General features: G+C 34.0%; 1 protein-coding gene across 1 annotated transcript; it reads right to left on the minus strand.

Moving 5' to 3' along the window:
• Nucleotides 1–18,929: 18,929 nt before the first annotated feature.
• LOC123669329 (serine/threonine-protein kinase 26) lies at nt 18,930–111,723 on the minus strand. Its single transcript, XM_045602936.1, has 12 exons — nt 111,439–111,723; nt 102,216–102,440; nt 38,475–38,691; nt 30,653–30,945; nt 30,143–30,288; nt 27,803–27,927; nt 24,342–24,481; nt 23,776–23,880; nt 21,797–21,892; nt 20,916–21,026; nt 19,790–19,864; nt 18,930–19,601 (listed from the first exon to the last, which is right to left on the minus strand). Exons 1-11 carry the CDS (start codon nt 111,721–111,723, stop codon nt 19,790–19,792), a joined length of 1,818 nt encoding a protein of 605 aa, XP_045458892.1. The 3' UTR covers nt 18,930–19,601.
• Nucleotides 111,724–137,041: the final 25,318 nt, after the last annotated feature.

Raw genomic sequence — 137,041 nt, forward strand, 5'->3', positions numbered from 1 at the left:
TGAAATAGCGTCACTGAATGCACCGATAAGGGCTACAAGACATTATATTAATATATTTACTTCTTATATACTTTTAACTTTTAAATCGATACGATCCAAGACAACAATATATAGTGTTTTTGTTTTCTGTAGTGTAGTGGTTTTCTGTATTCTTTATATAAACATATTTAAAAAATATATTTTACAATGCTCAAAAATCTCCTTTACATCGCTTCAGCAGTTACATTGTAAGAACAACAGAAATATTCTGACGGAGTACCTTTTTGATATATTTCTAATAAATTTGTATATATCACTTCAAAATAAAAATGATATTTCATTTACTATACAGTATGAAATGTTTTATAAATTAGTAACTTTTGTTTTGTATTTTGAAGTGTTATTGATTGACTCATATGTAGGTACTAAATATAACGAGGAAAATTTACAAATAACGAAACCTTTGAAATCCCGTAGCTGTTTTAGACGCCAATTTTATTTCAAATATATCCTAAGAAACTAGCAACACGTCACTGTTATTATAATGTACAATACAAGTTAAAAAACATTAATGCATATTATTACAATTAAAGTAAAACTAAGCATGAAATAAAGTACACCTACAACAAATTCCAAGTGTTCTTTTCGAAATCCATCTAAAAACAAACTAAATATCTATTTTGGTACTTAAAACGTCACTCATAAGAATAAGCACCAATACACGTTATATTTATGTGGACAAAGATTTACTATATCATTGTACACTTATAAAGATAAATTATAGCAACAGAAACAAACACGGTACCATAATATTTTAAAACTTAGAACATATAAATCAAGCTCTCTAAAATCCTATCCCAATGAAATGACATTTTTTTAAACGTAAATCTTGCAATATATTATTGTGCCACTTCAGATAAGCGTCCTAATGATATTTTTATAGTCGTCACCTAGCACAGTCAATCACTCAATGTGACAACAAGCCGCAGTTTATTGTAGTAAATAAAAAAACAACACTATTTTTTTTCTGAAACAAATTTTTAAATACGAAACTGTGACCCAAAAGAGTAGCAATTATTGTTACAAACTGTATAATTTATATGCCTATACATATATTTTACAGCTATTAGCGAAATCATCTTTCTACTATTCTTTTCATGAATTAAAGGATAACAAGACCCCGCTCGCATATCGTGAAAATTTATACACAAAAATACAGTCCATTCGGAATCACATTTTCTTGAAACCAGTTAAAAAGTCATGCTTTGAGTTTATTGCGCCACCATTGAAACGGGACGTGTGAGATGTGCGCATACATTTTATTTGTTGTGTGTAACTTGACCGATCGGCGTAGGTATATCCTCAGAAATGTTGAGACTGCGGCGCCTTCCGGGCACGGTTCACACAGACATAATCTTTTATTTTTTATTTCCTTGTTGAAACTTGCATATGTGCAAGGTTGCAATGCGGCATGTGTTATTTCTTATTACTACTTCGCGAACATATACACATTAACTGTACTATACACATATACTTTGTTGCATTACTTTTAAAAAATATTAAATTTAATTCAGTATTCTCAGGCAATACCAGTTATAAACACATATATTTTTAACTAATCTATAACATTGTATAAGTATTCTAATATTATTAAAATCTAAAATATATAAAGCATTGCCGACCTGATTCTAAAATACGTTATAGTCAAAAACTTTATAATTTCTCACGAGAAGCAAAGCAACAAGAAAGTACAGACTTACCAATATCAAAATTAAATAGCTGTAATTTTTTTCTCCAGTTTAATTTTATAAACCTTCATAATATTTACATTAACGATAATTTGGTAAACCAATAACGTAAAAGAACATTTAAATACAATTACTGTTAACTTATCACTTACTTTAGTTCTTATATAGTCTGATGAATGTTTCATTTTAAGTTACCACAGCTTTGTAAAAGACAGATACAAATTACTTCTATATAACCATGAATATAACAAGGTATTAATTTCTTCGATAACGTAAAAACTATTATTAGTCACGATTATTTATTACTTAAGACATGTAGTTTGTTATGACTAAAGTGTAATTAAAATGAGGTCTCTACCTCTTCTTTTACAACGTTAGTGGGTAAGTTGTCATTTAAAAGTTTTGTATTTTATTCACTTCGTAAATGTTACAAGTATGATCGACAGAACATAGATACTATATCTGTATGTACATACATACAAAAAAAACTGTAAATCTGTATTATTTGTTAAAAAACTAATAGATAGTGATATTATCTCTCTTTCAATACCTACTTGTCTAAAATAACTTAAAGAGAAAGTCTAATCTTAAATGTTAATACGAGATGCTCTTGATTTGAGTAGCGAAAGAAAAAAAGAACCTATTCTAGACCAGTAAAATATTGACCACCGTGAAAGTATTTCGACCTCAACTCTCCAGCGAGAGACAAATTGAAACATCAAGGTTACAATCATCTGCGCACGCGCACAACGACATAGATCCGTCTGTTAGGTCACTAATATTTTTACGACACCCACATCTTAAATGATGATAAAGAAATTTCCTGCTTGGAACTTTAATGATATTTTTCCGCCTCACTATTTTAGGCACTCTAGAGTGTATCTTTATTCCCTTTCTGATCTATCAAATTAAAATTAAAAAAATGTATATAAATCTGTACTACATTTTTTTTCTATATTTTAACTCTGTCGGAAAATAAAACAAATTACTTTCAATAAACATAATTCTTTACAACCAATTAATAAAAATGCAATCAGGTCTCGTTTTTTATAGTCACCGATGTTTTATATATATTTCAACCTAAATGATAATTAGTGTAACGTCGTGATTGCACTTGTAACTTTTAACCATTTGACATTTTTAATTTAAAAAAAAAGTGACAAAACTAAATGTGAAATTAGTTTACAAGACAAAAACTCCTACCGTAAAAATATGTCTATAACATGAATTAATGAAAATTGTATATCTATAACGAGCAAATAAGCGAAGTATGATTATTATCGCAAAATTAACGACAAGGCCCTATGAAAATAACTACTGCCATTACTCTCAATACTAAATTGATAGCCAACAATGACTATAATTTAAATACTGAGTTGCACCTGAAATACTTATAATTATAATAATAATATTTCATAATCTGTTTTGTGTAATAGTTTTACGAAATATTTAATCATTTACTTTTAATGTTTTGCTAGCTTTCCGTCTGTACGATTTTGGCATATAACGCAGCATTCTACTAGTGTTCTTTTTTAATCAAGTCAGAACTACTGACTGGTTGAGAGTATTCATTAAAAACCAACAAGAAATCACATCTTTCTACTTCATAATAGTTCTAATATTCATAATATTATAGACAATTATTTTATTCTTTCGAATTTGTTTATTCTTTTTAACCGACTTCCAAAAAAGGAGGAGGTTCTCAATTCGACTGTATTTTTTTTTTTTTTTTTTTTTTTTTTTATGTATGTTACATCAGAACTTTTGCCCGTGAGGACCGATTTCGACAAATTTTGTTTTAATCGAAAGGTGGTGTGTGCCAATTGGTCCCATTTAAATTTATTTGAGATCTAACAACTACTTTTCGAGTTATATCTAATAATGTGTTTTTACTTGACGCTTTTTTCGTCGACCTACGTTGTATTATACCGCATAACTTTCTACTGGATATACCGATTTTGATAATTCTTTTTTTGTTGGAAAGAGGATATCCTTAGTTTGGTACCGTGATAAGGAAACTAGGATATGATGATGGGATCCCAGAGGAATCGAGGGAAACTCTCGAAAATCCGTAATAACTTTTTACTGGGTGTACCGATTTTGATAATTTTTAATTTAATCGAAAGCTGATGTTTGTCATGTGGTCACATATAAATTTTATCGAGATCTGATAACTACTTTTTGAGTAATCTTTAATAACGCGTAGTTGCTTGACTATTTTTTCGTCGATCTACGTTGTATTACTTGTCGATGTAATTGAAGTCGGTTTTTTTTTTTCGTTTGCGAGCAAACACAATTATTTATTTATCTTTCGAATTATTATGACATGCATCGTTAGCGTAACAGAGTAGTACAAAAACTTAATATATATAATAAAGAAATGATAAAATGCAAACAAAGCAGTGTTAAACAGCTAGTGTTGTTTGTGAAGCAAGTCATAATAACAAGCGCCATTAACTACCGTAACTATTACGCTATTACACCATATAATTTGTAGCCATTAAAATTACGCGATTATTTAAATTGTAGTCAACAAATGTACTTACAATTCCCATATATAGGATTCCATTATAACTTATGCATTTCCTACCTCTGCTTCATACTAAAATTGGTATTGAATTATATTTTTAATGACTCTACTTATGCATTATATGTATATACAGATTCGTATAAATTATGTAATTATTGAAAACCAATGTAGATGTTTTAACATGTAAACCTTCAAGGTAGTTAACAATCTTCGTATTGCCAGGATTCAAATTCTTATAAATAAATTAGCTAACCTGGCGAACTTCGTACCGCCGTATTTTTTTTTTTACCTAAGTACAATAATTATATGTATCAAAATAACATATAGCCTACCTTTCAAGTTGGATCAAACTGCAGACAGTGTGCAAATTAGATTAAAAACGGTTGAGTAATTTAGGACGCGTAATTTATATATACTCGTTTACTATGTCTAATGAATTGGGTTATGCCTGTAATATTAGATGTAAGAAATAAAATAAAATAAATAAATAAATAAATAAATAAATATATATTACTAGCTGTACCCTGCACACGTTGCTATGCTTTTTTTGGTCGTACCAACTCAAAAACCTTTGCGGGTTCGTGCAGAACACTTTGATGAATATTATGATATGATCAAGTGCATAGTTTACTATTCTATAAAGGACATACAGACACACATTCATTTTTATATATAGAAGATGTGATAACCTGAAAATCTATGTGTCATTATCACTGCCGCTATGATCAGGGTGCAGTCTTCAAAAAATGGATAATGTAAGTGTAAAAAATATATATTAAAATAAAACTATAGTTTATATTTAATTTGCACTTTTGACATCTTAGACAAATAATTTATCATCATTACAGCCTATACAGTCCACTGTTGGACATAGGCCTCCACAAGTTTACGCCAAAAATAACGTGAACTCATGTGTTTTGCCCATAGTCACCACGCTGGGCAGGCGGGTTGGTGACCGCAGTACTGGCTTTGTCGCACCGAAGACGCTGCTGCCCGTCTTTGGCCTGTGTATTTCAAAGCCAGCAGTTGGATGGTTATCCCGCCATCGGTCGGCTTATTAAGTTCCAAGATGGTTGTGGAACCTTGTTATCCCTTAGTCGCCTCTTACGACACCCACGGGAAGAGAGGGGGTGGCTAAATTCTTTAGTGCCGTAGCCACACAGCACAAATATAATAATAATATACCAACATGTCATATAATAATTTATACCAACATTTAATTTTAATTCCACTCTATGTATTTAAGGTGTAGTAGTAAGTAACAACTAGCTACGGTGATAAACATTACACTTTAAACATTTTTATTTTACTAATAATATCTGAAAAACCAAATGGCTTACAATGAAAATGAAACAATGCGACAAATGCGCTAGATTTCTTTGTATTGTCTTTATATGTTGACCTTGTTTATAAAAACATTCAATATATAAACCGCAATGTGTGTATTGATAGTTTTATTTTTTCAATACGTTTATTAATTTACAATAACAATACATCATTATATATAAATAAATAATGTTTTAGCATTCTCAAACGGCCGTCTATTGCTAAAGTACGTAACTAAAGACTTCAGTCAGTCAGTTCAGCCTATTGCAGTTCACTGCTGGACATAGGCCTCCCCAAGTTCGCGCCAGAGGTCCCGGTGCTCCGCAATCCTCATCCAGCCTACACCGGCAATCTTACGTAGATCGTCGGTCCAACGGGCCGGAGGACGTCCCACACTGCGTTTGCCAAGACGCGGTTTCCCCTTCAGGACCCGTCTGCTCCAACGGCCATCGGTCCTGCGACACAGATGACCAGCCCACTGCCACTTCAACTTGCTAATTCTGTGGGCTATGTCGGTTACTTTCGTTCTCTCGCGGATAGTCTCATTTCTAATCCTATCTTTGAGAGATACCCCAAGCATATTTGTTACAAATGGACATTCAAATTGTACATATATAATTAAAGTAGCTGGGTCCTGCGGTTTCAACCGCGTTGATTTGAGGAAAAAAATAGCCTGAAATCGAACAAAAAATTTACTGACGGTCTACCGTGTTGACGTTGTTTCAAAATTATAGCCGTCATATATATCATCATTCATCATTACACCCTATACAGTCCACTGCTGGACATAGGCCTCCACAAGTTTACGCCAAAAATAACGTGAACTTATGTGTTTCATATATATAATTTTAGTAATTAATTAATTTACAAAAACAAAAGCAATAATAATTTTTTGTTGTTGTGGATGCTGGTAGAGCAAGCAATTATCTATAAAATGACATATAATTTATGTGGAGTGATTGTGAGGTTTTTTTTAAAAAAGGGAGGCACCTTGGCGTATTTATTATATATGATATATATTCAGACTCGGGACCTATAACCCCCGGAAGAACAGAAGACGGTAGAAAGAAGAGTCTCTGCAAACTGCGTCAACGAGCAAGTCAAACGAATTACTTTGAACAAAGAAAATAATATAAAAAGTTTCCTTCCTTCTGCGTCAACACGCTTATATCACTAAAAATGGTAAAACAGGTGGCTACTGCTATTTATTGTCGTACTGTAAATATAAAAAATAATATATTAGCTGATATTTCTTGGCTACTTGTTATAAATGCAAACGGAATGCGTCAGATAACAACCACAGGATGAAGTCACTGTCCAAAGTTACGAAACCGCAACCTATTTCCCATTGGTGCTAACATCTCATATGTTTTTAGAATTTGTGGTCACAATAACTAGAAATTATATACTTCTTTATACCTCATGAAAGATATTTGTAAAACACGTCTTCCTTAATATTAAACAATTTATACCTACAGTTTTTGAAGTTATACTTCTTTTAAGTTTAAGTAAATTTTTACGACGCGCGCGCACACCGTCTCGAAAAAAAACCGACATCCTGAAGTTAACTAGTCAACGAAGAAGAAGTTAGGAACGTGACATTAGCTAACCAATGGAGTATCGCACATTAGTATACACACTTTTTTTGAAAAAAACAAAATAAACGCGCTCTACTAATTAGTTATGTGAGAAAATTTTCTTAGAGCTCCTTGGAATGACCAGTTTTGATAACGGGGGTGATTTTTTTTGACATTTGTTATGCTCTTGGTGTTACAGGGATTTATATTCTACGGTAATCGCTTACATAGACCGTACGCTTGTTTGTTATCCTCATTATAGTAGAAGTATTATAAAAAAGTAGCGTAGCGTAGCTGAAGATTATTTAGAGAACTTCGAATTATTTCAATATATAAAAATATTTATGCTTATTTTTGTGTAAATGGTAATATCATATGATATGAGTTAGTTTGTTATTAAACATGCTTAATATTTAGCGATATCCTCTGACCGAAAGATCTTAGATTAATAAACCAAGGCCAGTCTGTTCGACCTCTGTAAACCCTAGTCTTAAACGTCACGTTGATAGCCATTTCTACGTAAAAGACCTATAGACATCAACACAATATCTCAATAATTTAAATAAAAACCGGCCAAATGCGAGTCGAACTCGCGCACCAAGGGTTCCGTACAAACAAAATTATTAAAAATATTTTTAATATATGATGTAACTAAAAATTTATGCTTTTCGCAATTTTTCCTTTATTATGCTATAAGTCATTGTTACGTACCAATTTTCAAGATTCTGAGTTCACGGGAAGAGTACCCTGTAGGTATTGATTCTCTTGTGAGTGTCAAAAATTTGGAACATAAACGGCTGTATATTTTAATTGCGTTGGTTTAGAAGCTTGATTTTTTCACAGCTCCAAATGACAGTTGGTTTAAGTATTTGGTATGAGTTTCAGCTTGATACCTCCACACGTTCCTGAGAAAAAGGTTCTTGACAGACAGACAGACAACAAAGTGATCTTATAACACAAAAAAAAACTTTATTAATAGCATTCGTAAAGGTACACATTTTTAAATTACAAATTATTTTTGATAGAATGTTATTATTTGGGTACAAATAAATGATTTGTATTTTATCGTTCTGAGGGATGTGGTTTTGCTGTAGGTAATGTGGGTAATACTGATAAAAACACGCCACTTAATATTTACACAGAAACTTGTAACATCTGTTGTTTATTTTAAAGCAGTTGTGACTGATCTTATCATTGAAATTAAATTTGAATTTCCGTTAAATCCAATAGCGTTTAAGCGTTTAAGCTGGAATTAACAAGTTTTAATAAAAAGAATAGATAATCGACTCTCAAAGATATTAGAAGCAATTGTATACAGAATTATCTCTAAAAGCTTTTGAATTCAATATTCAAATATTGAAATTTATATACACGTTAGTAACTGTTTTTAGCATTAATCAATAGTTTAAATTAATTATATCCTATTAACTTGTAAAGCACATTTCTTACATAATCTTTTGGAAAGTAAACTATTTCAGTACTGTGTTGCAATTGCTTCCCGTTAGATAGTGTGTAGGAGGACCAAGTACCGACCGGCTTTACTCCTAGAATTACGTATTTCGTTTGATTTGCTTTGATTTAGGTATATATACATTTGAATGTTTTTTTTTTATATATATAACTAGGTCGGCAAATAAGTGTACGCCTCACCTGATGATAAGCGATTACCGTAGAGTCGTAGACTATAGACGCCTGCTACAACACTAGAAGCATCGCAAACGCAACATTGCTTGAAAGCAGTATTATGTAGCTGTGATCTTCTGTAAGGTACTTTTCCAGTCGGTGTGCTCCAGATTTGAATAGGATATTTTTTAAATAAAATAACAGACCATTTTTAAAACAATAACGCCAGTCTATTTAAAAATAGTATGAATCTTAATAGCAATATAAGCAATTGCAATAATGTAATTGTACTATATCCCAATCGTCCATTTAAAGATTTTTTTATGCGTAATTCTAACCCCGATTTGGTCCTAAAAGAAATATAATTTAAACTTAAATACACATGAACTAGGTCAGAAACCGGACATAAGAGACGAAAGAATTTCAAACCCATGCCCGAACTTAAAATCTTTCTTTTCATACATTATGACACATGCACACTGAACTTACAATATAATTTTTAACACTCGTATAAAAATATCGAAATCTAAAATAATTAGTTTGGCAAATAAAGAAAGAAAACAGAAAAATGCATATAGCTTTTAAAGAATTACTCATACGTGGATATTTAAAATCGATAGCACAAAGGCGTTATTTTAGCACGTAATTAAATACAACGACGTGTAGACACAGAGATAGCCGTAAACAGACAATGAATTAAAAACATTCTTAATATTAATAACAGCAGGGTCGATTTTCTAACGTTATTCCAGCAGCCGAAGATAATATTCGATATAAACGCACGAACTACAGACACAAACATTTACATATTTGATCAACCGACTTGAGTCATCCGTCAATGCGTTTGTTCGTGTCGAGCTAAAGCAATTTATTGAAGCGACTTACAAAATCGAACGTTATTACACTTGAATACAGCTATCCACGGAAAGACGTGCCCCTTAGTTGGAATAATACCATATCTCTTTATGAGTTATCTTAAAAGTAACAGCTACGTGTCGTTTGACCATTGTTTAATTAAAATTACATAATTTGAATTTGTTATATGTGATAGAAGTAAAACATAATTATATAATTACGGTGGTATTGTACAAAATTGGACGTAGGTATATGACTATTATCTGAGTTACTCTGTAATTTTAACACTAAGCAACATATAACAACCCTGCATTGGAATGAACGTGGGTCATTTATGCATGCAATAGCGAACTGCGATAAAAGGTCAAGACTCTTAGTTTATAATAAAGGGCATGACTGTCCTGTCCACAAACTATTCCCTTCCGAACAAAATATTGAGGATGTCAGAACTATCATACACATCAATATTGGTTTTTATTACACCTAAGTATCAAGTCGTATTTTAACATCATGCTCTATGCTTTCCTTTAAAGGCTTGAATGAAGCCATTCTTATAAATAATATATTGAAGATTACACGTTACGGTCACGATACGGTTGAAACGCTGATAGCGGGCAAGGAGCCAGCATCGCATAAAAGGACGTTGTTTTGTTTTATTGAACTTTAAACTTTATTACATTTTTATCGTGTGTATAAATTTTTATATAACATTACAAGTTATACCTTAATTATATTTACACATGTGACATTCAGATGACGAAATAAAAATGTCTTGATATTAATGTGTAAAATTTTTTCAATGTCAAGTAGTCGCAAAATAATTACATTTAGTTTCAATAAAAATATTTGGTTTGATAACTATGGCTATACCTTAGGCATACATACACATTGATAAATTTAGGTCTGTACTCATACACATACAAACAAATACTTACAGCTGATTATACATAAAACAGCTCGATGATAATTAATTGGTCATTTATTACCTACAAAACTCTATATTATTGACCTCCATTCAAGTGTATTAGTGGAGAAGTTGTCATAAAATCTAGTCTTAGACGTTACGTAATCTTCAACTACAAAATTGCAACTTCCGTTATTGATTCAATTACTATTAATTTAGCTCCTTAAACACTTCTTGGCGAGACCTTCAATATAACTTATATGTATAATTGTAAAGTTAAAATAGAAAATTTATCAAACTGTGATTTCTAAATTATATTAGCAACAAGCATAACGGGAGTTTTGACTACTGTTTTCTTATATTATCTTCGTAATATTCCGCTAATTCCCCATACGCAGAATTCAGAAAACTTCCTCATCCTATACTTACGTGTACACTATCAAACAAACAGAAGTCGTCAATCGGTATTCGGGCTGTGATCGCTGTGCGACTGACTCACATTCTGCGTCACGAAAATCCTACGTGACTCACTATGACACGCATTTGACTTACATGTTATTTTTTTCCCCATAGATGTTACCTGAATCATCGTGAACCCTGAGACCATGGGGTCAACGGGACGAAGGGGTCACAAATAGGCCCCGATGTCCCGTTTCGCTACCCATTCCAACACTTTGATCAACACGGTATGATGAAGAAATTGGATTCGTCCGGTATCAGCGTCGCAAACTGTAACTATGTGTATTGTTAGTAATAGTGCGTTTTATGTAATGCCTCTGTGATATTTAAGACGATTAAGTAATAAGTGTTATACGGTCGGATGACTCACTCGCTATCGTATGTTTTGATTAACAATCTCGTAAAGTAATCTCGCGGTTGACGCACGGAACAGGGAGTGTGACCTTAAGTTTCACACCTGCCGTGTTTAGAGAAATATATGTATGAATAAGCTTTTGTAGATAAGTAGTATGTATGTAATTCATTTATCGACTTCTGGTGGTGTGGACATTAACAAATGGGTTCGTACGACCGTTACTCATGGTTATTTTAACTGTTAATGTTATTCAAACGTACACGTATTATATTTATTGTTTATCATCATATACTTGAAATACGAATGAAAATTAATAGTGATCTCTTGAAATAAAATTTTGTTTAAAATACGAATCAATAAAAGCATTCGAATTTTTTATACTGTTTTGTATTGAAAATCGATAAATAAAGACATGAGTCTGTTCGAAAAATACAATAAGTAGGTGTATAGTATTTTTTTATCGTCTTCCTATAAATTATAACGATATTAAAAAATACCGAAAGTGTTATCATAAGAAAAATAAGATGAATAGTTCTATTGTAGTCATAGTACTTGAGTCATCACTGCCAATACAGATCTTACGTCCGTAGTGAAAGTACAAGGAAAGTAGGATATCGTACTGATTTTTTATAAGAGCCGACCGTGGGTGTGATAAACATCTCGTGGGCAGAATCTCAGCTCGAACGGAACCGCGTCGGGCTCACTAACGGGTTTCGTACGAACTCTGACACACACAAACTCGTTTACAATCATACTGCATCAAATCCACGACTCATGTTGTCTTGTTTCGTGAATAAATACGATATGGAACAACAAAAAATGTATTTCGAAATTGTTTCGTTCCATTTTCCTTACTAGTTTAAAATCTGGAATATCCGATAAATTTATTTTAAAATCAGAAATATGTCGTCGTATTTCAATAAGTATTTAAAACAAAAACTAATCTTAGACAGTTGATCTTGACCAGCCATTGGTGTCCTTAATTCGTTGCAACGATTCTGTTATTGAAAACAAATTAGTTTCTAAAGCGTTTAAATTGCTTTTAAATTATTATGACTGTTTATTTTGATAGCAATTTTAAAGTTCCTATAAAGGATATGTATATGGTTAAAGTATTTTAGAATTTGATCTTATTTCTAATTTAATTTGTATGTGTTAGTGTTAAGAAAATAAATTGTATACATTCTGTTTCGTCATTCCATTACGATTGTATGATAATTGTTAAAATAAATAAAAGTACACCTACGCAAAACTATTTACTTGGATATTACTCCAACTCTCAATATAAATCATAAAACTCATTGAATATCATTTTTTTAATGAAAAACAATTTACAGGAACATACGTAAAATTGTGTTATTTGTTTAAAGTAGTAGATATAGTAGTCTTTACATTGTTAAGAATTTTTGATAGTAAATGATTCAGCTTAAAAATATACGTTTTAAATTTTGTAAAATTTAATACGAATGCAACGAGAGTGTGTTAATTCTATTATTTATTAACATTTAAGGGTCAATCCACATAATAATGCTACTGACAGTTCTATCGTGGTTCTTTCTCAGAGTATAATAAAAAATAAGAACATTCTAAGACTACTCATAGAACGAATCAAGATCGAACCGTAATTTATAAATGCTATTTTGGAAAAGTAGCCTTAAAGATAAGCTTGTATTACGATATAATTACGATAAACTCGAATGTAATTAGTTATCTAATATTTACTGCTAGTGTAAACTGTGTTTGTATAAAGTAGGTTAAGACTGCATTGTACTTGATAATGTTATTTGTAAATATATCAGTAACCCAATTCGTTAATATAGTAAATATATTATAGCTGTATTAGTTTTGTTTTTGTGCCTACTGTGACTAATGTAATTATGATCATGTTCGTAAATCATCGCGTAATGTAAACATTTAGAAGCTTTATTTGTTGTACATGAAAATTCAAATATATATGTGTGTCTACCCACTCAATTTTGTTCATGACAATAACATACAATAAAATTTTTACTGACATAAAATGTGATACCATGGGATTATAATATAATTAATAAAATGGCAGATAACACTATGAAGCCTTGTTCACTATCTTTATGAGTATAATAAGTTATTATTTGGGAAAACATTACATCTACTACAAACATACATGACTAATATTTCATACGTAGTTGAGGAAAAACAGTGTAATATTATATAATAACAGTAATTACGTTTATTATGTACGTGAACGTCGAAGTAATCTATAATAAGCACTATACAAAATCGCACAGGGCGCCCACGAAGTCATCTCTCACGTGAGGTCAATAAGATCCCGACCACCCTCTTCCAGTCAATCTTCGGTCGATCATCGATAGCAATCCGCATTTTGTTTATTACATATTTGCCATTGAAACAGATTATCTTTTTTGTACGTCTTAATAAGTAAAAACTTGTTATATTTAAACATTACGTAAAAGCGTAGATTTTTTTTAAGTCGTCTTTTGAGTAATGTCATATTCAATGCTTTGGTATCGTAGGGGAACCCATTTACAGGTAATATCCAGGATGCCCGGGTAGGTATCCTAGATCGTATGTCGGCTTCAGTACTTGGGGGTGCAATACCGACCAAAACCCCTGCGAGAGCCTTCAGCCGCTTAAATTGGAGGGTCCCGGATCTCATGTTCAATGCCTAAGACGATGTAACAGTGACGTAGCGAACTTAGCGCACCCGGGGCATAATAGCTTTTTAGCCCCTTTGTAAGTAAGTTCCCGGGGCATGATGCCCCCTTGCCCCCCATCCTCGCCACGCCACTGCGATGTAATGTTACTTCTATCTTTTTGCCATCAAGTATCAAGTAATCTGCCCAAAATTATAATCCCAACATAAATACAGTTATTGTTATTGTTACAATTTGTAGAATAGATATATATCGTTAAGGATTAAAATCAACTCAATTTTCTACCAACTCTACCAAGCTGTAGTTTTTGTTATAGACATTATTACACTGGTTAGTATAGATTTTTTTCATTAACTTTAACAGAAGTGATTGGATATCGTGCTTGTGAATAAATAAGGTGTTTAATCTCATTTTTATACATTTGTAAATTTATACTGTCTAGGTGATTTGAAAAATATGAATGAATGTAACCTAGTCAATAAATAAAAACTAATAACCACTTTTCTTTGTTTTATTTTTAAAATTCTCTTTGTGAAAAAAAATTCTACCATTTCACTGATAATTAATTTGAATAACATAACCAAATATTAATAGAGCATACCTAAAAAGTGCAAAACATCAGTAGTCAAATACTTTTAAGCCTATAAATAATATATTTACCTACAATTACCAGCTGTTCCTAAGAAACTGTCATGGTTGTGCATGGGTTGTGCGGATATTCACAAATCTTACGTAGGAAATTGGAACCGAATCAGTGACGATAGCCAATTAGTTGCTTTGTCTAGAAAAAGAGACCGACCCGAAACGCAAAAATCGTATTGTTGATGGGATACGAAATGACTGATTTTTAACCGACTTCAAAAAACGAGGAGATTGTCAATTCGACTGTATTTTTTATGTGCGTTACCTCAGAACTTTTTACTGCGTGGGGTGCAGGGAACTTTTTACCGATTTCAATTATTCTTTTTTTTTAAAGAGAAGGTGCTGTTTGTCATGTGGTCCCATTTAAATTTAACAGAGACCTGAAAAGTATTTTTGATTTATCTCTAGCAATAAATATTTACTTGACTATTTTTTCGTCACCCTTCGTTGTTGTACCTCATAATTTTTTACTGGATAGACCGATTTCGATGATTTTTTATCGAAAGGTAGTGAATGTCATGGGGTCCCATTTAAATTTAATAAAGATCTGACTAGTACTTTGTGAGTTATTTGTAATAATGCGTATTTACTTGAGTATGTTTTCGTCTACCTACTTTGTATCACTTCTCTATGTTATTGTAGCCGGTTTTTTCTTTTCGTTTATGGGCAAACACAATTATTCGTTTAATTTTTTTTGGTTGCATATTTATGCAACTTCACTGACGTGATCAAATAGTACCTATAATCAGTACAATTTTATTAAGATTTCATCTGAGATTTAAGATCATCAGCCCTTTTTCTTCTTAACAAAAGAGCTTAACATTATCGGTATGTCCTATCTATTAAAAATATTAAAAATTTGGTGTGATGCTATTTAGGTATTGCCAAATCATGCTAACTTTGAGCTAAAAAAGTATAGGCTTCAAATAGTCCGTGGGATACTCAGTTCCTCAAAAAGTTGCAGTAGTGTTTACCTGTAACTTAAAAGAATGAAATTAAAAAAAAAAATTACATCGAAGTACCGTAACTGATATGAACTTATCATATGTACAATTTGAAACTAGTACGTAATTTTTATGTGTTACTATTATTTTATTTTAATTTTATTATGTACAAGCGGTTGCTTCGACAGCGAGGGTTGGCGCTTAGTAAAACGCATCAGACAATTTTTGTATTTTTACCCACATAATATGTTGATAGTTTCTCATGTAAGTGACTGTGTGTTTTCAATGAGAAAATAAATATTCTTTAAACCTAAGTTCCGATATAGGTAAGTCCTAAATATTCATTTATTTGGTATAAAGGGTAGTGTACTGTTAAACTATTGTTTTGCTGCACTGTTTATCACATACATTGTATTTTTTTGTGTAAATAAATAAATAGATAATATTCATGAAATGATTAATTTAACCAACATTTTTAAATTGTTAGTAGGTAATTAAACCTGAGTCCCTCTAAACAGCTTCCCAATTATCGGATTGGTCGTGACCAATTTTTGAAGTTATATTATAAGTATTAAAACTTTGATAGATATCCTTTTGAGATAGGGATGGAATTGCAAACTTTTCAGAATATTATATATATTTTATATAGGTATATAGAGGAATTTCAATTAAAGCTTCCAAGTGGCTACCGTTTCCCTGGTTTGTGTCAAATATTATCGTCATGTTTCGAGCAATTTACACAAAACCTTATTGACAATTTTAACTAATTAATTTTTTAAATTACCACTACAGTTACGCCACTTTTTTTATTTATTTAGTGATACACATAATGGTGACTTCATAACCAAAAAAAAAAAAAAATAATAAAAAAATTGCAGGTCCGTTAAATATTCCGATAGATAACAAATCAGTTTACTTTTTGTCTGCACTTTAGATTTATATATAATGTGCTTGAATTTTTATCTTTTAATAAATATAAACCAACAGTTAACAATAAGTGTAGTTTTAGATGTTCAGAATTTAAAAAAATATTAATTGTTAAATATAGGAAATAGGAGAGTATGGATAAATAAAACCAACAGATCCAAAATTAAATAACTTCTTTTATTTCAGAGTCAAATTTGTTTCCTACATAAACGTGTTAGAATGACGCCGTAACATTAATTGACCATTGCACTAATGGTACGCGTCGTGAGCTGTTACTTCGACTTGGTGCATGAGTGGGACATATCTGACACACCGCCGGCCCGTCTGAGGCTGCGCCGTAGGTACATGTCTGCATGTACATGTATGCATGTGCGCATGTCCGCACATGTGCGCGCCACGCAGCCGCACGCTTTATACGCTAACATTCAAGACGATTCACCGTATATTTATATCACAGTTACTCAGTAAAGCGTTGTTTCATAACCGACATTCCATTTGCTCGCACTGGTGACGGACCGGCTCGCGGCTTTTTATGCAGTACTACGTTCAGTTTTCTTTAAATATTATTTAATATATATATTATATTAACTATGCAATTATGATCACATTGCCCATGAACCAAACGACGCGATCGTGAACAATTTGCGAATCCCCGTAGGTAACGACTACAAACCACTACCGCGGGGTCGCGGGGCGGTGCTCGGGGTGTACCGTTAGGGCTCCTGCCCCGCCCCGCGACTCCGACCGACGCGTCTCGACTACGATCCAATGCCACAAACACCTAATTTTAATCAATAATCAACAATTCTTGCCCAACTCTAACACTACACGCATTACAATATAATACCATCGAGTGGAAAAATAATTTTTGTTTCTTCGTCGATATCAACTTAACATCGGCCATGCGCTTCCACACGGCAAAACAAAAGTAAAAGGCAGAACACGATGCGGCCCGGGAGCGGCGCGCGCCGACTTAGCGACTACTGCGGAGACTCGCGACCAAACAGACGGACGACTTCATTTGACGATTAGCTTCATGTACGCGGACAAACACTCCACACATCGCCAAGTTTCTTAGATTTGGCCACATCAACAAAACAAACTCGTCGGTCGTTAAAATGTTTCGTCGACCTTCCCCAGAGGCAATGTTTAGTGCTTCCTAACTTAGCATAAGAATGGAAAAGGTTTATACTATGAACTAGAGGTTACGAGGCGCGCCCGGCTCCCGGCGGCGAATCCTCCGTACGCTTATAAGAACACTTCATAAACTGTTTTCTTTATATTATACTACACAATTTACAGATTTATAATAGGTTTACATTTTTACACAGCAATAATAATTGTTTTGTAGTCTTCATTATAATATAATCTATATAGTTCCGATTGCTAAATATTGTCCCATATTAAGCATTTTATGACGAAACCGTGAGGTCATCGGCGTCAGAATACTTTCGATTCATAAATCGCCTGCAACGGTTGTATTTAAACGAAATTAAATTAAGATAAAAATTTGTAACAAATATTAGATAAATGTTTTAAAACATCTCATTAGTCACAGATTTATTACAAAATCAGAGTTAAACCGAATTAAATTAAAAACTAAGTTTTTTATTTTTTATTTCAAACTAAACTAAATAACTTTTTAACACACCTAAACGGTCGCAGTACACACGACGATATACTCCGCAGTGATTTAAATTAAAACAAGAATGAAATCAAGTTTCCAATAATAAAACTATAAATGCTGACAATGTCGTCTTTTGTCTGGAATGACACTAAAGAAACACTACCAAAATTTCAACATATCTTACTACGTTAGAATTTCGACGCCTAACGTTATTAGGCTTACTATACAAGACTTGTTAGTAAACAAGACAATTAAGAAAAAAATATGGCAAAATATTGGACAAGTGTACCTAATGAGCCCTCAACGAAAAACAATAAATTAATTGAGAAAGACGGATCGAACAAACGAACACGCATACAAACAGCCGTCGACAAAACCTACTACAGGCTTGTTAAACTAAATCCCATGAAAAATTACATAACAAAGTAAAAATAAGTTTTTTTTTGTTCAACTTTGATTGTTCTATTACCACATGAGAAGTTATATTTACATTAAAAAATAAACGCATATCTTATATGACGTCTAGTTACATTTTTTATCTATGGCATAGCAACTTGGTGAATGTGTTGCGGCTACACGTCTACAGATAATAATATAAATGGTACTTTAGCAAACAATTGGTACAGTAAGGTCACTAGAAGACGGATTGTGGATAAAATTTGTTCATAATTTATATCTTATATGTTTTAGAATTATTCTGCGACGGTTACAGTTTGCTGTGGTCAAGGTATATGACTTTAATGACATAAAAAAACTAGATGGAAACAAACTTCAAATAAACATTACATACTTTATGAACATAATACATTCGAATTAAACAAGGTTTACATCGAATCAATCTTAATATTTCTTTTCAAAAATATGGCGTTAGTTATACTCGTAAACCAAAATAACAAAAGTAAATTAAAACATCATATTAATTTAAAGTATGACAGTTATAATAATATTTTAACATTACGAGATAACATTCTCTATAGTTCCGTCGTATCACCAACACCATAATTCAGTCAGCGTTAATAAGCAGTCACATTTCATTTATCCTCTTAACATAATTTGGAACACTATAGTAAAACACGACTGTTATTGACGCCGACTGCCGATCCCCGGTCAGTGGTCCACTGGTCGGCGAGTCAGAAACTACAATCACTAATAAATTCAGACGATAAGCCCTTCGACCACTTAAAACGATTTATATCATATGCGACAACTCTTATTTAGTTCAATATTAGCCACTATGTTAGGGTAACAAAATATATTATATCGTGCGCCGGGAGGATGTGACGTCACGCAACTCGGCCGATTGCAGCGCTCCAACGCTGCAGCGGCGTGGCGCTGTAACACTGCGACTGTGGAGCAGTGCAGCGGTGGAGCGGCGAAGCGCTGTAGCGCTGCAGCAGTGCTGGCCGGGATTGCCACCGGCGGACGAGCGCCACTGACATTATGGGTCCCTGCGAATGAAAATAAGAATTACTACTAAAACAAAAATATGTTATAAATAAATATATACAGAGTAAGTTTTGTGAACTCACTCCACGAACAAGAACAAAGATCAGATAATTAATCGCTATATATACCGCTAAGTTACACGCTAACCGAAGTAAATAAATAATTTTATAATCGGATCGACTTCACTTACCTACCTCATCCACTGCTGCGAGTTGTGCGAGGGCGGGGACGGCTGGTGCGACTGCGTGGCCACCCTCTGCACCACCTGTCATTGCGAAACGGTTATAAATATTGCAAATATATAGACTGACAATACAAAATTCACGCCGACATTTTCTGACTTATTATTAATATTTCAATTACATAATGGTTTTTATACTATACAATTTAACTAACAATAATATTAATAATAATACTAAGCCCGTTTCAGAAAACAATGTTAATTTTTAGGTAGAAACAACAACTTTGTACGTAACAACGCAAAACTGCAATGAAAAAGGACAGGTAAGGAAAGAGTTAAATGAATTCTGTGTGTACACGCATTCAGCCTCTAACATCCCACTGCTGGTCATATATTGCTGGTCATATACTGCTGGCCTATTTCGTTGGCAGATATGTTCCCTACTACGAGTAACGATCGTTGACAGTTATTTATGATAACAACCAGGACCGACAGTTTAATGTTCTCTCTGAGGCACGGTAGGGAGACCCACAAGGCGGGCAAGACTGTAGTATATTGTGTGTGTATTACACAGTCTACGGAGTCTACGCGTGTTTGCGTGTGTATATATTGTGTGTGTGCATGTAAACTGTTTGCATTTGCGGATATTCAATGTGCGCATGCGTGTATACAGTGTGCCCGTGTGCACGTGTGTACATATTGTGCGTGTGCGTGTAAACTGTTTGCATTTGCGTATATTCAATGTGCGCCTGCGTGTATAGTGTGCCCGTGTGTGCGTGTATACATATAGTGCGTGTGCGTGTAAACTGTTTGCATTTGCGTATATTTAATGTGCGCATGCGTGTATACAGTGTGCCCGTGTGTGCGTGTGTACATATAGTGCATGTGCGTATAAACTGTTTACATTTGCGTATATTCAATGTGCGCATTCGTGTATACAGTGTGCCCGTGTGCGTGTGTACATATAGTGCGTATGCGTGTAAACTGTTTGCATTAGCGTATATTTAATGTGCGCATGCGTGAATACAGTGTACCCGTGTGTGCGTGTGTACATATAGTTCGTGTGCGTGTAAACTGTTTGCACTAGCGTATATTCAATGTGCGCATGCGTGCGTGTGGGCGCTGTAGCAGGCACCTGCTGCACGAAGGCGCGCGTGAGGTGCGGCGCGGCGCGCTCGGCCGCGTCGAAGGCGCGCCGCAGCTCCTCGATGGCGGCCGCACTGCCCGCGCCGTGCTTGCGGGACAGCTGGGGACGACGGCGCGCATTACATTGTTGAATACACATATTATCAGAATTAGCTTTTTAATATATTGTTTTCTCATATAATTAAACTATAATGTAACAACTTTTTTAGACTTCAAAGGGGTTTATTAAGTTTTTTAAATGTTAGTTTCGGATATTTTACAGCAATCATGGTGTCACGGGAGGACTATGTCCGTTGGAGCTTTAAAAAACTTAATAAAGCGCGGCAAAATCCGAAAAAGTTGTTTCATTATAGATTTTTAATACTAGGATAACAGACAAGCTAATGGCCCACATGATGGTAAGCGGTTACCGTAACCTATGGACACCTGCAACACCAGAAACATCGCCAGTGCATTGACAACCCTACCACCGATCCTTCTCAAGGGTTTTGGCCACCTTAATCACCAGGAACACAACAATACTTAAGAGCAATGTTATTAAGCTGTGATTTTATTTACTTAGTGCTTTTCTAGTAAAACTACTCCAAATTTTGAACAAGATAGTTCCTTCTGTGCCCTACCTCATATAGGACTGTTACACAAAACTATATCTATAAGGGCGGCGTTACACATGTAGACATTAATGTATATTTCCCCACCTATACGAGTCTCAGTGTGATATTTATGGCCCGATTTATATGGTAAGGGTGTCACACAGTTTTTTTTTTTTTTTTTTAATATAATTATACCAGTTTATTTTTTCTTTGTACATAAATATACGACGCTTATCTTTAAAAAAAATTATAATTAATTATAAAGGATAATTCTTACCTCACTTAATAACGGGTAAATAAGCTGTTGTAGATACGCATGTCGTCTCACTTTGTTCTCCTCGTTGCTGACTCCTCTGTGATCCAAGGGCGATGACTGCAACACAAAAACACTTTATTTTTAAGCATATCTTAATAATAAAATAATAAATTTTATCTTCGATAGACAGTAAATTTTGAACATTTGTTCGTCTCTTTATAAGTATTTAGTTGCAAAAGTTACTAGAACAATTCAAAGCTAAAAACAATACTACAATTTTTATGATGTATAATCTATGCAAATATTTAGTTAAGAGTATTTAATTGTTCGAGCTAATTTAACTGACCCATTCATTATACAAGAAGGATGCGTAACAGTAATCGTTCTATCTTTCTCGTCATTACAGCGATTGTATCTCCGATAATATCCTTTGAAATGACGGTAGTAGTACAATTATAATGACAACCGCTCTGGTATAACCCAACAAACATTTACGACGTTGAGTAGACGTTTTGGTGACAACTTAATGTTATTTAGTATAATCGTATAAACGACATTAGAACGTTTACTCGACGGCATTAGGGCCCATTTTATTCAACTTAAGGCGCTAAGAGTTTCGTGTAACAGTCATATAAATACCTATTTAGTCGCATAGGAGTCATATACACGTTGGCGATTTGACTACATGTCATGTAATGATAGCTGTCGCGGCGTGTATTCGACTTCGTGTCGAGTAATAGCACACAATATGACGTTTATCTAACGTATTCGTTGTATTATTGTCATTTAAAGATGATACTTTTATATTGAACGAATGAAAAATTGTAACAGATTATAAACATAATACACACTAATTGAATTTGGCAGTTTTTTTGACAGCTGAGTTAAAATATTGTATTTTTTACTTTGTTGAGGTGATAAAACCATTTCATCAGTTACAAACCATTGTGCAATCAAATTTACTGATTAATGTGAGGTAACTTTGTAACAAATTTTTCATGCGCTTTTAAAATTTTAATGTTTTCGTATATTTTTATTAATAATTTATTAAGTGACTGCGTTATATGACAACTATATAACTTGCCGACGTATATAATGCGTACATATTGTAAATGTGTACGCCATGACAGTTGATTTAGGGATAAATAATAAAACGCCTAGCTAACTTATTTCAAATAATTTATATTTTCAGAACAGAAGAATTTACGAGACATATAACTTAGTTAAGTCTGAATAATACTTTTTTTTTAGGTAAACCCCACAATTATGATCCATATTTATGTGGATGTTGATAAGTTTTTATCGAAGATGGACTTCATCGAAATGATATGCGCACATTTGAAATGGCCGTGGTCATTATCATTTTTGTAATACTTTAGGATGTATACAAGTTACACTAGTACACTTATTCGACTTATATTACTATTCGTTTAGCAGATGTTTAAAAGGTAATTATATGACAAAATTAATAGTATTATGACGTTTACACTACGAAAACGTTTACACGACGAAAAGTTGTATATGCAAGTTTTATAGATGTCTTCATAGACGCTATTATATGACGATTGTAAAGAAACGTCGAAATAACGTCTATACGACAATGTTATACGACAAAAAATCTATACGTCTATTTGGACACATAATGCACCATAACATGACGTAGAGTTAAAAAAAATACTGTAATATAACTTTAATAAGACTCAAAGTCATATAATTGTTTGATTATATGACAAAAATGTTTGTTGGGAATGGTGTGTGTGCCGTGACGGTCGCGGGTTCGATCTCCGCTCGAAATGGATATTTGTTTATACAAATATTTATTTTCGATCTGATTGTCCTTGTGGGTCTCCCACCATGCCTCAGAGAGCACGTTAAGCCGTCGGTCCCGATTGTTATATCCGCTAACCCACAGTGGAGCATCCTACATGGTGAGAAGCCTATGCCCAGCAGTGGGATATTACAGGTTGAAGCGTAGTACAACTATAATAAATAGTCACCGCTTTATTATTGTAGACGACGCTGTCTCTGTTGGAGCCGTCGCGCTCCTTGCGCTCATCGCGCTCGCGCTCCTTGCGCTGCTCCGACACCAGCGGGGACTGGCGCGACTGGAATTAACACAAATATCATTTTATTTATAATTCATAACTTATACATCAATTGCACTAATGTACTTAGTTGTAGGGAGTAAAATTCATTATAAACATTTTTCAAACAATGTCATTAATATATACTACAAAAATTTGTTATGTACTTATTATGTTAATTGATTCTTATTTAAGTTTTTTCTTAAATGTTTTTATTCATCGCTGTCTTATGTTCATGTGGTGAGTAAGGTGACCAGAGCTCTTTGGGGTTAGTATAGCAGGCATCAGGTGAGCCGTACGCTTGTTTCGGCCTAGTTGTATAAAAAAGACTCTTGTGCACAAAAGTTAATTTAAACATTTCATAAAGTAAACGAAAAGAAACAAGTCGCATTAGTAGCAATGAGTGATAATATCCAATCTAATTTTCTCATAAAAATAATGAAATTTTTACAAATAAATAAAAATAAAAACAAATTACTCACGGGTTGCTTGTCGGCGGTGTTGTTGTTGATCACCGGCTTGTGGTTGTTGTGACTGTTGTGGTTGTCGGCCGGCGGCTCCTCGCGCGCGCTCAGCGAGCCATTCTGTTTGGGAACTACAGGCGACGTGGGGGAGGGAATCACTGGAAATATACAAAAATGTTCCTACTAACTACTCGTACTTTAAATCATGTTTATTTTAAAATTAATGAAAGTTTTTTCTTTTATTTATCCTATTAAAATAATTAAACTACTTTTAGCCCTACAAGATAGCTTTTAACTATATATTTTAGTAATTTTAAAGACCAGGAATATAATATATTAAAAAAAAAACATAATATTTACGTAATTTTTATGAATGGATGGTATGAATGGTATTTAAATGATTAAATGAAATAAAAAATTTAAATGTGTAACTAAATCTGCCAATAAAAATGATATTGTGACTAGGATTTCTTGTCACAGTAAGCGATAAGTCGATTGGAAGCAACATTACCTATTCCCTTTAATGCAGTGCATTCCGAATTAAATTCATAAAAATAGTTTTACAAAATAATTGTGTTTGCTCGCAAACGAAAAAAAAACCGACTTCAATTACATCGACAAGTAATACAACGTAGATCGACGATAAAATAGTCAAGCAACTACGCGTTATCAAAGATTACTCAAAAAGTACTTATCAGATCTCGATAAAATTTATATGTGACCACATGATAAACACCAGCTTTCGATTAAATTAAAAATTATCAAAATCGGTACACCCAGTAAAAAGTTATTACGGATTTTCGAGAGTTTCCGTCGATTTCTCTAGGATCCCATCATCAGATCCTGGTTTCCTTATCACGGTACCAAACTAGGGATATTCTCTTTCCAACAAAAAAAGAATTATCAAAATCGGTACATGCAGTAGAAAGTTATGCGGTATAATACAACGTAGGTCGACGAAAAAAGCGTCAAGTAAAAACGCATTATTAGATATAACTCGAAAAGTAGTTGTTAGATCTCAAATAAATTTAAATGGGACCAATTGGCACACACCACCTTTCGATTAAAACAAAATTTGTCGAAATCGGTCCACACGGTCAAAAGTTCTGATGTAACACACATAAAAAAAAAAAAAAAAAAAAAAAAAAAAAAAAAAAAAAAAAAAAAACATTCGAATTGAGAACCTCCTCCTTTTTTGGAAGTCGGTTAAAAAATAAAGAACACGAGAAGATATTCAAAATAACATATTTCGTCTTTGTTTTCGGTATTAAAAGGCATGGTGATATTCTACAACATAAACTATTCAGTAGGTACACGGCAATTAATTAGTACTACATTACATTACATGTGCTATTAGTCTTGAGTGACACATAGGTACATAATTCATCAGCATTACCTAGATATCACCTTGACGATAGTGTCGACTATATCATCAGTCTTCATTATTCTATCAATAAAGGTAAGGACCATATAAGGTTATGCAAGACAAAAATTACTTACAAAGTGGTATATTACTAACATTTGAGACGACGCATAATCTTTATGATATAAAAATATTGCCTATTTTTATAAACATACGCGAATTACTGTTAATATATGTATTATTATATAAGAATTACTGTTATATATATTGTGCATTAAAAGAATAATTTTTTTTTATTTTTTTTATTTATTGAAACATTAAAATAAGCATGTTCTATACTACATTTACTTGCAAAAGCCCTTAGGCTTGTCCACAAGTAATATAAAATAGTAATAGATTATTTCTTATACCAAAGACTGTATAGCATTTACTTGCAAAAGCCCTTAGGCTTGTCCACAAGTAATATAAAATAGTAATAGATTATTTCTTATACCAAAAACTGTATAGCAATCGACGAAGTCAGGGCATTGCGTCTGACTAACTGTACACTGTAAAAAACATGTACACCGTATGTTTGCAATAGATGAGTTTTTATCCATAATTAGTCAAACGAGACACCATGTAGAATATTCAGCTAGAACATAATGAAAAATAGACGAAGAAAAAAGTAAAGAGAGCAGCGGGATCTATAGAGATATTACTTCATGGCACACAGCATGAAATATAGTACTCAAAATCTGGAGCAACCCGATTAGGCGTATTAAATATTATACAAGTATTGGTGTGTTCCTGTGGTAAGAAAGCCAGAGCAGAACTCCTGTGAAAGGTCGGTCGTAGGGTCGACAAGGCGACGGTAATGTTCCTATTGGTTCAGACGTACGCTTGTATGCTAGTAAAACAAATAACTATTAGATAATTTCGACGCAATAATTAAATTTTACGCGCAAGATGCCTTTCGTTATTTTGGAAGAGTCGATATTATTTAAACATTTGGATCGATTTTACTAAACATAAAAAAAATATATGATAAATACAAAAACTTGTGCGTCTCGGGACGCTCGACGGAAGTGATAACTTAAACTAATCTAAGAGAGAAATAAGCATATGTCCGTAATACGGCTAGCGCTGTGGGTTAGAGTGAGAGAGAGGGAAGCCAGAAAAACTGGCGCCGTAACGCGTTAGGTAACGAAGCGGTTTACCCTCAAATAAGTAGCATCACTTCATAAATATCTAATACAGGTTTGGGGATCCGCTACTACTTCAAATTTAAATAATTTACAAATAATACAAAATAGGATAATTAAAATTCTATATAACTATCACTATTTTACTCCAACGACACAACTTTATAATAACACAAAAATAATGAATATATCACAACTTTACACATACAATACATGCATTCCGGTTCCGTGCAGTCGGAAATGAGTATTTATGAACAAACAAATATAAACTTCATATTGATAATGTAAGAACTAATTATGGTAAAAAAAAAAACAATTCTGTTTGAAGGAGTACAGCTGTTTAATAAACTACCAGATGTAATAAAACTATGTGATAGTATGAACATATTTAAAACCAAACTAAAAAAATCATAATTATTATATCCTCACTATAGTAAATAAGAAAGCCTTCCAACGGCCCAGACGTTAAAACTGTATTTTTGCAAATGTATAAAAATGTCATTGTATCTCATTTTAAGTGAATATTAAATTCGTATGAGAAATAAAGTTCTTTAAAGCTAAACCTGTGTGTGTGTGTGTACTGTGTGGCTACGGTACTAAAGAATATAGCCACCCCCTCTCTTCCCATTGGGTGTCGTAAGAGGCGACTAAGGGATAACACAGTTCCGCTACCACCTTGGAACTTAAAAAGCCGACCGGTGGCGGTATAACCATCCAACTGCTGGCTTTGAAATACACAGGCCGAAGACGGGCAGCAGCGTCTTCGGTGCGACAAAGCCAATACTACGGTCACCAACCCGCCTGCCTAGCGTGGTGACTATGAGCAAAACACATGAGTTCACGTTATTTTTGGCGTAAACTTGTGGAGGCGTATGTCCAGCAGTGGACTGTATAGGCTGTAATGAAAGCTAAAGCTAGAATGAGACACGTACCGGCGTCCTCGTGCGCGGTGCGGTGGTGCTTGTCGTCGGCGCGGTGCGCGCGCGCCCCCGCGCCGCCGCGCACCGTCATGATCCACGGCTCGTCCGCCTCGCTGTCGCCGCGGCTGCACTCCTCCCTGCAAACAACGCCACGTCACTTTTATTGACAAACTCCAAAAATCCAATTCGATTGTATTTTCGAAGGAAATCTTCTTTATGCACGCTTGACTTAGTAAGCTGGTGAATGCGTGACGAGAGCGTTGGTAAAAGTGTGATCGGGCGAAGCGAACGGAAGTTGTGAAGGAGGTATAAGTTAGATGGAACTAAGCGAGTTTTACTTCATGTCATGTGATCTGAAGCACACTTGATGTGTTATCTCGTAACTTTTTATTGGGTGTACCGACTAAATCTTATGCTTGTCCTATTTAAATTTAAGTGAGATGAGATCATTTAGTACTTGTCGATGTAAATTGAAGTCGGTCAGTTAAACTTTATGATAAAATCCGATTTTTTAATATTTCATTTCTATTCTTTATATGAACGGTTTGAGTTAAAGTTAGGGATAAGATTACAAATTGTTTCGACAAAACTTAGCACTGACTTGGCTAGGACAAATTATCGATACATATTATGAGTATATGAATTTGTACCTAATAGTACCCTATTTACCTACTAGTACCTAATAGTAGTAGTGATTTAATTGTTTTTCTTTTTCTGTAAAACAACCTAACATTTCAATACGATTTATGAATCAACGTCTTATGAAAATTATTACTAGAGCCAAAAATATATTTAATAAAAAACAAAAAGCACAGTCCACGAATAAATCGCACGTACTAAATACTAATACAATATTTACAAATAGCTAATACTATAGAACTCGACTAAACGAGTTACAAAACCGGATGACATAATCCACTATTATGAACTAAGACAAAGGTAATCGCAATAATGACTCACGCTACATTTAATAGTTACGAGTATTAGACCTGTTTATAATACACGAGACTACCCTCCAGATTTTCATCATCATCATCATCATCATCACAGCAACCTTTCGCAGTCACCTACTGGACATAGGCCTCCACAAGTTCACGCCAAAAATGGTGTGAACTCATGTGCTTTGCCCGTAGTCACCACGCTGGGCAGGCGGGTTGGTGACCCCTCCAGATTTTACCCACATTAAATTCAATGCTTATCAAACATTCTTTCCTTATGCTGGTAATTTTTATGTCGTAATTGAAATTATTTAAATACTATAAATTTTCTCAATATCTTCTAACGCAAAAGGCCTGTTTAACTAGTTGGTGTAATGTTTATCTCACACATAAATTGCTGATAGGCTTTATTACTAGAAGGTGAAACAAAGTCTAACGGCCTTATAATAATGGAGATAATATTATACGCCGAATAGCTTTATTAGAAATAAGTAAAACAAGTCCTAGTGGTTTTTTTTAATTCGATCCGATAGTTCTCTAAAATAAACGGACAAACTCCAAAACATTATTGTTTTTGTTTAGATCGAACTCCGGTTTTCAGAGAAGGAACATTTTATCCTTTTATAATTCGGACACGCACGCGATACGGCGATCACGGTCAAATGAATTGTGCTATTTGAGCAATATTTATCCTTGATACAAATACGAAGTGAGTCATAACGCTTAATATAATTACGATTACATTAATCTTTGTCGAAACATAGTCCTTGACAATATTTATATGTCTTACCTCCAATGATACCGTAAGTTACAAAATTAAGGTAATTCAATTATGATTTAAATTTACTTACCAAGTGAGAGTGAATCGTTACTTAACGCCACTCCACTATTTCTAGCCTCTAATGATAGGCTCGTTTATTACTTAATTAACTGTTGCGGTTTTTGGTAATTTGGAACCTTGATGAAACATTTTCATAATGGCCCAAATGTTCATTTTTGTGACACGCCAACATTTTTAGGCGATGATTTCAAATGCGAACGCGGAGTGTGCCTTTCATATATCTAGTTTCATTGTCCTTTGTTAGTTACATACATAACTTTATATATTCTATAGATGTTACCATAAAGGCCAGTTTTACCAGTTGCCGTTAAGATAATCTGACGTGTGATGGTTTTCAACAGATAAAAGTTTTTCATCATCGAATTTCAATTTATCTATAGGATATATCGATTCGCAATTGTCAATTTAAAAGTTGTAGTTTATTATTTAATGTGAAACTGGCCCTAATGGCTATTTTAGTTCCTACGGTTAAAGCTTTTTAGAAAGTTATGAACAGGATAATCTTTGTCTAAAACCGGTGATTCAGAGCCTAGTATAAGAGATAAGCCGATAAGTTATTAACAATTTACTTACGAATCCGAATTCTCCGATTCAGTTTCGCTCTCCTCGCTCCTCTGCGCTTTCCACTTCTTATACCTATCTATAAGATCCATTAAATAAGAATTCTTCTTAGCCTTTCTGATAAACTGAAACTTCAACAACTCCTTTGCTGTCGGTCTCTGAAATACGAAAAATTAATATTTATTTTTACAAGCAGATTAACTTAAAAGATTAATACAAACTTCTTCAATCTCAAATACATTATTCATACTTCTACAAGTCGCACAACTTTTTAAAGGTAAGTCGAGAAGAAAAATACGATTAATATTTAAAGTCCAAAATTCCATTACCATAATATCTCTTTGAATGTTTACTTCACATAGCAAACAGAGATCCGAGACTTAAATTAATTCGTATGAATAAATCAGTTCTGTACGGTGGTAAGGAATTTCGCTAAAATATTTGTAGTAATCCAAATCCGCAGAACCATTGTCATTCCAACGTACAATCAATCACTATCGATCACAGATAGAGCAGGCTTACATTTTCGGGATCCTTATTCAAGCACGCCTCGACGAACTCTTTGAACGGTTTCGAGTAACTGCCGGTGAGTTGGGGCGGGTTGTTTTTGGGAATGAGAAATAGCACTCTCATCGGATGAAGTTCGGAGTTGGGAGGTTCGCCTTTCGCCAATTCTATAGCCGTAATTCCTAGCGACCAGATGTCGGCCTTGCTGTCGTAACAGGACTGTTTGATCACTTCAGGCGCCATCCAAAAGGGCGTACCGACGAATGTGTTACGCTTGCTCGTTGTGTTCGTTAATTGGCCCGCGACACCTGGAAAATATTTTAATTTTATAATAAATACTGATTATTATTAATGACATAATTCTTTCAACATATGACTTTCACAATACGTCTCCAATTTACAATATAATATATATTCACATCAAACGATGCTCTATGAACAAATAACTGGTTCTAGTAGATATTTTAATATGATAATACATTTATTTCATAATAGAAAGATATAACACAATCTTGTATATATTTATATGTGTAACTTGTCCAATTTACATCAAATTAACATCAAAATAACATTATAATATTTCAGTATTTCGAAACTTATGCTTAACTACCTATTAAAAGAATAATTCTTTCATTCAGATTACGATTTTCAGGGTCATATAACGACAAAACTAAATATGCCTGGAGCTCACTGTTTAACATATTTCTAAAAGGTACAAGAGCCAGTAAGGTACTCGTCCTGTACAAGCGACAGCACTCTAAACGTCTCACCCACCTCTTGACATAATATAATATAAGATGGAAATATACATGTTTGACGTCACCGGCGAAACTTGAGTACATTTATAGTTGACTCCAGAGCACATACAGCAAGGCGACTGGTTCAAATATTGAATGTTGGCTTTAAGCCAGCCTGCGCTGGGATGGTTTACTTAAAACGTCTTAGGTTTAAGCTATTATATAAGGAACAAATAATCACGATAATTAAGTGCACATCAATTCTTGCAATAATTCTCAGCGTAAAAGAAAAAATACAATGAAGGGAAGTAAAAAAATGTTCCAAAATAACAGCGACCCATTCTAATTAATTGTTGATTAAAGAGACAACTAGACTAAATTACAGACATATATTATAATCCATTAGTAATTTGTAGAAGTATATTTGCGTTGGTATGGTATATTGACTTCACTAACTCTCCCACAACTATAAACTACAAAAATACATGTGGCTATATATTTATAGGCAACTTAATAAAAGAACACAGTCTCGTTTTTAGTCCAGACAAAAATGGACAACAGATTCTTAACTGTAGGGATATACATCAGCGTTATCTTTCCAAAATATCTAATCCGTGATGGTTTGAATAAAAAAAAGAGATATTTAAATGTCTGAATGCAGTTTTTAGCTCTAGCCGTTTTAATCGCTACGATCGATCCGCAAAAAATGTCTATCAAAAAATCATAAAATCGATGAAAAATCTTCTAGGGATTCGGTTTCGACTAACAATAATGACGAAACGATTTAATGGCACTGAGGTGCGCCCGTCCATCAAGTTGTAAGGTTGTGGCTGTGTCACTGTAATATCTATACAAATATTGACAGATTCTCGTTCGAGGTGCAAGTTAATGACCGACTTCTTATTAACGAGACATTAATTAATCTTCCCTTTTTTTTTTAGATGTCCCATGTTATTATTTTTTTTATTTTATAACTCTCCCCCCTCAGGCTCGCCTGATGAAAAGTAATTACCATAGTTTATAGACGCCTGCAACACCAAATCATCGCTAACGTATTGCCGACTATACCCTCAATCCCCCCAGGAACTCTGGTCCCCTTACTTAATACAGAAACACAACACTGCTTGAAAGCAGTATTATTTAGCTGTGATTTTCTGCAAGGTCGAGGTACTTCCTCAGTCGAGCTGCTCCAGAAGCTTTGAGCAGGTTATTTCCTGCTGTGTCCTCAGATAAAAGTCTAACGTGTGGATTTAAAATAACAGTCAAATTTTTTAGAACTTTCCACACGAACTAACTTAAATGGTATTGGTAAAGTTGTTCTCAGGTTATGGCCTTATTAAGATAAATAGAGATTAATTTTTATATTTACCGGGTGTTCAGAAAATAAGAATTATATCATTCACTACTTAGCATAGCACAATCATGGCACTGCATAGTTACTTTCTGAATACAGTTTATCTATAATATAAAAATGAGTCGCTGAATGTGTTGCTAAGCGCAAAACTCGAGAACGGTTGGACCGATTTCGCTAATTCTTTTTTTAAAATATTCCTTGAAGTACAAGGATGGTTCTTACGGAGAGAAAAATTCTAAAAAAAAAATTAATAAAATTAAAGAATCGACTGTTAGGCGATACGAAGTTCGCCGGGTCAGCTAGTATATAATAAAAACATAAATTATTCGTACACACGTGCTAACTATATTTGTATAATTTCTCAATATATTTTAGGTATCAGCATTTTCTTATCGCTCCTTAATCATGTGTCTGTCTCTGTACATTCTATTAATCACGTTCGCTTAAGACCGAAAATGGTTATTATCAAATCGCGGTGGCAGGCGATTAGTACCATTTAATAGAGACACTAAAGCCGAGATATCCGAGATCAAATCAAATTAATCACACAATACTCGTTTCGTTAATTATACTCTTATTTATGTCAACTAGTGGTCACCCAGTGGTCGAAATTTGACCATATAAATAATTTAAATAATAAGTTTGAACATTATTAACGTTCTGTTCTCAAAGACTATGATTCTATAACAATAAACAAAAGAGTATATATGCACGTGAGTGTCAAATAGATGGTGTATATGTAATGTTTTTTTTTTTAATGATTTAATATATTTTTTATGCACAATTAAAAAAAAATTAGCATTCTGTACTCCTTTATATAAACTGTAAGTGTGCGAAATTTAATACTCCTCCGTCCGCGCAATTTTCGTAAAATGGGGTAAAAAGTTTTAGCTTTACGTATTAATATATAGAAGATATTAATTGATATGTGCTTTGTCAACGAATCACGTCAAAACTTTAAAAAAATACTCGAATGATACTTTTTTACTTCATTGCATGTCATGTAATAAAACTAAGACAATAAGATCACATTAAATGAAAACAATGTCATACTGTCAAATTAAATCATTCAGCCGTACGAACGTATCAAAAAGAAAAAAGTGCTAAGAAATAAACAACAGTAGCCACAATGGTTAGCTAGAAAACATAAATTGACGCATTTCAAGTGATTGCACTCTAAAAACAATTACGATCAATAAAGTCTATTAGTTATCAAGTCACGCGGCTTGAGAGCTCTTAGGCCAGTAAAATTGGAATCTAACCTCGCACTAAATTTCCGATCTAATTTATTTTTTTATAAGGTTTAAGATCACTTACTGAGTATAAAATCACAAATTGCTGACAGATTCCGGTGGAGCTTCAAGCGCCATCTTGAAAAAACGTTTTCGACCGATATCTAGGATTTATTGCAGATGATAAAATTTTGCATCTTTTGTTTCCTGCACCTAAGTTTTTTGTAAAACCACCGTTTACGATTTATGGCCATTTAATGAACTTTACTTAGTTATTTACTAGAACGATGACAGAGAATTACTAATAAATCGGTGTAGGTATTGCTTAAAAACTAAAACGTTACGGTCGGACAACTGTTACTCTTGTTGCCTGTGTGAAAGTGTGTGTATATCACGTGACGATAGTTTATGATGGTATAACCATACAAACAACAACGCCATGTCCCTAAACGGACACGTACTAGCAACGTTTGAAAAACCTTCTCCAAATAGTTGTTCAAGCGTGCCGTCGGAGTTTACGCAATAATATAATAACACCGATCACGTCCGATATCGAATCGCGCTACAATCACGATATTGCCACCGCTGAGAAACTTTTAAACAGTGGTAAATAACAGGCGAAACGAACCAAAAGTTTTTGTTCGATTGCTAGAAAAAGACGTAATATTACGAACATTACGTAACAGTTTTCATTTAGTGATACACACTATTAGAGAACAAGTAATCTGAGAAACATACACAAACATGACACAAAATCATGTAAATTAAGACAGTAACTATACGACCTTACTATGACAGATTGAATTAATTATTAGACTGAACATCTTCGTCTACTTTAATTAACCTCCGAACAACATCATATTGGGTTATAATAACGGTAAATAGACACTACTTAAAATAAACAAATGTAGTAATTATTATTTATAGTGGTACATTTCTTTAAGCTACTGACAAAAAAATGTTTGTTTGAATGCCTATGGGAACTGCTATGAATAGAGAAATTAATATCTCGTTCCTAACGCTGGTTACAAAAGTAGACAGACTTATATAATACATTCCACTGCTCAAATGAGAAAAACAATTACAATAAACGTCAATCATTCTAACAAATATTACAAAACACAAGAGCATCGGTGAAATACTTTAAGTTTTTTAAGGTTTATTTCACAATAGGCTTTATTAAGCTCTCAATGTTACAGTAATTCAAATCACAATATTATTACATGCGATTATAAATAAATATCAAAGTCACTATAATTGATTTAAAACGATTAATTGTGTAATAGTCTGTGTAGTAATAAATGAGTTCTTACGTAACTCTTAATCGAATTTGTCACCTTGAAATTAAGTTATAAACTAGCTTATTGTTATTATAGATTGAAACTATCTGCACTTGCAGCATTCTTGTAATTGTTACATTTGTTGTTTTATTAAAACCTATTAAATAGAATATTTGAATTATCGAATAATAAGAAATTATTATAATGAAACAATTGTTTCCATTGTGCTGTAAAGTATCCGAAACGTCGGGCATTTAAAAAACGTAATAAGCCGCGATAAACCCCGAAAAAGTTGTTTTATTATAATGAGTGAAATTCGCAAAGACAACAATAGAAAACCATAAGAAATTATGTTTATTTATTCGTTTAAATGACTTATCAACAGTATAACAAACATTACATTATAACAAGTATGTACATTAATCTTGATTAATAGACATGTTGATTTTTACGCAACAAAAAAAAACATACACAAAGGTAATTTAGGTTTTATAGGTTTTTGCCATAAAAAAAAGAAAAATTCATTACCTATATAACCAGTGTTTTCATTAGTTTCCTTGCAAATATTGCCTTAACATACAAAAATATTACAATTCAATAATAAGTTTTAGAGGGCTATAACTCTAAAAATGACGTCTCAGACTTGACAATCATTGTTTTCATGTTGATTAAATCACTTCGAAGATTCGATATATTATAATTATTCACAAGCCTTTCAACTTTCGATTATGAGACAATTAATAGATTTTTGTGGATGTTACACTGATGTTTGACGTGTTTTAAGCGTGTGTTTGTATTGTGTGTTTTTGTACACCGGAAATTCGTCCTACTAAAGACCGTTAAGTAAGAGATGTTTATTAATACTTAACCTAATAGAACGGTTATTTGACCGCGTTTGAAGCTTTAATCAAAATTAATAAAATGATACCTTTCATTTTTTTTGTTAACTTAGTTATCGTACTTTAAAAAAAAATAATGATATTAATAGATACATATTTTGAAATAACAAATGCTCGATATTTTTTACAAAAAACGACAAACTCTTATATTATAGACTCAGCCAAATAAAACTTTTTTTTAATAATACTGTGAAAAAAATATCATTCATGATAAAAAAAGATTATCGTGAAAGTTTGAACCCTTAATAATAATATTAAGGGGTGTATCAATACGATTTTAGGTTTTTTTAAAGTAATCGCATTTTTTGTTATTTTGTGCGATAATATTGCTGACTAGATTTAATTATAAAAATGATGTAAGTCTATCCATATCTTGTGGCTACGCTTGCGTAAATACAGGAAGTATCTTATCACCAAGGACTACCGTAAAAATAGCTTCAACTAGACTTCGTCATTAGGTACTGAGATTAGCGGTAACAAATACCTAATTTTATAAATTACATACAGTTACAAAAGAAAGTAAGTATATTGAAATATATATATGTATTTTATATCTCCCTTGTGTCTTAACTCGGGAAAAAATATTTGGGAAAAACCTTAACCTCTTTTGATAACTCGATGAAATACAAACGCTTACGCTTCAGCTTGTAATATTCCACTGCTGGGCATAAGCCTCTTTCCCCATCTAGGAGAAGGATCAGAGCTTACTCAACCACGATGCTCTAATGCGGGTTGGCGAATATATACTACCTACTATGAGTAACGATCAACATATACAAACCGGGACCGATAGCTTAACGTGCTCGAGGCACGGTGGGGAGACCTAAAAGGGCTAACAACTAGACCGTAAATAAATATTTGTATTAACACAAATATCCACTCCGAGTGGGAATCGAACCCACGACCGTCGGTTTTTAGGCGCCGCCGACACGGCACACGCACCATTACACCAGAGCGCTCGATGAAATACAAAGGTTAAAAAAAATATTTCCTTTATTTCCTCATGCACGCATGTAACAAAATATTCCCGGCACTTATCTAAATAGAATAAACAACGGAAAATTTTACATATCACGATTCAATATAAAATTTAAGCCGCTCTGTAAAAAAATTTATAATAAAAATAAAGACTAAAATGAAACATGACTTGAGAACTAAAAATTCTTTTTACTGGTTATAAACGCATTATATACAGAAGCATAAAATATAAGCTAAATTCGTTTCAGATAATTCATTCTTTTTCTACTGACAATAATAGTAATTAAGACTAACAGTATAAAAATTACTATTCTCTAACAATTAGTTTTTAATAACATACCGTCGCAAACAATTTCAATTACTTTTATCTATGACAATGTTTCGCGTATCTATCTAATCTAGGGTTACTATTTTAATTTCCACCGACTGTAAATACAATATATGTAGGCGAAACCGACGTTTGTCGCGGTTCGGTCACATTATCTACATTCCCGTTACTGTTATACATGAAACGGGAGAAAGTGGCGTGTTGTTTGTTAACTGGTTTCCATACAATTGACGGTGTTGATTCTAAATTTGCATTATAGAGATAATTCATACATCATGTTTATATTAACATTGCATGTTGCATTGTAATTGGTGCTCAATTTTAATTTCGAACATACATGATTTGAATAAATTTAATCTCTCTTATTATGATTCGTTAAGCGACGATAGACGATTTCAAATTACTACCGTCTGTTTTTGTTGCATGCTTAATTATACAATATGACTATCAGTGACTGAAACTTATTAATCATTAATCATGAAATATTTTTAATTGTTTTAAATAGTTTTATAGATAAATTTTATTTTTATTGCGGTTTTTTAATAGTTCAAATAGCTGTTTGAAGATATAAAAATAAACCTAAATTGCCACCACAAATCCATCTAGGTACAAATTCAATTAATTTTGAAAATACATCATATTGTAAATAAAATATTATCATCATCATCATCATCATCATCATTACAGTCTATACAGTCCACTGCTGGACATATGCCTCCACAAGTTTACGCAAAAAATAACGTGAACTCATGTGTTTTGCCCATAGTCACCATGCTGGGAAGGCGGGTTGGTGACCGCAGTACGTATAATGCAGTAAAATATAGTGAAGTCTATTTAATCTAAAGTATCGTACCATTTTCAACTTGCACATTGATAGGTTTATAGTGCCAACTTTCTAAAACCAATCGCTGTATATGCAAATTCTATTAATTAACCGTAATATTCGTTGCTAAAATACTTCTAAGCAAAGGCACTAACCATTTAAGGCAGAACTGTTACATTCAACGTTAATTCATGTGTTTAGCTTACCGAAATCGGCTAGTTTGACGTCCCCCATTTCACTCAGTAGAACGTTAGCCGCTTTGATATCCCTGTGCAGCTTCCTCTCCGAGTGCAGGTAGTCGAGACCCCGCAGGACCTCTCTTAGGATAACTGCGATATGCATCTCTTCGAAACTGCCCGCTTTCATGAGGTCCAACGCCGACCCCCCGCCGAGGTATTCCATAATAATCCATAATTTTGTTCCCTAGAAAAGAAACACAAACGTTTAAATAAAATAATTGTGTTTGCTCGCAAACGAAAAAAACCGACTTCAATTACATCGACAAGTAATACAACGTAGGTAGACGAAAAAATAGTCAAGTAAATACGCATTATCAAAGATTAAGTACTCCAAAAGTTGTAATCAGATCTCGATGAAATAAATTTAAATGTGACGTAAATGTGAAACGATAAACATCGGCTTTCGATTAAATTAAAAATCATCAAAATCGGTACACTCAGTAATAAATTATGTGAATTTTCGAGGGTGTTCCTCGATTTCTCTGAGACCCCATCATCAGATCCTGATTTCCTTATCATGGTACCACACTTACGATATCTCCTTTCCAACAAAAAAAGAATTATCAAAATCGGTTCATAAACGACGAAGTTAACCCCGAACATACATAAAAAAAAAATATACGGTCGAATTGAGTAACCTCCTCCTTTTTTGAAGTTGGTTAAATAAAAAGTAATAAAAATAAGCAAAAAGATGTTTTCCAATCGCTTATTAAACAGGGCGATTGTTTTGTTACTACTCCCGATATAAAATGTATTTGTATTGTAATACGTCATTTACATCGTATGATCTTAATTAATTATATAAAATAATATACATGTGATTATAATAACATAATCTTTACGACATATAAACACAAATTATCAACTTATCGTTCGCCTTACGCATTAACCCTGACATTTTTGCAAGTTTCTGACGTAAATGCTACCGACACCCTTCGGACGGAAATTTAACATCAATCATTGACGGTTCACAAATAAGGTATAAAATATATAAAAATTATTTTATTACATAACAATTTATTTTTCTATAAGAGGCAACGCCTCTAAATTCAATTTTCATGTCACTGTTAATAGCTTTTTGCATCTATACGATAATTATGAGACATTATTAAAACCCTTTCTTCCACCTCTTCTTGTTTATTACAACTATTTTAAGATTTAAGCCATTTGTTACAGGAAAAACTCAATATATAAAGGTTTTTCGGTGTAGTTATTTATCGTATCGACTGCTGCTCCTACTGGATATGGGTCGTAAATCTTTCCGGATCGGAGCCAAAAGCCACGGGAGACAATAAAAGAAGCGGGAGCGCCACGGGGCGTGGACTGGTTACAACTTATGAATATGATTCCGTCTGGTGACTGTTCCATGCATGTAGTGTAATGTAACGCGGAAGACGACAATGGGAGCAACGGAGCGAGGATCCGGCGCGGTTCAATCACGCTCCATCAGCTGATTTTCGATAGGGTTATGGCATGCAATAAACAACGCATAAAATTATAATGTAAAATATACAGATTGTACACTGCGTGATTCCTCTGTGTGGCTATAAAAGTGGGCGTGAAAGCTTGGTGTTGTTACAGATTTTTCAAAACGCTGTCTTTTACGACTACCGTTTATTAAATTAAATATTAAAAATAAAAGAATTGTTCTAAGATACGACAGACGCATGCATGCGTCTGTACATACAAACAGGCGTCACACCAAAACAAATAAAAATGCAGAGATAGCCAAATTGCTGATTTTCGTGAGTAAATAGAAAGAACAAATTTTCAATTACCTTTTTTATAAAGATATATAAAACAATGTAAATAACACATTACACATGTTAAGATAAAAATTATAAAACAAGTACGAGATGTGTTAATTCGTGGTTTGTTTGTTTAGTGATAATTGATAACAACGACGTAGAATCCGTAAGACACAAGTCAACAAGATACGGCTTAATTTACAGCGAGTAAACTATTTTTAAAGAACTTTATCAAATATTTTAGTCATGTAAAAAGACAAAATTTTAATAAAATAATAATAAGTTTCTTTATATTTTTTTACCGTTTGTATAATTTTGCATTAATCACGTGTCAATCAAAAGGTCAAGTGTAAAGACGTTTCAATGAAAATCGGTCTTTGGATTTATTTATTCAGAATCAATTAAAGAAATTAACATAATTAATTTATACAGAAAATAAAAAAAAATTAATGTAACATTATTTTCTAAGAAAGAAAAATAATGACAATTTTTTAAATTACTTATATATAAATAACTACTTATTAAATTATAATATGTTTCATAAAGATATCACAAGCGTTTGATATTCACATCCCACACTTAACGACACGTGTAGAAGTAACATCAGAATATAAAAGTTTTATGCCCGTCAAAAGCTAGAATATTTGAATAGGATAAAGGCAATAAACATGTTGTGAAAAAAGATTTCACACAAAGTTGGGCTTAAAACTTTCTCTCGACAGCCCTAACAAAATTCACTACATCGGAAGCTGTGGCCACACGTGAAGTATAATATACACAGTACGTATGTATAATACACGAAGCACCATTATTTCAAATGAGTACCGGATACAATGGAATTGTGTATGTGATTAATAATTCCTTACAGTGTTATTTTTGTAAAGGGGTACAAACATAAATACTCCGGAATTATGTTATGTAAACAAAACGATTATAACAAAACCGAGTTCTCGGTGTAACAATCTTAAGCTCACGATTAAGATGCGATAATTGAAATGTAAAATAAACATAGACTTTTTCTGTTTTTCTCGGTTCTGTAGAGCTCGATTTACGACGTCTTTAAGTGGTTTAGAAAAATGTAGCAAGACAAATATCGATATGTATTTAATTTTAATTACAAAACCACGCTACGATCACGGTACTAAATAAGCGATTACATATTTTCGTCGATAAAGTAAGATAACATGATTATGCTTTTTATATGCCTAGTGAAATATCTTAAGTAATATTCAATGTTCTGTACGTTATTCCAATCATAAAGCTACATCAATTTTTAATATTAATCAATGTAGGTACCTAAGAGATACCGTGAAGGGTTTTTGACTTTTTTCGTCAGTCGTAATATGCGTGCCTTATGTAAACGCCGAAATATAAAAGATGAGAAAAACCGCAGTAATAAGAAAAACACTAGAAAGCTTGTGTAGATAAATACACATTCACATTAAAGCTTATCTCTAAGAAAAAAGAAATATAATTTATTAGGACATAAATTATTTCCTTTTTTCAGTTTATTAGCTTGCATCGTGTAAGCTCGTTGCCATGACAACGTAAGGAGACAGGTCAAGGACCTCACTGTAGCGACATCGCATGTAAAACAAGAATTTTCAACTATTAACCTAAGAGAACTTTAAATAAGGGTATCTCTAAGACTTGCTCAAATTCGCAAGCGTCAACAGCAAACTGAACACAGATCCTTCAAGTTATATTAATTATAAGTTGATTCATTAAGCGTACTCCATTATACAAAGTTGAACTAACGTGTTCACGCTTTAATTATAACTTGACGAAGCTATCGTTGACCAATTACAACTGTCAACAATGCTGACGTTGTAACAATTCTTAACATTTAACCCAGATTAATAATTAAAAAGGAACGTACATATTTTATATACCCACTCATTATAATAATGCTTTTAAAAACATATTATTTTTATTTTAATGGTCTTAAGAGTAGATGTTTAAAAGTAACAAAGGCTTTCTATAAAAGCACAGTAACAAGGGGTATGTTCAATGGTTTAACTAATTCAAGTCTAAGGTTTCCATGACAACGCGTGGAGTGTTCCCGCCCCTTTTCTCTCTCTACTCAAATAGTTATCCGGTCCATTGGTTCACGTTACTTTTCTTAAATAAAAGTTACCATTAAAGTCATTGAAAAATAAGTATTTTAACTTAAAATTAATATTTTGTTTACTTTAGAAGTACTAACGTGTTAATAATTACTAAACCTCTTCCTGTTCGTATATTATCTTCCATGTGTCATTCATAACGATACTGTTTCAATTATAATAAGAACAATAGTAACATTAAACCTGTGTATGTCAAGATAAGCACAATATACTTTAATTTGAAATGTACTCACGAGTATATTCAACGGAAATTTCAATATTCGTCGGCACTTCAGCAAACCAACATTTCAATCAGGGACAAAATTAATTCGATTCACTCGAGTCGTGTACTGAAATCAATATTATTCGAAGAGCTGAAAACTGGGATCAGTGCGAGATGATAAAACTCTTGTAACGTATACATATATTCCCCTCGGTCCCTTACTTCGGACTTATCTACGGATTTGTTTTCACAGAGGGAATTCGGATAAAGCTTCAGGGAGGGCTCGAACCACGTAAGGATGGAATTAGTCGTGCTTAAGATCTGGGACCGCTTATCCTTAATGCGATAAAGCAAATGGCGCACAAAATGTGTATAGATATCGATAGAGTACATATATACACATCTACAATATTTTCACAAATGTTGTTACATTTATTTAATTTGATCTCGATCTATTAAAAATAAATACAAATATTTTTTTTAGAAAAGTTAGTATAACTAACAAACAAACAAGTGTAATATATAAGTTGTAATTTGCTAAATTTTTGTTATTTACATTAGTTAAATTACTATAACTACCGAAAAAACACCCCTCAAACATAATTAACTTGAAATATTGTTAATATTAGTAAACAGTTAACTTAAAGAGACATAACAAACTTAATAACGACAACCGCACGGCAGTGACGCTGACGTGGCGATCCATTTATCTTAGCGATAAAGAATAATTTTCCGTGACGTGTCCACCGAGTTTGTTCGCCTTACGACATAAGTTGGTGTCGACTTCTCATTTGTCATCGGGGAGTGCACGGGACCGACAGCCGCACTAATCTTGACATTACAGCAAAATTATCCCTCCGAGAGAAGTATTTCGGACGAAACTCTCTTTAGACAAGTAAACACACTTAAAAACTTAAACTCTCCGGAGACATTATTAAGGTTTTCGTAAATTTAGACAGTACAAAATAAACTTTGCGCGAAAAGTCATTGCTCACGTCATTATATATTTCATAAGTTCTCTTATTATATGCTTAAAATGTTTAACTTTTACATAATAAAATAAAGACCAACTGGCAAGGAAAATTAAAATTTTCTATTAAAATTTTGATAATAAAGAACAAAAGATAAGACATCAAATATATTCATGGTGTTCACGCGAATGTAATGTTAACTCAAATATAGTGGCTATTAGGTTTAAAGTTATAAACTGTTTAGTTTAACTAATGAAAGATAATAAAACTTTACTGAAAAGACGAATTCGTTACATAAAGCATTTAAGTATCTCTATAAAATTGAATATGTAAGTATACATACTACTATGCAGGCTACGGATTTCGTTCGAACATTTCGAAAACAGTCGCGTACCGCCGTAAAACCGTCCGTACCATCATCCCATAAAATCCCCGCGAGGGCTCTCGAAGCTATTTCGCAACAAGACGACATTTTAAATGTATATGTGTTTTAAATCACTAATTATTATCTATTACCTCTTAAAATTATAATAAATAGTCTTTTCAATCATAAACACGTTGCATTTATTTTATTTACTTTTATATGATATATTTATTGTTTGTCTTCGATTTACGTATTAAACGTATTATGTATTAAGCACATGAAGCCATCTATTCTGCTACGTGTAGATAGGGCGAGCGACGCGACTCTATTGTTACACAAAATTAATGTGTCTGGCTACTTCTACGCTACCTAAAAAAAGTGTTTACGATAAAGTGGTTTCATGACAAGCTGTTTCGTGATTCATTCTTTAAGTTTTTATTTTTTAACAAAAAGCAGTCTGAATTTAATTTAAGAAAACTTAAATCCGAGATAGAAAAGCCAACAATGTTATTTGCTACATTAACCGCAAGTTTTTGAATAGACGCTGTGGTTGCATTTCTTTGTGAAAAATGAAACATAAATAATAGTGCATACATACTTGACTTTATATAAGATGAAATTCTCGAGCATTCGTAACGGAACTTGATTCGGAATAAAGCTTTTAAGAGCGTCACTGGGAAGTTTATTGACAATTTTCAAATAAAATATAAAGAGTTCGATTCTATTCGGTTTTTTAAATGTCAAATATATGTTTGTTTATTTTAAACTGCATTTTATTTTCTTGGTTTCAAAGCTCAATAAAGACAAAGGGATAGCAATACTAATGCTCCATTGTCTATCCGCATGGTTGTTCGGCTGATATACCTTTAAAGATACGTACTTTAAATTTTATAGAATACAGTATATTGTCGCAATAACAACAAACAATAAAAAAATATATATTTTAATAACATGTAATATCATAACTCTGTTAAGAAAATTAAAACTCGACAAACAGTGAAAGGAGTTATTATTTCTTATGTGCTTGAGAATAAAACATCTCATTTTCGCATTAGCCGTAATTATCGTAACGCTTAACGTTACGTTTGTTTCATTCATTTAATTAGCCTACTTCAATCGGTCTTCTTTTGTTTTTCGTATACTTTCTGCGTCTCATAGATTAAATAGAATCACATAAAGTTTACGGTCACGGGAAAACAAACCATTAAGTTGCAGCGTAGACGATGATGGCAATGGATTTTTTACAGTTTTTCTATCCTTAAAAGTAAGTACCCGTTTTACCACTAAATAACCACGGCGTTGCAAACGTGCCAAAGTGGACATCAGATGGATTGAAAGCGATTGTCGTAGGTTCGAATCTGTGCTAATGTAGTTTTAAGTACGTTTCGAAAGAAAGCATCGTGGAGAAACATGCAAGTATCGGAAAAAATTGTAAAGTTGTGCATCCGTAGCGAAATAGCAAAAAGAATGTCTTATATTTCTATCCTTAAGCTTTAGCAGAAGTCTTTTTCAAGCATTAGATTTTTAAAAGATATTACAATTCAAACAGTTAATACGGAAATTTTTATTTATGATGGAAACGGCGAAAAAAGGATAGCGTAGAATAACACACATTGTTTCGAAACTTCGTTAGATATACGCAACTATCGTTTCATAGAAACCTTGAGAATCTAAACACGGCAGTTTGTAGAGATAACCCAGATACCTGTTTATGAGAGTACGGTCGTGATGGATATGGTTTATTATGATATCGGTTGTAAAGCCATCGTAAAGCATGCGATATGAATGTTTTAATGTACGTATGAAACCTCGGTTAAACGATACATAAACAAATATTACTAGTCGATTTGTCAATGATTTAGTGTCCTATTTTTACATAAATGGTGGCGAAAGTAATGTTTCGTAATACTTATTTTTAACTAGCTGTCCGGACAGACTTCGTTCTGTCAAAATATAATGGTAAGAATTTTTTTTTGAATGAACGTACAAATAAATAAATTAGTCTAAATGGTCGAGCCATTCTCGAGTTATGCGCTTAAAAACATTAATTTTTATTTATATAGATCAGCGACTCCGACATTTCTTTTCCCATCAATTTCTTGCAAATTTATTATTCTTCTTCTTTAAATTAACTGAACGTAATTTTTCAATGATTTGCAATGTAGACTGACACTGACTGACTCATTGACATCATCAATCCAATTTTATTTGAAATAAACTTCGAACCAGATATTTTCTCTGAGAATGGAATCATTCTAATCACATTGTATCGGGTGAGTGTACTTTCTTATAAGAATACTATTCTTGAATTATATTGGTTTAGGACCTTGAAATGTAAATACAGAGGTTATTTAGTTTGGCACTCGTTTAGAAGGGATTTTGCTAACTTGTATTTGTTACAGACTTCTATTGGAGTCACGACTACAATAATATGACGAAAATTGTTTATAATTATGTTAGCTTTAAAGGAGCATAACTGTAATGATGGAATATTTTAGATACCTATTATTTCACCCATAAAAACAATATTTATTGCTGTTCTTTCTTTAAGTCATTGGTCTAATCATAACCTTGTCTGCAAGCATGAGATTAACGTTAATATTACCTTAATTTTTTTTTTCAATTAGGTACCCAACTATCAATAGGTAAATCTCTTATGGTTTGTATCAGAAACATGAATGATTTGCATGAGTAAATTGGCTATTAACCATATAAGGATTACCTGACTGCTTAAGTTGTTAAGTTCCAGGGCTGGCTTTATGTAAAGATATGATAGAAAGCATAACGGTCTGATCGCTGCGTTTTTTGACTATGTCCGTATACGTATAATTTATTAAAACTAATTCTTTAAATATTTTCTCTTGATTCTCTTTTCATTGATTTGATCATTCCTTACTGATCCTAAGGTATTACTTCCTTATTTGATTACAGCTATTGTTTCAGTGAGTCACAGCGTGAAGTTTTAAGGCCTACACACTTCTTGAATATTTTTCTAAAAACAGATTATTTAAAGCAGTAATTTTTTCAAAACCGACCGTTTAATGATAACATTAGTGTACCTAACGAAAAAAGCGTAAACAATCTCTGCAGATCAGATTTAAAATATAAGAATATAGAAAAGACGATCTCAACTGTAGTTAAACTAAATAGCATTTAACTTCTTTTCATTTCATTTAAATATCGTCGTTTATCACGCGACTTAAGTGATGCTGGAATCATTAATCACAAGTTGAATCGTCCAAAGCAATGAATATTCTGATTTTATTGCTTTTATTTTGTTTCGCTTTTGTCTTGCAACGCTTCGAGGGGGTAAAAACATCTCCTGCTGGAAAAATCATTACTGAGTAAAAACATTAATGTTTTCTATGGCCATTAACATGACAATTAGTATAACAACATTAGTTTAGCTCGTAACTGTAATATCGAACTTATTGAATGGAATATGTGACCTGTTCTGTACGTGATTAAATAAATAAATAAATAAAAACCTTCATGTCTGATGAAATAGGATCTAATCTATTACCATTGTGATTACACTCGCAATTTACAATAACAACATAATTATTTTTCACTGATAAGATATTGACAACTGTAATATATTTTGAATACTTCGATAAATATTTACAAAAATTATAATAATTTTTACTGATTATAATTACGTATTCAACTTTTATTTTTCAACTACTTAAAGCATCAAATTTCAGCCATATTTGGTATATAACAACAATAGATTTAAAATTAGAGATCCGAAAACAAAATTATCATTCATTAACAACAGAAATCCAGCAAAATAAATTATCTATTATAACGGTTTAACCCACTCAAATCGAAGCAATAGACAAATTAACAAACATGAACTCAGCAATAGTTGAATAATCTAAGCGTTATAAATAATGAAATGATTATCAAAATTATAACAGTAATAACGTCAGCAACACGCTGTTCATTCGCGTCGTAACTCGTGCCATTAGCTCAGTGGCAAATGCCGATATGAATTAAGATCACGTTGTACACAATGAGACTGGTCCTTGACCCATCGCAGCCGGTTCGTGCACTTTTACTATTCGAAACTGCGCTGTTAGATCATGAATCCTAAATGCGCTTTAACCATTTTAAACACCATGTATTTGAACGTTTACACGTTTAATTATATATTATAGAGTGTTAAGAGTTTGTTTTTAATATTAAAATATAATAAGAAAAGTATAACTAAATGTATACTTTTTTTTTCTCTTCTTTGATATTTGAATATAGTGATGTCCCAAAGATAAACGATGGAAAATATTACTGGTTATTAATTCATAATTAGTTTACGTTTGTTGCCGATAGTTATTACTTCCATAAATACAATATCGAATAAAAAAATAATAATAAAAATACGTGTATGTCATGTATTAACAATAAAAGATATTATTTTACACATAGTACACTCTTTTACAAGTTCTTATAAAGCTTTTATACAATGTATATAGAGATTACTTGTACCCTTCAAAGAAAAATCATATATCACTAACAAAACCTTAAGCGTAAGATGGTAAACGTAAGCTTCAAAGGTCTTAAAGATTTCTGAGAGTCTTTATTTTATACCCTTAATATATTAGCCAACCCGGTTAACTTCGAACCGCTTTTTTTTTGGTATCGCAGGGGAACCCATTTACGGGTGATATCCAGGATGCCCAGGTAGGCATTCCTAGACCGTATGTCGGCTTCAGCACTTGGGGGTGCACTACCGACGAAACCCGAAGCGAAGGCACAAGCTAGTAACACATTTAATAAGATTAGTAGTCGCCTAATGGTTGAAATTCGACCATAATTAATTTAAATATAAGTTTGAACATTATTTAGGTCCCGTTGCTATACTTCCATAATAATAAACAAAAGAGTATATATGCGTGTACTTGTCAAATACATGGTAGTGTGTGTAATGTTTTTTTTTTTTACTGTTTTTATTTATTTTTATGCATAATTTAAAAAAAATTGCACTCCTTCTCTATATAAACTATAAGTGTGCGAAATTTCATACTTTTCCGTTCGTTTAACTGTCGTAAAAAGTGATACAAAGTTTTTGCTTTACGTAATTAATACATAAAAGATATGTCGATTCTACGCAATATTATTTCCCTCAGTTAACATATTAAATGAAGTACACAGACAAACCACAGCCTAATATGATAATCATGAAGCAACGAAACATACCGCAAAGTAAATTTATCACGATCCGATATTCACGATTTCATAAGGTTATATCTTTCGGGACTGGGGCTTTTACGGTTGCGTTACATGATTCAAAATTACAGTGGAATCGTAATGCCTATTTTATGAGATTGTATCATAATGTTATTTGCTTCCCTTAGATAAATAACAAAACTTGTGAGATGTATTAATATAAGATTAGTTTTTTTACTCAAGTAACAAAACATGATATTTTAAATAGCTCACCGCATTTTAATGCAGTGTAATAAATTCAAACAAACTAAATAGGCTGGTAGGAACTAAAAGTACTGCTAACGAGAAACAACTCTATCAATTCTTCATATATCTTAAATTACAACATACAATTAACACACCAAAATCAACTCAGTCAATTCAAATACATGTTTAATTAGTCGTTATGAATATGCGTTATTTTCATATGACATAATCGTGCTTATGGCACACAATCACTGTTACGTGTAGCTGAGCATAGCTGTAGCAAAACGGAACGACTCCCACGCACATGAGACGCATAAAGCTAAGCGTATGCGAAAACGTCGGGGACGCTGTTATTCGAAGCAATGAGCAGCGGAACGTGCGTTCCGCTGCTCATTCGCGTCCGCCGACAAATTTTTGCTGTGCTCAACGATCTCCTTACATTACTACACAGCAAATGTAAAAACTATGCACATCTAAATTATGTGCCTTCTCATCAGGTGTCAAGTTATATCTATTCTGTACTACACAGCAGTATACGTTCAGTCCTACGAATAGATACACCCGTCTGTTATTGCCTCGTAAGTAATCGTTTTACTGCCCATTATTACACTGAATAGAGATTCGTGCCGAAATTGTACTTTCTAATGTTAATACAATGCATTATTACTTACGGATCTCGTTCTAAACTTTTATCACTTGTCTTTTACACGGTCTATACGATTAGTAGTTATGTATCTGGACCGGATCAGGATAGAATGAGGCATGCCAGATCTGGCAAGCTCTATCAGGACCAGGTCTGGCCCAGACAAGGATAGACTGATGTAAAATATAATCAAGTATGGTAAGGCATACTGGATAAGGACCCGGTCTGGCCCAGATCACGATAGCCTGATGTAAAATATAATCAAGTATGGTAAGGCATACTGGATCAGGACCCGGTCCGGTCCAGATCAGGATAGCCAGAAAGAAATTACGGGAACTGAGCCTGAATTGCGCTATCAATGTTTTAAAGCGCACTTAGTATATATACAGTTATCAGGACAGTCTACAGGGAGTCCATTCCTACACAGTGGAGCAGTCGTAAGTAGTAGGAAGTAGTTAATTAGTAGTTAATAATTAGAAGATAATAAATGAAATTTAATTAATAATAATAATTAATTAATAATATAAAAAAAATAAAAATAATTAATATTTAAAGTAAAAACATACATTAATAATACATTGGAAAAAATAAACGGAAATAAATATCATAATAATTATGTTATGTAACATATTTATAATATAAATTCACTTTTTTTATCATACAATTTTTTCAAGAATATAGGTACATTCGTGTTTTTTAAAAGGACCGGACCGAACTGACTGATCAGAATGAGTTGAGATTTCCTGACCTGGACCCGATCAGGAAATCTCATCTCATCCTGATCAGGTCCAGACAAATCTTCTACGTTATATACCTTATCCGGTCCAGATCAGGCATGCCCGGTCCGGACTTCTAAGGAACACGAAAAAATTTCTACTCGGGCATAATCATACTCATATTTAAACTAAAACATAAATTTTAACATATACATATTTTAATATTAATATTTTTTTAATACAATATTATTATTTTATTAATGATTTAAGTCCTAGTTACATGAGATTTACTATCTACATTTCCAGAAGTAAATGAAGAAACATAATAAATAACAAGCTACAAATCAAGCATTTTCCCGGACTGCTATAAACTTGATTCTGGGGAAACAGATCGACGGCGGCTCGATGGAATGAGATCGTGCATACTTTATCAACATACACGTATGTGTGCTAAGACGCGTGTATCATTACAGTGCTTAAAGTAGATTGAGATTACAATCTGAAAATGAATCTATTGCATTTATAATTTGATATTTATTATATTACCATTGCTCTACAAAAAAATGTTATGAACTGACTAACTCCGGGAGTCTTACTCGAAACAGTAGATATGTTTACACCACGCTGTACCACTAAAGGTTAACAAATAAAGTCCGTGCTAAAAGTGATTATCAGGTGTTTATGACAACAAAAGAGACCAACGGCTTTATTTGATCTCAGAGACTCAGTGAAATTCTGCAAGAATCCTGTCAAGTAATTTATTTCCAAGAATAACAATAGTATTAACAAAATTTTTTGGCTAACCTTATTACGCTTATAAGCTAACAGATTTTTTTTTTTATTTGAAATAAATCAAACCAGCTGTTCTTTATGAATGTAATTACAACCGTCGGACGGCAGTAGAATTTTATTATTACGAAATTAGACCCATATGTACCTATATCCATATAAAGTTTAAGGCAAAAAACAAGAAAAATTCCAATAGGTAACTAATCTGGAAATGAAAGCAAAGATGTAATATTGGTCGAACTATTAATGCGACGCCGCGTTGGCGCAGCGGTTACAGCCATGGATTGTACCTGTTGGCGGCTGGGGCGTTGGCGGATGCGGGTTCGATCCCCGCACATGACAAACATTTTTATTGGCCATACAGGTGTTTGCCGTGGTCTGGGTGTTTGTGCAGTCCTTGTGGGTCTCCCCACCGTGCCTCGGAGAGCACGTTAAGCCGTCGGTCCCGGTTGTTATCATGTACACCTGATAGCGATCGTTACTCATAGTAGGGAATATATCCACCAACCCGCATTGGAGTAGCGTGGTGGATTAAGCTCTGATCCTTCTCCTACATGGGGAAAGAGGCCTAAGCCCAGTAGTGGGATATTACAAGCTGAAGCGTTGTATTAATATTCAAATAAAATATCGCCACCCGTAACAAAGCGTAGCTTTAAAACAAAATATTCTAAATTCATGTTATCGTTTCATTAAGTCGAGAAAAAATTTATACTAAAAATACATTTGAAAGCTCGGGGCAAAATCACGAATTTAATTTGCTTAAAGTATCGCGGAAATTGAAAGGTTCCTTTATTTAAAAAATCATTTTTATAGTTTTCACACTTTTTCTCTCGTCGAGACAACCTTTGCTCTTATAAAATTTAAAAATAAATGCTTAACAAAAACAATAAAATACATTTCGAATAAAAAATAATTAGTGCATAAAACGAAATATCATCTATTCCATCAAATTGTAGTTGTATTTTTATTTTTTATTTAATATATATATTTACATACATTTCAGCATCAATAGCTATGATAACAGTATGCAAAACCGAAAAATTAAAACATTTGTTGAATTAAATATGTACATACATGTACAAAGTCGTTTTAACTAGTAAAACGTTACCTTTAATTCTATCACATAGTCTTTACCAAAAGCCATACCATTTTAAAACCGACAAAGCATGTATAAAATATTTATCTTACATTTTATATGGCCAAGAAAAAGAATAATAAAATTGCATTTCCACAAACAACTTTTATCACGAACAGAAGGCAACAAATGGAATCCTATTGCAGCAATATGAAACTTTTGAACTGATCTAAACTTCTTTCTGTTCCCTAATGGCTCCATTCTGAGACCCGCAAGGGAAATGGCGTGAAAGAAAATCTAACAGCAATAGTGTAATGTTTCCTTGTTCGCGCGAGTATCGCGTGTGACCGCAACATAACGGAATCGGTATCGCTCTCTGCGTTTAGTACTGCTTGAAGCGAACATACATAGAAGGTAATTTAATAATTAATAATAATTTATATAGTAAAACGTTTTATTTTTTTAAGCAACGAATATAAAAATAACACATTTTTGCTTCATAATATTTGTTTTTTTTTTATGTTTTGAAAAAATTGGCAATATCTTAATATTCTAATATTTTCAATTGTCAACACCAGTAGGACCTGTTTCTCCTCAATTAATAAACTTCAACTTTAAGATTAATATATGCTAATAGAAATATCTCATAAATATAGTAGAACTCAAGAAATAAGACTACCAGACGGTTTTCAACTTGGTTACACGACACAAGAACGGAACGCCAAAGGCTGGGAAACATACTGTACAGTCAACATTTGCAGGGAGCCTACAAAATCCACGACAACGAAACTGTAAAAGTTTTAACATTTTCACCCATTATTTTTCACAAAGAAATATCGAGGGATAAATTTTTTATGAAAAATACGATTGGGTCGCAATCAGTCGGAATAGCAGGCGATGTCTGTTCCTTGCATTTTTATTTGAAATAATATTTTAATGTTTTCTTTGAAAGTATCTCAGACAGAAAATTTTAACTTCGAGTGATCTCTACTATTTTATAAAGCAGTACGTGTTTTGTTAACCAGTGGTGGAAATGACGTGTGTTTAATGTTGAGATTCAATTATTCTTGTTCAAAATTTATGTTAGTACATATATTACAAAAGTAACATTAACTTACAAAGTTTAATGTATGTTGGATTTATTAAAATAGTAATACTACGTTAATTAAACGTAAGTTAAAGTAAATTAAAAATATTACAATATATACCTTGTTTAAGTAAATCTATTCGAATAATTTGAAATCGAATCGACTGCTAGTACTTTAGGTATGATTATTATTAGTCACGACCGTGAGATTGAATCGAGAACTACAAAAGTTGCCTGTGAGGATACAGATTGGTACATTAAACTGAGCCCGGGCTTACAAACCATTATATTTCAATTTTTCGACGTTAAACTTGCACAAACAAGCTCTATAGCCACTACAGTCGCATCGTGATCTGCGAAATGGAGTAAAATGGCCGAAGGCGACTGAGAGTCTCGCTTTAAAGAATATGACAAAATAAATTGTAGAATTTAGTAAGTGCTCTTTGAGATTTTTTGTCTCTACACTACATTTTTATTATCTTTGTTTGAAAATACATCATAAAATCATATCATCTCTTTAGCATTTTAAGACTATATAATAAATTTTCATAACAAATTATGTAATGCTTAAATTTAAGTCAAACATTTGAACAATTTTTAAAGCGAATACGAAATAGCATTCCTTAAAACATAGCAGTTGAAGTATCGCAATACTTAACGACGTCCTCTCCTAAGAGGTTCTGAGCATGGAGACGTAAACAATTTGAGAGCTGCTGTACTGAAAGCAGCAACAGCAGCGGACGCAAGCTGAAGCAGTGTACCGGACGGACCCGCCCGTTAACAGAGCACTAATTGAGTTAATGAAACGAAATTTTATAGAATAAATTAGAACACAATATACAAATTTCGAAAGAGACAACATACAATATCACTAACTTATAATTGATAGCTTTGCGTTGTTATTAAAACCAACCTACACAGAATAAAATACAAAGTAAATATAATATAATTGTGTTTGCTCGCAAACGAAAAAAAAACCGACTTCAATTACATCGACAAGTAATACAACGTAGATCGACGAAAAAATAGTCAAGCAACTACGCGTTATTAAAGATTACTCAAAAAGTAGTTATCAGATCTCGATGAAATTTATATGTGACCACATGATAAACATCAGCTTTCGATTAAATTAAAAATTATCAAAATCGGTACACCCAGTAAAAAGTTATTAGGGATTTTCGAGAGTTTCCCTCGATTCCTCTGGGATCCCATCATCAGATCCTAGTTTCCTTATCACGGTACTAAACTAAGGATATCCCCTTTCCAACAAAAAAAGAATTATCAAAATCGGTACATCCAGTAGAAAGTTATGCGGTATAATACAACGTAGGTCGACGAAAAAAGCGTCAAGTAAAAACACATTATTAGATATAACTCGAAAAGTAGTTGTTAGATCTCAAATAAATTTAAATGGGACCAATTGGCACACACCACCTTTCGATTAAAACAAAATTTGTCGAAATCGGTCCACGCGGGCAAAAGTTCTGATGTAACAAAAAAAAAAAAAAAAAAAAAAAAAAAAATACAGTCGAATTGAGAACCTCCTCCTTTTTTGGAAGTCGGTTAATAAAAAGGTAATTGTTCGTTTGAACTGTTAAGAAGAGTAAAATAAGTATACCGTTTATTTGAATTACAAATTATAGTGTTATGCGTAACAAACCTTGATATAACAGCTCTCTTCGTGTTTCATATATAAAAAGATGTCTCTTTAGTTACCTGAAACAAGATACCATATTTACAACTTTTTATTCTATGAATATTGCTGAAAATCTTATTTTGGATTCGTAGACGCCGATCAGATAAGATATCGTTAAGTATATTTTCATATTTATATCATTCATCGACAATTATAAAATAATATCTGCTCAACAACCGCTATAGTGTAGTGGTGCGAGTAGTAATAAAAGTAAAAATTGTGATTTCCAAAGACTATATTTCCACTATAATTACATAGGTAATTCTAATCATTATCATTTTTTTATATTATTTGTAAAAGGTCTCAAAATATGACATTTTCTAATTAATAAAAAAAACTTAAAGGTATAACGGTTCGGAACTGTATTTTAGAAAAACGCGAGTCCGATCCGCAAATCCGATAAGGAGACTTTAGAAATATTCGTACAATTGAGACCAAACACTGAATATATCCCTGATGAAGCCAGCCCTGCGGTCACCAACCCGCCTACCCAGCGTGGTGAGGCCTATGTCTAGTAGTGGACTACGAAGGCTGCTGTGATGACTGAATATATCTAAGATGACTCAGATATAATCTAAGAACGTGTCAAATTCTGAGATAGGCACAGAAAGATGTGATTAAAAGAGTTTTGAGTATAATTACTGAAGTTTAAGAGTACCTCGTATTCATGGGAGTAATAAGTTTTAATTAAATGTCATAATATGTTCAGCGGAACACGAGTATTAAATTACATCAAGAAAAGCTGTTAATTAAACAAGTTAACTCGACAAAAGTATGAAATCAGCAGCAACTTGATTTAGAAGTGTAAATATAACTTACAGTTAAATCTTAAGTATTAGTAGTTGTACTGTGTGTGTAACGATAAGATTTATCTGCAGGACTGCGGAGAACTGGAAAGTATAGAACGAGCTTGTGGAAGCCTACGTCCAGCGGTGGAGACTGTGATAGGCTGCAGCGATATCACAAAATAAGTATATATGCTGCGTACTGCTTTTTAAAAGAAAAAAGTTATTGCGATTTTTTAATAGATTTTTTTTCACTGGTTAGATTTCATCTCAATGACAAGGACGCAAAACTTTTCCCATTATAACGGCTTTACGACGAGCTAAAACAGAGAGCATCAACTAGAGCCAGTAAATAGTTAAGTGACAAAGAAATTACAACTACACTTAAGGTAATGGTTCCGGTCACTAAGTTCTGTAATTAATCAAAGCCATGACTTGGGTTAATGGTTAACGATGCCATTTGTAAAGTAATACAAAGTAATAGAGATCGATTGATCGTTTGTTGAAAATTTTAAACTTAGATGAGCTTCTTTCATTCAAAATTATTCGACACTAATCAAGTAATTATCATAATATTTATACTTCTACTACATGAAGAATATCCAACCAATACCAGGAAAATATCTAGCTATAGGATTAGTGCAACAAAAAGAAATTATTTTTTGCAACAGATATGCTCCCAAAAAACTAATCCAATTAATTATATGATCATTTTAAAATTTATTAGAATCATTAGTGACCGATGAGTAATTGAATTAAAAAAGTAACGTGGGTGAAACCGTAAGTCTTCTAGTAACGCTCGACTTTGCAAAGTTTTATCAAAATGCTGATGTTGCATCGACTAAGACTCAGGTGATGGGCTGAAAGCCTGATGCAAGCATTCGAAGAACGCACTAATCATTATTTTGCTAATCATTTCGAAGGACAACAGTTCCAGTTTAACTTTTCGCCTTATAATCCTATTCGATCATTTGTGATTTAGTTCGAACTGCGACTATGTATCTCTGTATTAATTTTATAACTTTAAAACTACCTGCAGAAAGTCTTGTGATCATCGTATAATCAGATTTCAATAACACTATTTTCTGCTCATTTTTGTAATGATAAGAAGACGTATTTAGTAAGAATTATTTATCTATTTATCATTGCTCTAAAACAAAAATCTGGACTTTCTGTAAGAAATGGCTAATCAGCCATAAGTCCGCCCATTGTACTTCACTGTCTGTAACTATCTTTATGCTTTGTTTGTAATATATTTGTGGTGTACAATAAAGTATAAAATAAAAATAAATAAAATCTGACTTTTACTTTTTCATTTATGCAGGCGGGAAGCTATTTCATATATTGGTTGGTATCAATTTTTTTATTATTTAAACTAGATGTTTTTTCCTGAACTAAAAACAAGTATATGTATAACAAAAAAAAGTTTTACTTTTCTAGACAAAGTGTGTTCTAGTTAAAGTAAATGTTGCAGAACAAATATTCGATAACACCAGTTAACAAAAGAAAATATCATGATAAACAGCATACCTATTTTCGTTCGATAAGATATGATCTTTTATCATCCACATTACAATGATTAGATTTTACCGAGATTCGAAATGTGAAAACAGAGGGACAACTTTGTCATTATAAAACTTGGGGATAAAGTTATTGTCGTCTGCAGATAAAATGTTGTTCAAATTTCCGCAACTTATTTCTTATGATTTATGAGTTATATCGCTCTAGAGTACGACTGAAATATGGAAGTATACTGACATTACAATTTACATTTAGAATTATTCTAAATTCTATTTTAGATAAAGTAAATAAAATGATGTAAAATTAAATATATCTATAATATAAAAATGAGTCGCTGAATGTGTTGCTAAGCGCAAAACTCGAGAACGGTTGGACCGATTTCGCTAATTCTTTTTTTAAAATATTCCTTGAAGTACGAGGATGGTTCTTACGGAGAGAAAAATTCTAAAAAAAAAAAATTAAATTTCCTGAAAAGGTCTAAAAACAACACTTTTCTATACTCCCATACAAAAGATTTGTGATAATACTTAAAAGTCAATTTGAACTTTAATACTATACGATAAAGTTTGTGTTAGGCGATACGAAGTTCGCCGGGTCACCTAGTTTATAATAAACATGAAGCTGCAGATGATTTGTAATCTTTATCTATACAAATAAATAAAATGGGAGTGTCTGTTTGTAATATTAAAATAACCGCTTTTTACTCAATGCATATGGATGTATACACGGTACATATACCAAAATGACTTTTTTAACGGCTGGACCAATTTTGACGGGACTTTTACTGGCAGATAGATGATATAATAAGGAGTAGCTTAGGCCAATTTTTTTTTAATTAAATATTTTTATTTTGTAACTGCGAGCTGAACAATTTGTTTTTAATTCCGCGCGGACGAAGTCGCGGGCACAACTAGTAAGAAATAAATTACGTATTAAAAGTTTCTAACGTATAGGAATGTACTTGTAAACTCTAATCTATAATATAAAAATGAGTCGCTGAATGTGTTGCTAAGCGCAAAACTCGAGAACGGTTGGACCGATTTCGCTAATTCTTTTTTTAAAATATTCCTTGAAGTACGAGGATGGTTCTTACGGAGAGAAAAGTTCTAAAAAAAAATTAAATTTCCTGAAAAAGTCTAAAAACAACACTTTTCTATACTCCCATACAAAAGATTTGTGATAATACTTAAAAGTCAATTTGAACTTCAATACCATATGATAAAGTTTGTGTTAGGCGATACGAAGTTCGCCGGGTCAGCTAGTTGGTAATAATAATAAACTACATACAACTTTTCGTAGCGCTGAAATCGGCTTCTCTAATATTTACAATAAGGACAATATTAAATATTTACATATTAAACGATTCTAAAAACGCCATTTATTTTTAAAAGTTTTTGTAACAAAAAACGCTGACCTAGTAATAGCAGAGGCGAAGGCCACTATTACATTACCCGGTCGTTACGACTCCTACCTCAACACGGAAATTATTATCACAGCCATAAATCACGGCTTCTTTACAGAGTTAGCGCAAATTGCAATATTGCATGACATAACTTCGTGTCAGCACATTGCATTACTATGAAAATGCCAAGAAAACTTTTGGTTTGAGAAGTCTCGACATTTTTAAAGTTTCGGAATTCGGTACAACCTCACAATTCCGAAAATTCGCGGAACTTTGAGATTTTTTTTTTGTGAGTATGAAGGAATAAAATAAACCTATATAAAAAAAAGCCTATTTAAAAAGAATTTAATAAGATGACGCTTTACTTTTAAGTTAAAACAGACAAAAAAACAAATGACTTAAGTACCGCTACCTCAAGACACGCAGTCCAGGACATTGTCCAATTTTAACAGATTCGAAACTCATAAACCTTACCAGAAGCAAATATTATAGATTTATTCTAAATGGTAACAATTTTCTGATTAGACGATGGCGTAATAAAGAAGTGGCTCGAATTGCCACGGGACAATGGTAAACTGCCCTTGAATTAGCACCGGAACTATTGTCATCGAAGCACAATGGATAGGACTCGCCTGCATTGCAGCTGAGGCACGCGCTAGCGACAAAAACGCACCAACTAAAGCGGAAAATTGCTTCTGCTGACAAATTACTAATGTCGAAATAGACGACGACTTACGAATATAAATTTATGTAACCAACACATAACTACTAATAACCTGCTACCGCGCCATTGGATTTGATATATTTGTATATGTAAATGATTCGTCAAAGACTGAAGGTTCGGGTCGCCAATGATGATGTAACGTGGATGGATTCCGATCGCACCGCTTAATCATATTACTCAAGATTGATTAATTATTATAAATAGTAATATTGTGTTAGCAACTTCAAACGATCCAAAAATAATTTATTGACAAAAACTAATTGCGTTTATAAATAGTCGTACCAATAAATATGAACATCTGATAATCGTTTAAAGATGAAATTTGTTAATTATATTCTTTACTATCGATAAAAATATTTCTACTTTGATTAAACATATTTAATGACCTTGATTTGTAATTCAAAATCAAAATCAAAAAAGCTTTATTCAAATAGGCCCCATGAGCACTTACGAATCGTCATTTTACAAATTAAAACTTTAAAAATAAACTATTATTTTTGTAAAAGTAAAGCTACCACCAATTCAGAATGTAGATTCTGCAGAGAAGAATCATCAAGAAACTCCGCAGTTACTCTTTTGAAAAATGATACACCTATAAACTGATGTGTTTTAGTACAAATTTAGTAACACTTTGCATAAAATACAGCGTCACTAAGTTCACACAAATTTGTCAACTAATGTAATCCTGCACCGACTAATACGCTTTATCTGTTATTATTTTTTAAATAAAAACTTTAAACTTAAGTTGAGACAATTCTAAATTCTTTGTTTGAATTTATTATACATGCGAATACCATAACCCAGAAAGGAGACGTTTACTTTGCGCAGTCGGAAACTTGGTGTTACAATTTTGTTATTCCTTCTTGTGTTTACAATGCGCATATTACTATTGTTACGGACGGCTTACGTCACAATTGATTGTTTTTGTTAGTTATAAGTAGGCTAATAAAATAAAGTATTAAGTAGTACGTAAGATACATAGATATAAGTAAATTGTATCTTAGACATTAAGCTATGTAATCATATTGTAAAAATAATGTAAGAGTAAGACGAATGTATGCGAGAAAACAGGAGATGGCAACAGGCACGAGAGAGAGAGAGAGGGCAACAGTATGAAATAGACATACGGGCCAGAAAGTGAGGCAAAACACCCCTTCTACCAAACGCAGGCTGAAGTTGGTACTTGTCTCAAACGGATCCGATCAGTTGGTGCTCCGCAAAGGGCGGGGCCAAGATATACCGTTATCAAACGGGTCCGTTAGATTGGTACTCCGCAAAGGGCGGGGCCAAGATCTACCGTTATTAACCGTCCTATTAGGTTGGTACTTGTCGCCAACATGTACCGTTATGTTGCCCACTCTCCTAGAAGCAGGTCTGTGATTGGTCAACGCAAATGGCGTGACCTAGACCTACCGCCATTGGCCCGATGCAAAGGCGCGGGAAATGTACTAGCCATCTCCCGTTATGCGGCTGTTACCGGGGTGTGGGAAACGCTATATAACGCGTTTCCCAGCAACAGCCAGTCACTCTCTAACGAACATTCGCCGCACTCAAACAAGAACAAGGAAGAAATAAGAAATAAAGAAATAAGAACCGAGGAAACAATTGAAGTTTAATTAAGAAGCTTTGCAACCTCAACAGTGTTTGGTCCTTCGAAAATCGGATAAGAAGTGTGGTGCTTCGCCATACTCAATAGTGTTTGGTCCTTCGAACGTCGGATACAGAAAAAAGAAAAAATCAGCGTCATGGCAAGTTACACAAGAAGCCGCAAGAACAGATCAGAATCGGGAATCGGTGAATCGGAACGCGCCTTACAAGCAAATTCTGCCACCTTTCAACAGATCCACGAAGAATCTCCGAGATCACCATCAACAGCCGTAGGAACAATATCACAAGGAAGAGCGATAGAAAAATCGCTAGTGCGAATTTCTATGGCACCCCCGGCGCCCCTCGCCCCGCTAGAAGGAGATAGCGCACAACCGTCGACATCACAGCGGACAGAGACGACACAGTCTTGTAGGCCTCTATCGCCTACAGGTACTGTGCGCTCTCGGCGGTCGACAAACAGCGCTATAGCCCGCATTAGATTAGCCGAGTACGAGGCTGAAAAGCAACTAGCGGAGCTCGAAGAAAAGCGCCTGAACATACACAAAAATCTAATCAAAAGGCGATTAGAGGCGAACATCTCGGCGATAGAAGCGGATGAAGCGGCGACCATAGACGAAAATGAAAGAGTCTGCGAATGGATCGATAGGAGTCAAGCTACCAACCAACCACAGGAGCCAGACGTACAACCTCCCCTCGCAACGGAAGTGCGGGGGGAGGAGCGGATGCAACAAAGAGGGGAAGGGATCGAACAGCTCGCAAACGTGTTAGAGAAAATGATCCATTCCAGACCGCCGCCGCGACAGACGTCAGACCTCCCGCCATTCAACGGTAGCATCATGGAGTGGCTTTCCTTCAAGGCGGCTATGGAGGATTCGACGCGACTGTATAAGTTCAGCGCAACAGAGAATCTTCTCCGACTAAGAAATAGCCTCCGAGGGGAAGCAAGAGAGATAGTGCTCTCTCAGCTATACACGGCAACTCACCCGGATCTTATTATGAAGACGCTGGAAATGAAGTATGGCCGGCCCGAATACATCGTAGATAAGGCGATGGAAGATCTAAAGAGACTTCCGAGGGTCGGCAGCTCCAGCGGGGAATTGAACGAGTTAGCCGTCAAGCTCCAGAACATCGTCTACACAATGAAGAGTGTAGACAGAAGAGGTTATCTCCAGAATCCGCTATTAATAAGGGACGTCATGGAGAAGCTTAGCCCGCATTTAATAAGCAAATGGGCGGAACACGCGGCGGTGAATGAAGAGAGAATCGCCCGTGACAACGAGATAACGGTGCTCGCCGAGTTCTTGATGGCGGAAGCAGACAAGCTGCTACGTTTCACGCACACCGGTAGACACGGCGCTTCAGGGTTTCTCAGAAGGGAGCGACCAACAACGAAGAGGACCGTGGTTAAAGAAAAGGTATTTACTACTAGTGAAGCAACGCGTGAAGAGCAATCGGTCATGTGCTTCCGATGCAAGTCGACGAGTCACTATACCCCGTTGTGTCCGCAGCTAAAGAAACTCACTACGAATGAAGTGTGGAAGTGGGCTAAGGAACAGCGGCTATGCTTCAGATGTATGAAGCGGAAACATAGCAGAGCCACATGCCAGGCAAAACTCTGCGGAGTCGATGGATGCAAGATGCCACACCACGCCATTTTGCACAAAAAAGCGGAAGTTGTTCCTAAAGAGGAAGAACCGTGTGCAGAACAGAGCACACTGGCGACAGTAATGAACGTCGCAACAAAGTCAATGCCAGGAACCGTGTTACTGAAGACCTGCAAGGTAAAATTAAGTGGTCTACGGGGGGAGGTCATCACGGACGCGCTCCTCGACGAAGGGTCTACAGTAACGTTGATCGACGAAGACCTGGCATACGAGATCGTCAAAGGGGGTCCGAAGAAGCCGCTCAAGCTTAAAGGTATCAATGAAGATCGACGAGTGAGCAGCGCAACAGTAAAGTTCCACATCCAAGGCGTACACGAGGATGTGAAACATGAGATTACAGCAAGAACGGTCAAAGGGTTGCAGCTGTGTCGGCAGCGAGTACCGGATAATTTGACTCGATATAAACATCTACGAGGCATCGTGAGACACACCGTTAACGAAGACGTCAAGCCTCGGATGTTGATCGGTGCTGACAACTGGCACCTGATTGTGTCGAGACAACTGCGTACCGGTAAACACAACGAACCAGCCGCATCGAGAACCATGCTGGGATGGGTGATCCACGGTTCAGTGCCCGAAAGGATTATAATGCAGAAAGAAGAATCTGTGCTCCACGTATTCACTCCAGCCAGCGATGTGCAGCTGCAAAGGCTCGTCGAGAAACACTTCGACGTCGACTCACTAGGAATAACGAACAAAACTCGAGTCAGTGAGAACGACAAGAGAGCGGAACGGATCCTAAAGGAGACGATCAAACGAAAAGGCAATCAGTTCGAGGTCGGGTTACCATGGAAAACCGACAACCTGGTACTACCCGACAGCTACGAATACGCACTCAAGAGACTTCGCACGCTCGAAAAGAAAATGAGCAAAGAGCCCGCATTCAAAAGGGAATACGGGAAGCAAGTCGCGAATCTCATCGGTAAGGGCTACGCAGAGGAATGCGACGGTAGCGAACAAGCAAGCAGCGTCAAGTGGTACCTACCGCACTTCGCCGTCGTCAACATAAACAAGCCAGAACGGGTACGGATGGTGTTCGACGCAGCGGCCAGAGTGGACGGCGTGAGCTTGAACGACTGCCTTCTGGAAGGACCGGATTTGCTAGCGTCGTTGACCGGTATATTATTCGGGTTCCGCGAGAAGAAGATCGCGGTCACGGCGGACATCGAGGAAATGTTCCTACGAGTGAAGATCCGCCCCGAAGATCAACCGGCACAGATGTTCCTGTGGCGAGACGGTCCCAATGAAAAACCGCGCACATTTAAAATGACGTCGATGATATTCGGAGCGTCGTGTTCACCGTTTCTCGCTCACAGCGTGAGAAACTACAACGCTTCCGAATTTGAAGACGAGTACCCCGAGCCAGCGCGAGCCATAAAGGAAAAGCACTACATGGATGACTACTTAGACAGCTTCGACGACGAAAACAAAGCGATCGAAACGATACGGGACGTCATGCGAATACATGAAAGGGCTAACTTTAACCTCCGGGGATGGAACTCGAACAGCACAAAGGTGCTCGAGAGTATACCGGAGGTTAAGCGGTCAAAGAACTCAGACGTCCGACTAACGGCGCACCAAATGGAGAAGACTCTCGGGCTCAGATGGAACCCGAGAGAGGACACTGTCGGCTTCAATACGGACATCAAAAGAGTCCCGGAAGCCGTCAAAACTCAACGTAGAGTGCCGACAAAGCGGGAGGCACTAAGCGCCGTCATGTCTATCTACGATCCACTAGGACTCATTAGCCAGTACACCGTGGTAGGGAAGATAATCCTACAAAGGCTGTGGCTGAAGAAGGTGCAATGGGACGAAGAGCTCCCAAGCGACGAAGCTGAAGAGTTTCAGCAGTGGGTAACCGGTCTAGAAGACATCTCCGCCCTGGCTCTGCCGCGATGCTACAGTATGGAGATAGCACCGGGGTCAGAAGTACAGCTGCACGTGTTCAACGACGCTAGTGAACAAGCCTTTGCGACGACAGCCTACTGGAGGATCCGTCACGAGGACGGCGCCATAGAAGTAGCGCATGTCATGGGAAAAGCAAAGGTGGCGCCGTTAAAGCTGTTAACGATACCGCGGCTAGAACTGCAGGCGGCGGTTATTGGAGCTCGGATGGCCAGTGTGATAGTTAAAGAACACACATGGAAACCGAGCAAGGTGGTTTACTGGACCGACTCCAAAACGGTGCTTCATTGGATCCGAAACGAAGACAAGAAGTACACACCGTTCGTGGCACACAGGCTTGCTGAAATCGCCGAGTTATCACATAAAGACGACTGGCGATGGATATCAACAGACGACAACGTAGCAGACGACGCTACGCGCATTGGAACCAGACGGATAAGCAGAACGGACCGCTGGTTCAATGGACCTTCGTTTTTGAGAACGCCTGAGGAAGAGTGGCCTACAATGATACCGGACGGCGAGCGACACGACGAAGTAGTGTACAGTACGTCAGAAGGGAGTACTAGCGATGACGTCACGCTACCCGACATCAGCCGGTTCTCATCGTATAAGAGGCTAATAAGAGCCACGGCCATGGTACGATTATTCATCGAAAGGCTCAAAGAAAAACAGAGAGACATCCCATTGCAAGTAGCGCACATGAAAGACGCCGAAGCGAGGTGGATACGACAATCTCAAAAGGAGTCATTCGGCGATGAGTTAAACAGGTTAAAAACAAAACAGCCGCTTCGTAAAAACAGCAAGCTTACGAAGTTGGACCCGGATATAGAAGACGGCATATTAAAAGCGAGAGGACGCATTGGAGCGTCAACGGTAACAACACACTCCAACCGACCAGTGATATTAGACGGCGGGCACTCCTTCACAAGGTTACTGATAGACAACGGACATCGGAACGCCGGGCACGCGAATAACGAGCGCGTAGTAAATGACCTACGCCAACGATTCGTTATATTTCGCCTGCGACCGACAGTAAGAAAGATAGCAAAGGGCTGTCAGTTCTGTCGGGTATACAAGGCGACGCCTAGGCGTCCACCGAAGGGAGACCTACCTGCGGAACGAATTGATCCGGGGCACCGCGCATTTACATACTGTGGTGTGGACTACTTCGGTCCCTTGACGGTAACCATCGGAAGGAGGCACGAGAAGAGATGGTGTGCATTGTTCACATGCCTAACAACGCGAGCAGTGCACCTAGAGATCGTACCGTCTCTATCAACGGACTCGGCAATTATGGCGTTGCGACGAATGGCCGCCAGAAGGGGCTGGCCGCGAGTTATTTACTCCGACAACGCCACGAATTTCCGAGGCGCCGACGTCGAGCTGCGAGATTGTTATCGAAAATGGATCCCCGAGCTCCGGAACTACTGTCTACAATATGAGACAGAATGGCGATTCATACCACCGGGGGCGCCACACATGGGAGGCGCATGGGAACGATTGGTGCGCTCTGTTAAAGCGGCGCTCAGTACAACGCTGAAGGAGAAATCTCCGAAGGAGGAAGTGCTTCAGACACTACTCATGGAAGCAGAGTACAGCATAAATGCGAGGCCGCTGACGCACGTTCCAGTAGACTACGAAGAAGAAGAAGCCTTAACTCCAAATCACTTCTTAATGGGGTCGTCGACAGGCCTGCCTAGGACGGGGCCGTGTACCGAAGCGGATCGCAGCACATGGCGGCGATCACAGGCGATGGCGGACCAGTTCTGGAGACGATGGCTCAGGGAGTACCTGCCGACACTCATACCAAGAGGGCAATCGAGGATGGAGGGACCGCAGCTGCAGCCGAACGACCTCGTCATGATCGTCGACGGCACGCTGCCACGCAACACATGGCCCAGGGGGATCATCGTACGAGTGTATCCGGGACCAGACGGCGTCGTCCGAGCGGCCGACGTGCGAACCAAGGGAGGTGTGTTCCGGAGACCTGCAACGAAGATCGCCGTCCTGCTGAGGGGAGAGGCTGCGAAGAGTCTACGCCGGGGGGAGAATGTTACGGACGGCTTACGTCACAATTGATTGTTTTTGTTAGTTATAAGTAGGCTAATAAAATAAAGTATTAAGTAGTACGTAAGATACATAGATATAAGTAAATTGTATCTTAGACATTAAGCTATGTAATCATATTGTAAAAATAATGTAAGAGTAAGACGAATGTATGCGAGAAAACAGGAGATGGCAACAGGCACGAGAGAGAGAGAGAGGGCAACAGTATGAAATAGACATACGGGCCAGAAAGTGAGGCAAAACACCCCTTCTACCAAACGCAGGCTGAAGTTGGTACTTGTCTCAAACGGATCCGATCAGTTGGTGCTCCGCAAAGGGCGGGGCCAAGATATACCGTTATCAAACGGGTCCGTTAGATTGGTACTCCGCAAAGGGCGGGGCCAAGATCTACCGTTATTAACCGTCCTATTAGGTTGGTACTTGTCGCCAACATGTACCGTTATGTTGCCCACTCTCCTAGAAGCAGGTCTGTGATTGGTCAACGCAAATGGCGTGACCTAGACCTACCGCCATTGGCCCGATGCAAAGGCGCGGGAAATGTACTAGCCATCTCCCGTTATGCGGCTGTTACCGGGGTGTGGGAAACGCTATATAACGCGTTTCCCAGCAACAGCCAGTCACTCTCTAACGAACATTCGCCGCACTCAAACAAGAACAAGGAAGAAATAAGAAATAAAGAAATAAGAACCGAGGAAACAATTGAAGTTTAATTAAGAAGCTTTGCAACCTCAACAGTGTTTGGTCCTTCGAAAATCGGATAAGAAGTGTGGTGCTTCGCCATACTCAATAACTATTATTTCAAAACAATATAATTGTTTTAAGTACCGGATAGTTATTTCTATTTTATTTTTATTTTTTATTTTTTTTTTACTTTTTGAAGTATTATTACAATATCAGAATTATTGACGGTGATAAAATTTTATTGTTTTCTCATTTTAGCTATTATATTCAATATATTATACATAGAGGCTCTTCAAAGTTTTAATCGAATATCGTAAATGTCTGTAAAGACGCCATCTTAAAAATTATACTTGAAAAATAATAAATTATATTTTTAGTATGGTTAATGCAACAGTCACAGCTATATAATTTAGCTTCGTAGATAAACGACGCAGTGAGTTAAAAGACAAAATGTGATTTCTTGAAAGAGGTCGTCAAAACGTACATTATATCAAAGGAAATATGTTACAACGGCGTATTACGTGTACACGGGATATTTTTCTCGGCCGTCGCATATAAATAATGTAGGTCGCGGGGCCGTGCCAGGAGCCGACATCACATCCCTTCGTAAATAAATTCATCCGCACGAGTCTCTAATTATAGAAGCAAGCATTGGTGCTTGCAAGGGTTTGTGGAAAATGTTACAAGACAAATTTAGCAAAACCCATTTTCCATTTAATAGAATGCCCATAACATTAAAACTGGCTGTATTACCGAGAAATGACTTTATGCACTGAAAATAAGACTCAAACAATAGTGTTGCAACCATACAATCAAGTACCATCTCAAGTAGTTAGTAGCTAATACTTGAAGTAGTTGTTTATAATATTAACGTCAATGTCATCAAATACTGATCTATCTATTCACATAAAATGGAAATGGGTACCTAATTATTTACCTGCGAACGTATAGTCTCTTACAAGATGTGTATGAAATTATCACATTGGGTACATTTAAGTATTTATAAAAAAAATTAAGTTCTCACAGAATAGGGAGGAATAGAGTAAAGACGCATATCAAGAAATTATTCTTGTATTCCAAAAATCGTGACAAATGTTGATAATTCCCGTGACGAATGTTTTAAAACCAAAGGCTTGTTTAGTTCATTATAATTTGTGTCGTAGAGAATAGAAGCCGTGGTTGCGTACAATCAATCAATAGAATACTTTTTTTATTATCAGGATGGAGTGGTATAGATAACGATATATGCAGCTGGCTGAGACTCTGATATGTCGATAGTTGTAGTATGCGGGCGTTTATGCGTCATCTTAATCGATCAGTTGGTGGGGTATGCAAAATATTCTCATATTGGATGGTGGCAGTAAAAAATATTATAAACGTGAAAGCCTTTCAAAACGAAAATGTTTGTAAATAGTCATAAACTTAAATTAACACCTCAAAAAATCTCACGAGCAAGAGAAAGCTAGTCATTGTACACAAAGATCCCTCCGAGAGGGTAGTTGACACGAAGGCCATTAGTCTTTCCGATTTGAATGATATTAATATACTTGCTACACTGAACTCGCTCAATCTAAATCTTATTTTTTGGCTGAGTGCAGTTATTAAAAAAGTTGAAAGAACTTAAAAGTCATAAAATGAAGTTATTATTTAAAGTATACAGGGCGTTCGACTCTTAACTATGTTCCTTCAAAAGGGGTTCTGCAGGTGTAATAGATCACGTTACACTAATCGAAAATTCCTTGCCCTTTTTTTTTAAATTTTACTTCGTCTTAATATACGAGCTCTGGTCAGGTACTTCTGCATAACCGTACAATGAGCACATAATTACGGCTATCATTTACAATAATATTCTGTACAATTTATTAATTAATATAACAATTAATTAATTGTTACAATAAAATTCGTTGTATTCGTCAGTTAGTAATAATTTTCCTTTTAAACGTGTTTACGTGCTCACGAAAGGTATCGTGCAGAACGAGTCAATCAAAGTAGCTCGTTTATTTAAACGAAGTCAAATTTAAAAATTACCTAGGTCTTTTTTACGCGAAACGTGATCTATTACACCTACAGTCGAACACTTTGTGTAATTCGTGCTTTAACAAAATTTTAAAATGCTTGCAATCTAAATTTATTTGGCACAACAGCTAAAATAATTTTACTAGTATTTAGTACACCAATGGAAACAACAGAACTCTATTATTAAGACTATATTTCCAACACCTAGTCCGTCTGTTACGTGGTTGTATTTTTGGAAACGTAATAATTAAGCACTAGATTTTCTCCCAAATTATGTACTCGTACATAAAACTGTAACCGTTAATAAAAAGCAAAGTACGAAAATATTCTTCTTTCAATATTTTTAGTTCGATTCTTAAAGAAATTGGTGTCAAACTGATAATTCCAAAGTAATGTACAAATGTAATATAGAATGATAGGAGTAACTAAACTAAAATTCTGGATAAAATTATGTTCATTTAATGGAAATTGCAAACATTAATTATGATTAGATAATTACATTATTTATGTAAACAGCACAATTACAACTAAATTATCAAATGGAGCATCAAGCACTTAGAAGGTATGATAGTTAAAAAAAAAACTGACATACACGTTGACTCAAACTCTCTCCATTTTTGGTAATCGTGTAACTACTCATTTCAACGTTTACAAATTAGCTATAACTCTTGGCAAACAACAACTCGCATATTGACTCAAGTAAAGGTCTTGTAACGTTTCAACATTTTATGTGTATTTTGGACTCTGGTAATTACTTCCAGTTATTTAACCGGTCTGACCGTTCTAAACAGAGAAGCGAGTTACGAGAATAAACTTGTTTAATTTCGAAATTTTATTAAAAATATATTCATGAGAAATCATTTGGATAAGATCACATTCAAAACGAACGAGCACTATTAACGATAAGTTAAAAGTACTTCGTACTTTTCAAAAACAATTTACCTTTTTATACAAACAATTTACTACTCCTGAACTAAATATAAAACATATAATTCATATACGACTTCATTGTACATCATAAGAGTCAGTAGAATTTTCTTTGAATTTAAATCTTGCTAAAATTAAGGGTTCCTAAAATAAAACCTTTCGACTTTTTATGGTAAGTATGCACCGTGTGGGACCATTCTTGTTGGCCCTACCGAGTAATACGGGACAGCCCTTTATCGGTGAGTCATTGAACATGGCCTCCCGCGTCGTATTTGGGTTAAATAGTATTGTGTTGCACTACAGGCACTACAGCACTCGACGTCAATCGATGCGGGAACAGCGCGGATACGCTGTCGAGATCATGAGAAACTGCTGCATAAATTTCATCGGAAATAATGAAAAATGAACGAACATTTATTTTCTGTACACCGATCCTATGTAAGAGACATCTGTTTGTTGACTTTATTTATTTATTCGAAACGAACAGACTTCGACTTCATACATCAATGTTGTTTTGTAAGGAATTTTATCAAAATAAGTTTTAATATTTTCTTTAATAACTTTAACTCTAGAGATACCAACACGAACTTAAACATTCTTCATTAAAGTAATAATGTCATCACGTATCGCATATGCGGTCATTGCATTATGTAAAGCATAAGTATAGGTATATATACCTACGCGGTTTTTCATTTTTTAACCGACTTCCAAAAAAGGAGGAGGTTCTCAATTCGACTGTATTTTTTTTTATGTATGTTACATCAGAACTTTTGACCAGGTAGACCGATTTCGACGAATTTTGTTTTAATCGAAAGGTGGTGTGTGCCAATTGGTCCCATTTAAATTTATTTGAGATCTAACAACTACTTTTCGAGTTATATTTAATAATGCGTTTTTACTTGACGCTTTTTTCGTCGACCTACGTTGTATTATACCGCATAACTTTCTACTGGATGTACCGATTTTGATAATTCTTTTTTTGTTAGAAAAGGGATATCCCTAGTTTGGTACCGTGATAGGGAAACCAGGATCTGATGATGGGATTCCAGAGAAATCGAGGGAAACTCTCGAAAATCCGTAATAACTTTTTACTGGGTGTACCGATTTTGATAATTTTTAATTTAATCGAAAGCTGATGTTTATCATGTGGTCACATATAAATTTTATCGAGATCTGATAAATATTTTTTGAGTAATCTTTGATAACGCGTAGTTGCTTGACTATTTTTTCGTCGATCTACGTTGTATTACTTGTCGATGTAATTGAAGTCGGTTTTTTTTTTCGTTTGCGAGCAAACACAATTATTTTAGATAAATATAGTTATAGACTGCGGCTTGGCATTCGTCCACAATCATACCAATAATTCATCATTCGTGATGACACATCACTAATTGATTTTCACATTTCGTCTATCATATATGCATTTCCAAATATGACATCGAGACGAGTCGGTAGCAAACAATGCACTCTGACTCATAGCGGGAGATAATGAAACTGCTTTGTCTACAATAACATCGTGAATTCATAATGTATCTGACGGCGGATTGTTGTGGAGAAATTTACTAATACCAACGTACCTAATATTGCTGTTTACGTTTACATGATTACGTTTACTTTTATATTTAAATATTAAAAATGCATTTAAGATGTAAAAATTTACACTAAATAGTTATTCAATTAGTCAGCACTCAAATTGTGTGAATTTTTTTTTTGTTCTTCGTATTGCTAATGGTTTGTCAACTATAAATCCTAAGTTTAATTATCCAAATACACAAACAATATCTTACTTATTATACTTACCTTAAATCTCTTGAACATTCACATAAAAAATGTTAATTAGTAGGTATGTATGCAAGTTTGTATCTATTTATGTATTTATATATTTGTTTGGTATATATATGAATTATTGCTCGTGTATATAATATAACGATTGCCACTAACGTTACCTTATTATTATTTCTCCCTTTTTTTTCTTCTTAATGTGAATTTTACTTATACTCGATTTTGCACACCTACAAACCTCTGCTCTTGTACGTCCTAAGGTTGGCTGGTAGAGAATGCTTTTAGCATTAAGCCCACCTTTTGTACAGTTCTTTAATGTATTGTGCAATAAAGTATTAATTAATTAATTAATTAATAAAAAATGGCTATTGAGTGAGTAGTCTCGGAAGAGTCAATGCGAATCTTTATACGCACTTCAGTAGATACTCCTATTATGACATTGAAATGAAGCCACATACGTAAGCTCACTTTTGTAATATATGCGGTAAATAAAAAAAATAGTACGATATATACATAAATAAAAGAAAATACTAGCACATCATTATTTACTTACATAAGTTACATAAAAGAAATACTTTCGCTGTATATATACATCTTTACTAAAACTAATTTTCTGACTCTATTGAAGGCAAAAGTAGGCTACAGAAAAAATAAGGGTTCCCAAGTGGAACGCGGCACAGATTCGATTAAATACAGCCTTTGCACGACTAACGAGAAATCCGATAACGGTCAAATTGGAAGTAATTGTTTCTGACCGAAATTTTCGTCGTACACGTAACATAAGCCTTTAATAAATTTATTAAAAGGAATCTTTCATATATATTACAGTAATAAATAAATATCTTATAACATTCACACACGGTCGTCTGTTCCTAAGGTAAGCAACTAATATACAAGGAAATAATACATATATAAATACAAATATTACACACAGTGTCAGGTAGGAATCGAACCCACGACCCGCGGAGCAGAAAGCAGGGCCACTAGAAACTGCACCAACGGGCTAGTCAAAAAAATAAAAGAACAAGAAATAAAAATAAAATTTGCAATAAATTTCATAAATCTGATACGTAGTATAGGAATCATTTTTGTAAAAAATTAACCGAAGGCAAAAACTTTAACTTAACTGTTGTTCCCGTTTTAAATAAATAACATCACTGTTCTGCCACGGTTCTACAATCAATCATTCGTAACTTACAAAATCCTTTAGTAAATATATACTAAACTTGTACAATTAAATCTATTAATTAACATTTAGTAATTTAAAAAAAAATTACTAAATGTACATCAAAATAAAACATTGTGTCAATATTTCAATACATATGAATCACATCTATTTTAGTTTTAAATAAACAAAGAACACACGAAAGCCGTGTTGAAACTTGTAAATACATAACTGCGCAATATTTTTCTGTAAAACTATGCGTATATTTGTAATGTTGTCGTTAGATTGATATGGGCTTTATACTACAGATATAAAACGCGGTCTCTTCGTTTTATATTAAATACATTATTTTTCCTTCAGTAGGATTACTGAGATAATTACGTACAAAAGGATAATCTTATATATAAAATTCTTGTGTCATAATGTTAGTTACCATACTCCTCCGAAACGGCTCGACCGATTTTTATGAAATGTTGTGTGCGTATCGGATAGGTCTGAGAGTCGGCCAACATATATTTTTCATACCCCTAAGTTATATGGCAAAACAAAGTTCGTGGGGTCAGCTAGTGTTTCGATATTATCAAATAAAATTCATTTTGATATTAGTTAAGTTACGTTAATATTTGTCCTTTGCAATTCAAAAAAAAAAAATGTAAGCAGCTTATAGAACAGTACACAGTCTTTGTTTCAAACAACAAACATAATTATGGTTTCGTATTTACATGTGTGTCATGTACCTATTTCTAATTATTCTAGAGAAAACTGTCTATTTATGTATTATGCGTGTAATCTAATATATAAAATTCTCGTGTCGCGGTGTTTGTAGATAAAACCCCTCCAAAACGGCTTGACCGATTCTCATGAAATTTTTTTGTGCATATTAGGTAGGTCTGAGAATCGAACAAAATCTATTTTTCATCCCCCTAAATGTTAAGTGCAGTCCACGCCTAATTTTTTTTTTAAATTTATAATTATTTATTGTTTATTTTATTATGATTCGGCGTTGAAAAATACATACAATCCTAAATTTTCACCCTTCTACCACCAACCCCTATTTTTTAAATAGTGTTTAGCGGCAAGACAACGTTTGCCGAGTTAGCTAGTCTTTATATATAAAAAGACAAGTCCTGACTCACTCATTAACGGCCAGCCCAAACCCTCGGACCTAAAAAGCTGAAATTTTGCACAGAATTTTCCTTTATGATTATACAAGGAATAAGGAATGATATTTTGAAAATCAGCCCCTAAAGGGGTAAAATGGTGGTTCAAAATTTGTATGTCGAAATAGGTACTTCCTTAGGTAGATTTCCTGTGCGAGCGAAGGCTAGTAAGTTTCATAAAACTTTTGTACGTTGGACACTGAAACACATTTTATTGTTAAATACTTGTACATAATATACAAAGAACTAGGACTAAGACAAGCGATTCCAATTTTAAAAAAAATTGGTAAATCATATTTATATTGTAACGCTTTTATCTACAAAAGACGGTAACCATTATTAGTTAGGTAGCAATCATTATGTATATTTATCCCAATAATTAATTTCATTTAAGTATAAGTTTGAACATTAAACAGACGAGTATATTTGCGTGTGTCAAATACATAGTAGTAAGAATTATGTTTGTTTTTAGTGATTCCACATATTCTTTATGCATAATTAAAAAATATATATATATTAGCATTCTGCATTTTTTCTTAACATAAATTATAAGTGAGTGAACTTTCATAATCCTCCGTCCGCGCAATTTTCGTAAAAAGGGGTACAAAGTTTTTGCTTCACGTAGGTATTAATATATAGATAGTTATTAGTTGTTTTTTTTATTTATTTATGAACAACACGATGCGTAGGTGGTCGAGTGCAGTCTAGTGTTTTATTTTGAAAACGGACGCAACGTGAGATATATTCAGATATCTCAAAGGCTAAGTGGAGCATAAATCACGTGTATTCCTGAGCATTATGTGCAAGCAGCATCTCGACGTACTATTCCCATTACATTTATTTTTAATTTCGATTCTCAAACCAATAACGCTATACCTTCCTTATTTTAATGTACTCGTATGTAATGTTTCACTTATTGATATTGCTGCAATTAATATAGATCGAAGGTGATCTTCGTTTATAACGAAGCACAGATATGAAAAACAGAAATGGTAATTAACTTCAAATGAAAATCATAAAAGCAAATTTGATAATCTAAAGCACTTTTAAACAGACAACAGAACCAAGTTATTAATCTTCAATAGGAATCTCAATCACCTTGTCCACACAGCAAACGGTAATGGAAAAAATCTCATATATTTTCAAATTAAAACAAAAATAGAGCTGCGCAATGAACGGCGAAAAACGGTTCCGTAGGTCTATATTTAACATCGCCTATATTTTTCAATATTGTTATTTATAAAGACCATTCTTTTATTAACATTAATTTATATCACCTGGAAAATGTTATGTACGTATTTACTTGTCAGAGTTCCAAAAACTCAAATTTTCGACATGGACAAACGAGCAAACGAATAAATAGGATTCCGCACCTTTAGAACTGCACAACGCTAAAAATACTAAAGCAAATAAAACCGTATTAGGGTTTAAAGAATCCGTAGAAGGACGGGGGAGAGAGAATTACACCGGCCGTTCAATCTATTCGGTTTACCTTTGCTATTGAACGGAACCGCAAATGAATTTGTACGGCAAACCTTCGTAACAGTTGAGATTGCGTTCGTCTAGTATGTCACATTAAACTGGTTTTAAGTATTACGCACGATGTAATACTGAACTTTATATGTAACTAGCTGTGCCCGCGGCTTCGCCCGCGTTGAAATCAGTTTGTCACAAAGTTTTCCCGGCAAACTTCCAGTGAAACTCTCATCAAAATCGGCTTAGCCATTCCGTAAACCATCCTCTTGAAGCCCTCTCTCCATTGGTGACACCGCATGAAAATCCGTTCAGTAGATTTTGAGGGAATCGATCACATACGCTTTTAGGGACTTTGTTTTATAATACACTAACTGTTGCCCGCGACTGTGTCCTGGTGGTTATGTAGATATGCATTACTATTAAGATACTTAACGCAAATTATTTTTTTATTTCAGTCACTTGAAATACTTATTTATCACTCTGAGTAACTTTTTCAAAGGCACAATTTAGTATAATTTAAAAGCTATTTTTATAAAACCTCTTTATACACCACATTTTTAGTTTTATTTTCAGGCTGCAGTATAAATAACCTATCAGGTGAACTTATGGCTGCTGTATATGTTTCATACAAACTATCAACCCCAATTAAACCCCCTTAGGGGTGGGACATCGCAAAATCCGTTCTTAGCGGACGTCTACTAACTATAATCTAACTCCCTGCCAAATTTCATCTTGGTCCATTTTGGAAGGATGGACCATCCGGCGCTTTTTGAATTCTCGTGATGAGTGAGTCAGTGACCTTTCTCTTTTATATATATAGATTACGATGTATTATTTGGACACTTCCTCACCATCTCTAGAGCATACATTTTAAATTTCACGTCACCTTAATAACATAGGACTTTCATACAAACATACAAACTCTCAACCCGCGTTTTATTCCCTTAAGGGTTTTCAGCAGTAGTTTATGCCCTATGAGGAGCGTACCTGCTAAATTTCAAGTTTGTAGCTGTTATAGTTTCGGAGATTTCGTGATGAATGAGTCAATCTACCATCCCCCGTTTTAACCCCAAAAGGGAGTTGATTTCTAAAGATACATTATTTGGACACCTTCTCATCATCTATAGAGTATACATTTTAAATTTCAAATCTCTTACTTCAAAAACATAGGACTTTCATACAAACTTCCAACCCCCGTTTTACTCCCTTAGGGGTCGAGTTTCGTAAAATTCGTTCTTAGCAGATGTCTACGTCCCCTAAGGAACCTACCTGCCAAATTTCAAGTTTGTAGGTGTTATAGTTTCGGAGATTTCGTGATCAGCGAGTCAACCTACGATCCCCCGTTTTAACCTCAAAAAGGAGTTGATTTCTAAAGATACATTATTTGGACACCTTTTCACCATCTATAGAGCTTATATTTTAAATTCAAGTCTCTTACTTCAAAAACATAGGACTTTCATACAAAGTTCCAACCCCCGTTTTACCCCCTTAGGGGTCGAGTTTCGTAAAAGCCGTTCTTAGCGGATGCCCACGTCTTATAAGGAGCCTACCTGCCAAATTTCAAATTTGTAGGTGTTATAGTTTCGGAGATTTCGTGATGAGGGAGTCAACTTACCATCCCCCGTTTTAACCCCAAAAGAGAGTTGATTTCTAAAGATAAATTATTTGGACACCTTCTCATCATCTATAGAGCATATATTTTAAATTTCAAGCCTCTTACTTCAAAAACAATAGGACTTTCATACAAACTTGCAACCCCCGTTTGACTCCCTTAGGGGTCGAGTTTCATAAAATCCGTTCTTAGCGGATGTCTACGTCCTATAAGGAACCTACCTGCCAAATTTCAAGTTTGTAGGTGTTATAGTTTCGGAGATTTCGTGATGAGTAAGTCAACCTACCATCCCCCGTTTTAACCCCAAAAGGGGGTTGATTTCTAACGATACATTATTTGAACGCCTCCTCACCATCTATAGAACATACATTTTAAATTTCAAATCTCTTACTTCAAAAACATGGGACTCTCATACAAACTTCCAACCCCTATTTTACCCCCTTAGGGGTTGAGTTTCGTAAAATCCGTTCTTAGCGGATGTCTACATCCTATAAGGAGCCTACCTGCCAAATTTCAAGTTTGTAGGTGTTATAGTTTCAGAGATTTCGTGATGAATGACCTTTCGCGTTTATATATTATATGTAATATGTAATATGTAATTATTTTGAAATCATACGACATAAAAAAGGGTTTAAGTTGTGTGAACAATACTTCAACAGCCTTTTAAGGTAACGAACAACCCTTATATAGAATATAAGGTATTCCTTATAATACTGTTTTTATGACTTTATTTTTATCATATTTATATGCGACTAACTTCTATGTACCTAATAAAACATACTATAATCTACTGAATTTTAAATGGCATACTTAAACAGATCAAGCGTTCCAATTTACTACGATTTAATTGGTCAAGGGCGTGATTGAACTAAGTGACGGAGATGTCTCACTATTTTTTTTAAGTACGCATAGATTATAGTTATAAAAATAAGATAAAAAATAAAGCATTGAAAAGTCTTGTCGTTATTCGATAATTAAAAGGACAATAACAATAAGTATAATATAATTATAAACAAATACAAGTAAGTTTAATCACTGAGTGCGACAAGAGTTAATATAACCATTTTAAGCACATTAAAACACAAAACAAACGTAGTATGTTTGACTGACACAAGAGAAGAGTGACAAATGGTAATTAAATAGGAACTGACCACACTGGCCCATGGGCGCCAAGCTCTGGCAAACAAATGGCAAGCGCCAACGCATGCAAATCACTTACTGGCGCAACAATCAGATCGCGACTCCGGTCAGCCGTGCGGCCGATCGGTCGTTGACTCTGGTGACATGGCTACAATACACTGTTAACAGCGGAATTGTAGAAAACAAACATTTTAAAACCCTATTGTATGTAAATGACTATTAAATAATTCAAAAATCCAATTTTTTTATAGGATTATAAAAATTCATTAAAAAACCCTTTAAATGCCTTTGAATCTATTAAGAGTTGACATATTATTGGCAAACTACAACACAAATTTCTTGACATAATGGTATAGATCATGAATTTAAACAATTAATTCGCTAGTTGTACTTTATAGACGAACTCTAGCTTCCTCTCTCTTTCACACACTAGCTTAACTTATAGCATTAAATTAAACAAAAAACTATAATAATCATTTACAACTACACAATATAAGACACCTGCATATAATGAAATTCTTAAATTTGGATTAATATACATGTTTTAACCAAATAATGTAAAATACTAGCTAGATACACAATACGCGTTTACGGAAAATTAAATTAATTGAGAAACATCTGGTTCATCTACAAAGGTAAATAAAAACAATTTAACTTATTTGCAATCGGACGTCTAGACTTTAGTTAAGGTCGGGTTACACGAACATAAAAAATTATGCCTTTTAAACAACAATTTATCAGAACGCTGAGGTACGCACGTATACACTTCATAAAGAGACACTCGATCCACACATCATTGCAAATAGCCGCAGACCCCATATGACGGAGCAAGGGTAGACGACAATGGATTATTTCCGCAGCTTGACGTCTCATAAACGTCAATAAGGAAGGGCGTTTTAATCTAATTTGACATTAGGAAAATTTGGAAGGTCGTTGCCGATGAGGCGGTACTATCTTGTAGGTCAAACGTTTTGGAAATAATCATGAAAGTTCTAGTTATTGTGTTCTAGTTATTGTGTTTATCGCAGAAAGTTAAAATGTCCTGAATTCTCTCTGCAAGGAAAAGGAAAGGCGTTGGTCGTGTTTTTTACAGTAGCTTCCTCAATGCAAACAAAGATGCGGAACAAAGCGGTGAGAGCGGCTTTGTGTAGATACTACGAGTACGAACACTTAACTCTGACATCGGCGATGGCGACATCTCAGTCCACCGGCCCACTCTTAACAGGTCAACTTCAATTTAACAAGCAACGCCCTACAATAATAATCTACTAAGTGTAACGTCGACAGCTTTATCTACAACATTCGTATGTGTATACAAGACGATCGGAGCTAGATTTTGTTTTAAACTATTAAAAATAAACGTGATGATAGACAGTTGGTATTTTTGTTTTGATAACATTAAAATATCAGCTGTGACACGTAATTCCACGGTTTGGCTTAAAATTTTCTTAAAAGTAGTTATAATCCTTAAGTAAAAACACATTGTACGTGCATGAAGCGAGGAGAAACGACCTGTGTTCGTTAAATAGCGATGCTTTATTGGCCTGGCCTAATTGCCATCCGTCCCGTATTAATGACGTTTTCGTGCTGACCTAGATAAATTATATACCATAACCAATATTTTAATAAAAAAATTATTCTTCTAATACTAGCTATACCTGAAGTACAAGTAATAGAACAATTTTGACAATAAGTAATGACAGATATAATCACGTATCCTTCATTCTTAAGGGACAATCCCAATTTTCACAAGTAAACGTTCAACTGTGCACGAAATTTATTTCAATTCCGGAACGAAGAAACGCTCGTAGTTTTTTAATCAGATTTAATACACTTTAATACACTTTATTGTACACCAAAAACAGAAATGATACATAGCAAAGAAAGAAAAATATTAATTATTTAGTAGTAATTATTTACATACCAACAAATGTTTATATATTTTTAGATTAATAGAAATTTCAGCGTCAAACTAACCATTCATAATATGACTTATTTTCATTATTTTCCTTATTTTGCATCGTTACATCTAAACTAGGCATAGCCTGTATCTTAGATGTAAGTCTCCTTCGCTACATATTTAAAGCAAAAATTTAAATTACATGCTCATCACAAGTACACTATTTGTAATAACATTCTAACAAAATGTAACAATAATAAATGTGAGGGTAGAGTAACAATTACATTGTGTTCAACCTAAAACGTATAGTTTGACAACAACAACTATAAACTTATTCACGTTTCTATGTATTATTTATTTCAATTTATTTTTTAGATATAGTTACTATGTATTTTTACAGATTTTCCATTTATATTTATGTATTATGCATACTATTGTTTGTATGTTAGGTGTTTGCGTGTGTGTATGTTTGTGTATATGTCGTGGATGTATGTGTGCGTGCGTATTGAGCATGTGTGTTTAAGTGAACATGTTTTAACTCATGCGTATGTGTGTGTGTGTGTGTGTGTGTATCTGTGTGTGCGTGTGTATCTGTATTGTGTGTGTGTGTGTGTGTGTGTGTTTACCTTATTAGCGTGAACATCTTTTCAATATCGTAATAATTCTGAACTTTTAACCAGTTATTAAGTTTTTCTTTACATTTTTTGTTATTTAAAGGGTAAATGTTAATAATAGCATTAATCTTATTATAGAGTGAAGGGCCCAGATAGGATTGAAATTTTTGCGCAAATCTTGTTTTATGGGGCGGAAGATAGCAAACCTTATCTTTACGACGAACTGATGCTATTTCTTCTGAAAAAACTAATTTTGAGTGCTGAGCTATAATGGTTTCTTTAATAAATAATTGCCTAACGGTGAGGACGCCACAGTTAGTGTAAAGATCTTTAGTAGGGTATCTAAAAGGTTTAAACGTCATTACTTTAAGTAGTGCTCTCTGTGCACGTTCAAGTTCAATCATGCGCGTTTTACAGGTACCGCCCCACGATGTTATACAATATAATATTATAGATTGTGCTAGTGCATAGTATACTGATTTCAACAAATTAAATTCCGCTATATGGCGTAACGTTTTAAATACGTAGATTAATTTTCTAGTTCTTTTGGCAAGTAAATTTATATGAATCTTCCATGAAAATGTATCATCCAGTTGTACTCCTAGATAATTAATAGTTTCGGTTTTAGTGAGACACATACAAGAGCAAGTAGAATTTTGCATGGATCTTGAGCCACAAGAGTGAAACCGTATAGGGTACTCACCGTCTCCTGGGATACACCGCTTAGATATGCCAAAATATATAACTTTGGTTTTTGAGACATTAAGTGTAAGAGAGTTATTTTGCATCCATTGGGACACTATACCTAGTCCAGTCTCTGCCAGTGTTGTAGCATCTTCCCAGATTTTGTCATAAAAAACCAGAACAGTGTCATCTGCATATGTGATTATTTTACAGTTCGGTAAATTAAGATTGCACAATTCATTAATATATATTAGAAATAGGCTAGGACCAAGAACGCTTCCCTGAGGAACCCCGTACGATATATCGGTATCAGTACTATAATAATCTCCCAGCTTAACCTTTTGCTTGCGGTTACTTAAATAATCGGTGAATAATTTGTGTACAGTGCCACGAATACCAATACACTCCAACTTCCTCAGCAGTATGGGAATAGAAACCGTGTCAAAGGCTTTGGCCAGATCCAGAAACACTCCTACACATTTAAACTTTTTATCCAGCTGAGTTCCTACAAATTCACAGAGATCAGAAACAGCGTCCTTAGTCGATTTCCCGGCTCTGAAACCATACTGGTTGTTTGAGAGAATGTTTTCTTTATCTAAATATAAAAGAAGTTTTTTATTTATAATTTTCTCTAGTATTTTAGCGAACACTGTTAAAATCGAAATTGGCCGATAATTACTGATAGAATTTTTATCACCATGCTTATAAATTGGATGAACAATTGATATCTTAAAAGCCTGTGGAAAAACACCGCTGTTAATGGATAGATTCACTATGTGCGTCAAAAGAGGAGCTATAATTTTTTTGGTGGACTTAATTATATTCGTAGGTATGTTATCCCACCCGGTAGCACAGTCGTTCTTAAGGTTGTTAATTACATTTAAGATATCCTGATCCGTGACCTCTGACATGTACATGGAGTTAACTGTCGCATTAAAAAGGCAATCCGAAGTGAAATTTGTAAGATGATCACACGACGTTGATGTTATTTTAGCGGCTAAAGTTTTTCCTACATCAGCAAAGTATTGATTAGCATATTCGATAGATTTTTCTGGGGTTTCCTTAATTTTTAGTAGGTCGTTTGCAGGTTGTTTATTAGTTTGAGAGTTAGTATAGGTTTTAATGAGTCCCCAGGTTGTCTTTGGATTTTTTGAGCATTTTTTTAACTGGTCCTGTTTATATGATATTTTAATTCTCTTAAGCAAGTCATTACAGAAATTTCTATACCGAGTGTATGTTATCTTTAGAATCGTGTTGTTTGGGTTTTTCTTAAGCTTGAGATGAAGTGTGTCCCGATTCTTCATACAACGGATTAAACCGGGGGTTATCCAGGGCTTAATACATCGAGTTCGCCTAGTAACTGTAAGCATAGTAGTGTTTGTCGTTACAAGATTAGAGAGAACACCAACAAGTCTATCAGCTGCCCAGTTTGCATCCATTGAGCACAAGATATCGCTGAAGTCAAAAGACCCGATATCTGATATAAGCTTATCATGGTTCAGTTTATGAATAACTGATTTATATTTGTATTTGGGTATTTTGTTCACGCTCATCTCAACGACAACTGAATAGTGGTCAGTAACGGAGGACGTTATTATTATAGTTTTTGTAGAGTTTTTTGATTTGATCAATGCGTGATCTAAGCAGTTGTTCCCTCTAGTCGGATATTCGTGACTAGGTAAAATACCATGACTAGCTAATAGGTTGAGATAATCTGGAGCTTTACTATCAATGCTATTTGTCTTAATATCGATATTTATGTCACCCATAATTATTATATTCGTGAATTTTGAATATAACTTAAGAGTATCATTTAATGAATCGAGGAAATTGTTAATATTCCTATAAGATGGAGACCTATAGATACCAAAGACAACAGTATCTGTATTGAGTTTAACTGAAAGGCATGTTGCATCGGATATGTGTATTTCATCAACATCACAGGATAAATCATCTCTGGTATATACTACTATGCCGTCATTTTGATTATTGTTATTTTTTGAGTAATTTATATTGTATCCAGATAGCGTAGGCAAGTTTGTAGTTTTGTTAATCCACGATTCAGTTAGTATATATATATATCACAGCAAAAATCTAATCTACTTAAAAATATTTCAAACTCATCCATATTCTTTCTAATACTTCTAATGTTTTGGGTCAAAATTGTCAAACTTTTGTGCGAGCCCTTTAGTAGATATTTGCCAGATTCTGTTGTAGTTAAAAACGATTCACCAGGGTTAATTTCATCAATACAGTCATTAGTAGCATTTTTTGTAGGAAATCGAATTTTATTTAGATAAGTAATGTGACAAACAAAGATGGAGTATTTTGTAGCACTTGTGTTTAATTTCACTAGCACGTGAATGAGTGTGTGAGTGAGGGATCTTATGAAAGTGTGAGTACGTAATTTTTGTCTTAGTAACTTGGTTGTACAGTGTATGAGATAGACGATTTATAGTTTTATTAAGTTTTATTGAGGAGTGTAGAAAAAATGTGTATGCATAATATAACAAAAAATTTGAAAGAATTACCCTTAGAGCATTTAGTCGTAAAACATGAGGGCCAATGAACGTCACTTCTGATGCTAGTCATTTTTGGGTTTTCAAATTGTTCAGTTGAGCTTCATCCTTCACTTCTCTATATTGGGTTTCATCGGTCTTCCTAATATAAATCCTTCCATTTCTTGTCCAACAATACTTGAAATTGGCTATTTTCGCAATATCCCGAGCTAGGAAAAAGAGTCTTCGTCCTTTAGGAGTGAGAGCTTCAGACACGTATATTGGCTTGGAATTATTGTCTAATCCTATAGATGTAGTGTTGAGTTTGTTATTCGGATTATTTTTGTTGTACGTTTTAGATTTTTTTATTATTTCTTGCTTAGTGTTTTTGCTTTTGAACTCTGTTATTATTGTTTTGTGTTCCGCCTTACTTTTCAGGACAAAAACATCATTTATCTCATTTTTCTGTATGTCTACTTTAATGGCTTTGCAAGTATTTAAAACGATGTCAGATAACTGTGCCTTATCAAATTTATCGTCTTTTAATGGAACATTCCTAATTTCCACAGTAGAGGATCTCATAGAGCGTTCCATATCTTCTATTTTGCTTTCCAAAGTAGTGATCCGAAGAAGATTGGCTTTGCTTTCATTTTCAAGTTTTTCCACCTTTTCATGCAATGAATTGAAATGGGAGTACAGAAACTCAAGAGATTTCTCGATTTCTGTATTAGTTTCACTTATTTTTTGGTTCTGGATTTTAATTTCTGAAATATCAGATGCAAGTTTAGAAAGTGTCTCTGTTTGGCTTTCTTTCCATTCCAGGAGTAGTCCTTTAAGATCACCTGATGAGCATTGTTGAACTGGGGATTCTCTACGTCTTTTAGAACGTTGGCCACCGCAAAAAGATTCCATATTAATTTCAGTATTACCGATATCCGAGTCGGACAAAGTGATTTGGCTGTCACCCTTTGGTGGAGATCTTAATACTTTCGGCATGATAAATTCTTGGCGAAGTTCACAATTTTAGTGTCACACTCGTGAGTGACCAAAATTATTTGAGCTCCCAGTTGACTTGAATAATTTGCTATTTGTGTATCTTTATATACTGGACGTAATTTGAATAGGGCAAAAATGAACTCTTACAAAAAACACGTCCGAACACCTTCGCTGTGCGAACGAGAAAGCTGAAGAAGATGCTCTGAACATTTAAAGGTACAGTAACGTAATACAATTTTACTTAAACACCTGGTAGTGTAGTCGTTAATATTCGTCACATATTTTAGTTCAGCTTTAGTTAATGTATATACGAGGTTTACAAAATTTTATTTCGTTGACAAGAATCCATAAAATTATTATCAGTCTAACAACAATAGAGCAACATAGCGGAATAAGCCCCGACCTTTTCCTACGTAAGAGAATAGACCTGTGACCAGCAGTAGAATGTTTATAGTAGAGTACAAATTAAAATCTTCAGTGTGAAATTTTAAAATCGGTAAGTAAATTAAAAGCTATAAATAATAAGACCTACCTTGAGACCGGTTGCGACGGTCGTGAGGTAATGTATATATCGGAGTTACAGTTGTAGCTGTAAAAACTAGTATCAGCACAGGTGAGATTACATCGCGTTACAAGCACAAGCGGATCCGGTTCTCTCGCATTGATCAAGAGGATTGGCAGAAGTGAACATGTATATTCTATTTTGATTACGATTTATTGCTGGTACAAGTGCTCGAAATCACCGTACCGTTTATTCGTTCCACATAGCAGAAGTAATGACAGTTACAGAATTTGAATTCAAAACAAAATAACTTTAGCCTACATATTGCAAATTGCAAACTTGTGAAAATTGTAAAAGATACTAATATGAATCTACCATCAACTTGAGATCATCGGCCTCAAAGCTTGAATGACGCATGCGTTCCCGCGCAACGACCAATTCACTGAATTTATAGCAGCTGCAAGGTCGTATAAGAAAACGAACCGTTATGTTACCAATGTAATCACGACGGTGTATCCGAAGTTTTATGTATAATATAAAAGACCACATTTAACCAGAAAACCAATTGGGTCGTCATTCTACTTTCATATGAATTACGGTGTTATTCTACAGTAGCAATATCATGGGATGCAACTACTATACCAAACACTCCACCATTTTATTTTTACTCTACTCAGAAATAAATTTAACTGTGACAAATGTATTTACCATCAAAATAATTTTATTATTACAGTCTATAGAACTAATTTGTACATTCCTTTAATGAACACGTCTAGACAAGCCAATTCTACGTTTCAGGGTGGCTGTAAAACCAAGCGGCTCTGCGTTTACTAGCACCAGGAGCAAGTCAATAACGAAATTTTTTAAATACCTATATTAAAAATGTGCATGTACATTTATTATTATGAGACAAACCTGAGACAGTGATTAAGTGGCATTCTCAAGACGTCAAAGGTGTTAGACAACTAGGTTTTTTACGCTTACTACAATTTTTTCTGTTTCTTTAAAAGGTTAATAAAATTTAATAATACAGTACATGTTTCAATTTATAAATTAATTAAGGATACTTGTCTTACATTGGCTTGGTACGTTACCCAAAATGAAATAGACGAAACATTTTAAAACAATTATTACAAAACGAAGCGAGAAATAATTTTGCCTTTGAAATATAAGATCCCAAAATAAACGCTTGCTATTTCGTGCACGATAATACAATCATCAAGTGAACAGTACGGTATAAAATCCGTTAACTGCTTTAATCAACGAATAAACAGGGGAATATTGATTAGATGATTTAATGGCATTGATTAAGCGATAAAAACATACGAGCGATTATCTTACAAATTCTTTTAGAAGCATTAATAAAATATTCAAAATTAGCTTCTCTATTATTATTTTTTTAATATGATTACAATATAATTATAAATAATACATCAGTGGCGAACTTTAAACAAACAAAAGGGGCTATACAAGGTTTTTGTAAATTTAATTCCCAATGAGAAAAAGAGGGAATATGTTTGTAAACAACTTGTCATTTTATGATTCTAGAAGCTTCATACTTAATTATCTATACAAATAAATAAAATTGTAGTGTCTGTTTGTAATATTAAAATACACGTAATAAAGCGTATACGGTACACATACCAAAACAACACTTTTTATAATTTTTGTCTGTCTGTTTGTTCCGGCTCTCTAAAACGACTGGACCGATTTTCATGGGACTTTCACTGGCAGATAGCTAATGTAATAAGAAGTAACTTAAAGCTATTTTTATTTTAGATTTTTTTTTTATAACCTTGCGAACTGAACAATAGTTATTTTGTTAAATTCTACGCGGACGAAGTCGCGAGCACAGCTAGTTAGTAATATAAATTTATAAGCACAGTGTGCACAGATACCGGATCTGAGGAACCGGAATACAAATTTTTGTTAACAAATTTGTAGACAGCAGCTAGTAAAACGGAAAATAATAAAGTAGGATAAATATATGTACGTAAAATACAATATTAAATAATACAATATCAAATAATGAAAATTACAATACCTTGAAAAAAGTTCGAAAAAATATTAAGAAATTATACCTATGTCGATTGTAATTACTGTAATCGTATATATTCATTAATTAGTACATGTACAAAGTTTTGCAATAATCCAATCATCGGTGTCCAGTTATACTGGCACATAACCTCTATTTACAGGTTAAGTCCGACCGGTCGAAAGCTCGTCGTTATCGAGTTAACGTTAATTTTCGCTTATAGCATTACTTCCAATTTTGTATGCAGTTCCATCTTTTAATTCAATTCGATGGAAAGTCAATAGAGTTCATAATAAATTGCCTTTGTTATCAATTTAGCGTTATTTATATTTAACGCGTACATTTCATCGGACATATTGTGTCTTTGAATAAAATTTTAATGATTATTCTGTTGTTCCAACACTGTAATTTATTATTATATTTTGTACAAACTTTGTCGACTTCGAATATGAAGACAAAGAAGCATACATGCAAGAATTTATGCGAAGACTAGTTTAAGTTTTCTTTTTAGATCATAACATTAAAACCTATACGCTTTAGCCTGTAATATACCCACTGTTTGGCATAGACCCCCTTTCCTCTTGTAGGAAGAACGATCAGAACTTAATCCACCATGCTACTCCATTGGCGGAAAATTCTACACTTTAATTAAATCATAGCGACTATTATGTTTATTTAATAGTTTTTAATAACTGAATCGCTTTCGATAACAATAAATATTATTATAGCTTAAATACATAATCTTAGTAGCAGTGGCAATTAAGTCTACGTGGCAAAAACCACGTGTATCAGATACTAAAATAATTTTATTATCTACACCTACACTGATGGTGTGTTGTTTTTAGTCTAAAATCAACGCTGATTAAAACTAAATTTACAATTATAAACTACTCAGTATACTTGAGACCGTAATTTACTTATGTAATTAAAAGAGTTAACACAATTACGTTAAATATATCAAATTGTAGATCTACGGCTCGTCAAAGTTCACAATTAGATACTAACGTTTAAGTTATTAAGGAAGCCTCGCTACAGCCCTTAATGAGATCAGCCACCGAGCGACCCACGTGACCTCAGTTAAACTGACTCCGGACTAGCACCGTCTTTCATATATGTACACTTTTCCATTTTAGCAGCTTATCTTAATCCCGGTCCAATACCGCAAAATGTTAGGAAATGTGGCAATATTTTATTTGCAGTACCCGATATTGAACCGACGCTGAAAGATGAGCATCTTATATTTATAGAAATATATGAAATTGATTTCTTTGCAACCATAATGAGCCAAATACGAATAGATTTTTTGATTTAAAACTGAATTTTCTGTAATAGTTTTATTATACAAGACTTTATCGAAGAAAAAACCCCAAGCAGGTTTTATTTTTCACTTTCGAATTACCGCAAATTGTTTTCTTCAAAGATATTAGAGAGTTTTCTCGTTATTACGCATCACTGTGATTTAAAGTCAACGATGCCATGTATTATTTTAATGGTGAGTGAAATGTGAACAAGCTATGTAATTTTTCTACAAAAGGCTACAATTATAATCATATATGGTATTCTTTAAAATACCACGTTGCTCATATTCTTAAGTACAATCTCTGTGTAAATATGCCCTGAGGTATGACAAGCGAAATCCGCATATCAACTCGTGCGATCCGATAGCAGACGACTTGACTGTTCCTAAACCTTTGATACAATCTCATTTCTCTAGCGGATCTTGACTAATAAACAACTGTTGACTAAAATAGGATGCAAATATTGCGTTGCAGTGATGCGCATAATACTTATTCTAAATTATCCTACTTTTGATACGTTTTTCTCGTCCATATTTCATCATCGTTGCCCCGGAGTTTCTTTTAACACTATTAATATGTCAGTTGTAATATCTCAAACAATTTCACATCTCGTTTGTATTCTTCCCTATGCCGTGAACATTTAGTAAGGTTGTTTCGTATCAAAGCTCATGCCGTCAGTCACAAACTTTCCAAATCAACGACGGGTTTACCTAAGTCTTAAAATTGTAACCTTGTTGTACAGCCCTGAAGTCGTTAAGCATTTATGATATCTCAATTAGCTCAATAATAGGCTATCATTCTGAATCAATGAATGACATACAAACAGTTATATTGTTAGTTACAACACATTTCCCCGTGTAAATAATAAATAATTACACGTAGATTGATATTGAGAAGATAATAAGCTACTCGAAGTACTTACTAATCCTGCGCAGACGAAGTCAAAGGTACCAGCTAGTATTTATTTAGTAATTATATAATTAAGCATAAGAACACATTCACGAAAATAATTTAGCTTCAAACATGATCAAAATATCACACATTGACATTCTATCTATACGAATAAATAAAATTGGAGTGTATGTTTGCAATATTAAAATAACCGCTTTTTACTAAATGCATATGGATGTATGTATATACGGCACATATAGTCTCAGTCGGTCTGTTTGTTCCGGCTAATCTCTGAAACGGCTGGACCGATTTTGACTGGACTTTCACTAGCACATAACTAATGTGATAGTAACTTAAGCTACTTTTATTTTGAAGATTTATTTATTTTCTAACTCTGCGAACTAAACAATTTTTTTTAAAATTCCACGCACGCGGACGAAGTCGCGAGAACAGCTAGTTTAAAAATAAATTAAGAATTCGATCACAGAAAAGTGTAGCGTAAACGCACGCATAATTATTTAACTTGTAAGAGTCCTCGACGAGCCCTCGACAACATTGCAATTTTAGGGCCACGACCTTTAGTGTACTCGTTCAGTGCAAAACGCCCCGGAGGTCCTCGTCGCCTCTTCTAGATCGAAAATACTCAAACGAAATTTATACGAAAGTTTTCTTGCAAGCGTATCTTAAAATTAAATTCTTTCATGATACTTCCTATAAAAGAGAAAGTTTGGGACGTATGTTCGCAATTGTTCGATGCGAATTTCGTCTCAATATTTCTTTAACAATTACCTGCCAAAGTTTTACCGCGAAAATCCTCGTTACGAAACAAATTTAACTTTCACGAATATAAATTAACATTAGACTAAAAAGAATTTCATAACTGAATATTATTTAAAAAAAAAACGAAAAAAGAAAACAATTGGACGATTACGTAATATAAAAACGCTATTTAATAACTAAAGTTTTTAAAACTAATTTCATTTATATACTGTTTTGTTGCTTATAGTTTAGTAGCCGTAATAGTGATGAGTAATATATGTACGTAAGATAGAATTTGTTATCACTAATATTCAGTGGGATAATCTCGGGATAATGGTATGACGTAAAGGCTTTTACACTAAGTTCGCTGAAGGCTTACGTCTTTATTAAGAATGCATGATTCAATTTGGTGAGATGTCTTTGTAAATACGATATTAAGAATTTCAAGTATGTGTAAAGTTACTATACGTCTTTGGAGACATCAGAGAGAATAACAATTAGGTACACAAAAAGGAGCCCGCTAATTAAATAGAAACAAACCGGAATTACAATATTTTTTTTAGATGTATGACTTAACGTAAATTATTTTATTTACATACATTATTAGGAGTCATAATAAGTAATATAGCATTTAATGTTATTTTTCACATATTTCTGGTAAATATAATAGTAGGGTAAAATATTGAATAAACAGAGTTTACGGGATTCATATTTATGTAATAACAAATTAGAAGTGCCATCAATCATAATGAACAATGGAACATTTCAACATTGGGTGAATGGTGACAAATATGACAAGAAAGAAAATAATGTTATATATTGAAACGTAACGTGCACAGCAATTTCACCCTTTAAATGTTATTCTTTTCTGAGTATGTATAAACATAAAAGATTTATATAATATTTCAAATTTTTATTTTTAAGATATTTCCAAAGATAATTTAGTATAAACAGATTATGTGAACCCTATTATGTGTGTTTAGATATTTTTTATAATTGGCAATAATTTACTAATAATAATTCCCAACATTACAATTTTATCTTTAGCTGTTAAAATCTCTCTAATTTTTAAAATAGAAAGAAATAAATATGAACCCACAATTTAAATTTTATGTAATAAAAACATACATTATATAATACGATACGACATTTAAAAATCTATTACTGACATAAACTAATAATATATACTGAAAATATGTACTGTTATAACTCTCTCACTTCAAATTATATTATATATTATATTTCAAAATTCTTTAGATTTATACATTATATGTATGTTGTGTTAAATTGCTACAAATAAAATAAATAAAAGTTAAAATGTATTGTTTGTTCAACACACGCTTCTCCTTCCACTTACACGTGTTTATTTGTTTAAATGTTGTTTATGAAAATCTTTAACATATACTTTAACAATTGACGTTGATGGAAATATATTATTAATGACAGCTGTGAAAACAACATTTACCCCTATAATATCGGAAAATATCAGGGCATGTATAAATAGCATAACACACCCGAGGAACGAAAGCGTCGCCGTTATGATTAGTTTAACCTACAAATCGATTCCAGTTCAACGGTTCGAGGTGTTTTATTCATTAGAAATGATTTTCAACAATTAAGGATAATTATTTAACAATATGTAAGCAATCACACGATAAGATCTAACGATAGTAAACGATAATGTTATTATAATATAATTGTTGTAACTATATCGAAATGATGATTTATCAATTATGTTTTTTTTTTTCATTCTTACTGAACAAAATAATATACTAATATTTTTAACAGATAAATATTACGAACTGCGTTTTATTTTCAGTTTTTTATCATTTTGTAGTTACTTTGTCTTACTTTTATACGGAGAAAATTTATCTCTTCTCTTCTATAATATGTCTTGATATAATCTGAAATATGTCCGTCCACGTTTAAAAACAAATACAAACTCGTGACCTCGATTCTATATATACGTATAAAAGATAAAACGTTCTTATAAAAGATAACAAAGTTATATATAGGATAGAAAAATATTTGAATTTTCAAAGTTTTGTGACTAGTTTCAAGCCAAGAATAGAAAAGTAATGTATCATAATATTATAATAATATTTTGCCTTTGTTAACCAATAAAAACGCTAATAAATTATTATATCATAATGTCCCTAATACATTAGGATCAGGTCCACTCGGGATCTTTAGAAAATGTATTTTAAATCTTACAATATTCTTAATTTAGATTCATTCCATTTGAAAAATAAAATCCAATTACGCATAACAATATATTTACAACAACCCTTAAGAACAAAATCGAAAACTTGAAAAATCCAAACGAAATAAAATCACAGCAATTAATCATATTAACACTTAAACCCAACACTTAATAAACAATTTAAATTTTCGTTAACTAAAAGTCCGAGGAAACTCCTTATTAATAGTTTAAAAACAATTACAAGGATTGTCGAATTAAAAGTTTTTCATAATCGTGTTCGGGTTGTCGCGTCGAAAGCTGCCAATAAAGCAAATTGCAAACTTTCTTGACCTTCCAAGTTAGTCAGCGACGCCCCATCCCCCGTTTGCCCCCGCGGGTCCGCATTGCAGGCAAACTAAAGGACGTTTAAAATAAGAACCGAACTAAGAGACCCGCCATCATTCGAAACCCTTCATATTATAACTCATATAGGACTCATATAGACTTGACATTCGTGTGACTATTAAGTCGATGACCTCCGTTGAAACGAACGGACTTTATTAGTAGTATTGGCGTAACGGCGAACACTAATTTATGAACGCGTTCCCTACGAAACGTTCAGACAATTGGAAACAATTGATTTTGTGCCAGGGCTTCGGCCGTGTAACTAGCATTGTTAGGGAGTCTTTTTATAAAATTAGTGAAACCTTGACCCTATATGGCGTAGTGTAGGGTTCAAGGTTGACTGTTTTACGGCCTGCAATCTTGTGAACTTTATCGTTTTTATACGACTGAAACCACTATTCTCCAGTTCTGGCTAATATAAAGCGGGCCTAAAACGAGACAGCTCTGATATACATTTTTTTATTACACTTGACATTTAACACATCATTCAAGCTGTAATATGAGTGATAAAGTTTTTGATTTATGTCGAAAAAATGTGCTCTCTTGCAATATATCAAAATTATCAGTATACATATTTTATCGGATAACTTACTATCCTATCATGAAATACAATCTCCTTTGAAGTTTCATGAAAGAAACTAGCGGAATTGTGGAAATTAATTCCGTAGCAATTTTCGGTAATAGACCGTATAATTAATACGTTTGTTTACATAAAGCCTTCGACTGTGAACCTTTTACCTGTTTGTGGATGACATGAATACAAACTCCTATACGTACAGATAACGAATTATATTGCTTTGGAGTTCAACATTACTTTATTTTTGCTGTACAAAACTACAGACAAATAACTGAAGCTAAAACAAACACCTCATTCTGTATAAACGGCAGAATTATACAATTTGAATTTTCAAACACATTATTTGATGATGATTAGAATATTTGATAAAATCGTTAAGCGAGATAATTATCAAATTATGACCATCGTAAATTTTTTACCTTTTCAAACGCCATTCATAACTTAAAAATGTGTAATCTGTAAAGCTTGGTACCTACATTTCTTTCGTCTTTTATTAGAGGCTAAAAATCCGATGAATCACAAACGACCTTCACCTCTGTCGTTTCGATATCCGCATTCATATATATCATGTTAAAGTTCTGAAATGTTGAATTTGATTTGTTGTACAAACACAAATAAATCCTAACCAAACGTAATAATGCATCGACTCGTTTATTTTTACACGTAATATAAAATAAAATATAGCTTCCGACTTGTAAAATTCGTTCAATATTAAATGTCGAAACGATTATTAAATGAAAATGCGATTATGTTCGCATGTATATAATCTCACCGTAACACTAATTAATTATCCAGAGAATATACAACGTACATACTTTCATCATGCCAACAATGTGACTTACTATGCTTCGTTAAACATTTACTAAAAATAATACAGATAGCGTCACGTACAATATATTGATGCAATGTTTAAAATATGATATAAAACAGAGAAAGGAACTATTGAATTGTGTTCCTATTAAGTATAATTAGTTCATAACACAATACATTGTGTGCGTTTCTCTTCTTGTTCGTAATTAAAAATAAATTAATACTATTCATCCAATTACAACGAAAATTTTAATTCATTTAACGCTTTGACATAAACAGTAAAGGTTCTTACGCATATGAATCCGTATGATTAATAAAATCGTAGGCTTGTTGTTAGCCTTCATTAACGTTGTGTGAACGTAAAAGCCTCTCCCAGTAACAAACTCACAACGACGTTTAAGTTCATTCAATGCGATGACGTCAGTACGGAAAATATTATGTTGAATCATGTAGCATGCAATAAAATAACTATTTCGAATATAGTATAAGTCGATTCATTAACATAGTACCATGTACAAACAAGTTAGAACACATTTGTTGAATAACTTTGATTCATTCGCATACACTATTTTTGTACGTTGATGTATTTTTTGATACATCTTGACGAGGATTTAACGATTTTCTGCTAAGAGAGTCTTTAGCCTCTATATATAAATAACTAGCAGTTGCCCACAGCTTCGCTCGCGTATTAATTAATATTTTTACAGAGGGGCTGAAATAGTGTATAATCGACCGTGTGACAGTGTGTTACCGACCTTTCTGTACACGACATTTATGGTTCATCTTTTGTGCGTTAGACCTACCGGACTGCTCGCAAGGCTCCTTCAAGATCACGCTTCATGTTACAGTCGTGCGACAAACAAGTCTCGCCTTAGGTCATCGCCAAGCGATTTTAAGGTAATTTCAGTAATACGAACTAATCTACTATTTTACCATACAAAATTTCCGCAAACGCTTTAATACTTATTAATGTTATATTCAATCAAAAAGCTAATCATAAAATTTAATGTTTCTAAAATATACAATTCATAACTACATAAATTAACGGAACTCTGAATTTAAACTTTCAACCCTTATTTCACGCCTCTAAGATTAAATACACAAATATACAAAGAATAAATATTCATTTTTAATCAGTAGTCCAAAAGGAGGTATAATTTTTTAAAATCTATTCTTAGCGAACTTCTATTAATTATAAAATTGTAGTCTTTGTAGCACAAATAATTAAAGAATTCTAAACAAAGTTGCGAAACCCCTTAGACCACCTCAAACCGGTCCTGTCAGAAAATCTATTTACGTTGTTACGTTTGTTGACTACTACTAATTGTAAACTACCTATGTGAAAGTTTTCAAGTTATTTTAGCACAAAAAAATTAATGACATTAAATCTTCTGAGACCCCTTAGATCACTTTAAAGTGGCTTTGTCGCAAAAACGACGCCTACTTACGATTAACTACCTCTTTTCCAAATGTCAAGCATAAAAAATATAGCTTTTTATAAAAATGTTCGAGAGCTCTTAGACCCCCTAGTGCCGTCCATTCAAAATAAGCAAAAAAAATTAGAACTTTATTATGAACAAGATTTAGAAATTAGTTAAACAACAATATTCACCGGGCAAAATCGCTTTGATCATAATCATTAACATTGGGTGTAGTCTTAAAACAATAGTATTAGATATTATAAGTATATGTACCAACACAGGTTCGAGTATCGTAAAGTATACATCATTAAGATGTCGGAAAATTTCGTAACAAATCATCTAAATATCCAAATACTAGTTTTTGTATTATAAGCAACTCATTGTTAAAAGTACTTTAAGTTGATGCTAACACTTGAAAAGATGGGACGAAGTAGATATTCAGATACGAAACCGGTAACAATTGTTGTATCTTCAAAGTTCTTTTCTGACGGGCAATAAAAATATGCATCTGTCGTCATCTTTGCATTGCTAGGAATTTAATCTATTTTATGTGTTTAGTGCTGCTATTTAAAAGTATTACAAATTGAGAATTTTTAACTTTTAAGACCTCTACACTTGCTAGTGAAGATGCTGACATAGAAGAATTATTTTGTAGATTCAACTGCAAACCAGAATGAGACTTATTGTTGAACATTCCAATCATCATCGGTATGTAATGTTTTTAATTTGAAAAAAAATAACATAAAATTTATACGAAGAGAGTAAAACGAAGTTTCTACAGTATTTCATTAAAGCAACATTTTGTTTTTTATTTTCGACACAATAGAAACTCATCAAGCGTCAACAATACACGGAGAATTCAAACGGCACGAAAGCAACATTACTGCACTTTCACCAAGAACAAATAACGATTAGCAAGCTATTAAATGTAGCGTAATTAACGTTTACACACCTGAATATTTAGCGATCAAATATACCAGTCTGCAACAAATATTTGAATAATATACGCTTACACACACAGTGTTATACAATTCGAAATAATTATATCATGAGCAAGCGTGTAACAAAAATATTTGAAATTGACGATACATAACATCTGAAACACACATACCAGGTTATCGAAGTATATTAGACACACTAACAGTCAAACAAATTATATATTATACTCTATATGAAAAATTATAAATCCAGGTGAACAGTTGTAATTTAAAAAAAAAACAAATTTCGATTTTTTTTAACTCATTCTTACTATAACAATAATTATACCATTATTAAAGTTCGATACAATCGTTTATAACCTGCTAACCTGCATTAACGCCTTGAATATTATACAAAATACCTGTATAAAGTCAGGGTAGATTGACTTTGGCGTGACGAAAATGTTTCAAGGACGAGTCGGAACAATGTCGACTATAAATACACTGTCATGGTCACCGTGTTTCAGTGTATGCAAATATGGCGTGTTAAACCCCATTACTTTAGCAATATCAGCTACAGTTACATTTGTTTAGATTATTTCAAACACTTTTGATGACTTTGCAGCAAATTTTATCTATACGCGGGAACGTTATTTTTGTATAAGCTTTCGCAGATATAATTAAAATGAAGGGATAACGCTATCAACAATCTCCAACGTCAAGCATATCTTTTAATTAAGCAAAAACTTCTCTGTTACATCCCAAACTAGTAACAGCAACGTTGGAGGTGTTCGAATGTTTGTCTTATATTGACGTTGTTTAACTTCGCGTCTATCGTAACGTCCGTGGTTCAAAAACTGTAAACTATGATCTTTAACGGTAATTAAATTTAAATCCTTTATACAAATGTTTCTGTTTGTTGCTAAAACAATGGTGACGTTATGTGTATTAATTTTTAATTATTACATATAATATTTCCAAAGTTGCTTTTAAAGGAAACTTAAAGTAAAAGGAACAGTAAAGTTTTGGGGACTCAATTAAAATATGAAATATCACAAGACCGTATTGAATTAATAATGTCTGTTTTAATTACGTTTTACATTTTTATCTATTCAAAACTGTTTAATTTGCATAAAATAACACGTATCGCAATTTTGACTATAGTCTTTTATATTGCATCGTATTTTGCAAGGCACGCATAATAACGGTATTCGAAAGTGTGTCAAGATTGCAATAGCAACATGTATTCAAAGCTATTCAAAGCGAGAAATGCAAAGTATCGAAAGAATCAAATTGTAATGCGTGAGATCTTCCTATTTATACGAGTAAATGTGTTAATTGGGAAAACATTCAATACCACTTGATAGACTGCTACTCCATGGTTACACTGCAGGACCAATGAAATTGTTTTTCAAATTTAATTTATTGAAACATCTAGTAAGTAATAAGTAATACTCTAGCCTCTTTAAAAATATATATAAAGACAGCATTTTAACAGCTTTAGCAGTTTTACAAACGAGGTCATCAAGTTTTATTTTATACCAGTATAACCGTTTATTTATTTTTAATGTTCAAAATATCCTATTTTACGTTTATTACAAAATTAAATAAAACATCCAGTATATATGAAACATCCACCCCGTATACGCTATTAGCATCCGCACTTCCACAGTAGAACCAGAGTAGAACGTGTAGAATAAATACTAGTTTTTTTTTATAGACGGAAAGTATGTGATAATACAGCATCTTCTAAAGTAAACAAAGGATATATTAAATGGAACCGGACGGCAAACGACTGGGTAATAAAAATGCAAATATCGATCATAACATTCATACCGGAGCAGACGTTATTGTCGGCGCTGGCGGAATGCCACCCTTCCCATTCGCTTTCAAAGTGATCACACGATATACACCCGGAGTCCCGGACCGTATATCTTTCCTTTCGTATAATTAGTTTTCGACAAAGCAATGACTGTGCTTTGTTGAAATAAGGAGAGATCAAGCCGAAGCCGAGATATACTTGCAGCAGGTTTGTTAATTACATAAAACAAAAGACAGGAATTTTAGAGGGCAACAATACAAAAGAGAAAACTTATTATTTTACCACTATTTTTATAACTAAGAAAGGATTGGTTTTTCTTTGTGCGTTCTAATATTTACAAATCCTGTTCAAATAAAGTATACTCACACATATTACTTAAAACTTATGATATAAATCTGTAACAATCGTTATTTGGTTAACTGCTATTTTTTTATGTATATTAAAATTAAATTTCAAAGTTTTTATGTATGTCTAGTTTCTGAGGACATAAAAGAGCGTAATGTCTATGATCTCGGTGATGTCGAGCTGTGGGCAAAAGTCAAATGCAGATACAACTTTCTCGTGAGCAAACGTTTTACGCAACAATCAAGCAGCTATTGTTTTCGAAGCGATTCACGAAATCGCCCACATAGAATCACGCCTATCAGCACACCAAGTAAGAATGGCAATGAGCTAGTGATTAATGACCTATGCCGCGTCAATCTCTGTTGGGCTAAATTATGACAAATTTATTCCCTACAGCGCAATAAGCGAACTATTTATTTCAAAAAAAATAATATACGGCTTTGAAAATTTTTGACGCTTATATTTCGTCTTCATCGGTAGAAGACTAACATTAAACTTTAAGCTGATAAGATTTGAAACATTTTACATTAAGGATATATATTTTAATAAATGATTCTAAACGATTTTTTCAAATATTTAAGTCAATAAACGCTTCACTTTTTGTTAGACGTCATTAAATCAGATCAAGTTTTGTATAGTTTTATGACAATGGCGTGGTAGATACTTATAGCCACATTTATAGCTATGGATATTTAATATTTTCAGCATACCGTGGCTTCATATTTTGTAGAAAGACTAAAAAAGTTAGCGTCGAAGGGAACCGAGACGGATCGACAGTAATCCATAAAGAGAAGCCGCCTATCACCGACAATCTTATTTCGCCGAGTCACGATTTAATATTTAATGTCATATTACCTAGACTCGGAAATAGTGCAAGCTGCAAGCGTACAATTACAAAAGTGACAACGGTAGTTCCACAAAATTGACTATTACAACTTTCTTAACGCGTTATTGCAGTGACAATTACTGATAAACACCTAAAATGATAAAATATATTTTAAAGACAGCAATTACTATAAATATAATAATATAATATATTTTTGTTGCATCAGATTACTCAATTTCGCATTATAATAAACACAGCTAAATGTCCACCCGCATTCTTTAGATACTCTGCAGTGCAAAGCAGTTTAACTATGGGGGAAAGTTCTAGATTCTCTTATATCTTATGGTAACGTTTACACAATCTGCGCCCAAGCCATTATAAACTTATCACAATTATATTGAAACCTTTAAGGAAATATGATAGCTTTGCTTATAAATAGCGAGAAAATTAATTAGTAAAGCACCCGGAACTGAACATAGGTGCGGTTTTATATCGTAATCATTACTTCGAAACATTCTACACCTACATCTACGTTTACAACTCATGTATAACATAGGTATATTTATATATAAGGAAAAATTACCTTTTCTGCGTGTTATTAAATAATATAAACTAATAACCGAAAATATTATAAACAACAGAGGAAATCACTGAAAATACTTATAATTAAAGTATACTTACTTATACTTATAGTTAAAGATTTTAATTAAAATTTGAATTTTTAATATACCTACGTTAAATAAAAATAATTAAAATCTGATCATTAAATTTTTCTGATTAATTAATCAATATGATTTTAACTTTTATTTATCTAATTGGGAAATATAAATTATATAATAAACATTTGTATTTCCTCAATAGCAATCGAGGTAAAAAAATTAAATTATAAAAATTAAATCAAATCATATTAACAAAGCATAGCGAAGAATCGGTCAGGTGAACATATCCTGTATAATTACCTACTTTACGTCGAAAAGTATAAGGCTTATATTACAGATAATTGAATAAATATCACGTTACGTAACGTCTACATTAACTTACGCACATGACTTCCTCATTTTTAATTTAAGGAATTGTAACGTAATCATAAGCGGCATTGCGTACAATAAACTGATACGTATATGCTGATTACGGTTATGTGCTTGCTACCGCTAAATTTAATGTAAATAATTTATAGTAAAAAAAATATAAAAATCATAACACCATTACTATCTGTAAATATTTAGTTCTTAAGTTGTGAATTGTAAATATGTATGATGTTTAATTAAAAATATAAAATTTATAATAGTACAAATAAAATTAGCATCTTATTTATTTACTGCACAAAACAAAATAGGGACTTCAGTTACTGACAACATTAAAGTATAATTCATTTATTAATCTTTCCGAAAATCAATTTGTTATATACCGGCGGATTCTGGTATATACATACCTGTTTCACCACTCCATACAAAATTTCATAAATAGGCACACGAGACACATAAAGTTAAGAAAGTTCACAGATATATTTACATAAAATCTGGGTAGTCTGGAAGAAATGGCTAATTAGCCATAAGTCCGCTCATTGTACTTTACTGTCTGTAACTATCTTTATGCTTTGTTTGTAATATATAGTGGTGTACAATAAAGTATAAAATAAATAAATAAATAAAAATAAAAATCAAAAATATACTTCGAGGTAAAGAATAAAAATTAAAGCTTCAAAATCAAAATGGTCCCTACATTATTTTGGTTATCTTTGTAGTTTGTGCAAGAAACTCACCTTCAAGTATGATCCATAATATTTAGTGACGTACGGGCTATCGCACTGTGACAGCACCATGATCTCCTGCTGGATGTCTTCGATTTCATCTTCGGCTTCTTCAAGATCAATTATTTTTATGGCAACGACCTGTTGCGTTCTGTTATCGACGCCTTTGAACACCTCACCAAAGGAGCCCTTGCCGATCTTCTCCTGTTTCGTGAAGATCAGCTCGGGATCGACCTTCTGGAAAAAATTGACAAGTTTAATAACCAGTTATTCATAATAAGCCATTCGCTCTGCGTCAGCAATGCGATAAAATTGCTTTGGCATTAAGACAAAATTACAGTTTGCCTATCTACATTTCTGTTCAATAGCCTCGATTTCTGTCGCTTGTCTTTATCTAATTTTCATAATTTTATACCATATAAAAATACCGGATAAGTGCAAGTCTAAATCATAACGTAGGTAGTAGTAAAACGCTTAACAGTACACATTTTAAATATAACAAACCAAATAAGCCTTTGGGTACAAAACCCTCAAAATTTAAATATCATTTTTAAATAAATAAGAGATAAACGAAGTATTAAGGCTGGAATGTTCATATCTAATAATAACTTCCTTAATCCCAAATGATAATTATTTTATTAACTTCAGCAAATCGTTGCGATAATAAAAACACCTGTAATAATAAAAAGCTAGTAGGTTTTAATATAAAATAATTTATTATTAAGTGTGCGTAAAACGTAATAAATTTTATTATTTAATTGCCTATATCCTATACTGCCTTACGTAAAATCGATAAAATTTTAAATATTTAGCAATTCTTCTGAAAAAAAAACAAAAACGTTATCAGCTACTTGAGTGATAAGATGCGCACCTTAAAACCCGATATACTCGTAGTTATCTTGAGATCTTAGTAAAATAATTTCGATAGAAAAGGATTGTTTTGACTACAAATTAACCAGTTTGGTATAACTCCGATTATATAAACGCAATGATGATGTTGTAATGCATTATAATAGTCTGTTGAAATCATCAATCTTTCAAAATAAACAACATTTTTTTCGTTATATTATTACATATAGTACATTTATTAGGTCCTTACATATGAAATAGACCCGCATAAAAAATGTTCCGACCATACAAAACGCCAATTTCATATGTAAAGGGCATTAGTAAGTTAAAATTTTAGATTAGTTTTTTTTTTTTTTTTGACAGAATTTTGACTTCTACTAAGTTCTAGAAAAGGCGAATTCTTTTAGTATAATTATTTATGTATAAGAAGCTATTTTACAAGCGCCGTAGATCACGTGGTTTGAAATAATTTATTATTATAAAAGACTAAGATAAAAAAAAACTAAGCTATTAATTTTATATCTTTGAATGAAATTATTAGACATAAACATTCGAAGAATTTCCATAATCCATAAATAACATGTCCTTTATACGTTTACGCTACTGTTCTTAGTTTATCTTGAAGATTAAAATACAATATGGAAAACGTTCATATTATTTATTACGTATTCAATATAATAATTATAACGTGGAACATGACAGCCAGATACGCCTGCGTAGTAAACAAAGTACCGCAACATTTCTGATGTTAAGTAGTAGCCAACAAACGAGTGAAGACCTCTTGGCATTTGGCTGACATTGCTTCGGAGTCAAGGCTTACGGAGCCGTCCGCTACGTGACGACTTTACAAAACACACGGTCGCGGCGTGAAAAATCGATTCTTATTCAAATTTTAACTCACTTTGTCCCAAATTGTTTTGAAATTATTCATATGTATGCGACAGGTACACTGTTTGAATTTTTACCGAGTTTGAATTTGAATGTTGCTACGTCGAAACGTCGTCAATATAAACCATGACGCATCGATCGATCCATCGATTCTGCCTGTAATATCACACTACTGGGTCTCTTTCTCTTTTTTTAAGGTAGGAGAGGGTTCAGAGCTTAATCCACCAGTGTTACTCTACTGCAGGTTGGCGAATAACCATGACGCATAGGCACAAACAATTATTAATTTATCTACTTAACTGATATTGTTTAAAACACTTTATATTAATTTGATCAATAAACTCCACGTAATTACAAGAGTATATAACTTATATTGGTCAGTTAGTATCAGCGACCGATAGAGCCGATCTGTACGTAAACCAATGCATGATGATAACGTAGAAATATGAAAACGCAATCATAGTTACAACACGTGGATCATTTTATACGGTTTGGTCGCGGAGCAGCGGAGGAGACGTGACCGGATTATACAGGAGTCGAGCTTACGACATATTGGAAATTAAATCCCTGACATTTACTAACTTCCACATTTTCAGAAACATACAACGAAGAAATCTTACAGCCAACGAAAAAGTTGAAAATCAAATCGTTATTAAAAGCTATCAAATGTACTTTAAAGTTTTAAACTTTCAATATTTAATGTTAATAGAAATTTCACTTGAAAGTTTTTACTTAACTCAATTAGTCAGTCAGTTCAACCTACTGCAGTTCACTGCTGGACATAGGCCTCCCCAAGTTCGCGCCAGACGTCTCGGTTTTCCGCAATCCTCATCCAGCCTACACCGGCAATCTTACGTAGATCGTCGGTCCAACGGGCCGGAGGACGTCCCACACTGCGTTTACCAAGACGCGGTCTCCACTCCAGGACCCATCTGCTCCAACGGCCATCGGTTCTGCCACTTCAACTTAGTAATTATGTGGGCTATATATTATGTCAGTTACTTTCATTCTTTCGCGGATAGTCTCATTTCTAATCCTATCTTTGAGAAAAACCCCAAGCATAGCCCGTTCCATTGCACGTTGATCGACTTAAAACTTGTGGACCGGTCCCTTCGTCAGAGTCCACGGCTCGGCTCCATATGTTAACACAGGCAGGACCCATTGCTAGAAGACTTTTGTCTTCAAGCATTGCGGAATCTTCGAAGTGAAGACTCGACGAAGCCTGCCAAACGCCGCCCAGCCCAACCGAATCCTCCTATCGGCCTCCTTCTCGAAGTCATTGCGGCCTAGTTGGTTAGTATGGCCTAGGTAAATATAATCATGAACAACTTCGAGAAGGTTACTATCGACCGATACCGGTTTCGGTATGACTTGGTTGTTAAACATAACTTTCATTTTGTCCAAGTTCATACAGAGGCCGACACGTCGCGGGAGGACTCGTTTAGGCCGGCCAGCATTTGACCTAACTCATCCAACGTCTCCGTAAAGATGACGATATCGTCGGGGCAACGAAGGTTAGAGATGTATTTACCGTTGACATTGATGCCTCGTTCCCCCCAATCCAAGGTCTTAAAGACATCCATCCATTACATCTCCCTGTCTTACCCCACGCTGGAGGGAAATGGGACTTGTTCTCTGGTCCTGGACATGAACGGTCATCGTCACCGCGTCGTATATAAACCCCAGTACCTCGATATATCACCAGTCGTTATGACTTATCTGCAGAGATTCCAAGACAGCCCAGTTCTCGACAGAGTCGAAGGCTTTCTCGTGGTCCACAAATGCCATACACAGCGGCTGATTATATTCTTCTGTCTTTTGAATAATCTACCGAACAGTATGGATGCGGTCTACGGTGCTGTAGCCATTTCGAAACTCAGCCTGCTCTGGTGGTTGGAATTCATCGAGTCTTCTGGCGAGACGATTCGTAACAACCCTCGAAAACAGCTTATAGACGTGGCTCAGAAGTAAGATCGGTCTGTAATTCTTCAACAGAGACTTATCGCCTCTCTTATAGAACAGCACCACCACACTTTACTTAACTACAGATAATTAATACTTATTATTTTTTTAAATAAAATTTATAAACATTAAGTATTTTTTTAACAAAATAAACGTAATCTTACTTACGTTTAAAGCTTTAAATTATTATTATTATAAAAAAATCTCAATACCAGTAAAAAGTATCAGATAACGATGAAACAATATTTAAAGATTCCTTTCTCGGAATGAATTACACGACGAACTGGTCCGCTCTACGATTTCAGGTGATTAATTTAAGATTTTGTTTGAGGAAAAATACTGGCTTATCTCATCTTACTTTTGGCAAAATCATTTAAAATTTGCACAAAAAAAAATCCAGAAAGAATTAATTACTATTAACGCTTAATAAACACATGATTAAATTATAATTATTTACTAATATATCATATATTATATAATACTTCATAAAACTCCAATAAATATAAACGACACATTATTTATTCATTTTAGGCTAGCGTATCCTTTTACATTTAAAGCGAACTAAAATTTCAATACAACGAAGAGTATTTTTATTTCAATAAGTTCTTTTTAATACATACTACTAGTTCAGCAAACAAGCGTACGGCTCACCTGATGGTAAGCGGTTACCGTAGCCTATAGACGTCTGCAATAACAGAAGCATCGCAAGCGCTTTGCCAACCCTATCCCTAATCCCCCCCTCCTCAGGAGCTCTGCTCACCTTACTCATCACAGGAACACATCACTGTTTGAAAGCAGTATTATTTAGCTCTGACCTTCTATAAGATCAAGGTACTATCCCAGTCGGGCTGCTCCATATTTTGAGCATGAAATTTCCTACGGTGACCTAGCTCACTTAATAGTAACACATTAAATAGAGGCGCTGGTTACAAATGACACTAACAAAATAAAAATAGCGAGAGTTTAATAAGAGCGTTTAAATAACCGTTTAATTAAATTAAAGTTATTCATGAGAATGTAAAAATATTTAATATTACTAATTTATTTTTTGATCTAAAAGCGGAGATAAAGTCAGCTTATTACCGTTTAGACTTCGAGTTATTTAATGCAAGTCACTCTAGACGCAATCTTTAACAGTTAGTTCCGTCGTCTATGTAAATTCACTCAAACTCTCATCGAACGTCTAATATTTTTGTTTCACATCACTTCTGCATATAGAACGGCTTTGATTCCCCCATCGTATAATAAGCTGGGACACGTAATGTCATTATTCCCTCTTTAAACTCGATGCGTAAAAGGCCTTTAGGGGTGATAAAATGAAACTCATCGAGAACAAAAGCGTTTATTGAGTTTGTTAGGATCGTGAAAAAAATTTAAAATAAGCGAAGTATTTTTCAGACCTCAAAAAAGTTAATAGAAGCGGGTTCTATCCGATCTTTGTCGAGACGCTGTTACGATTTTAATTAAAAAATCGGAGCTGGCTACGGCTACGCCAGAATCGCTTAACGACCAGCAGTATTAAAACTTCCTTTGAAAATGTTAACGAAACACACTCAGGCACACATACACACAAATAGTAGCTTTTCTGGTTTTTCCATTTTATGCAATTAGTGACTTTGATTGTAGCTTTTGTTACTTACTTTTTCATCGTTTGATTGAGATAGAAAATTGAACTCAGCTTAAAATAAAATTAGGTATATAAATGATTTTATTTTCATACAATAAATAGACTTAATTATTAATAGGTTTATTAATATAATAAAAATAAAGTATAATATTGATACGTCACACTTGTTTTTATAATAATAAAGTATAATAAAAACAAGTATTACGTATCAATATTTTGCGCTACATGCGCATATTTAATCTTATTATTAATTTAAGAACAATTGTGATTCGAAAATCTATTTCAAAAGTACCAAATTCGAAAGAACAATTAAAAAGTTTAACGATAAAACTTTTCAAATATCTTCCCCTGCGAATTATCAAGAAAATAAAACTCATGACAACATTATCGAATTACAAAATTCTTATCTTGAAACAGATTTTGAAAAAATTTAAGTGTTAATGGCTCTTATAAACTTTCCACTTGAAAGGCGTTTCTTATATACGTTAGTATATTTAGATAAAATCCAAATTTATATTGCAACGTGCACAACATTCAATCAAAAATGCATACGTACATGATAGAGGTACAAATGCTTTAAATACTAGCAGTTTACGCATCATAAAAAAAAATACGCTTTTATGAAAACGATTAACGATTTAAAGATAATGATATAATCGAACGTAATTATTTTAAAATATTTTATATATGTAAATTATTTATCGTGAACTTTGTAGCTTTATATGAATACAGCTCCAAAGTGTTCTGTGCGCAATCTTATCTATCCGATGTTAAGACGTCAGTGATAAAAAGTATCATCTACTTTAAAATACCGTTGGTATTAAGTCATTCACTTATAATAAAAAAAAGTATCATACATAAGTTTCACTAATGATATCGAACTAAATAGATACCAGTAAAATTAGTACGTCATACATCTCTACCTCTAGTGTTAAAGAGTCTATGTCATATTAATTATGGCATATTAAATTTCATAATTCCTTAATATCAGTAAGTTCAGTCTCCTTCTTCAGCTTGGCATTTATTGCCAAGGTCTGCTTTTCGACTAACGCTCCTCCACTTAGCGCGCTATCTTTATCATCATGAAAAGTTCACACTACTGCGAACAATAATAAAAAATCCCTAACTACCGAACCTAACCTGTGTGGCTATGGCATTAAAGAATATAGCCACCCTCTCTCATCCCGTGGGTGTCGTAAACGGCGACTAAGGGTACAGTTCCACTACCACCTTGGAACTTACACAGCCGACCGATGGCGGGATAACCATTCAACTGCTGGCTTTGAAATACACAGGCCGAAGACGGGCAGCAACATCTTCGGTGCAACAAAGCCAGCCTTGCGGTCACCACCCGCCTGCCCAGCGTGGTGACTATGAGCAACACACATGAGTTCACGCCATTTATGGGACGAACTTGTGGAGGCCTATGTCCAGCAGTGAACTGCAATAGGCTGAAATGATGATGAATGATGAAATGACGAATAAAAAATCCATCAGCTTCATCAAGCTGATAGATATTGAGAGAAATAATAACATTAGCTCATACGAAAAAATGAGAAAATGATATTTATTATATAGATTAAGTATATCCCTATTTTAAAAGCCAGGAATGGTTGAAGGGATAAATTTAAACAAAAGCGGCCGAAAATCCGTTAATCAATGAACTGTGCGGATTATGAAGAGCGAATCTGCAATATATCCATAAGTGTAAACCGATGGGATTGTGATTTTAATGCGGATCAACTATTTTTAAAACACAAATGCAAACGTTATATTTTTTCGTATGTTTGCCAATCTACATTTGTATAATTAAGATTTAAGACATTGTTTGTTTCATTTTAATTACCTCAGCATTTGCAAAAGTATAAAAAAAGTTTAGTCTTATCGTTAGCTACAAAACTTTATGAGTTATGACTAATAGAATGTAAACAGGAATGAAATGTCAGTCAAACTGTTTCTTATAGGTTCCGAATAAACCGTTCCTGAATTCATTTATTTAAAAAAAAATAGAACAAAGAAAAAATATATATTATATAATAAAAATATATATTTTAGTCATTGAAAACAAAGTATCGAAATGCTGTCATAAACAGAACATTTCAGATTTCTATTGCTAGCACAGTTGAGAATTTCTCTCATTAATTCAAAAATCAATTTTACGTTAATTTAATCAAATTAACGTCAGCAATAAACAGTCAATCATTTTAATTATAATTGAAAATATACACTTGGTAAAGTTCAAACTCTCGCTAAATTAATCACGGTTTCGAAGTTGCTTTGATGTTTGTACAAATAGAACTAATCTTGATTATGTACTAGAGCAAGTTGACGTTTTGTTCGAAGCGAACAAAATATGCTGTAAACACATTAACATAATAAATATATTATTGTCACTTGAATTGTGTTCGCTCATTCGTCAATGATTGTTTACTGAAATGACGATAGGTGGACTGCGTCCAATGTTTTTGAACGTTTTTTTTTTTTTTTTTATATATTTTTAAATATTTTAGTTCTTTCCTAATCTCATTGTTGTTAGAGTGTTTGTACGGATTGTATGTGATATTTATGATTGAAGTTTGTACCTATTTACTATTTAGAGAAAACATTCTCGTTAATGAAATTATAAGTTTTTTATTTCTATTTATCAGTTTACTGAAATATTTGTTATTTATTAGACTCATTCTCTTTAATCTTTATCAAATAAATCATTTTTAAAAATAAATTAATGGTTCTACTTTATAAAATAAGATCATTAATGGATCATAAATATTAGTATTTGACTGATGAGTTTATCTTATGCCCTGAGTTAAAATTAGATCCAACATCAAGAAATGTAATAAGTACAAGAATCAAAACCCTACATAAAGTTATTATAGTTGCCAAAGTAAATGTAAGAAAAAATAATTTAAACAATAATTATTACAATTACTTATAAGGGCTTTGACACTTCTATAAAATAATAAAATAAAAGGTAGTAAATAGTTCAATATAAACCTTTTACTCCCACATTTGCCATTAATTAGGTTCTACTCTATACAACAAAACACTCGATAAACGACCCGACAGAATGTAAATGTCTTTTTTACAATCAAATTGTTAAAAATAAAATTGGTACATGTTTTAATATTTAATTTATGAGACTTATTACATTGACTACGAAAAAAATTACCGTTATGTTAAAATAATTTATCGACATCATAACATAATTATATTATAGTATAATTGAACATTGGTGCAAATAAATAACAAAATTATTTTCAGACAACAAAATTTTAAAGGTTTAAAAATTTCGTTCAAGTCCCAATTATTTTATCTAACTAACACAATTGGTAAAGACTAGAGCTGTAAACTGGATTAGTCAGGATTCAATAAATTATCCGAGATGAAATCGTAAGTTACTTGTTAGATTGAGTTCATAATTGTCCCTGTCCGCACAATCTCTAAAAGAATGCACGAACTAAACCTGTTTTCAATGAAAGTGACGTAGTTACTTGTTTTCATTGGTAATGTGTTGATTCATGCGAGTTTACGACTCGGCAATCACGGCGTAATTCGCAGACATTGTTGTCATATTAATAAAATTTACGAAGTTATAGATACACGTAGGAAGCACGGGAGTCGCATGCCTTGGACGACTATTAGAAACGCGTTTCGTGTCAGGTAACGCCTGCGTTGTCGACATCCGTCACGCATTGCAAGACAAGGAAATAAAACTGTTATCTAAACTATTATAACGCAAATATAAATTTAAAGCGAGTAAGAAAAATTTCTTAAATACAAAAATATTCATCATCATCACGTACCTACACATACACTATATTTTGTACCTATACATTATATATGTATATTTAAAATACGAATTCTCGACCTAATTAAAAAATAACAGTATTTTTCAAGTTTCTAACTTACATAATTAGCAGCATTTTTATTATGCGCCGGTCGAACGGGTGCTGGCCTTGCTGGTTGTGGAGGTACTTTCAACTGCCTTCGATCAAAAGAAGAAGCATTACTACCGGACCAGCCCCAACGACCGGGACCGTTGCTTCCGTGTGGCAGGGAATATGAGGATTGAGGTCTTAAATATTTATTGGGACCGGCTAGTATTGGTCCAGAAGGGCCTCGCTGAGGAACAGGACCATTCGATCCCTGAATGTAATGGTAATGCGGAGGGCTTGACACAGCAGCACCCCACATTTTTTTAACTAGCACTTATCACTTTAAAACACAATGAATAACACATATCACCTAATAACATCAACGATGATCGCACACTGACTATACATTCCACAATTTTAATAGTCTTATCGACATTAAACTGATAATTAACTGATTACTTCCGTTTATTTTTTAAAAACTTGATAAATTTACTATAAGCAAGCATTCCGAGCGACGGTTCGCAATGGAAAGACTGCTCGAAAACATGAGCACTTGGAAAGCATGAACCACCGGACGTAAGCAAGACGCGTAAAGAATTAATTCAAGTTTGATGGACAATTGTTTCGATGAAAAAGGTCGCTAATGAATTCGAACCATCGTGAAGGACTAATCAATACATTTTTAAGATTTTACGGACCGAACGGTATCTTGTACAAACTAGGCACAGTATCATTGAAAAGTGTTTGTATCATAACAAAAAGCGTCTACTTCTTTCATCTACATATTTTCCAAAGGTTAAGATTGGTTACAACTAGCTAAAAGTTCACATCAATGAATATCGGAATCCAATGGTAACTTAGACGGTCACTAGTTTCCACTTCACCGAACACCTCAGGAGAAATCTGTCCCGACAACAACTAATCCATCGTGATGGATGGCGTGTGTGTTACAACGCATTTGAGTGTAGACTGGTTGCGTGAAGCCAGTGGTCGTTAAGCGTTCCACATCGGCCGTCCTGGCAATTGCATTATGATTTTTCGCAAGGGAGAGCGGGGGCGAGGCAGGCGCGCGGACGGCGGGCGGCGAACGGCGTCAGCGAACCGTGCAGCACCAGCTGCTTTGCTACATCGCACCAGCGACTGTACTTACTCAACATCGAGACTACTCTCTATGGTGAATCTGATTCCGCTTCTATAACTCATACAAGAAGTGTTGAGGACAGGTTTTAATTTACATAAACGGAACAAAACTTCGTACTAAACTGCAACCAATATTCTCGTACAAAAGATTTTTTTATTAAGAAACGTTTTTTAACAATCGAATAATTTTATAAAAATTTTTCGTTATAACTAACTAAACATTCTTCATTCATAATATATCATTTAGCTAAAAGGCGTTCCAGTAAGTGAACGCGAAAGTCAAGATAAAAGCATTACAACATTTTCGCTGGCCCGCGACGGTGAACGACTTAGCTTAAACACAATATTGTACATTTGTATTCTATGTGCAGCCTGCGACGGCCATGGCAGCTGGGTGAACTTCTAAGGAGTCACTGTACTCGCAACCGTGCTCTGAATGCGAACATTTCTGGAGTGTAGCCTATTCTTGACATTGGGTAACGCGGTCTTCATATATAATTACGGTACCGTTACTTCTATATTACATATCTTATTCAAGCAATTTCGAAAAACTTACAATAATAAAAGTGCAATTAAAAGCATAACTGAAAGCTGACACGAGCAATTCGTGAATACTGAGGTAACGATTGTGCTTTTAAACGAACGCAACAGGTGTGCAAGTCGTGTGGATTTAAAACTTTTGTGTCACATTTGCCTTTCTTTAGTTCACACTCTCACGAGTAATTGCAAGTTTGAGAAAATAAAAATTGAGTATTAAGTTCTTGGTTGAAAAAGTGTTACCAGTTCTAATACATTTTCACCATAACAATCTTATTACAAATAAGCGATACCCTTCAAAACCTACCTATTTAAAAATACATACAACGATTTCTCCACATGACTTAAATAACAAACAATAATATTTGACATTAAGGATAAAGTGGAAATAAGTCCTTCATCACTTCAGCCTATCGCAGTCTACTGCTGGACATAAGCCTCCATAAGTTCGCGCCAAACATCCCAGTTTTCCGCAATCCTCATCCAGCCACCAGCGGCAATCTTACGTAGATCGTCGGTCCAGCAAGAAGGAAGGTCCCACAAAAAACTCATGAGTCCTACAAACGTACTTCTATTTGTGGGTTTTTATATTTTGATATTTTTTTTCGATATACATACAAATAAAAAAAGCTACGTATCAGACTACCGTACGTGCATGTTAAAGATATTTATTTATTTATATAGAACTTGTTAAAAGTAGTAGTAATGAGAATTGAGAACGAAGCCATAATTAATACGAGTATTACGATAGACGGCTATTAATGATTACAAAAAAATATATATAAATCGATATCTTTTATGATCTTTCACATCCATGTTTATGTCAATATAATATACACAAGTTTGTATTCATTTTTTTTTTGTTTTCATAAATTCACCGACGCAATATTCCATCCAATTGGAACAAGCTTATTATATCAATAGACTTAACGATATAATTGATTTTAAACATCAAGATCTCATTTCTTTTGATTTATGTATATATATTTACTTCGCAAAATCAATTAAGCTTTCGATTGTAAACAATATTATTTGCATGCAATAAAGTTGACGCTATAGCACTAAGCCCCAGCGTTGGTGAGAACGTAAATCCTCTCAACGTTCTGGACCCAAAATTTATCGATGAGGTTTACGTTTCAATGTTCCCGTTAGAGCCACTGTTCTGCCGACAAATCACAAATAAATACAGTGTTCTATTTTAAAAAAATACCAATTTGAACAAATCTATACTATCTAAAGTTAAAACTGTACATTGAATATTTTTTTTTAAAAGAATACTTGTGGTGTGATCTACAATCGATACCGAAGCCAAAAATATAGTTTTTAGAATTTTTGTCTGTTAGTCTGTTTTCTGTTTGTCTGTATGTATGTTCGCGATAAACTCAAAAAGTACTGCATGGATTTACTTCAAATTTGGCAAGAATATTATTAAGAAGTCGGGTCAATCTATAGGCTACATATTATCACGCTATTACCTACCTACGGGGAACGAGCAGTGAACCTTTATTTCTTCAACGCATTCTGTAACAATGTGTAATCTAACGATGCATATTTGAATGTTGTTGTTATTATGTTAATAACCACGCTGTAAGCTAGCTTCACACTATAAAAATCAAACAATATAAGTAACTTGGACCGATAAACATAATTAAATGAATATAAGTAGTATCAAGACAATGTTAAAGCAACGCCATCTATGTGATTTCAAAAACATCATCATCAATCCCTTTTTGGATATAAATAATTTAAATTTGATCATGTTGGCGAGGTTAATAGTTGTTTTTAAATGACTTAACTCAGCAGAATCACCATAAAGTCATTTATTCAAAGCAGGCTGAAAATAAGCACTTTTGAAGGTCAATTTTACAAAAGACGGTCTCCCTCTGTTACTGCACTTTCTGTAGATATGAAATGTAAAGAAGAAACGGGTAAATGAATGTTATTTTAAAAGGTATAATCGTAGATATTTTTGTTGCTGTATAGCGTTCACGCAGACGACGTCACAGACATCAGCTAGTGTATAATAAAGTAGAACGCAAACGTACCTAATATAAAACTAAAAACATACATTTGTTTTATCTAACGAATACTAAGCTCTAGTTTTCGAAGAGAATAATAGAATATTATCGTATTCAAGTATTCAGGATAGGCGACCCAAGAAACTAAGTTGGGTCAAAGAAAAAGGTTCTATTAATGTAATCGGCTAGTTGAACCGCAGTTAGCACCTGCCACCTTGCACTTTTAACGAGCGAAGCTGTGATGTATAAAACGTACCATTTTCGTCACATCGGAAACGCATTAAACGAACGCGACGATTGCACGAGAGCGCAATATCCGACCGACAACGTGCTGTACGGGTTCTATCTAATGTGGAAACAGAACCTGTCTTGTGAATATTGCCCATATTAAATGTTGTAAATACAACTCAAATAACACAAATAATTTTAGTGCAGAGAAAACATTCGACTAATCGATTCTACACCATCTCGCACTCGAGTAGAAATTTTTTCGTGTTCCTTAGAAGGACCGGACCGGGCATGCCTGGTCTGGACCGGGTAAGGTATGTAACGCAAATGATTTGTCTGGACCTGATCAGGATGAGGTGAGGTTCCCCGATCGGGTCCAGATCAGGAAATCTCATCTCATCCTGATCAGCCGGTTCGGTCCGGTCCTTTTAAAAAATACGAAATACGAATGTATATTATTTATTTATGTTTTTACTTTAAACATTAATTATTTTTATTTATTTTTATGTTATTAATGAATTATTATTATTAATTAAATTTTATTTATTAACTTCTAATAATTAACCACTAATTAACTACTTCCTACTACTTACGACTGCTCCACTGTGTAGTAATGGACTCCCTGCTAGACTGTCCTGATAACTGTATATATACTAAGTGCGCTTAAAAATATTGATAGCGCGATTCAGGCTCAGTTTGCGTAATTTCTTTCAGGCTATCCTGATCTGGACCGGACCGGGTCCTGGTCCAGTATGCCTTACCATACTTGATTATATTTTACATCGGACTATCCTTATCTGGACCGGACCGGGTCCTGATCCAGTATGCCTTACCATACTTGATTATATTTTACATCAGGTTATCCTTATCTGGACCGAACCGGGTCCTGATCCAGTGTGCCTTACCATACTTGATTATATTTTACATCAGGCTATCCTTGTCTGGACCAGGCCTGGTCCTGATAGAGGTTGCCGGATCTGGCATGCCTCACTCTATCCTGATCCGGTCCAGATACATGATCTGGTTACCTGACCTTTTTTCTAGCCGGGTAAGGAGACACTAACCGGAACTTTTAACATACCTAATTTCCAGAATGTCAGCGATCAGTGGTAAGTAATTTAATTAGTAGAGAACATCATTCAAAAACAATCGCTATGATAACCATAAGTTACTTAAAATTAGTAAGTTATTTAAAACTATATATAGATCTATGATACGAATGAAACTGCGAAACTATTCTATCTAAAAAGTAATAATTTGCAATACCAGTTTTATGAATAAAACATTCGATAAGGACATGTTTATTTGCATTAATTACAGAATTATTACATTAATTATTTAACGCATTGGAAGATGAAGACCAAAAATATACGAAAAAAAAAGGCTTTCGATAATGTATTTTTTTTTTCAATATTAGAAATTTCTGAAAAAAAATAGCAAACGTTATCATGGCAATCATCGGTAACAGACGTCCCGGAGGAAAATAAATCCAATAAAATGTTTTAGTCCGGCAGCGTCTTATTTAAGAGCACTCGATCTATTTGATCTAAACAGAGTTGTGAAGCGAATACGACGCAATGGTCCGAAAAGAGCTATTTCCACCTGAAACTAGAATAAGAAAATCGATGCCCCAACACGATTCCACGTTAGTCTATTTTAAAATAAAACTACACGAAAAGGAAATTCCGCGAGGGAAAACGTAAACTTAGAAATTGTTTTAATAAAAGTTTAACGATACAATATCAAAAAATTTGGAAGTAGACCTTTTTTACTTTATAGTTATCTTGTTCAGCGATTGGCAACATCTACTTACTACATATTTCCAAAATAGTTTTTTTTACTATAATCCTAATAACTGTGTTAGCTTGCAAACCAAATAATTGTGCAAACGAAAAAGAGAATATCTTCAATTACATTGCCAAGTAATACAACGTAGGTAGAAGAAAAAATAGTCAAGTAAATACGCGTTATTAGATATAACTGGATAATTGTGTTTGCCCCCAAAACGAAAAAAAAAACCGACTTCAATTACATCGACAAGTAATACAACGTAGATCGACGAAAAAATAGTCAAGCAACTACGCGTTATCAAAGATTTCTCAAAAAGCAGTTATCGGATCTCGATAAAATTTATATGTGACCATATGATAAACATCAGCTTTCGATTAAATTAAAAATTATCAAAATCGATACACCCAGTAAAAAGCTATTACGGATTTTCGAGAGTTTCCCTCGATTTCTCTAGGATCCCATCATCAGATCCTGGTTTCCTTATCACGGTACCAAACTAGGGATATCTCCTTTCCAACAAAAAAAGAATTATCAAAATCGGTACATCCAGTAGAAAGTTATGCGGTATAATACAACGTAGGTCGACGAAAAAAGCGTCAAGTAAAAACGCATTATTAGATATAACTCGAAAAGTAGTTGTTAGATCGCAAATAAATTTAAATGGGACCAATTGGCACACACCACCTTTCGATTAAAACAAAATTTGTCGAAATCGGTCCACACGGTCAAAAGTTCTGATGTAACATACATAAAAAAAAAAAAAAAATACAGGCGAATTGAGAACCTCCTCCTTTTTTGGAAGTCGGTTAAAAATTATTTGTAAGATAGCAATTAAATTGGAATGGGACCATAGATACACACCTTCCAAAAAAAAAATCGAAATCGGACAACTATCAGTCAAAAGTTCTAAGGTAACATACATAAAAAATACAGTCGACTTGAGGACCTCCTCCTTTTTTGGAACTTGGTTAAAAATAGCGAATTACTTAGTCTTAACGAGATACGAAAATTTGAATATTTTTTTATATTAACAGATTTTATTAATTGATTACAAAAATATTAAAGTATATATTATAATGTGCCTTATCTCATTATTATAAGGTGCAGAGTAAACGCAGCGAAGGAATAACCATAATCATCTACTATTACAAACTTAGAAAGAGTTTTATAGCAGGATAAGGTAGAGTAAGCGACACCAGAAATATATTTCGAAAATAACTTATGTGGCAACTTTGGGGAGATACAAAGCTACCATTGGCATTATTTCAGCCTCTCATCTCGTTGCGTTCTTGAGATAATTGATCAAATAGACGCTAGACTGGGTATTTTTCAAAATTGTTTTATTCAAAGATTAATTTAGCTATACTAATGAAACTTACCTTATCCTACTAGACCCTTTATTACAGCTAATAAGGCAAGTGCGTATACCTAATACGAGTACATCCGACATTCACGTTAGAAATATATTAGGTATGCTCTAACAAATCCGATCATTATATACAAAAATATACAGAAAATAACAATTTTTCGTTGACTCAAAAAAAAAGATATAACGATAAATTGTACACGAAAATTAGAATTACAATTCCGAAAATTCTGAATCAAATAGTGATAAACACGTGTAAAAACGTTGTCTCCGGTTACTGGAAAGAAATAAAATATTAAAGTATTGCACTCAAAACGACATCTGCTAAACTTAAACAGACATTCAATTGGACGACTATCCGTTTCATTGAACGACGCCATTCAACCAAACACCTAAATGTCGATTAGCCAAGTGACTGAACACGACGTACAGTACGTACGGCTAGACGACATAAAGTTAACTGCTTGAATCTTATATTTATCACTAATAATTGTAAATCGACTGAAACTGATCTAACTTATTTATTGCCAATTACTTTTTGTGCATTTAATGCGTATTTATACTTTTTAATTTAGTCGCTTTGTCAATGCATGATATTTTGAACCGTTGGTACTTTTAACATTGACGAATATTTAGAAACACATGAGTTCACGCCATTATTGGCGCTAACTTGTGGAAGCCTATATCCAACAGTGGACTGCGACTGTTTGTGTGTGTGTGTGTGTGTGTGTGTCTGTGTTTGTGTGTGTGTCTGTGTCTTTGTCTGTGTCTGTGCCTGTATCTGCGTCTGTGTCTGAGTCTGTGTGTCTGTGTGTGTCTGTGTGTGTAAAATTGGAGTATCTGTTTGTAATATTAAAGTAACAGCTTTTTACTAAATACATATTGATTTATACACGTTACATATACCAAAATAACATTTTTTAGAATTTTTGTCTGTCTGTCTGTCTGTTTGCTACAATGTAGGTAAATGAAAAAATTGTCAAGAAATACGCATTATCGAAGATTACTCCAAAAGTTGTAATCAGATCTCGATGAAATATGACCACATGATAAACATCTGCTTTCGATTAAGTTAAAAATCATCAAAATCGGTACACCCAGTAAAAAGTTATGCGGATTTTCGACAGTTTCCCTCGATTTCTCTGGGATCCCATCATCAGATCCTGGTTTCCTTATCATGGTACCACACCAGGGATATCTCATTTCCAACAAAAAAAGAATTATCAAAATCTTTTCATAAACGACTGAGTTATCCCGAACATACATTAAAATATATATATATATATATATATATATATATATATATATATACAGGGTGTCCCAGAAATCAACGTCAAGCCGGCAATGAGCGATAGGCCAATTGATGGTGGTTATCAGAAAAATAAGAAAAAAAATATTTATGAATAATTTAAAAAAATAATGGCTTTTTAAAAAAAATCGAGAAATTGACACCCTGTGACAGTCTTTCAAACTTTGTGACTAGAAACCTTGACTATGCTTTGTTTTTTTTGTGTAACGGGTCCCTGAATAACTGTTTTATTAATTGTAATCTAAAATTAATACAAAACTGCCTCAGCTTTAGAAAAACACCATTTTATTGCGCAACCATTACGCAAAAAAGATAACAACATCTATCTTTATGTGACTGTCTTGTAAAAAAAATGTACTACGCTCTTTTGGCAAGTGGCTTTAAAAGATGGCGCATTTAGTCTGGATTCTAAAATGGTACTACATTTAGTAGTTTACACTTATAATTCGGTAGGAAAAAAATGTAAACCAAATGAAAGTTAATTATTTTTATATCACTCAAATTGCTATGGACCGCGTTTGAGTACGAATGCTATAATATAGTGACCCTATTGTGCCGTGTGTGAGCGAGACAGACAGTCCCAACCAAGTGACTAGTGAGGGAAGACCGAATACTTCTAATGAAGACATGGTCTTGCAAGAAGTCAGTTACGACCCGAGTACCTCAGTCCGTTTAATTGAAGCAAGGACGGGGGTGTCAAAAAGTACAGCACACCGAATTTTAAAGAGAAACGAGTTTCACCCGTACCATGTACAACGAGTACAAAGTCTCCTGCCCCAGGATTACCCTGCAAGGCTTGCATTTTGTCAAACGATGTTGCAAAAGTATAGGGAAGATCCGCAATTTTTAAACAAAATTCTATGGTCCGATGAATCTACCCTAAAAAGAGACGGATACATGAATCTGCATAATCTGCACGAGTGGCATTTGGAAAATCCACACTTAATGCGAGAAGATCGATCTCAGTATCGCTTTAAAATAAATATGTGGACCGGCATTTTAAATGGAAAAATTATTGGGCCATTCGAGTTACCAGAAAATTTGACCGGCGAGGTTTATCTGGATTTTATAGAAAACCATTTACCAAATTTACTGGAAGACGTCTCACTTGACATTTACCGAAGCATTTGGTTTCAACAAGATGGCTGCCCAGCACATTATACTCGCTCAGTCAGAGAATTTCTCGATCTAGAATACCGAGGTAGATGGATAGGACGGTCTGGTCCAATTTCGTGGCCAGCCCGTTCACCGGACTTAAATCCAGTCGACTTCTTTTACTGGGGAACGTTAAAAGAAAAAGTATATTCTAAACCACGTCAAAGTTTAAACGAATTACGAGAAAAAATTGCGGCAGCTGTTGAAGAGATCAACTCGAAAAGGTACGCTCGTCTTGTAAACCGCTTTTTTTTAAGAAGATGTAGGGCTTGCATTTCGGCCGAAGGCAAACAATTCGAACATTTGTTATGAATGAATAAACTTTGATTCCAATAACTGAATTTTATTTCAACCGTATTTTTTTTGTCCTAATTTAGGTAACAGTCTTCTAAGTCTAGTGCCACTGTCTCGCTCACACACGACACAATAGGGTCACTATATTATAGCATTTGTACTCAAACGCGGTCCATAGCAATTAGAGTGATATAAAAATAATTAACCTTCATTTGGTTTACATTTTTTTTCTACCGAATGTTAGGTGTAGTCTCCTAAGTGTACTGCCATTTTAGAATCCAGACTAAATGCGCCACCTTTTCACAATACTATGACTGTCTGTCTCGCTCACACACGGCACAATAGGGTCACTATATTATAGCATTCGTACTCAAACGCGGTCCATAGCAATTTGAGTGATATAAAAATAATTAACTTTCATTTGGTTTACATTTTTTTCCTACCGAATTATAAGTGTAAACTACTAAATGTAGTACCATTTTAGAATCCAGACTAAATGCGCCATCTTTTAAAGCCACTTGCCAAAAGAGCGTAGTACATTTTTTTTACAAGACAGTCACATAAAGATAGATGTTGTTATCTTTTTTGCGTAATGGTTGCGCAATAAAATGGTGTTTTTCTAAAGCTGAGGCAGTTTTGTATTAATTTTAGATTACAATTAATAAAACAGTTATTCAGGGACCCGTTACACAAAAAAAAACAAAGCATAGTCAAGGTTTCTAGTCACAAAGTTTGAAAGACTGTCACAGGGTGTCAATTTCTCGATTTTTTTTAAAAAGCCATTATTTTTTTAAATTATTCATAAATATTTTTTTTCTTATTTTTCTGATAACCACCATCAATTGGCCTATCGCTCATTGCCGGCTTGACGTTGATTTCTGGGACACCCTGTATATATATTGTGTTTCCTCCGGCCGAATTGAGTAACCTCCTCCTTTTTTGAAGTCGATTAAAAAAGACTTCATCCAAACCGGCAGCGAATCATTTTAACTCTCTCTTCTACTACAAATTCTTCACAATTTACTAAAAATACCGAGCTGAGCTCGGTCACCCAGGTACTTAATGTTAATATGTTGATTTTTAAATAACTATAATTCTTCAATAAATAAATAATTAAAATCCAATCTCTCTTTACATTATCATAAAAATATCACCTCTTTATTCCTTTTCTAAGCTGGTGGACGCGAAGTAGTCCAGCGGGTGGGCGCAAATTGGATTTTATGGACGCAAACTGGGTAAATCACCTAATTTTGAAGTTTGTCTTTAAAAAAAATAACAAGATGTTTCGAACAAAACTGAAAATTATTCTTTAAATAGACTATATAATGAACACAGTAAATAAATTTTTCATAGAAATTAGTGCTGGGACATTTTTATTTTCTTCTTAAAACTTGCCAACTGCACTAAGTGGACGCGCACAGGCGAAATAACCCTACAACTTTTTGAGTAATCTTTAATAACGCGTACTTACTTGACTATTTTCTCGTCTACTTAAGTTGTACTTGTCGATGTAATCGAAGTTGGCTTTTTTTTTTCGTTTGCGAGCAAATACAATTATATTATACAAAAATATATCTCATGTTCTGTAAATATGACCAACTTATTCCCTAATATTTTTTTGTTCAATTTGACTTTCGAGAAGAAGGGTTATAATAAATCTTTATTATAACCCTACTTCGTAACTACTTGTTAATTTCTCCATGAAAATTATCTTGCGAGGTTTAATTAGATTTGGTCCATTAAAATAAATAAAACGTAAAGGAATTCTCTCGATTCTACGATTTGATTTGCAAAACTATATCAAAATAAAAGCGCTTTACAACACGACGAGTGTGTCGGTGCAAAGCATTCATTGAAGCATAACATAAAATTCTCGCGCATTTCGCGTAACAAATCCGTCTGGTATGCAAATAGTTGAGATTTATTTATTTTTCATATGCAGAACACGTATTTAAAACTATTTTGAATTTCAAGTGAATTAAATTTAAATTGTTTCATTTTTTTTTTCACAACAACGACAAGTGCGGCCTGACACGCATTTACAATACCTTCTTCCTACACATAAGTTGTGGCCTATTTTTTTAGTCTATAATTATTGTCATTTGACAACTTTTTAACTCAAAAACTCGTTACATCTAAACATGCAGACAATGTACATATATATACATAAATAAACTTTAAAAAAAAAATGTTAGCTCAAGAGAAGAAACGTCAAGCTGTCCATTTCGTGATATTTTCAGTCAGCTATCTACGTATTTTTATTTACCACGTCAGTTTGTTTACTGACAGCTCGGCGCATAGAGATAGGATACAAATAATATTTGATGTTGTTCGTATTTCATAAATGTCGTATTACTGGAAATAAATAAGTACAATTTAAGGTCTAGAAGGTTCCATGAATGTTAGTGGCAAAAACTATCAACTCATGTTCTTTAATATGGATATACTTACACATATAATATCAAAACGAACATTGTTTCGTAGTTTGCATTCACTTGAGAATATGAGAGTACATGCGGCTTACCTGTAACTAACATTCACACCGTATCTAATTACGGAGGTGTTAGAAAATAGTTGTCATTTTACTCTTCTCGGTGTTAATCTAACAAATAACACAACTAGAGCGATGATATTACTAAAATATTAAAACTTTTTCTCCATTTCAAAAATCTCAAATGCCACGCGAATCGTTACTCAAGAATTTAATTATCGCGCCTTTTTAATTCTGCTATTACATAAGAGATTTTTAATAAAAGTAAACCACGTAGAAGTCCGGTCGAAAATAAATAAAGAACGCGACCCGAATGCATATTTTTACTTCTATGTAACATTCCAACAAAATAGATAGCATTTCCTTCTCAGTTGCGTCGTCTTTATCCAAGTTGACTTAATGCCGTATAGGAATTTAACATACACGAAAGTGTGTCAATCCTCTTGCGGCACACATTAAATATATAATACATGTATACATTATCTGCCTCTTAAATTTTTATTACGACATCTATGCTTCGCAACAATTTCTTCCATAGAACGGTTTTTAATATTTATATTTTTAATAGATTAATATATTGCTATATTATATATTCTAATTAGTAATATTTAGCTTTTTACAATAAATTCATATACGAAACTTCAGTACTTACATCAATTTGGCTTACATTATCATTTAGAATAAAGTAAACAAAACCAGTGAAGGACTGATTCAACTATTTTTAAATATTTAATTTTCATTGTCATTTCAATAACGATACGAATTTATAATAAGTCAGATAAAGATACATAAAAATGACAAAATTATCAGTAACCAACACACAATATGCAGAAGTTATAACGCAGTATAAGACTTCTATACCTACAACTAAATTACAATCGAGGTACGTTTAAAAATAAATTTTATATAATAAAATTCATATTTAAAATGATTATCGTACTAGAACATAAATTCCATTGATACACTCTGACAAAACAACTAAAAAACCGCTTTATTAAAAATACGGTAGTTTAAAGTTCAAATTTTTCTTAATCAAATTATAATTTAGTCAAGGTCACCGTGATGTTAATGAACATTTGCAGTTGTTCCCACGTGTGTCTTGACACATTAAATCCTAACGTCAACGTGTGGACAGCGTTGGCTGAATGAGCGTAATTTTGGAAAGTGGTCGCTAACTCGGACGGTCACGCAACATCAGACAACCGATAAAAGGAACGCAATCTGAATTAATGATACAGTAGTGTTAATGCGGTTACACTAAACGACAATAATAATAATTCGAAACAGTCTTAATTTAGTTTTTTACTGTCTTCTCTATAATTAACTGCTCATACAATATAATAAAGAAATAACTTTATAAATTTATTAATGAAATTTACCGTCACGACTTACAAAAGGCTCTATTTTTCCTCCATAAAAAATATTCGTTTGTAAGTATTATTGGGTCGACGATCTAGTGTTGTCTTAACTGAAGTAGCAATTATGCATAAGCAGTAAAGCAGTAGCTGCAATACTAATGAACAGCATTTTACATAACCGATGCCGAGAACACTCAACACAAAACGCAAGAAACCTAGACCCAAGGTCATTGTGACACTATTAGCATGAATTACAGATGTTGCTGTATAAATACGTAAAGGTAATGCGAACACCCAGGATCGTGACGAAACACTTAACATCGTATCCAACCTTTAACCTCACTAACCTACTTGCAAGACGATATTCAGAAAGCAATTTAAAGATAATGTTTACTAGAAGATGTCACAATGCTCTTTCACAACGTTTAATAGATATGTAGTTTATAAAAATTAAAAAATATCATTCGAAACAACGTTAACCAAATGTTTGTTTATATATTTTTTTTCTTTATCATTAAACAAAGAATTGTCTCATCATTACAGCCTATACAGTCCACTGCTGGACATAGGCCTCCACGAGTTTACGCCGAAAATAACGTGAACTCATGTGTTTTGCCCATAGTCACCACGCTGGGCAGGCGGGTTGGTGACCGCAGTACTGGCTTTGTCGCACCAAAGACGCTGCTGCCCGTCTTCGGCCTGTGTATTTCAAAGCCAGCAGTTGGATGGTTATCCCGCCATCGGTCGGCTTCTTAAGTTCCAAGGTGGTAGCGGAACTGTGTTATCCCTTAGTCGCCTCTTACGACACCCACGGGAAGAGAGGGGGTGGCTAAATTCTTTAGTGCCGTAGCCACACAGCATCAAAGCGCAAAAAATAAGCACTGAGAACTAAGGCCAAGGGCAGATGTACACGTAAATTCGATTAATGCTATGCACTTATCGGTTTTAATTATTACCTAGTAAAGCTAACAGTTTCTGGGTACTTAATATATTTACTGGTACACTATGAGTAAGTGTGTTTTGCTACCGCTCGTATTTTAGTCGTTAAAAATAATATATGTATATACATATATAAACTCTTATTATTATCTAGACAAAACTCTTTAAGTTATTATACTATAACCTGTTCCATACATGATTAAACCTCAAGCCAATATAAAAAAGTTTTTACAACATGATAAATGACATTACGATGCATAGGCTTATTATTAGTAACAACTTAACAGGTTAGTTCATAAATTATGTATTATTCTCTAGATGACCTAGATAAGGAGAAAATATTAAATATAGCCTGCAGAATTGTCCTATTGGAAGGTGAATTACAGTTAATCGATTTAATTCTTACTTGTAATTGACCACTAGTGTGTATATTTGACACTATTAATTTTGAAACCACTTGTTCGCTAACATAAGAAATTCATTTCAAACGCACACGAATATTTCAATTGAATCAAATAGGTTTTGTTTCATTATGGCGGTTAAAGCAACGGTACCTGTGCTTTTATTACTTGCACCATTTATACTTTCAACTAATAACCACTATCGAAGATACATTGCGGAATTACTACAGTATCTTGCCCAATCTTACATCGCGCAACTTTTTCAACTTGGCCACGTCAATTTCTTATTGTTCTGCATGTGACGTCAGAATGTTATACAACACATCTCAAGCGCTCATTATCTTGTCAAGTTAAAAAAAGCATTGTTCTTTTCTCGATTGTATTTAGCATAGGAATTAATTTTCTTTGCTTCTTATATTCAGACATGTGCATCTATTCGCACCATTTATAATTTAAAAAAAAAAAACTTTTATTTGTTGATAAAATGAGATAATGTTCTTTTTTAATGTAAGTAATGCATTATATTTCACTTTTTATGAAAATGTGAAATATTTCGCTTTTATTGTAAATTTTTCACCATTATATACTTTAATTCGCATTTATACGCGGAATTTAAATAATCTATATGAGCTAGATTTTACTTTACTTGCGTACTTTGTTCAATAAAAGTTTATGTGAACGATATTGCCTAATGTTTTATCAGTAACTTAAATCGTAAATATCGATGAGTCGGTCCCATTTCTTAATTTTAGCAATTTATCGTGGTTTTTATCCAGTTGGAGAAGTGTTTCAAAAATCAACTCGTATAATAAGTACATTTTAAACGATCTGTTAAAATACCTTACTAAGATCCTATTAAAAAGATATTTAAATTAAATTCAATTAACCTTTTATAATTAGATGTGTCATTAAATAATATAGGTACTGCTAGATATATATGTAGGTAACTCAATAATAAAAACCGACATTATACTCATTATTTTGGTTTATTTGCATCTCATTTAAATGTTTCCGTTACTGTTATTTTGATGGCGATATTAATAAATATTTTCGGATAAGGAATTTAATACAGCAAAATTTTATTTCTTAATCTATTGGATTTTGTATTGGTTGTCGTTTTCAGCTTGGAATGAAACTCTACCGCATATGATCTTTAAAAGAAGTCAGCAAACCCAACATATCTTTAGATCTGCTCTCCACCTTATTGGTTTTCGCTGCACTTACCAGGTCTGAATCATTAATTAGTTTCCAAACGGTTTGTCGAAATATGTTGTAATTGTTGTAACTATGGTACTCATTGCCTGCTCAACCTCGCGACGCATGACGGTAAACTAACATTGACCTATAGGTTTGGTTCTTTCCAGGCTAAGCATAACTCTTTGTTGTTATGATAAACACTTGATAGCTCATAGTAGGGAACATAACCGTTAACCAGTGGAGCAGCGCGGTAGATTAAGTGGCGATCGTTTTTCATTATGAAGACAGAGGCCTAAGTCAAGATTGGAATGTTACAGGCTGAATCAATCATACATCTTTTCATCACAAAGCGAGAGACTGATGTGATAATCCTCATAAAAATGAGATTCATAATTGGGCTGTATCACTTTATCAAATTAAAAATTACAGTAAAGCTGCCTTAATATTATATAATTAAACATCGAAACCGTAACATAATACAAGAAACTTACTATAAATAATATATTGTAGTTTGCAATTGTTAACCCCAAGTTAATGCTACTGTGTATTTGTTATACTGCAATACTTCATAATAAAGTGGTGACTTGTTAAATGATCGGTAAGTAGGGCGACCGGTGGGGACGGTACTCGGTAGGGTAATAAACGCTGTTATGCAACATTGTTTCATTATAAATCGTCCTTTTTATTTTAGCCGGGAAACCTTCAAAACTTTTTTTTTGTGAATGACATTTAAAAGCACAGCTTTAATGAGATTCGGCAACGAAGCTAAAAATCATGAAAGATCTCATTTAATTTGACAAATTGTCATAATGTATTTTAACTAGTTTTGGAATAACGGTATTTTACGGACATCTGTATTTTTATTTTATGGTATGTCGTTATAGACGTCAGCCACAGTTTGACCCGCGTTGAGTCTGTGTCTACTGTTTCGTACAGAAAATTTAAATTTTCAACATTCTTTGATTTTCAGGTCAGGTCAGGACTAAGTATAATATCCAAGGGGAAATTGCCGGATCTTCTACTGGGCGCGTCCCCTAGGTGGCGGTTGGGGGAATGCCACTCGCCTGGTTCCAGCGAGTGTTAGGGGGTCTTAGGTCCTGGACCCCCGTGGACCAAAACCGGCGGAGGGACGGGGCGGGTGGTTCGGTCGTCCGCCCTGTGGCGCTAAAGTGCGGTGTGGCGCGAAAGCGAGGTGTGCCGGCCGGGTTGCGCTGGCTCCCTAGAACTTTGCTCGGTTGCTGGTGCAATCCGGCAGACCTGATGTGTGAGAGCCGAGCCGAACTGGCTCCCTGGAGCTTTTAGCTCGGTTGTCGATGCAGTCCGGTGGACCCGTGAGGTAGTTGCCTGGACGCGCTGGGCTCCCTGGAGCTTGCTCGGTTACTCGTTGCGATCCGGCGTTGGAGGTCGGGCATTTGCCTTTTTTTACGTGGGGAAAATCCTTCATGGATACCCTCCAGCGCGGGAGCGCCAGAGGGTTATGTCATACCCCTGCTGACTAAAAAACCACCTCGTGTCCACCACAGTCGTCCACCTGGATAGGGCGAGATAGGGTCGCGCTAGCATTCGCCACCTTGCCCCGGCGGTAAGCCCGGACAAAGCCTCCAGGCCCCGGCACAATGGTGGGGTGGCCTCGCTCACAACAAGGCCACCCCTCAGACGTGTGAGGTCGTGTCGTCCGGCCGGCCGAAGTCCCCCGACTATCGGCCGGAGACCCCACTATTACGAGGGGAGGAGGAGGTGGGCAAACCGTCTCCTCCTTGCCTCCGTACGTCTGCGCCGGAGTGGGTCAGCGAAGATGTCATCCTCCCTGGCCCGCTCCGCAGCCTCCTTCTACGTCATTACCCCTTCGCAGAAGGAGACCGTGAGGATTTTCCCCACGTTCAAAAAAAAGGACTAAGTATATAGTATGGATAGATATAGATATATAAAAGTCCAGAATGATTTAATTACATACTTGAATTTATTTGCATATTTGTTATTGTTTTTAATATATTCTTACGATTTCGAAAAATAAATACTAGTTCAGCTTTGTTGTTTTTCTGTCTTGTTACTGAGGCCACGAAATCGAACAGTTCCCCACCTTTCCCACCGGCCCATAGCTCACATGAATCACGACTCAGCGAGGGCAAAGGTCAATTTTATTGTGCTCTGCTATAAGTAGTGCCTTATTTAGTGTAACCGTAAACAAACACTCAATCATTATAAATATTGATACTAACTTAATAATGGCTACATTGTATCATTAAATACGTACTATAATCGTATGAATACATTAACTAAACCATAACATAACAGCGACGGTCAGTATTTACTAAGGTGAACAGTTTAAGTATTTAATTCAATTCATAGTTGTAGTTAAAGAGAAATACATTAAGATAACGATTAATAGTATACACATAATAAACATTCTTTCTAAGACTTAATAAATAATAATAGTTGTAATAGGTAGCACATTGTCAATGCATTCAATATAAGCTAAAGACATTGTCTTACATAAAAATGACCAAGTTAGTCAAAGAAGCTAAGAATTTTCGGTCCAGAAAGGTCAAACAAAAGTATGTCGGGCTCGGGCAGGTGTTTACACTATACGACAAAAATTACAATGTTGCTAAGCTACTAACGTCGCTTTGGAAATAATCCAATATTTTAAAAATTCGCTAAACCCAACATAAAAGCTGAACAAATGAAGTACTTGTTACAAACTATATATAGTCTTTATTTCAACGAATATGCACGTCAAAACGTTTAAAGATAAAATAATAGAACGTTAGTAATAATGCAACATTTTTCCATAAAATTGGAGGGCTGTTTGATTGTTGATAATTCCGGGTCAATGAACCTGCGCGCACGACTGCCAACTGCGATTTACTCAAATCGACACGATGACTGACGGGAGTGTTCGATTCTATTATGTTTTATCAAAACGTATTTTCACGGCTTAGTTTAAGCTACGTAGAGATATTTAATAAAATATTCATACAAAAATAAATTCAACGTTTACTCGATGATTGAAATTTCAATCAAAACGAATTATTTCTTAAAACAAAACAAAGTCGTGAATCTAACAGGAAAACTTTAATAAACGTATTATAAAAAAAGTAAACGGAGATTGTGTGTGCATGAATATTTATTTATACTATATATTTCAAGGCAACATATTTTGAGGTACTTGCAACTGTTCAACTATTCTTTTTTGCAATACTATAGTATTAATAATTATTTTTAAGACTTCGACGAAATATTCTTATTTTTATAATTATTGTTTCTTAATTTATTTTGGTTTCTAATAAAACGTAAAAGCAGTATTTATTATCCAAATTCTTATTTACCATGTAACCAGTTACGACGCCATGCTACCCGTTAACATACGGGTGCGAACTGGAACCCGTAATGGAAACTAAGATCCACGTAGATAACGAGCTAGTCGAGTCGAACGAGCTAGTTTTTTTTTTTAATTCTAAATTGTTTACATTCTAAGAACGTAATCGATATAATTTAAATATAAATTGTGTAACAGTGACATAGCTAATTGCTTACAACCTTCTGGTTTATTAATGAAATATTTTTTGATTCGTATTTCAACAACTTTTAAGAACATACATACATCCGGTTTATTAATGAAATATTTTTTGATTCGTATTTCAACAACTTTTTAGAACATACATAATATGTTTTTTTTAATAACGCGGCAAACTTCAGTCTTTTTTCTTTTCGTGTAACATATCGATTTTTTTTCTCAATTTTTTTGTACCTTACATTGTCCTAAAAAAAACCAACACAATAAAGAATTACCCAATCTAGTGCAGTTGTTCGGAAGATATGCGCATACATACATTTTGGAGATTCATTTTTATCGATGTTGACACAGCTGTCCCGACATAGTTCTCTTCTGAATTAAACGAAACTGGCACATTCATTAATTCTGAGAGATAGGTAAATAATAATTAATTTTATAAATTAAAACATAATTAACTATAGCACAAAGGATAATAAGCAATCGTATGCTTTGTACCAACGGATATACTACAAGAAATCAACAATTTGCTATGACTAGTATGCGTTTAGTAATCTCGTTACGGTACAATTTGACCTCCGAAAACGTAACTGGGCTCATGTACGATATCGGGCACCGGCCACGCACGCACGCTCTCTTCAGCGAAATAACAATCGAAGCGTGGGAAATACATCAAACACGACAATTTTAAACTAGAGAGCTAATTTCAAGTCTTTACAACCGTGCTTATTACGTTTTATACTTGTAATTAGAGACAGTGTGAAGTGACCCTTATGATGAATTTTAACTATTTTATAATTTAATAATATATTTTCTTTGCTATTTTAAATGTTACCTACCATTTTTTAATATCATATCAAAAATCGACCGTTCCAGCAGGGGTCGAACCTGCATCTCCGACTGACCGTGTCCGTGCTCTAGCCAATTAAGCGATGGAACGATGTACCCGCTAGATCGAAATTTTTGATATGATGATTTTACATTCAGTCTAAGCGACCGTGGCGCTGTCTATAGTGAGTTCTTTACAGAAACAATGAAAATCTTTGACAGGAGATGACACCATGCTATTTTTAATTTGTAAGATTTTTTTTTACCTACCATATTAAATATATTTAATCTTCAGCTTTTTCGTCAATAAAAATTAATACTTAAAGGAACAGAATATTTAAAACTGTTTCAACAATATAAATTTACATTATTGGTATTTGTATATTTTTATAAAGGTCAGACAAATCAAACTATGCTAACTTTTACAAATATTAAAGTTGGTATTTAAATTTATTATAAATGATGTTGATTTAAATTTTTTTACTATATATTTTATAATAAGCTGCATAGTCACTAGTTCCTAATAATCGTAATAGTATATTAATACTATAAGTTTTTATTATGGATTAACATAGATAAATATTTAATTATTTATTCTAGAAAGACAGTCTTCCACAGTCCAACGAATATACAAGATTCAAAAGAAAAGTATCAAAAAAAAGTTATGTAAAGTTCTTATGTAATTAAAATATTAAAAATTTAATAATGAGCGTAGCTGCTTATGATATGCAATATGGGAGTCAACATTATAATATTTCAAACCATATTATGCATATCCTACATAAATTCAAAATAATATTTTTCATTTTTTTCACAATAAAATATATGTTTTGCATATAATATGGAAACTTGCAATTATTTATCATCAAAGAAATATGAAATTATAAATTTTCATCATCTAAAAAGGTGAACGGTATGACATATTTAATATTGGTAAAACCATAATAGGTTTGAATTTTTAACTGAGGTAGGGCACAGCAGGAATTTCCTGCTTAAAATATGGAGCAGCCCGACTGGGGAAGTACCTCGACCTTACAGAAGATCACAGCAAAATAATACTGTTTCCAAGCAGTATTGTGTTCCTGTTAGTGAGTAAGGTGACCAGAGCTCCTGGGGGATTGGAAATTGGGTCGGCAACGCGTTTGCGATGCTTCTGGTGTTACAGGCTGGTGTTGTGTATAAGCTACGGTAATCGCTTACCATCAGGTGAGCCGTACGCTTGTTTGCCGTGCTAGTGACATAAAAAAAAAAATATATTTCTTGAGTGTAATCTATTGAATTATATTATTTTCGAATAATAATTGACTTTTCAAGGATTCGGGTACCAATGTTTATGATAAAACTTATACTTTTAGGAAAAACTAGTGCTTATTGATTTTAAGATTTTATGTATGTTTTAAAATAATTTTATATCAATGATAATTTAGAAAACAATTCATTCCAACTTCTTATATATTTTTTTATTTGATTCAAATTTCAAAATGTTACTGACATGCACAGCTAATGTGCATGTAGCATAATGAAATCATGAAACATCGCAATATATGTTTGCTATTACTACATACTGAAGATGTAGCAATTACTATACTGGCTAGGCATTCCAAGGAACTAAATAATTTACAATCATATCTTGGTATTTGATAAATGTCTTACAGTATGAATATGTCTGATATTGATATCACATTTATTTCAAATTCACATTCAGTATGTATGTGACACATTCTTAAGAGGATGTTGAGTAGATAAAAACTTGAGTAAATAGACATTCTAGTGTATAGATATATTTTTACAATCACACTTCAATGGATATCTTGTTTGGTGACTTGAATGTCAGTATCATTGCAAGAATAGGTATAATCCTGATTGGAAATCTGACTGAAGATACACTCTTATTTTTTCTTCAGGTTTCAGACTATGTTAAGTATGAAATATATTTTAATATTTTATAGTATAAAGTAAATCGAGTGACACTTACCTCACTGAAGGCCATCACTTTGGCCGGGGCTATATCTCCTACCAACCTTCCTAATTAACTTTATCACGATCTATCAAAACAAATAGTTCAAGCTTTTGTTTCCCAACATTGAAGACAGTCCCGACATCTAACATCCCCACGACACAAATACATCTGAACTCGGTAACTTCACTCACTGCGCAAGAACAAAATTTTATATCTAAAATGAAAACACCTGACCGAATCACAAATCACTGAAAAAAAACCAACATTCCTCAGGTGGGATAGATGCACATTCGATTAAAATATATTTACAAAATTCTAATCTTGTTTTACACTATAACACTACAGTTATTTTTGCTAAAATTGTGAATACTAGCTCATTACGAAATAGAAAATGAATAAAAAAATGTCATCAAATGTCTATTGAAGTAACACGGAACGAACAATCAACCGGAGATGAACTCGCCATCTTGCTTTCATGTCATAAGCAGTTGGGGCAAACTTCAAACTTAACTCGCTGTCAAATACTTACATGCTAGACAACATGATAAAGTAACTATTGAAGTTTGTTACGGATAAAGCGTTCTGTTCATTATTATGTACTTACACTAAATGCTGTTTTTGTGACAGATTTTTATCAAAAAGATATTATTAGAACATACATTAATAATATTTTATAAGCAATTTATTATCTTTTACAGATTTTGAATGTATCAACGTCGTCATCGTCGTTTTTTCTAATGTAATTGAAATTGTGAAAACAAATCAAAATCCATATTATTTGTATACGTTAATTAATTATTGGACATATTTAGCGGTTAAATGTTTACAACTTGACAAACTATTTCACATGCTGTAGATAATAGTGTAATATAGTGTGGACACAGCCAATAATTTTTAAACTCATATATTTCCATATGGAAAAAAACTGACGTAAATTCAATATTTCCTAAATGCAGATATGTAATAAACACTTAAATGAACTTTATTGATAATCACATATTTTGAATTACCAATTATGCGCTATGATGATTAGAAAATTAGGTAGTTAATTGTTGTTAACCGCTCTGGTGTTTTGGTGCTAGTAGTTGCCTAAAATACCGACAGTTTGCGTGTTCGATTCATACTCGGGATGGATATTTGTATTTGTACAATACTTCTTTCCGGTTTGGATGTCTGTCCTTGTGGATCTCCCACCGTGCAGCGGAGAGCACGTAAAGCCGTCGGTCCCGTTTGTTATCAAATACCTGACTTAATCACTCATAGTTGGCAGCATATCCGCCAACCCGCAGTGGAGCAGCGTGGTGGGTTAAGCTCCAACATGGAGAAAGAGGCAACAGTGGGACGTTGCAGGCTGAATGCAACTGTTCCACCACATATACTACTTTTTTCCAAAATGTCTGTTTTTTCTCAAATTATAATCGTTACATTTTCAAGTTAAGTCTACTTATCAACAAATATTATCAATTTTATAGAAATCACTTACAACAGGATATCACATCAACAGACTGTTGTGTTTTTAACCGACTTCAAAAAAGGAGGAAGTTACTCAATTCGATCGTATATATTCTTTTTTTTGTATATTCGGAGATAACTTCGACTTTTATGAACCGATTTTAATAATTATTTTTTTCTTTGGAGATATCATAAGTGTCACTTCACTCCCTTCAGTCTATCGCAGTCCACTGCTGGACAAAGGTCTCCCCAAGTTCGCGCCAGATATCCCGGTCTTCCGTCCGGCACCGGCAATCTTACGTAGATTGTCGGTCCAACGGGCCGGAGGACGTCCCACACTGCGTTTGCCAAGACACGGTCTCCACTCTAGGTCTCTACTCACGGTCTCTACCCGTCTACTCCAACGGCCATCGGTCCTGCGACACAGATGACCAGCCCACTGCCACTTCAACTTGCTAATTCTGTAGGCTATGTCGGTTACTTTCGTTCTCTCGCGGATGGCCTCATTTCTAATCCTATCTTTGAGAGAAACCCTAAGCATAGCCCGTTCCATTGCACGTTGAGCGACCCTAAACTTGTGGACCAGTCCCTTCGTCAGTGTCCACGTCTCGGCTGCGTATGTTAACACAGGCAGGACGCATTGTTCGAAGACTTTTGTTTTCAAGCATTGCGGAATCTTCGAAATGAAGACTCGGCGAGGTCTGCCAAACACCGCCCAGCCCAACCGAATCCTCCTATCGGCCTCTGGTTGGAATTCGTCGAATCTTCTAGCGAGAGGGCGAGAGCAGACGGTTCTGCCATCCGCTGTCATAAGTGTGGTACTATGATAAGGAAACTAGGATCTGATGATGGTACCCCAGAAAAAATGAGGGAAACCCTCGAAAATCCTTAATAACTTTTTACTGGGTGTACTGGATCTGATTACAACTTTTGGCGTAAACTTTGATAATGCGTATTTACTTGACTATTTTTTCGTCTACCTACATTGTATTACTTGTCGATGTAATTGATGTCGGTTTGTTTTCGTTTCGTCCAGCAAACACAATTATTCTAGTTTTCTCACTGTAAAAACTCATTGTAAATTCACAAATTCACAATTGAAAGAAATTTTAAACCTTAAGAGTTTTAAATTAAAACCTTGTATTGGTGTGCAAAAGCGTAAATAAATAAATAAATAAATTATCTACTTGTTACATGAGTGTATGAGTCATGAAACTGAATTTTCTGGGTTTGTCTTATTTTAGATGCAGGCACGTGTTTGGAACGGACTATGCTTGGAGTCTATCTCAAATATATAGTCAGAAATGAGACTATCTACGAGAGAATAAAAGTAACCGACATAGCCAATAAGTTTGTCAGGGTCACGTGTGTCACCTGTAATATCTCTTTAAATTTCTCCAACGGTCATTAATCAGAACCAACCGGCGACGTCAGGGAAAACCGGCGCGTTGAACTGACAATCTACCTAAGATCACCAACAGCTAGATGAGGATTACGCAAAACTGAAGATTTGTCGCGAGCTTAGGGAGGCCTATGTTCAGCAGTTGACTGCGACAAGTTGAAGCGAAGCAAATAAGCATTAAGGGGTTAAAAATTTTATTTGCACGCTCATTAAGGATTTTTATTTCATTATTTTTTGTAATCGATAAATTGCACTTT

The sequence above is a fragment of the Melitaea cinxia genome, chromosome 3 (assembly GCF_905220565.1).
Source record: "Melitaea cinxia chromosome 3, ilMelCinx1.1, whole genome shotgun sequence".
Lineage (NCBI taxonomy): Eukaryota > Metazoa > Arthropoda > Insecta > Lepidoptera > Nymphalidae > Melitaea > Melitaea cinxia.

Coding starts and splice junctions, on each gene's coding strand:
- LOC123669329 (XM_045602936.1), bottom strand. CDS start 111,723: ATGTGGGGTGCTGCTGTGTCAAGCCCTCCGCATTACCATTACATTCAG. Junction 38,692..102,215: donor ATTATGGATCATACTTGAAG/GTGAGTTTCTTG, acceptor TTTCTTTTCTAG/GGAACAAAATTATGGATTAT. Junction 19,865..20,915: donor CGCGCGCCTTCGTGCAGCAG/GTGCCTGCTACA, acceptor TCGCAATGACAG/GTGGTGCAGAGGGTGGCCAC.